The sequence below is a fragment of the Mya arenaria genome, chromosome 10, assembly GCF_026914265.1.
Source record: "Mya arenaria isolate MELC-2E11 chromosome 10, ASM2691426v1".
In the NCBI taxonomy this organism is placed as follows: domain Eukaryota; kingdom Metazoa; phylum Mollusca; class Bivalvia; order Myida; family Myidae; genus Mya; species Mya arenaria.
The window spans coordinates 56,839,991-56,961,886 of record NC_069131.1 but is presented as its reverse complement, the minus strand read 5'-3'; the positions used below and the strand labels follow the sequence as shown (position 1 = coordinate 56,961,886).

The 121,896-nt window shown below is 34.6% G+C and overlaps 3 protein-coding genes and 1 long non-coding RNA gene across 4 annotated transcripts; 3 read left to right on the top strand and 1 right to left on the bottom strand.

Annotated features, from left to right (window-relative positions):
- Positions 1 to 4,087: 4,087 nt before the first annotated feature.
- On the bottom strand, positions 4,088 to 16,728 carry LOC128204843 (uncharacterized). The gene is made up of 5 exons (XM_052906251.1): positions 16,689 to 16,728; positions 14,212 to 14,801; positions 13,945 to 14,103; positions 13,092 to 13,389; positions 4,088 to 12,447 (listed from the first exon to the last, which is right to left on the bottom strand). Exons 2-5 carry the CDS (start codon positions 14,740 to 14,742, stop codon positions 4,088 to 4,090), a joined length of 9,348 nt encoding a protein of 3,115 aa, XP_052762211.1. The 5' UTR covers positions 14,743 to 14,801; positions 16,689 to 16,728.
- A 5,603-nt stretch (positions 16,729 to 22,331) lies between these two features.
- On the top strand, positions 22,332 to 25,125 carry LOC128206811 (uncharacterized). The gene is made up of 3 exons (XR_008256591.1): positions 22,332 to 23,031; positions 24,238 to 24,315; positions 25,072 to 25,125. It is a non-coding gene; the product is annotated as an uncharacterized LOC128206811 (long non-coding RNA).
- Positions 25,126 to 27,742: 2,617 nt separating this feature from the next.
- On the top strand, positions 27,743 to 45,656 carry LOC128204842 (receptor-type tyrosine-protein phosphatase alpha-like). The gene is made up of 22 exons (XM_052906250.1): positions 27,743 to 28,009; positions 28,570 to 28,625; positions 30,479 to 30,559; positions 30,689 to 31,829; positions 32,058 to 32,098; positions 32,342 to 32,452; positions 32,754 to 32,899; positions 33,455 to 33,542; positions 34,463 to 34,530; positions 35,199 to 35,235; positions 35,593 to 35,696; positions 35,828 to 35,953; positions 37,098 to 37,246; positions 37,667 to 37,802; positions 38,354 to 38,482; positions 38,977 to 39,079; positions 39,295 to 39,371; positions 40,076 to 40,210; positions 40,872 to 41,006; positions 41,313 to 41,467; positions 41,779 to 41,914; positions 42,425 to 45,656. The coding sequence occupies exons 3-22, from the start codon at positions 30,508 to 30,510 to the stop codon at positions 42,509 to 42,511; spliced, it is 3,156 nt and encodes a 1,051-aa protein (XP_052762210.1). The 5' UTR covers positions 27,743 to 28,009; positions 28,570 to 28,625; positions 30,479 to 30,507; the 3' UTR covers positions 42,512 to 45,656.
- Positions 45,657 to 52,043: 6,387 nt separating this feature from the next.
- On the top strand, positions 52,044 to 54,220 carry LOC128206971 (uncharacterized). The gene is made up of 3 exons (XM_052909733.1): positions 52,044 to 52,151; positions 53,146 to 53,295; positions 53,844 to 54,220. The coding sequence occupies exons 1-3, from the start codon at positions 52,094 to 52,096 to the stop codon at positions 54,053 to 54,055; spliced, it is 420 nt and encodes a 139-aa protein (XP_052765693.1). The 5' UTR covers positions 52,044 to 52,093; the 3' UTR covers positions 54,056 to 54,220.
- The last annotated feature ends 67,676 nt before the right edge of the window (positions 54,221 to 121,896 follow it).

The window sequence follows — 121,896 nt, the reverse complement described above, 5'->3', positions numbered from 1 at the left end:
ACTTAATTTACTTTGGGCGGCAGCTTGTGTTTAACCCTCAAACAGGAAAATTAATCAAATGTACTTCCTTTTGGGGGGCAAATTGTGAGAGCCACCAATTTATAGAAATGTTGATTTGTACTAATGCCTTTTCCTTGTTCAGTATAGTCACGACAAGGGAATTATTTATCGCTTAACGAGTTTAACTGGTTCAGTTATCTTTGATTCAAGTCTTCATTTTATGCAAAATGTTGCCTTCCGACGTAGCATATATGACATCATTTATCACGTGGTGTACACACACTGGCTAATCCGGAGCCAAACTGTTGACAGATCGAAAGAGCCTCGTCCCACGACTTCATAATACTTTCATTGTTTACAACTAGGTAGCGACTGTCCAACGTAACCTGTACGCGTAAACAAAGGATTCATTAATCTGTTGATAACAATCCGTCTAAGCTTTACTTAATATATATAACTTTTCATAGAAAAACAACAAGCAAATTGCTTTTACCAGACGTGTAATTGTGAACTTAGCCGGCATGGTACCATATACAATGAATAGGAATATAATAGTATTCATGAGACATACAGAGCCAGTTACAGTACCCTACAAAATGATATTCAGCTGTGACTCGAATCGCCCACGAAAAACCAGAGATAAAAACATAATGAAAAAATTCGCTCTGGAAACGTGTACCCATTTGTCCCTTTCTGCCCGTGAAAGGTTACGAGTCACAATGTCGGGCCTCATCTACTGAATATCTTAACAAAACCAATGAAAAATAATTTCAACAAATAAACATGATCAATTTCACATAAGAAAAATCAATAACATTTCATAAAATATTTCTTGGAAAATTCGATATGAACGGTATGCAATCGTCAGGTAGAATGACCAAATTATCCAATATAATACTGCACGAAAATCTCGTGCATAAAACCAATCAATATAAACCAGTACCGCATTAGACAATTTTTACTTCGCTATTCTACGAAACGCTCGTAAATACACATACTATTTATACTTAATACATGGAATAACATAGCCATAAAGTTGGCACTAACAGTAGGTGTATTTCTAACTACAGGCGGAAATATACTCAAAGAAATTTCAAAATGGTACGATTAACATAATATTTTTTTTTATATATGAAATAGATAATTATTCCTCTCCCTAAAGTGAGACAATACTATACCACAGCAAATAAGAGTATTCAATATAGGGCGTCGCAATTCTTATTGAGTTTCAAAATTGTTTTCTATGTAAAGAAGATTAGTTAATTAAGACGAGGGATCATCATCGGCACCTCAGCGTACCATAACCTGTATGATATCGGTTATGGTACGCTGGGGTGCCGAGGATGGCAAGAGATGTGATACCAATTGATTTCTTGTGTTTTTGTTATTCTATGAGAATGGAGTATACATTGAATCAAGCACATCTATTAAAACACATCCTCGGCACCCCAGCGTATCATAACCTATATGATACCCTGGGCAAAACAGCTGGAAAAATCTCGTACTCATGAATAATTAATATGGTGAAATCCAGCCGCTTGATTGGTCGCATGAGACACACCTCATGCGGTGCGGAAATGGCCGAGAAGATACGGATGTAATCTCGGTTAGAAATAATCCAATGAGATCACGGCTTGCATGTCTTTTTAGGCAGGATATTGTTAAGTATGCCGATAGCTCTTCACAAAGGAGATTCTTTCCTTTTTGTTATCGGATATTTCATTGGTCGGAAAATGCTTATGAATATTCAAGATTTACCAAGTATCCTTAGCCAATTTGCCCAGGGTATCATATAGGTGGGGTGCCGAGGATGTTAAAACATTGTCCTTAATAATCGTTGTGGGTACCGCCCTAGCAAGAAGTTTGTTTTAATTGCATCATTTTTAAAAAAATGTAAATTTCCATCTACCTGGTCATATGCCCCACATGAAAAGGTCTAAAACCAGTACAGAGACCACTAGCGGATTTAGAGGGGGGCGCATCCGGCGCGCGCCCCCTCTAAAATCGTCAAAGGTTACTTTTCATGTCAATTTAGGAGATAAAAAATAATAAAATACGCCCATAATGCATCATTTCCAACTACAAATTGTTAATTTTTCTTGATTGCTAAACCCCAATCCATCTGCAAACAGTTTATGCCATACACTTTCGGTTCAGAGGGAGGGGTGCATGTCAAAAGGTTGCGCCCCTAAGCTACGCCCCCTCTAACGTTGATTCCTGGATCCGCCCCTGGAGACGCCTAGTGTAAGGATTAAAAGGAGTAAATTGAACATTTTATTGTGATATTCACTCCGTAATAATTTCCTACCAAATAACCCACACTTGTTCAATTTACGGTTAATGATTGGAGCTGTCTGTAACAATAGTATTCGTTTTTACTAGGGATGCAAACGAATATTCGAATATTCGATCGAACGTTTGGTATTCGAATGTCAAAATAGGTATTCGAATATTCGATGTTTTTGTTGAATTAATAAATTAATAAACTTTTTGCCTACAACTGTCATCTTCGTCTCTCTTGTTTTTACAACGATGGACCTCTAATGCCATAGGTGTGAACTTGATGACACTATACACGCGTCATATCGGATATATCGCAGGGAACTATAAACAGTCCTCGTAATTTTGCATTTATTGGATGTTAGACAAGTGAAATAAAACACATTCCAATTATTTTGGGTACATTTAAATGACCATGCCAATTAAGGGTTTAAGAGATCGGCCTTTATACCAATGTTTTGTCTTCACTGCTAATCAAGCTTGGCGATATTGCTCAAATCGCCTTGATGATAAGAAGGACATGTGCTAGTTATGTGCTTTAAACTGTTTCCATGTTTTCAATATAACGCTGCATACATAAATTAACTGTATGGTTTAACGTTTAAGAATATATGTCCTGTATTGTTGTACAATACCTAAGGCAAAAGCGACGTTTACACATGGTGTCGTGTTCTATAAATATATATCGTAAACATCAATCCCAGAACGAAGCTGCAAGTCTCACGTTGGCGCATATCGTCATTTAACTGGGAAAAACACAATTCCCTGATCTTATTTTGCATTGTTTACAAAAATGAACGCAGAGGAACTGGTACAATTCGTTTGTTTTTATTAAAGATATATCGCTTTTTCTTGGGATATATTTTGAAAATGGGGAAATTCAGAGGCTAATTTGTGGAACTATAAGGGTCCGTCGCGTGTACCGAAAACGCCCAGGAGGGTAACAGGGCCCCCGCTCTTACGTTAGTGAATAATAATAGTTTACTACAATACTAGTTTACTACAATTCTTAAAGGTTCATTTTGGTGTTCGAATATTCGAATATTCGATCGAAAGAATTACCGAATATTCGAATATCACTTTTGCCATTCGTTTGCATCCCTAAACATAATTTAATACTTGTAAAAATAAACAAATCTGTTATATTTTTTTCAATATACAGTTTCTATGAGTCTGCATGATTTAAATAAAGTTCAAAAGTTTACTCCAAAATAATGCTTTGCAATAAACATAAAAGTAAACAAGAATCACCTCAATTACTTTTGTTATAAATGTGTCTGTTTATAACTTCAATAAGCTTTAGTCTAATAAAACCTATGTTTCCTTTACACATTTATTGATTTGAAGACCATCAGTGCCGGTATTGCTATATATAAAGTAATATTCAGTCGAACCCCGTTGGCTCGAACTCATTTAGCTCGAATTCCTCGTTGGCTCGAACTATATGTTAAAGACAGATAATTAAACTGAAGGTAAACAATCCCGCTTGGCTCGAATTTTCGAGGCTCGAGGTTATTTCGCCGGTCCATGTGAATTCGAGCCATCTGGGTCCGACTGTACGTTATGCCACACTGTTAAAGCCGGTCGCCAACTAAACATAGTTAGGATGTAACGTTTATTGCATGATTATATGACATTGCATCACTGCATCACACGTCCTTAATCATATTTGATTTTTTATTCAGTACCGCGTATTAAATCGTATGTTTTATATCCATTTATCTATCCTGGCAGGTTACAATGTAATTAACATTGAACCAACATCTACAGTTTTCTTATTCGATCGTCGATTGTCCAATAGAGTGTTTTATATTTGTTTTGAGTGAACTTGCTCATAAATTACACACCCTTCCGAGCGATACATTTTCATTTGTTGCATAACCTCAGGAACACCTTTGGAATCGCTGAGAATGGCCCCACTAAGCTTAATTTCTGTTATATTGGAACACTGACTTAAATCAATAGGTTCGTCTAAAATGATGTTAACCAGGCCCAATTTCTTTAACTTGTGAGTGAACTTTGCCCCATCTAAAATTGTCACCTCCATCGGCTGTATATTTCCTCTCATATGTTCAACGTTCAACGCCCTAAATATCTCAAAATTGGCCGGGGAGATGGTCACATGCCGAAGGTGGACGTTTCGAAAAGATAACACAGTGAGGTCCATGTATGAGGACAAGTCCAGGTGATAGTCGTCAGGGAATGTTAATGTGGCCAGTTGCAGTTTCTTTAGCTTACAACACTGACTAATATCTAGATATCCATTTAATACAATGTTGTCCAGAATGAGCTCGCGTAGCTTATTCGAAAACATTTCTCCATGGGCGAACGTCACCTTCATTGGCGGAATCGTCTCAACCAGGGTTTCACTGGTTGAAACCGAGAACTGTTCTAGCTCAGACGGGTCAATAGTCAAATGCTGCATGCGGATGTTCTGCAGAGTTATTTCAGTGAGGTCCGTAAATGAGGACATGTCTAGGTGATAGTCGTCTGGAAATGACAATTTATCCAGCTTCAAATACTGCAGTTTATCACACTCACTTATATTTAGACGATCATTTAATGTAATGTTGTCCAGAATGAGCTCGCGTAGCCTATTTGAAAACTTTTTTCCATGGGTGAACGTCACCTTCATTGGCGGAATCGTCTCAAGCAGGTCTTTACTGGTGGAGACCGAAAACAGTTCTAGCTTAGACGGGGAGATGGTCAAATGCTGTATGCGGATGTTCTGCAGTGTTATTTCAATGAGGTCCGTAAACGATGACATATCTAGGTGATAGTCGTCTGGGAATGGCAATTTATTCAGTTGCAAAACCTGCAGCTTATAACACTGACTTATATCTAGGTTTCCATTTAATATGATGTTGTTCAGAATGAGCTCGCATAGCTTATTCGAAAACTTTTCTCCATGGGCGAACGTCACCTTCATTGGCGGAATCGTCTCACGCAGGTCTTTACCGGTGGAGACCGAGAACAGTCCTAGCTTGGATGGGTCAATAGTCAAGTGCTGTATGCGGATGTTCTGCAGAGTTATTTCAGTGAGGTCCGTAAACGAGGACATGTCCAGGTGATAGTCGTCTGGGAATGACAAGGTATCCAGCTTCAAATACTGCAGTTTATTACACTGAGTTATATCTAGATTTCCATTTAAAACAATGTTGTCCAGAATGAGCTTCAGTATAGTGTTGCTGTATTGTTCCCCGTTTGCTAATGACACTTCGATTGGAGGAATCTCCTCCCACAGATCTTCACTGGTTGAGACCGAGAACAGTTCAAGCTTAAACGGGGCAATGGTCAAATGCTTGAGGTGGATGTCAAGAAGTGCTATCTCTGTGAGGTCCATGTATGAGGACAAGTCCAGGTGATAGTCGTCAGGGAATGTTAATGTGGCCAGTTGCAGTTTCTTTAGCTTACAACACTGACTAATATCTAGATATCCATTTAATACAATGTTGTCCAGAATGAGCTCGCGTAGCTTATTCGAAAAAATTTCTCCATGGGCGAACGTCACCTTCATTGGCGGAATCGTCTCAAGCAGGTCTTCACTTGTGGAGACCGAAAACAGTTTTAACTCAGACGGGTCAATTGTCAAATTCTGTATGCGGATATTCTGCAGTGTTATTTCAGTGAGGTCCGTAAATGAGGACATGTCCAGGTGATAGTCGTCTGGGAATGACAATTCATGCAGCCTCAAATACTGCAGTTTATCACACTCACTTATATCTAGACGATCATTTAATATAACGTTGTTCAGGATGAGCTCGCGTAGCCTGTATGAAAATGGTTCTTCATAATCGAATGAAACCTTCATTGGCGGAATCGTCTCAAGCAGGTCTTCACTGGTGGAGACTGAGAACAGTTCTAACCCAGACGGGTCAATAGTCAAATGCTGTATGCAGATGTTCTGCAGTTTTATTTCAGTGAGGTACATAAAGAAGGACATGTCCAGGTGATAGTCGTCTGGGAATGACAAGTTATCCAGCTTCAAATACTGCAGTTCATCACACTCACTTATATCTAGACGGTCGTTTAATATAATGTTGTCCAGAATGAGCACGCGTAGCTCGCATGAAAAGGTTTCTCCATTATCGAATGAAACTTTCATTGGCGGAATCGTCTCAAGCAGGTCTTCACTGGTGGACACCGAGAAAAGTTTTAACTCACACGGGTCAATAGTCAAATGCTGTATGCGGATGTTCTGCAGTGTTATTTCAGTGAGGTCCGTAGATAAGGATAAGTCGAGGTGATAATCGTCAGGAAGCGATACTGTGTCAAGCCTAAGTTCCTGTAGAGTTTCACACTGACTCATATCCAGATGTCCATTTAATATAATGTTGTCCAAACTCAGCGCCTGTAGTTTGTTGGTATACTGTACCCCATGCGCAAATGACACTTCCATTGGCGGATCTTTGTCACACAAGTCTTTCCTGGTGTGAACCAAAAAGCACTCCAGCTTGGCTGAGGCAATTGTCAAATGCCTGAGGCGGATGTCAAGGAAAACTATCTCAGTGAGGTCCGTGCATGAGGTCAAGTCTAGGTGATAGTCCTCAGGGAACGATAATGTGGTCAGTGTCAGTGTCTTTAACTTACTACACTGACTTATATCTAGGTTTCCATTTAGTATAATGTGGTCCAGAATGAGCTCGCATAGCTTATTCGAAAACTTTCCTCCATGGGCGAACGTCACCTTCATTGGAGGAATCTTCTCCCGCAGATCTTCACTGGTAAAGACCAAACAACATTCAAGCTTTAACGGGGCAATGGTCAAATGCTTAAGGCGGATGTCTAGCAGTTCTATATCAGTGAGGTCCGTGTAGGTGGACATGTCCAGGTGATAGTCGTCAGGGAATGATAATGCGTTCAGCACAAGTCTTTGCAGTTTATCACATTGAGATATATCTAGTTGTCCATTTAAAACAATGTTGCGCAGACTTAGCTCTAGTAGTTTGTTGGTAAATTGTTCTCCTTTTTCGAATGTCACCTTCATGGCGGGTATCTTGTCCATTAGGTTAGTATTTGTATAGACCCAGAAACGCTCTAGCTGAGCGGGTGCAATGGTTATATGACAGAGGCGAGTATTCCGTAATTTTATCCTAGTGAGGTCTGTGAAGCCGGATATGTCGAGGTGATATTCGTCCGAGAATGGTACATTGTACAGTCGCAGTTCCTGTAGTTTATCACACTGACTTATATCAAGATATCCTTTTAATACAATATTTTCCATACTGAGCTCCTTAAGTTTGTTGGTATATTGTTCCCCGTTTGCAAATGTCAACTCCATGGGCGGAATCTTACCACGCAGATCTTTCTGGGTGAGCACCCAGAATTTCTCTAGCTTAGCCGGTTCGATGGTCACATGCTGGATTCGGACGTACTGTAGTGTTATACTAGTAAGGTATTTGAAGGAGGACATGTCCAGGTGATAATCATCAGGGAAAGAAATGGTATCCAGCAGCAAATTCTGCAGTCGATCACATTGAGATATATCTAGTTGTCCATTTAAAACAATGTTGCGCAGACTTAGCTCTAGTAGTTTGTTGGTGAATTGTTCTCCATCATCGAATGTGACCTTCATGGCGGGTATCTTGTCCAGAAGGTTAGTACTTGTATAGATACAGAACCACTCTAGCTGAGCGGGTGCAATTGTTATATGCCAGAGGCGGACATTCCGTAATTTTATCCTAGTGAGGTCTGTGAAGCTGGATATGTCGAGGTGATATTCGTCAGGGAATGGTACATCGTACAGTCGCAGTTCCTGTAGTTTATCACACTGACTTATATCAAGATATCCTTTTAATACAATATTTACCATACTGAGCTCCACAAGTTTGTCGGTATATTGTTCCCCGTTTGCGAATGTCAACTCCATGGGCGGAATCTTGCCACGCAGACTTTCATCGGTGAGCACCCAGAATATCTCCAGCTGCGCCGGGGAAATGGTCACATTCTTGAGGCAGATGTTACGTAGTATTATCTGAGTGAGGTCTGTGAATGATGAAACGTCCAGGTGGTAGTCGTCAGGGAATGATAATGTGTTCAGCCAAAGAGTCTGTAGTCTATCACACTGATTTATATCTAAGTGTGCATTTAAAATAATGTTGTGCAGTCTGAGATTCCGTAGTTTGTTGGTATACTGTTCTCCATGTGCAAATGTCACATTCATGGAGGGTATCCTTCCCAGGAGTTCATCCGTGGTGAAGACACAGAACACTTCCAGCTGGCCCGGGGCGATGGTCATATGTTGCAGGCTGACATTTTGTAGTATTACTACAGTGAGGTCTGTGAAAGTTGACATGTCGAGGTGATAATCGTCAGGGAATGCTACTCTGTCCAGTCGCAGCTTCCGAAGTTTATTACACTGATTTATATTAAGCCGTCCATTTACTATAATGTTACCAAGATTGAGGTCCACTAATTTGTTTGAATACTGCTCCCCATATGCAAATGAAACCTCCATGGGCGGGATCTTGTCACGCTGTTCTTGACTGGTGAGCACCCAGAATTGCTCAAGTTGAGCCGGCGCGATGGTCACTTGCCGGAGGCGGATGTTTGCCAGTAATATACATGTAAGGTGCATGAAGGACGATACGTCCAGGTGATAATCGTCAGGGAATGAAATTGTGTCCAGCTTCAAAATCTGCAGTTGATCACATCGAGATATATCTAGTTGTCCATTTAAAACAATGTTGACCAGACTTAGCTCTTGTAGTTTGTTGGTGAATTGTTCTCCATCATCGAATGTCACCTTCATGGCGGGTATCTTGTCCAGTAGATTAGTAGTTGTATAGACATAGAACAGCTCAAGCTGAGCGGGGGCAATGGTTATATGCCAGAGGCGGACATTCCGTAATACTATCCTAGTGAGGTCTGTGAAGCTGGATATGTCGAGGTGATATTCATCAGGGAATGATAAATTGTCCAGTCGCAGTTCCTGTAGTTTATCACACTGACTTATATCAAGGTATCCATTTAATACAATATTTTCCATACTGAGCTCCAAAAGTTTGTTGCTATATTGTTCACCATTTGCAAATGTCAACTCCATGGGTGGAATCTTGCCACGCAGATCTTTCTGGGTGAGCACCCAGAATTTCTCTAGCTTAGCCGGTTCGATGGTCACATGCTGGATTCGGACATAATGTAGTGTTATACTAGTAAGGTATTTGAAGGAGGACATGTCCAGGTGATAATCGTCGGGGAAAGAAATGGTATCCAGCAGCAAAGTCTGCAGTCGATCACATTGAGATATATCTAGTTTTCCATTTAAAACAATGTTGCGCAGACTTAGCTCTTGTAGTTTGTTGGTGAATTGTTCTCCATCATCGAATGTCACCTTCATGGCGGGTATCTTGTCCAGTAGATTAGTAGTTGTATAGACATAGAACAGCTCAAGCTGAGCGGGGGCAATGGTTATATGCCAGAGGCGGACATTTCGTAATTTTATCCTCGTGAGGTCTGTGAAGCTGGATATGTCGAGATGATATTCGTCAGGGAATGGTACATCGTACAGTTGCAGTTTGTGTAGTTTAACACACTGACGTATATCAAGGTATCCATTTAATACAATATTTACCATACTGAGCTCCACAAGTTTGTCGGTATATTGTTCCCCATTTGCAAATGTCAACTCCATGGGTGGAATCTTGCCACAAAGACTTTCATCGGTGAGCACCCAGAATGTCTCCAGCTGCGCCGGGGAAATAGTCACATGCATGAGGCAGATGTTACGTAGCATTATCTCAGTTAGGCCAGTGAATGATGATACGTCCAGGTGGTAGTCGTCAGGGAATGATAATGTATCCAGCCAAAGAGTCTGTAGTCTATCACACTGATTTATATCTAAGTGTGCTTGTAATATAATGTTGTTCAGACTGAGATTCCGTAGTTTGTTGGAAAATTGTTCTCCATCTTGGAATGACACCTCCATTGCCGGAATCGTATCCAACATGTATTCGCTGGTTAAGACGCAGAACAATTCCAGCTGGGCCGGGGCGATGGTCAATTGCCTGAGGCAGATGTCTTTCAGTGTTATCTTAGTGAGGTCAGAGAATGATGATACGTCAAGGTGGTAGGTGGCACGGAATGACAATGTGTCCAGTTCCAGCTTCTGAAGTTTATCGCACTGACTTAAATCTAGGCGTCCATTCAAAACAATGTCGACCAAACTGAGTTCTCTTAGTCTGTTGGAAAACTGTTCTCCATGTGCGAATGTCACTCCCATGGGCGGGATCCTCTTCCAAAAGACTTCACGGGTCGAAACCACAAGCTGCTCCAGCTGGGCCGGGGCGATGGTCACACGCTTGAGGCCGATGTTCTGTAGTATCAATACTTTAAGATTTTCGCAATAAACGAGATCTATTTCATCGTTTCGTATTTCAAAATTGTCAAGCCATATCAGTTCCAAGGTTGTTAGAGATGTTTTGGGGAATACTTGCAGATTTGAATAGTAGGCTTTTAATGAAGTGATATTTCTTTCTTCCATTGTTTCTTTGGAATTCATATTCATTGCGCATGCGTCGTAACTCATCATTGCACAGGTTTTTGTCGTTTTTGCGTTGAATTTCAATAGATAATGGTCAACTGACATACGCTCATTATCTATATAGCTGTGCCTTAACGCAAGCTTTGGCTCAGAAACGCCATTGTTCACACATTCGTTGTACAACTGCAGCACCGTAGACTGATACTCGATGAGCTCATCGAAATAGAATGTACTCTTTCTGTAAAACGTCCGATCCATGTCCCCGAACATTTCCGCACATCGCTGGCCCTGCTCGTAATTCATGACACACAGGAAAGACATTATGTCTGGTGAAAATGTAGTTTCGAAATGGCTTTCATATGTCATCCAATCTTCACTTTCGAATTTCAATGACGAAAGATACACAGCAGCCAAGAATTCCTGGTAGGTTTTGTGTACAAAACGATACTTCGTGTTTTTAATGCTGCATTTGTGTGACCTTATAGCTGTTATCAGTCCTGAAGCTTGTAGAAGCTTATTTTCTTTGAACAAGTTCATAGTTTCCTGATCAAAACAACATTTCAAGTCGATTAACATTTGAAATGCTATTTTTCCTGTTTCATATATTGTGTCGGAGTTTGCTTTACAAGTACTGCATCGCTCGAAACATGTTGGAAGCCGCCTTTCATTTGGAGCTTGTAGTTGTGCTCGTGGCAAGCTTTCTTTATACCTCTTTTTTCCTATATCAAACATCGTTTCTAAAACGTCGGCATAAATGTGTGACCCTGTTTTCCCAAGCGTCAGCTTGCTATTACTCTTTTGTGGTGTTTCGTCGTCTATACATCGACCGTGCCAGATACAGTATAGTTGCAAACCCATGAGCGTGTTTGAGGTAAAGGACTGCAGGTTTTGCGACTCGACAGCGGCAAAGAAATCTTCGACCTTAAATACGGTTCCATAATGTGCGTTTAGACATGTGTTTGCATGTCGTAAAAGCTCTTCAACGGATTCAGCGTCCAAAACATCGACACTTAAATGCAAATACGTGTGTCTTGGTATGTCCATGTCTGCAAGTTTCCATGGCCGGCACGTAAGTACAACGCTGTATGTCCGGTTGGCTATTGGCGGTTGTAGTTTAGATATGGCAGTTTCGTCCAAACCGTCTAAAACCACCAAGCCTCTCTCTTGTGTGAACAGCTTTTTGAAGAGTTGTTTGTCATCTTCATTGTATCCCATCTCATCTTTCAAATGAATATAAAGTATTTCTTCTACGGAATTTCTTACTTCTGATGGAATAGTGGTCATGTCTATGTAAAAGAGATATTTTATGTCTTCTAAAACATCAAATGTTAGATTGTATCGTTTCCCCAAATGATTAAAAACATCTCTTTCGTTTGTTTGCGATGCGCACCATAGGACAGCTAAGAAATTACAAAAGGATGTCTTGCCTACACCCGCATTTGCTGTTAAAATTGTGAATTGTTTCTTTGTATCGTTCTTACACAACAGCGGTTCAAGAGACGTAATTGGCTGTTTCTTGGTTTGTAACGGCTTTTTATTGTCACACGTCGTTTGCGTGAAAACCTCTGACAACATTGGTGGTACGTAGAAGTCCTGAATACGAGATTCACCATTAGGAAAAAACGGCCCCATGGACAGCGTCGAAGTGGTTGTAGAATGGTGTTTTAAAAGAATTTTCTTGAGTTCTGTAACACCAAAACAAATTTATTTCATCCAATATCTAACGGCTTCAAACAAAAGCATGCCAAGTTTTGCTTACAATATAAAAATGACGTTTTGAACTTTGTTAAACGCCTCCATTGTACCAGACAACATGTTTTCATATGTTAACCTTGAATTTTCATTGATATAGCGCAGTCGACATCATAAGTTTCGGTTTCAATACAGATAAAATTTTAACAGAGATTGTATAAACACCTACAGAGGAATCACAATAGATATATGTATTAAGGTATTTCAGCCAACATATATACAGCCGTTGTTGTCAATTACAAAATAGGTTTTAGTTTACTTTTTACTGATACCGTTTTAAAATAAAGTCGTTTCCTCAATATGACGACATCATATAAATTATCCTAATTCTAATTTGAAAACAAATAAAAGAATGTATGAATTATATTTTTAGACGATTTCGAAATGTCAACCAGTTCGAATACTCTTGAATATATATTTTCTGCATTGCATGACTTACAATGGAATACTAATGATATTCAGATTTTGAATATCAACATCCATTAATTAACTTTACATGGATAATCATTTTATCTATGCTGAAAGATTTCTTGTATTATCATTGAAATAAATAAACGTACGTAAAAAAGAAACTTACCTTTCTTAAACTCGTTAAAGCTCTGCTGGTCAGCATCAACCTTGTTATCGATTATCGGCTGCAATGTACTCTCTTGCTGAGTTACCTCAACCTTCTTTTCACCGACCAAATCACCAATGTTACGTTTATGTACTTCAACCTGTGTTTCAATGTCCTGCTGCATTTCTTGTAGCTTGCTGATGTTGTCAGTCAGTGCTTCAGAGTCCATGGAAGAGTTGAGGCGTTTCAATGAAGTTACTACATCTATTATGGCATCGAGCACGTCCGTCCTCTCGATATGCAACTGGTCAAGCTCCAACTGTAACGTCAGATAGACAAAATATGTTAAATGTTGGAGGAAGATCGAAATGAATTCCACAAAGAAGTCACAGAAAGCAATACTTTTAAGAGTTATATAAATGTTAATATTTAGACGAATTTTATGAAAAGATCTGTTTCTTGTATAATTTTATTAAGATTATTGCTCGATTGACGTGGATTACAAAAATATACTGATGTCGTAGTTTAACTTTTGTTCGGCACAATCACGTAACTTTTCTTTCGCTAAGGAATCAATATCTTACCATACAGCAATAAAATATCAAAATCGATGTACTCACGGAAAAGTATAAAAAATAAATAAATACTTACTTTAAAAGTTGGACAGCTATAAACATCAGTGTAATTTAATCATTGACAATTTATTATTTGTCTAAACCTCAAATATTTATGCATATGAACCAATGTTTTCAACTGCAGATAAAGGTCACAAAATCAGTCTCAAAACAAAATCTAATGCATGAAACGCCTTCAGAGAAAAATGCAGGAAATGAGAAGGAACGAAAATCATGGACGCCAATGCGTGCAATAGTACCTTGTTCAATACATCTAGCGTACACTGTGCAGAAGAATTCGCTGCAATGTGCTGTGGTATATTAAACAATGCTCGCATGTCTCCAAACCATTGCTTAAGCTCATCGTCGGTGACCTCAAGTTTTGATGCGTGGCGTACTTTCCGTCCAATTTCGCGAACCTGTATGTGTATGTGTTATTTAAAACCTGATTGAAAACAACAATACAATACAATAAATAAGCTATTTATATTAATGGATTGAAGCTTAATCAAAATAAAAAAGTTTACCTTGGTTGCAACGTTGACCGTGTTTGCTAGGTCGGGGATATATTTCTCAAAAAGGAGACAGTTGATAAGAACACTGACAAAGCCGTCCAAATCTGTTTCATCAGATGAGCTGATCGGTTCATATCCTTCTGGTGGCATAAATGCTTTAGCTACTTCCCATGCATTTGAGCACCAATCGCAGGCGTTTGTATTTCGCCATGATGGACCCTTAAATCTATGCTGATTTATAATTGACTGTCTCAGTTCATCGCAAACCTTGTTCGGGCACGGACGATATGTAACAGATTGGTGCAATTTGCAGATTCCATGATTACAAATTTTGTTTTGTGGGTCACATGGTACAATTTCTGCAGTAGAACACGCAGAACAGTTGCTTCCTTGCGGGACTTGGCCGTTCTTCCACGTTTCCACGGTATTTTCTACTAATGGTGCAAGTCCACGTTTGGTTATGATCAATCCAACCGAGACTTTTAGCCAGTTAGTATTTTCTTTTCGTTCAAACCATTTTGCACAATCTTCCAATGACGCCATCTTAAATCCTATGTGTCGCCCATGCAGGATCCTCCTTCGATAAAACGTTACCTATTTGTCTGTAAAAATATCATTAACAATAAAAAAAGGAAATTAAAGAAATAAATTTACTGCAAATGAAGTTTTGATATTCTTTAATAGATAAAGTTATCTTAAAATGATGATTGAAGACGTTACTTGCAAGAACAGGTTGAAACGATTTTGAGTTTGTTCACTGCAAACAAATTGCTTGAACAGAGATAAAAATCTTCAATACTACATTTTTTTCAATGTTCCATATTTCAGTTTTTTGTGAAATGGGATATAAGACCACCTTCGGAGCATGCCGAAATACGTCAATTTTGCCGCCTAAAGTAATTGCAAGTTTAAGTTTGTTTGTAAACACGTCAAAATCTGTGCGTCATCAATGCCGCGCTTCACATGACCGATTATATAAACTAACCTAACTTAAGCATAATTCTAAAACAATGAACGTAATACAACAAAAAATATTTGAAAAAAATGCAATACAATTTGGTCATTCGCAACAACTTAAAACGTGTAGGGTAGGAAGAACAATAAATTATTCGGCTGACTTTTGTGACTTCAGCTCAAACGACGATTTTGTAGCGGATATGGACGTCATTTGAGAAATTTGTTACTAGACCGTGCATCAATTCCAATATGGGCTGCTGAATACAAGAAATGATTTAAAATGTTGCCTGTCTAGTTTTCATTGTGTTATTTTATGTAAATTTCAATCACAATGAATGTTATATGAGGGCAATACTAAAACTTGACGTCTTGAAACATAAGTAACAGGGGTGCATAACTTTTCGTGACAGTGCCTAAGAGTTAAAATTTATGCCCTTTGCACAGTTTCATATGCCATTTAAAATATGTCGAATTTCATCTGTCAAATTTCGGCCAGATGCTTGTGAGTTAAGCAGTGGACAAACAGTTTGCATAAGTTAAATAGAAAAGGCGAGATCAGTTAATTAATGGTAAAAAAGTGTTAATAATTATAAGCAGTGTGTTGTCATTTCTGACTTTGCGACGGTAAATACGAATGGTGACTGTGCATTTATAATGTTAACACAAATATGTACACGTTTTTACACAAACATTCGTCAGACATTGTTTTCATGGCATTCTAATGAACGACATTGTGATAATGAAAGGTACATATTATTCTTGAGTTAATCTAAATCATTGAAAAATATGGCACGGTACTAGATACATGATTTTAATGTAGTTAAAGTATTTTTAAAACTGTTCTTACATTAATAACATTAGCATCACTGAATACCTGAGCAAAAGCATGCAACCAGTAACCTACCGTAACCATAAAACATGTTTACACAATAACCCTGCATAAATATGATTTTTCAACATATAAGTATCTACAACTGAATGGCCAAGATAAAGCCAGAACTCCATATGACTGCTTTTGCCAGTTAAAGGACTGTTATTCAAAACTGTTGGTTTAAAAAGCACGGGTATGTATAAATATCGATATAAAAACTACACAAACAAGCACAAAAGTCGAAAGTTTAAACATTAGGCCCGTTTGATGGCACAGGGTCAGCACCAAAGACATAGAACACAAAAACAAACACATAGAACAACAGCACCAAACTCCCAAACAGTACATAACTATATGCTATATAAAACAACAAACACCACGTGAATGGAATGTGTTTTACGAATGCCCTTGGCAGAATTGTCGTTGTAAAAAAAAGTACAGTTGTTTGTCAATTATGGTTGTATTGCTGCAAACGAAACCAAAATAAGCGATGCAAGCAAAACCAAAATAAGTAATGCATCCGAAATAAACATAAGCTGTGCAAGCAAAATCAAAATATGATCTGAAAGGAAAACCACAATCTTCTTAGCGACTCCATGCTCTCTATCAAATGCATAATTTTATAGATAAATACTGAAACAAATCTAAAAAATTAACTTACATAAGTTTCACATTTCAGTGCTTTCAGATTACCGTCAGCGCACGCCTTTGAGTGGCTGTTTGATGTCCGGGATTTTATAGATCACGCTATCAATCCGCTATCTATTTAGTACATTCGTATCACGTCACGAGGAGTTAATTAACCTTGACAATAGTATTTTTGTTATTTAAGGCGATATATGCACACATTGTTTGCTTTTGAACTCATCGTAAGATCATCATTTATCTTTACTGCTATATCTATACGTGCCTGCTATTTACCTCTCCCGAGAGAGATCTTTTAACACTGTTTCTAAATAAGATTGTTTGCTATTTCACCAATCCCATCTATATTGTTTATGTTCTGATTATTACCAATGCGATGCTTTGCTATTGAACTGTTCCGATAGATTCTTTCATCGCTCACCTTATTTTCCTTTTCTCCCTGCCCCACTCCCCTGCCACCATCGTTTGAATACAAGCTAAACTAAGGAGGCTATTTCGTATTTTTAAAAACAAAATTCTCTTTCATTAAAAATGAAAAAGTATAAAGGTCAAGTCTTAGTTGTTACTCATGTTTATTCAGCTTTACCAATGTTTATATCTAGAACAACTGTGGACGAATTCTTTACCAACTCTAAAATAGACCTTGCAGTAAGACATTGTAATCCCATCAGCCAACACTGCTACGAATATCTACTGTGCACTGTGTAAAGGCCAAACAGACATTTATACGAGAGAAAACAACATATAAAACAACACAGACAAATCACACAGACATCAACACATTTGTATTAACAATTGTTCGGTTACAGCGTTGGTCTCACTGGTAGGTTTTGTTTGTCTACTCGATTTACAGATTGTTGAGTTATTTATAGTGTTATGAGAGTGTGCTAGTAAAGCTAGCCGATGCCAAGAAGTACAAGTAAAAAAGACTCATTCATGTATTTTTTCATTACAAAATAAAGTTTGGCAAATCACTAAAAACGGACGGCTGAGGCCATTTAAAAACTGTTGATATATGCTCAAATACGGTCTTTGAAGTCCACAATTTTGAAATGCGTTACTAATGGAACTAATGGTTGTAATTTGGGGACACCAGGCTCATTATTGTTGGACGGATTCCTTGAAACGAAAACCTTTAAAGGATGTTCACAGTTCATAGTGTCATGCATGCGAAATTGCTATTCAACTATTTAACTAACACTTGGTTTCTCTTGTATAAAATTATGTTGTTAACCTTAGTAAAAGCAAACACATCAAGGACAAATACATTCTTAGCTTACCTGTGCACATTTTAGAGATATCTAGATGCTGAGCCATGTAAATATAAATGAGTTAGTCACGTGCTGATAAAATAACTGATGCAAGTGTCATTTTGTTGCCATCGTCGTGTAAGTCGTACCTTCGTGATTTGCTGTAAATCGGTTATCTAACAAGGTCGCGTTTATATATACATATAATATAATATTTATAGTTATATCGCTAGGTCATGAAGTATAACGTTTGCAACAATAACACATTGAAAACTTGTAAAACAAGTCCCATTTGCAATTATATTCAGAAACGTATTTCGATTGGTCTTATAAATATGTCGACTGGTAAACGCACGGATAAAACTGTGTTTAAACTTGCAATGTTTTTGCTGTTGTTTTTGAAAACGCTTACAGTAAAATTGCTTTAAATATAATTAAAACTCCGATTGCATTACCATCATTGCAACAACTGTGTATGTTTAAACTCTAATTCATTCAATCGAGTAAGGAATATTATTACGCCAAAACACGTCTATTTAAATACTCATCTCAATGTTTTAGCTAGAAAAAATGATAATCACGAATACGTCCTACATATTATCTCAAACGGAATGTGTCTGCTTATTCACGTCAAAAGTTCCGAATTAAAATTCTTCGGCACTTGGCGTTGTTATTGATTGAAAGGACAATTCGTGTCGTTAGTCGTTTGAAAGGTAGTTGTAAAAGTCATTCCAGACTCTGTATAAATGAAAAGGTTCTGGCCTTTCTGTATGCTAGCTATGCCTATGTTCAGTAGTTAATAATTACCATTAATGAAAAATCGTTCGGGTCTTGTCTGTTTTGAATCCCTTAAAGGGTATGTCTGTTTACATTATACAAGTAAGCAAGAACACTACAGTACTTTTGAAATTAAAGCCAAGATGGATTACGTGGTGTGTGAATACATATGACATAACATGACATTGATTAGCACGCTAACAAGGTCCATCCAAATATATCGTGCGTGTTATCTCACTATCAGGTATAACCTTCCACAGTCGGGTACGAGTACATGCTGATATGATACACTCAAGCCACATTGTAGTGAAATGTGTCAAGGAGAACATGAAGGTTACAGCCACCATGGTGAACTATCTTACAACATTAAAACAAAGCATACCTTTGTCCCATTTTTCAAACATTAGCTATACTATAATAACGATCGATAAATTACCAACTTGTGATTTCCTAACGAATCGTCCATTTTTCTGATATTGAGATCAATATTGGTACATTACAAAATAGTTGTTGATTAAACGAAACTTTCGAATTCCAAATTTCTACTATAGGGATGTCAATTAATGCATTTAACAAGCTTCCTCAAAAATGCGTCCATTGTTTAAAAAGTGAAAGAATCTAACTGCCAAAAAACGTTTTTAAATTTAGTTATACTCATATTGAAAACACTTACCAAAGAAAAGTCTACAAACGGATTATGCCTTAGAAATAACGCAATACTTGTCAAAATATCCTCTAATGTATATGAATACACAACTTTCAGTGTTAATTGTTGATAATGTGAATATACATATTTCCTTACGATTCCGTGTGAACGTACAATTAGGTTGGAGACATTTGACCGTACAGCATTATTTGTATGCACTTTATACATACTATTTAACCATTTTAAGGAACAATGCATTATATATTGAGTTTAAATGGCATTCCGTAGACGTGCAATTTCTGATTATTTCTTTATTCTTTGTACAGTCTTTTTCACAAAGTAAATGCAAGAAAGGATGCCTAGATTTTTGCATGTTGTATATAGCCAGTCTCGTTCAGCATGCTTTGGATCTGTAGCGGTGTTTAACAATTACCTTCTACTTGCATATATTACTGTTGACCAAAAGACCATCGGTATAACAATAAACGTTTACTTGTTTATATTGCTGTTAATCTGTAGACTATCAATATTCTTTTGGTGTCAGCAGTTCAAAAAAAAGTTGTGAAGACGGTGTCAGCTCGATAACGTTTAGAACATGACAGGTTTTTGGCCATAAAATGTTTTGAAGTCACTAGGTAGATGGTAATGATAGATATTTATGTTGTTTGAAGAGCTTTGGTTTTACAAAAGCTCAAGACCAAAAGCCAAGACTTCATGCATATGGTTCAGATCTGTTAGTCAAAAGTCAAGACTGAGTGTAATTAATAGTTTTTAAACGCTGATCGAGATAAATTTGCATTGATTATTCAAAGTCAAGTATACTGGCCATAATTTGGGACCTTGTAGAGATATGCATGCAGTAAAATCATTCGGATCAGTTTAATAAAAGCCATCTGCATGGATGCCATAATAAACATGTTCCTAAGCCAAGTCTGCATGTAAACCATAATGAACAGTTATTTATAAACCAGGTATACATGGTTACCAAAGTGATCAGTTCTAGATAACTAAATGAAGAGTTTTTCATAAGCCAAGTCTACATGATTTCCATCATGGGTATGTATTCATGAGCCAAGTCTCTATGGCTTCCATAATGAAAAGTTCTTCATAAACCATTTCTACAAGGTTACAATAGTGTCAATTTTCCCGTCCGATTTCAGTAGAAATTTTAAACACTTATTCAAACTGCATGAACCTTTTTAATAATGTGGGTTTGATTTCTTACTAAACATATTAGTAATCAGAGAGCAATGCCCTTTTAGATACTACCAAAAGTATGTGGGATCACAACGAACACAAATTTAACCTCACACACCTAATGGTAAGCTTATTTCTGGATCTGATATCTTAATAAAGTTTTTCAGTACTACTTCAATTCAACGGTAGAGGTAATTGGACGTATTTGTTTCCTGAAGTGACACAAGGTGTAATTGGCACTACTGAAACCCTTTGTTTGACGATTGGGACGCTCTGAATGTACAAACGGTATGCATGAAGACTACAGTTATCATCTTGTAATATTTTATTGCCATGCTTGCTGCATTATGGATTTTGCACATTTATGTGATAGTTTGTGCCACATGCGTCATCTTCAAGCACAATTTGTGTATTTGTAATTTACATATACAAAGAAATATATTGAAGACATCAATTTTATGAAATACAACATAAATTTCTGGATTGACTGATACATCTTTTTTTAACATAACAATAAATTTATGCAATTAATGTATTACAAATAATATTTTATAGTCACATATTTACCAAGACGGCGTCCTATATGGCCGCCAAAATAAGCATCAATTAATACAGACTAAATAAAACGGGCACAACCGTTTACATTTGTATAAATCAATGGCATTTTAATCCAATTAATGTAAAGTTTAAGCTCAAACAAATTGAAACAGAAACATTTCTTCGATATATTGGTAGATAATAATACGCTTTATGACATACAATACTACTTTAAAAGATTACCTGTAGTTATCTCTTAATTTTTTTTTGACGTTAACAAATTCTGTAAATATCAATGGGTCCAAACCGTCACTCCATACCGTTGTTTCGCTTGATATTTGTAACGTCTAGCAAAAACTTTAACCAGCGCGATCATGGAACAAGCATATGCTACAAGCGGGAAATATCTTTTAATGAAAGAAATATATTTCTAGATGGGTTGCACTTTCAAATACTTTTCAACTGTTGATTTGTATACGAGAAAAAAAAATAACCAGTTTTCGCGAATTGTTTATACTTAATGCTTATTTTGTGGAGCCGTGGCCAAAATTGCAAGCACCAAGAAAAGTAACGATGTATTCTCGGTTAGTACACTTGATTTTCAAAGCAATTTAAGGAATTTCTGCAAAAAAGAGAACTGACGAACGAAGCAAAAATGTGCTTTGTTGTCTGCAATATGTGCTAGATCTACCAGCTATGGAAGCACGTTACCTGGAGAAGTACAGTATAACATTCACAACATGCCAAAGTCTTACAAATCCGTTCAGTCACAAGCACATCACGCAGAAGTGCAGATACCGCCTTCTAACGTGTCATGGAATATCTGCAAGATCGTGTTAGTGACCAATGACAATTTCCGATTTTGTTCATCAGATGGAAGAGCTTTTTGGAGAAGAAGCAGTACGGTGTACATGAAAAGAAATGATTGACTTTTTGGCTGTAAAATCGTTATATCAGAACCTGATAGGAAACAAAATGTGATTACATTTAAAGGAGCTGCTGATTCCATTTTGCATTAGTTTAACAAGAACTGAACAACTCAACAAAGGCCAATAATGAAATTGAGAAAAATGCAGTCATCAAAACAGCTGCAAAGCTTATCATAAAAGTCATGCAATTTAATATGGAAATATACCCTAGCGCAGATGAAATGAGACCAACAAAACATATATACCACCAAGTCTAATGCTATTTCTTGAATATCTGGTAACAAGCAAAAATGCAGACAAAATTATAATTGCGATAGGACAAAGTATTAAACAGAGTGCTATACCAAGCGGGAACCTCGACCTGGTTGTACCATTGCATCAACACTTTTGAACAAAGTTTGTTGTGAATACCGTGAACACTTTAGGATTAAATCATCTGCATAAAGAGGTGCAAAAAGGAAGCTGCAGCTGCCACTAACTGGAACCCTGAAAAGAAAAAAAAGAAAAGAACGCCCGTGTATCAACACCTTTGGTGCATCGCTATTCCAAAATTTATGCAAAAAGCTACAGAAACAAGCTCAGTAGCAAAAAGTTTAAACATAGACCCGGTTTAGTGGCACTGGGTAAACGCCAACGACATAGAACATGAAATCACAAACAAGAAACATAGAAGAACAGCACAAAACTCCACAAAGTCTAAAATAGGTTAATGATGGGACCTATCAGAGTCTTGGGCAATTGGTAAATATATCAAGAAACGCAATGTCCTAGCTGGTCAGGCTTCTTGCAAACAACACCAACTGGATGCCATCCGGGGAAATCACCTGTTTTGTTCCTTCCAATAATCGATCTGAATCCCAGTGATTTGACGTGTATTTACTCTACACATGACTTTGTTGCCACACAAGCGAAAATCTTTTTGGTCTCACCTATCGTTATATTTGATCAACAACTTTATTGGAAGGCAGTGCAAATGGTCCTGAACGAAGCAGTAAACAGTACACTCAAGGCTACGGTAAAAAGGTAAGGTTCCATACTCAAATGAGTTTTCTTGGTTGCATAGCATAACAATGGCTGGCAAATGTTGATAAAAACGGTTTACTCAAAACACAATGACTCCCATGCTAAGACGCAAAGCAGATTCCAGGGCTTTCAGAGGACATATTCTTGTAGATAGCGCACGTATTATGCTTCTTGTTGCAAGGGCCACTGGCCACTCAGAGTGATGTTTCCAGTGAATCAGTGGCGCATAGTGTTTCACCAGAGATGACTCATGAGCTCCAGGTTGTTAAGAATCTAAAGACTTCGATTAACAAGGTTTAACAATGATAAATATCATATGACATCAGCCGCACTCTTGACAGGTTATGTCTCAACCTGATTTATTTCATAAAATAGCAAGACAAAGACAAAATTCGATGCTTCTAATGTGGGCAAATAAATGAATGAGTTTGATACAAAACCTTACCTTAAACATTCGTAGATGCATTTTATGTTCGCTTAACATGGACAGTTCTATGAATGTGATTATAAAACTAGCAACTTCAGTATTATCTTAGTATTTAGCACGTGTTTTAGAATATATATACATTCAGTTGAGCAGTTTAATCTATGGACACAGTGCTTCTAAAATTAAGGACTTAAAAGATGCATTAGGAATGTTTCTTGGTATTATATGAAAACATTACAAAATTTCGTAACTTTACTTAAGAATTGAACATTATTTTTCTGCGTTTCATTGATGTATGAAAAGTCGAAAAATAACACCTTATTTGCATAAACACCGAAGATGTTTTTGTATAAATTAGGTGTAATTTTTCCGACACTTCATACATCAATGAAAGCAGAAAAATAATATTCAGTACTTATAATTACAACTAAAAAAAAAGATCATTTTTATTTTGCTATTATCCAAGAATCGCCATTCATCACTCGATAATTCCAAGTAGCATGTAGCCTTCCCACGCGTATGAATACATCGTCGACTTGGAGACACGTGCGGCTAAATTTAGAAGCAATGAGACCAGTAATGGCTGCCGACTCCGTATTTTTACCATTTCGAAACGGATTAACAGCACTATTCAGCTAAGATATTTACGAAAAGGCGACTTGATTAAGCTCAAAAATATATCTTCAATTATTCATTGCCTTAGACAATATAATACCATTGAATCTACTGCCCTGTTGTTTATATTCATGAATGGTTGGCATGTCTTTACTTTCATTAAGCTGTCGACCTAGATCTAAACTCGTGCCTAGCATTCCACAAAGGTCTTCGTGAACGCTCCAGTCAAGCATAGTATTAAGGTAAGAGTATATCTGGTCTGGACAATTTTGTATTTCTTATTTTCGGCTTAAACGAATCTTGCTCCGAAAATGGAACACAAAAATATGCATTTTAGCTCATTCTACATTGTAAGAGAAAGCAATTATCTTTAGTGACGCACCACTTAGAAACTTGATCGCATCTCATATCAGAACGGTAATGCACCAGTCAATTGTAACTACGCCGTGTTTTTACCTTCAGGTGTCCCCGCAGTGCCGGGTGAATGCAGTGGTTTTGCCTTCGCACCAAAAATAGCGGGGAATGGTCCTTATTTAGGGTCCCTGGGGTGTGGGGGCATTTGGGGAGGATTTAATCAGTAGTTCGTCCCGGCAGGGCGGGGATTTTAACCGTGCTCTTGTCCGGATCGAAAGTCAAGGTCCCCTCTAATCCCCGGACCTCGGGGGGGGGCTGGTTACAATTGACTGGTGTATAACCAGTTAGCAGAGCTCCAACTGTGCAATATCTAGCGTGCTCATTAAGTTCAATATAATCACGCTAGTAAACGTCCGTTGTCGCATAATACGATTTATTCCATTGAGACGGCGAGGGAATTCGCATGGAAGTTATGCGGTTTCGATCATCTTCCGAGTACTTGACCCTTGACTTATTCGAATATTTACTATATGTATAATTGGAAAATAATTGAATTATGTAGTTGTCAGATAATTCGGTATAATTACTTTACTATATTACCTTAAATTTTACATTGCGTGTTTGCAATCCACATATAAATATAGACCAGGCCGAATACAGCCGACAAGGACGAGCTTAGCATGGTTACTAGACTGCTGGACATATGATCGAGATTTTAAATGGTAGGTGATTATTTATTTTTTATCACACCCAAATGTATTGAAATATTTCTAAAGCAGTTTAATATACTGTTTGTAAACTTTACCAATTCTTTGTTTATTGTATGCAGTTTAAGTTTTCATGAGCACGACGGTCGTCAACATTTTTATTAAAATGCTCAATCAGCTTCTTTTTCTAAACAGTTTTCATGAAACCTAGTGAGTGTATCAATATTTAATTACGGTCAAGTAAATGGCAATGGAAAAAAATAATAAAATAATTTTATAATGTAAGTGTTTTAAATGTTAGACAACACATTTTAAATTCAATATTCATAAACTTAAGATTGAATGTATACTAGTTTTAGTTTTTCGTTGATACAGGGCATTCAGGCTACGTGTGTGTATAAAAATAAAACTACTCTCCTTCAAAAGTTCTCCTCCTTGGTTAATATTTCAACTTTACGGAATTTATAGAACGATGCGTGAAATTATGACCCAAGATTGCATCGTTAAAATACAAGCAAATCTTAAATATTCTGTAGAATCTAAAAGTAGCATTAGTCTTTTCTATACTAAGCAATATTTTCATCTTTTTTCTGTCAAAAAAGTAATTTAGAAATTAACGTTACTAATTTGCTTGTTTACATTGGTTTGACCCGTGGTGACCTATGGGAGAACCCTTTGAAATCACGTGATTCCCACCCTGATAATATGAATTCGCATTATGCAGATGGACAAGAGATGTGTCCATTGATCTATTAATTTTGAATGCAAAGAAAATAAGGGCATTTCTCTTAAAGCATGTAGCTACTGGTAACATATAAATAGGTGTAAATCATATAGAGTTAAACATGATTTTCATACATATATAGAACTTTACTTATTTTTTCCACGGTTGAACCTGAGGATTAATTTGACCAAATGAAAATATAAAATAGACACCAAAACATGTTTTGACATCATAATAACGCGGATTATTTTAATCATTTCATAGTAACTAACTAACTATGATCTTGTTGACTCCAAATCAAATCAAACACCACAATTGCAGACGTAACCGGTGTCAATACTATGTGTTCAGTAAAATACTCTGCTGACATGAACTTTCTCGGGTAAATAGTATATGCTATCATCCTCAAAGACATCTGATATTTGTATATTATCATATTTTTAGTTTAAACATATTTATTTTACAACGATGGTGAAACAAGTTATTACAACATTATATTACTGACTCTCGTTGGCCCGATTTTGCGCGAGAGTGTGGTCTTCTGTTGTGGGGGAAACCGGAGAACCCGGAGAAAACCCACTTATCATATTTTTGCAGATATTATCAAGATCTGGATCTTCCAAATAGTGTTTTGGAAAAAGAGATGTACATACTATGCAAGATGGGGCTATTGTTGATGTAAATGGGCACCAAGTTCACCGACGTGCGTTGCAAACCATTTTATTCAATATTAATTACACAGTGTTATGTAAATCATTTTGATGTGCAATACTTGCATGCAAGCTATGAGAATATTTCCACACGAACAAAAGAGGGACACATGATAGGAGTCCCTTTAACTGAATATAATGATTAGTAAGGAAATTAAGTAAGTAAAGTACAATGCAAATACATAAGTGAAACCACTTGTTTGTTAGCAGTTAACCTTGATCAAGCATTTTTTTAAAGTATGTCCAGCCCAACCAGATATGTCATATAAACTTTGTATGTTGATATGCTTATTTGATTTGAAAAAAATAAACAGTTTTATCCCATTACTTGCATACAAATTTACCCTTGCAGAGTATCCAATTAACTTTGCTTTATTGTATCATTCGACCACATATTTTTATATACGGTAAATTCGTCTCGTGACCAATATTGCGGACAATTCCGTAATAATTCGAGACTATTTAAAGTATATATTCCCTTCAAATAGTAAATCTTATTTAAATAACTGTACCAAGCTATAAGATCAAACACAGGTTCTTTGTTTCAATTTTTCATCAAATTAATTGGTCAATGACGTTTTAATTTTGGCGCAGATATAAACATAATGTCAGCGTACAATACATATATACTCCATGAATAAAATCTTTGAGCGGAAATTCATGTTTAACAGCGTTAACTAAACTTATGACGTGCTACTTATCTAGACTTTAGGTACGTTATTTGACACGCCCAATTGACTACATAATGTTATTAACTGTCAGTTGTTGAATTGGTCGAGTGATGACCCTGTGGAGAGCCATAGCTGAGAAGCCTAAAAAGTCGTCATGAAACTTCAAAATACGTGCAACTGTAAATGGACTGCATTCGTGGCCAAATTTCTCGAACAATCTTTAATACTTTATAACTGGATCGAGCCACGTCTACTATTTTATGAAATTAACATTTTGGCAAATTTCTTTTTTAAAAAGTTTTGGCATTGTTAAGGGAAATTATTTTAACTTTTTAAGATGACTATGATTAACTAACTGTTATGTAAAATAAAATAAAAACAAGTAGTTTTGCTGAATAAAGTAATATATTTAAACCATGCTTAAGACTTTTAGAGAAACGTAATTAGAAATAATATAGTTTCGGTTTCATTTTCTTTAACTTGAATCAACATTTCTGTTTTATCACTTTTCTTTTGAGTGGTGCTTGAAAGTTGCTATTGTTAAAAATAGAGAAACAAATTTCCAAGTGTTTGGGATTGGCAAACTTAAGCCGAACGCTGTTATAAGATTATAAGTGGATCATAGTACTTGCAGCTGCAAAATGATGTAATCTTTACAAGCATGGTGTGACAGCTACTTTGTGAAACTTTTGTACTTCGAAAATCGTGTGTGCTTAAAATGGTGTTAACATGCTTAACTTGTTTGTAAACATGTGAATTAAAACGTTCAGGTTAGCATGTGCAGTTTTATTTATAATATCTATTTACGACGTTTGATTTAATTATTTAAATAATTACATGTTATACTAAAAAGCTTGATAATAACATCTAGATTATTTCGGTAAAACAAGTATCTAAAATGTATTCTTGAAACTGTATTATTTAGTTTATGTTATATTTGTCATTGTATAAATGTGTTTTTGTGTACACTGAACTAATTATGTTTATTTTTTTTCTGTTCATCTTGTTTGTTGTCCTTGATTGTACGTTATATATACTTCCCTTTTTGTATTCTCGAATAAAAAGGGAACATAGAAAAAACAAACAAAAAAACGACAATACTGCAGTATTGCCTTGGTACTATATTAAATAAAAACGCCGGATTCTAGTCCTAAATCAATCGGTATTATGGATTGCAGTCGGTCTTCGAGATTTCATGAGGTAAAGTGACGAACGTTTTACATTTGTTCTATAAGATATTTAATAAACATGCACATGTCTCAATCTAAAGACGTTTGACAGATTGCAGACATATTTCATTTTGTATTTAAATGGTTACACATTACTTCAGATGCAGTACACATGAGATCGGAAGTCGACAACTCAAACGCACACCGACAGACTGGGGTAAAGTACTATAGTTCCTATACGGACATTTTCAGTTATTCAGTGTGAATTAATGTACAGACACTTTGTTTTCCGAAAAATATGTTGAGTGTAATTAACAATCATTTGATTATTTTAAAACATAGCATTTCAAATCTGACCTTGACCTCTGAGATAAGAGCGAAAATATCAAGCTCAACAATCATTCAAAATGCGCTAAACAATTCTAAGAACTTACAAAAACAATTAACCAGTAATCGATACGAGACAACGCATTTGAAACCTTTTATTATGTAGCATTTCCTCGAAGTGTGAACCTTTGAGAGAAGTGTACCTCCCCATGATGCTCTCCAATTCTTTGTCGTTTGATTGAATTCATATTCATAGTTGGGAGAACATGTATTGGTAAACACAAAATATAGCAATGGTTTTCAAATTGCAACATAGATTTTGAAGTTCAACTTAAAGTGACACTCTTATTCAAAATCAATACATACTGTAAAACAAACATCAATTTTGAGTGGTACACTCTCAACTACTTACAAAATAATGCATTTATGGAAAATATAGATTACTATTAACAATATTATAACCGTGTATTGAATAGCTCAAAATCGCAAAAATGTTAAAAGATGCTAACAGATTTATGCGATATGCTATGGTTTTATAAGGTAGAAATTTCAGCACATTTCTTTAACATTAAACTCGGTATCCTTCATAAGTTTCATTGTTTTCGACATTTGTTCATCATTTTTGATATATTAAAACAATTGTTTTAAATGTGATCAATTTATTTGGGAGTAATTCTGCATCTTTAATAGGTCAGTGTATGAATTCTATGCGCGATATACCTTTCCTTTAAAAAATGCTCTACAACACCGTAATGTTATATCGACTCCCCATTTATGACAGTTAACGCGAAGAAGGTATTTTAATTAGGTCCATAAAGGGAAGCATTGAAACTCCAGGAGTGACTTTGACTTTTTATATGAAGCCACAGTTTCATTGAGCTCTTTAACAAAGTTTTACAAAATAATTTTGATAGTTAGATTTAACAATACAACAAACGTGTACAATGTCCTATTTACAACGTTACTATCCGGATAAAAGTAGAGACGGGCGGACGGATGGACAAACATTAACAAGCCGTTGTTTGCGATGTAAGAGACGTTGTTCACATAGCTTGAAACGGTTTATGATAATATATATGGATATACATAATCTATATTTATATATGTTTTCTATTACAATTCACAAATCAGGTTAACATACATTCTGCATAAATGTTTATCGATTAAATAAATGAATAACTTTAATGGATCCGTATGCGGGGCATTTGCTGTAATATAAATGTGCGTTTCATAATGTATCAACTACTAAGGCAATCATTGGTAGCAATTGTGTTTGCATCTTGCAGAAGCGGCTAATTTGATCCCAACATGCCTGTGTGATTTAATTTCAAGGAGTCAACCAATATGATGCATCGCTTCCCATTGATTTAACTAGCTATTTGGTGAGCACCCGGTCTTTCTATGTCAAGCAACATGTTGGGCTCTGTAAGCGGACACTCTACTATTATACTAATAGTACTCATGACGTTGACCCTGTGACATTAAACAAAGTTATGTTTAAACTTTCGACTACTGTACTTGTTTCTGTAGATTTTCTTATAAATAATGATTTGAGTTTCAGCATTATCATTATTAGCAGCATACTCATCTTTATTATATATACATGAAAGACTTACAGGTGGGAAGGAAACATGCGTGATTCCAAAAACGTGCAAACGTGATAAATTGTTTGAACCAGCAAGCTAACTGTAACTGAATGTCAATTCATTTCTTAAAACTGTGTCAACATTTTGTCTGTTGCAGGCAATTATTTGAGACACGGCTAGGACAGTATGGTATTTTGGATATTTGGTCTGCTCTGCTTTTCACAAACGTGTACGGCAGGTAGGTTAAAACTGTTCAAGAATATTGCACGTTTTCATCTTAATCGAAGTTCGATAAACAAGAAAAAACATTGAAATTAATAAAATACGGAATATAAGAATATTTTAAACACATGTTGTTTCTTGGCAGTATTTATAGACGGGTTGGACTGCAGTCTGGATTGTGTTTGTTGTAAGGGAGGAGAAGACCATTGTGGATATGATTTTGGAACAGGACGAAAATATTGTTTTGACGGCTGCGTTGATGGAATATATGGACATAGGTGTCATAATCCCTGTCCCAGAAACTGTTCTAAGTGTGAACAAGTACTTGGTAAACAATGTTACAGTTGTAAAAGCACATTTTATGATATAGACAGTGATTGTAGCAAGATGTGTTCAGTTGGGTGTGACAGGGGAGTGTGTTATGTTGATGGCAAATGCGATACGTGTTTACCAGGAAAATATGGTTCACATTGTACACTTAATTGCACTTATCAAAACTGCCGATGCACAAATGGAACTGATTGTACTTCTTGTCGAAAAGGATTTTTCGGCAGAAGTACATTCTGTCAAAACCCTTGTTCCCCAGGATGTCAGGATGGCGTTTGTAATGACGACGGTAGTTGTAATTGTCGAGGAGGGTTTACGGACAATACATGCAGTGTATGTCAGGCAGGATATTATGGGATATACTGCAATATATCCTGTTCCGTAGGATGTGTAAACAAATCATGTTCAAAAGATGGCACTTGTTTATGTCGCCCAAACTTCGAAACATCTGTTGATGGCAAATGCGAGACGTGTATACCAGGAAAATATGGTTCAAACTGTACACTTAATTGCACTAATAAAAACTGCCGATGTACGACTGAAACTGATTGTATTTCTTGTAAAAAGGGGTTCTTCGACCGAAGTACCTTCTGTCAAACACCTTGTTCCCTAGGATGTCAGGATGGTGTTTGTAATGACAATGGTAGTTGCAATTGTCGATATGGAACATGCATTCAGTATGAATGTCAGTCTGGATACTATGGGACATACTGCAATATATCTTGTTCCGTAGGATGTGTAAATGGAACGTGTTCAAAAGATGGCACTTGTTCATGTCGCCAAAACTTCTTTAAAGAAAAATGTAATGCATGTGCGAATGGAAGATACGATGTAAACTGTGATCATATATATACATCAGAAAAAGTTCGGCCACACATAGGAGCTTTTGTTGGAGGTGTTAGTAGTGGCATTGTAGTAATCATTGGCATCGTTGTTGCATTATTGCTCTTTCGACGAAGGTATATACTATAAGTCATACTGAATTCGTGTTTGCGTTAAAGAATTTAACTCCTTACGCAATGTCTTTATGTTACGGGAAATATGCATGTTCTTAATTATATCGTACAAACTGGGAAATATTGACATGATTTCATGCAATCAAAAGTGGACAATTCTTAAGGTGTTGAACGATATTGAAAGCTTTAAATTACTACATCGTTTTAGTCATACTCTTTGTGTCTTTTTAGATCCAATAGCATGCCTGCTGCTAGCCAAACCAAGCAAAATGGTAAAAACAGGGTTCCAAGCTTATATTACGGAGGAAAAAGACACAGAAATGGAGTTTCGCTTTACTAAATCATTTGCCATTTTGGTTTTAAATTGTTTAATCTTTTATCTTTATGAATTTGTTTGTTATCTCTGAAATCACGAAATGTTCCCCTTATTGTTCAGTAAAAACATTAAATAAATGAGTCGTTGTTTACATAAGACGACGTTCATTAAAAATAGTTTATCTTAATTTTCTTGTCAGCATCAGCAAATGAACGGACACGCTTTAATGAGAGACAAACCATTTACACCCAGCTGCAATTATCTGCACAAGCTGAAACTACTTCTGAAAACGAGATTTACCTGAAGATAGGTAAGCTTTACAAAGCTTTTTGTAATATTTGAGTTTAAAATTAATTCAAAGTTCCAAAATATGTATATTTCTGTCTGTTAAGAATATATCGATTTCAGAGAATTGAATTTTCAATGAAGCTGATGATCTTAAATTGTACAAAATGAAAATAAATCAGAGAAACGGCCGCATACTAAAAACGTTTGAGGTTCACAAAAAGAACATTTCCTCGACTTTAATGTAAGTGATTGATGTTATGTGGAAAATATAGAAGATGTAATATGGCTTTCGTATTATTTCATTCGTGTATTGTGTTATACAGATAACGAGAGCATTGAAGCTCTAAATAATGGTTCAGACGATCCGACGTATTGTAATGAACATGGAACATGGTCGAAGATACCCATTGGTCAACTCGTCAAGTATGTGGATGAAAAGAGTCTTGAAGCGTTTATTGCAGAATTTGAGGTAAATGCCATGAACGATCGTATAATCGTTTTAACAGTATAATATAAACTGAGTGATATTCACATACTTGTACTATTAAGGGTACATTTCTGAAGTTATCAACGCTTATTCATTATTTATAGAAACAATGTTTTAGTTAGTGTCATACAAGAAAATCTTAAAGCTGCACTCCCACAGATTGACAGTTTTGACAACATCTTTTGTCATGGAATGAACCATTTTTTTGGCGAAAATGTCTGGAAACCAGTGATATAGGACTGCTAACAAACGATCAGATTGGATGTTTTCCCTATTACCGTTCGAAAAATGATGTTTTATGGGTAAAAGCGTTACTAACGCTTTAAGAAAATTGAGTATTTCGGCAATTTTCCAAACAACAGGGATTTGTTCTATTGTGAGTTATCTTATATGACTGATATAAAGGCATCGATGACAAAATCAGCTGACTCTGAGTCAAAAAATAAAGTCAAACGTTCAATCTGTGAGAGAGCAGAGTGTAAAAATATATTCAGCCAAGTTAGTTTACTGTAAGCATTCTTTTTCCCTTGTTCACAGATTTTTTCTCACTGTTCTGCGAAGTCTTATGTGGAATCGCAGAAGAGAGAGAATATAAGTAAGAACCGGTACAAAGGCATTTATCCATGTAAGTTATGGTCCTTGTTATGTCTTAGTTCACGTGTTTAGTTTGATAACCGTACATATAGTAGCAGTTTGGGGTGTTTTGACCGTTGATAAAGATGCAATTAAACTAAGATGGCAATACTTTTTCGAGTAGTCCAATTATACTGTACTGGGTGCGTACCGAAAACGGAACACTTTCGGCACTATTTTAGAAATATTTTAGTTAGACTTGCACCACAACTACAATTTTTTCCATCATTATACTAGGATTCAAGACCAATTGGTTGATATAAATGGTATTTTTCATGTAACTACCAATCTGCATGAAAATAACTTTATTAACCGCACAGTCAAGGACTGCCATTTTGTCCTCGGAGTACCTAAATATTTAACAGTTTTAATCCGCTATACATTTTTATGTTTCCCATAAAATTATTGCTACATATTTTGTTTGAGTAAATTTATGATTCATTTCATTTCCAGCTTGTTTTTTTTGTCATTTTTCTCAGTTAAATTTGACGATTTAAGTAAACAAATACAGACTGTACCAGTTTGCTGAGACTGTGGCTTGAAGTCATTCCCCTGCGTGCCATGTATTAACATTTTAACAAGAAAATCTTTGAATGATAGCAGCATTTGAAATACTTACCGGAGTATCGTGTTTTTAGGAACTTGTATCTAAAGCAAGCATATATGTTGATTTAAATCGTAAATAAACCGATCAAAAACCGATTTTTAAAACGGGTGTTCCATATTAGGGTACTGTTCCGATTTAGGTACTTACCCCGTATGTATCTCGTTGTTGAAGTCCTCCATGAATTGTGCAATAACTTATTGTTAACATTGAATTTGTAAACTATATACATATTTTGACAACGATAAGGGAAATGTAAATATTTTATTACATATCAAACAATGTGTGTTTCCTTTGCGACCGTTTAGATGATGATTCAAGGGTCAAGGTCACAGGCAGTGTTGGATCCGATTACATCAATGCTAGCTTTATTGACGTATGTAACTATTACAAATTGTTACACTGCCTTAAATAAGTAATTATATTAACTCGACTGTCGATGTGTTGTCATAGCCTTCGTGTCATTTGAGTTGTGTGCTATAAAACTGGGCCATAGCACAAACACCAATCAATATATTGCAGTTTGGTATTACTTTTGTCGGAGATTGTACGCATATGTGCAACAAGGCCCATAACTGTTATATTAATAACTTTTGAGTTATGCCTATTTTTTTTGGACCACTAAAACAACAGCAACATTGGCGTTCCAATATTTTGATTTATAAAACTCATAATGTAAGACGAACTTATTAAGGATACGGAACTTGTGCGATACAATGATATCCTCAGTTTTACTTAGAATTAATACTTTATTGAAAAAACACCCTCAAGGCCCTGATATTTTATGTAAAACTAATTACATTTTTCAGTTTGACCTATGTTTCTTTTTATTTTATTGAATTTTGTGACTTGATTTATGTTTTCCAGTGTAGTTTTATTTTGTGATAATTTGCCTTTCGAGTTTTAAAGCGGTATTGTTTTAACTTCCTAGTTACGTATGTATTCTTAAACCCGGTCCTTTTAACACTGTGTCATAGTTTCTAAACTATAAGAAAAGAAGAGTTAACATCCTATAAACAACTGGCTATAACAATATATTTTCAGGGGTATAAAAGGCCAAAACAGTACATCGCCACACTAGGTAAGAATGAAATAATGGACAGTTTTCAGCATTTTACGCTTACTTGAATTTACAATTATATAAACCAGAATTATTGGTGTTACTATTTATACTTCTAAACGCATTGACGTCGTAAACAAAAATGTGAAATTTTTGTAACAATTTCAAAGACATTGTAGATACGACATCTTTCAATTCAAGGTCAAATGTCCGACAATAAGGAGACTTGAATCACCCTTACTTGAATTTACAATTATTTAAACCAGAATTATTGGTGTTACTCCTCATAAGTCTAAATGATTTGACGTCGTAAACAAAAATGTAAGATTTTTGTGACAATTTGACCGACATTGTAGGTTCGACATCTTTCAATTCAAGGTCCAATGTCCCAACAATTAGGAGATTTTAGCCTATTCTGGAAAATGCTTTGGCAACAAAAGGTTGAGAAGATTGCCATGGTTACTAACCTCATTGAACGGGGAGTAAGTATAACTAAACATTCCTGTATTATGTATGGGATTAGAGAGATTCGGATTATGTAAAGGAAAATAATAAAACGTACTGTTTTAAAATTCTGCATTATGTTTAAAAAAATTGGTAACAATTATTCCAGTCTCATAAATGCGAGCAATACTGGCCAAACCCTGGAACAACTCAGATGTTTGGTGATATTAAGGTGGAGAGCCGCTCGGAGGATGAGTATGCTGAGTTTACTAGGAGGACTTTCACATTGACCATGGTGGGTATCTCATTGGGTGCTGACCAGGGTGAGTGGACTCGCTATATCATTATCATCGGATGTCATTGAATACTAATCTTGAACAAAGACTACCACTCAGCGGCTGCTAAGAGGCATTGACAGTGTTGCGCATATGAGTACTGTAAAAAAGAGTCTCAATCAAACCAAAGCGGCTACTCTATAAAGTGTTGACGAATTATGCTCTTCCGTACTGTTCAGGCACAATTCAAGGAAATATGAAAATGTTCACGGATAAATATTTTACTTAAATAAATGGTTTTCTTATGAATTTAGAAATTGGGCTCGTTAAATGAAAGCTAGATAATAATGAACATTGGAACATGCACGTAAACATTTATTTTTATTCCGGGTTTTAATTCACAAATAACTCATGCTTATTGTAAGGAAATCATTTTCTGACATTACCAAGGCATACAAAATAGATTAAGAATTAAGTTAAAATTCCTATAGAGAGTTCGTGCATTTGATATTTAAGAACTTGTGTGAAATCCACAAACTTTCTTATGTCTATTTCATCCGTATTTAAGGATCGGTTTTCTTATGCTTCTATACATACAATTCCTAGTCATCAGCTGTTAAAATACAAAGTAAATTAAACTTTAAGTTAACAATTACCAATATGACGATCACAATATTCGACTTAACAAATGGATGCATTATCACTTACTAAACTTAATATTTCATGACAATACCGTAAATATAAACATTTAAGAAATAGACCATGCATCCAACAGTTAACGAAATTGAAAACACAGTACTAGGACAGCTTATTATTCAAAACCTTAATGGAAAAAACTAGTTTACTGGTAAAATAAATAAGAATAATATAATATATTATTTTCTAATTTAGTCTTAAAACAAACATCTTTAAAGTGATACTATTAAATAATATAACCCAAAACAATAAACGTGTGCTTAGGTTTGTCGCGTTATAACCGACTTTAGATTGTTCGAGAAATTAGGGTTGCTTCTAATATATATGCTGGATATCATCTAGGAAACAGGTCAATAAGATTACAAGGGGGATGAGCCGGGTTTTGACAAACATAAATTTGATTCGAATTATTAAACATACGTCTACTGCATATGATAAAACTGCATTGAAACATCGCTATATGTACAGGGTACCGAAGAAAGAACACTGTGCCATCTGCAATTCACGTGTTGGCCTGACAAAGCAATACCCGACGATGTCACTGAATTGATAGAGTTTAGACAGCGTGTTCAGAGTACGCCGAGTACACTGAATGGACCAACAGTTGTGCATTGCAGGTTCGTATACATAACCGACATTATCCAGCTACGAAATAGGATAATAAGCTTATGTTTATTGCGCTTGCCCGTATCTTTGTCATGGTCATAATGTATTTTAAATAATAATTTATATTTTACTTAAGTTTAAAACATAGAACAATCAGGAGGTAGCAGATTTTAGAGTGAAAAGAATTAGATAAGTAGGGCAAAATAATATATCCTAGGTCAATGGATATTTCTAGAACTTGAAATCTATGTGATGTTAATGTTGTCTTGCATTGAACAAAGTATTGTAGAGAGGGCTTCCCTTTTTTATTAAACAAATAGTAAACGTGTAAAAAAGTTAAGAAACACATTTGTATTCTTTTTAAAGAAACTGATTTGTGTTTGATACATATTGTAGTGTATATACGTTTGTTTTCTTCCCTTACATAACAGTGCTGGTGTTGGAAGAACAGGCATATACATTGCTCTGGACATCCTGACAGAAGAAGGTGAAGTGGAACGAGCCATTGATATCTTGGGCTGTGTCCATACAATTCGCCGGAATAGGCCGAATATGGTTCAAACGTTGGTGAGATATTAGGTTAAAGTGTAGGCATTGATCGGGTTTATCGGGTCATGATTTTGAGGTCATGCTGCATCACCGCCCTAACGATTGCAACATGCGTGCAAGAGTACCAAGCCTTAACTTCATTGACTGTTAAGCAAGATATGATTCTGTATTTTCATCAATGTTTGTTCATAGGATGATATGTATTTTGCGACTCAATGCGTATCATTGTTACCATGTAAATACGATTCATTGTTACCCATTTATGATCTATTACAAATGGGCTACACTAACATCCTTCTCTTTGTTCGGACTTCATAATATAATTGTGAGCGAAACTAAATGTACAACCGGTTTTTCTATTTATATACACATCACATTATGTACTTCAGTACAAACGACATAATATTTATTTGTTTTTACCCAGTTGTATGTAATTGATCCTTTTAATGTTCCTTTTGTAAACCAAATATTTATTTCATGATTAAGATTTAAGTGTCCTGGTTTCTATGCATTAAATTGTAATATGCACATGACATTGACATTGTATCAGTACCATTATCTCGTTACAGGAGCAATACAAGTTTTTGCACACAGCTGTGGTGTATTCATTGACATTTGACTGCAGCCAAGTCAAGGGAGATAACTTTAATCAGTATATGAAACCTCACTCTATACAAGAACTGAACAGTCAGTTCAAAGTAGGTCGCTATAAATTTTACCTGTTGAGTCATCCACCTCTTACCAAAAGACGTTTTTGTTTAACTCGTCAAATATACGTTGTGGTTTTTCAATAGCCTTAGTGTCGTCATTGTTGGCGGTGGTGACATCATCAATGGTGTCGAAGTGTAAACGTTTTAACCTTAACAATAATTTAAAATAATATTGTGTAAGATACTTCTATTGACAAAATGCACTCGTGTAAAAAATGCCCATTGCTCGTTTTCAATAATGCTCGAGTTAAAGTAAAGAAAAAACAATACTTTAAATTTGCCATATATCAATACTTGTTTTAGATATTTACATGAAACTGTTCATACATGTATAATAACAATACAATACAGGACGTTAAGCATGTCCCATAGTTTATGCTTAAAAAGGTTGTCCGGTTATGACCCTTATTCCATTATGCAAAGACACGTAAGCCCCCCCCCCCCCGGCGTTCTTGTTTACTTTTGGATTTCTGTTATTTTAGAGATTGCAGCACACGGTGAAAACACGATGCAAAGAAGAAATTGAGGCGGTTGATCGAAATGAGCAGCACAGGAACAAAAACAGAGCAAGCGCCGATATCCCAGGTCGACATTGGCATTTCTTAATATGAAAACAATTTGAGTTGACATCTGACAAACATTGTTAAATTAAATTGCCTTTCTGTCTATAATCAATTTGTTTGTTATAAATTAACAAGGACGGATATTTTAGTGTCAATTTAACGAAATGATAGTCGTTGCCTAACACACTGATATTGATGATTGTATTTATTATTTCTGATGTTGATGCTTTTGGTTAGGTGATGAAAACAGACCACGTCTTTATCTAGGTCTCAAACCAGGAGCGACGGACTACATCAATGCTGTGTACATACATGTAAGCATCCTCCCATCGTGTAATTTCGTATTCAAAAAAGAAATACACATAATACATTTTAGTATCAAATCAAATTGTACATGCGTTCAAAGAGAATCAATGAATCTGTTAAGAGATACACTGCTCTGTTAAACTTGACTGAACTTATTCAGACAATCATTTCTGGACACAAACTTTGTTTGTCCTAAACTCAAAAAGAAGTTTAAAGCATAAAGTTATTATACGATATGTCGAAATCACAAATGATTACATTGTTTGTAAGATTCTCATACGAACGTAAATAAAACGTTAGCTGAAGGTAATCCATAACGTTTTTTTAACTCTTTCAAAAGCCACACATAGGTCTTTGTCTATCAAAAGAATAATGACATATGACATAGCATCTGGATTTAAATATTATTTCATGGATGAGTCTCAGTAGCACACCCATCTCAAAATAGCCAAACCTTATAAGAATATGATGTGGTAGATTTGGGTGATAGTTAGAAAAAGTACATATGAATAATATGTTATACTGACTTGCGGTATATGGTTAATGTCCCAACAGTTGTTTGTTTCCACAGAGCAATCTTGAACAATATTCATGTTATTGCATTATATTACTTTCTTTATATAACGACACTTAACTCCACTTCACCAATGGTGTATCGGAAATAAAACGAATTCTTTGCTCGTAAAAGTTTTGTCTTCATTCATGTTTACAGAGCTTCATAATGAAGAAACGCTACCTGGTAGCACAAACTCCACTACCAGAGACGGTTATCGACTTTTTGACCCTAGCTGTCCAAGAGAGGTGTTCATGTATTGTCAGCTTAGAAGCTGATATGGACAAACAAAAGGTAGTAATCTATCTTTTAATAGCGATTTTAGGACATAAATTGAATGTCGCCAGGAACAACTTAATTTGAAATACTCTTTAAATATTTCAACGGACAACTATCGACAAAAAATGTCTTGGCTGCCTACCGATTATTGCCTTTTTTACGACAACCAAACACAACAAACATAATTTTGCAAACCAGAAACAAACTATAAGCAACAACAACATTTAAAGAAATTTCAAAATTTGTAATGCTAAAATTTATATGGAATAAAGAATATTTTCAAAGTGGAAAAGTTCACAAAATATATTCACTGACATTGTTTTTTTTAATCTCCTTCTCAATGAATCCACATGCAATAATTAACAAACTATATGAACACTCTCTAAATCCAACAACACTTTTTGAACGATTCCCACAAATCCTCTTAATTAAACTTACTTTCTTATAAAATACTATGGGTAAAACATAGCTTACTTAAATGAATCTAGGCCACCAAGCAATAAAACTAGATAATTTAACAATGTAGTACTGAATCTAAAGTACACTTTAAACACATTGTAATCACCTTGTTTTAAGAACGTTCAGAGAAGTTATTTTTATATTTAAGATGCAGTAGAGTACGTTTTAATGTTTTCAGTTTGTTTGCGCCCTCAATACTTAATAACCCTTGTTACAGGATATCGGTATATACTACCCTGCTGCAAATCAAGATGTATTAGAAGATGGAACTTTTAAAGTCAGCAGTTCGAGAGAAGAGAAGAACACATTTTACGTAGAACGAACATTGACAATACAGCACAAAGGGCCAGGGGTAAGAATACATAGCAATTTTATTGACAATTGTGGTAAGTTTCTGTTATCAAGAAATAAATTGGAATGATTTCGTTATAAACTGTCAGACATTTTTATAATTTAAATTTTTGTGATTTACGATTGTAATATATTCTGTATAATTCCTTATCAATTGTGTCAATGCAGTTAACAGTAATCGACTACAAACTAGTTTATGACAAAGCTATTTACTATTTGAATAGAAGATACAATGGACATTCATACGACTAAGAATGTCTTTATTTGAGAAGATATACAAAAACAATAGATGCGATTATTTTTTCAGATGAACACTGATCGAATCATTCCACATCTTCAGTTTACTGACTGGGATCAAAAGAAGAATATTCCAAAATCAACTGCAAACTTTCTGTCATTTCTGAACGTGATAGAGAGTGTCACAAAAAACCAAGAATACGGACCAATATTGGTCCATTGCTTGTAATTATTTAATTTTCAGTTCTGATTGTTCTAAATACCGGATGCTTACATAGTTTTAAATTTACATGCAAAGAATTAAAGTATAATCAGATGGTGTGGTTTCGTTCGAGAGAAAAATGTCGAAATGTTTTGTAAAACTCTTGGTGTGGTCGATATAAACATTAAAAGTAAAATATTGTAGAGATGAGCTTCGAATCGGCGTTAGATGAAAATATTGATAACTTAATATATATATATTTTTTTTAATTGTATGTAGATCAAGATCATTTATACCGAGATTACTCGTTGTCATTATCATGTCATTACCATAGTGATGGTGCCGGCAAGAGTGGTCTGTTCTGCGCTGTTTCGCTGCTTCTCCACAAGATGGCGGTGGAGCATGAAGTCAGTGTACTGAACGCTGTAAGGAAGGTCAAAACCACGCGGAGGCTAGCAATTCCCAATCAGGTAAATTGTTCGACTGAACAAACGAACAATAAAGAACAAATATTACTTAAAATTCAGTATATCCAATCGCCTTGTGAGTCGTTCGACAAACGCTACGTTTTTCAGAGCATTGATTTATATGGCTCCCTATTGCATTATTCATTTCCTTTCACCTTAGGGGAAGACTGGCCCCGATTTCTCGAAACTTCTTAAACTTAGCAGGCTTAAGTAGCTTATTTCAATTAGCTAAAATACATACTTAAATTGAACTTTTATAAAAGGAAAATTGTTTTTTGTGATTATAATAAATTCAATTCCTGTCAAAAGTATAAAAGTGCTTAAAGAAGTAAATGTTACGCAAATTATTGAAAAACAAAAATACGAGCTTAGCTTAATCCGGAAGTTTCGAGAAATTGGGCCCAGTATATTAGATAATTGTGCGATGCGTTCATTCTATAATACTAGAAACATAAATGCTCTAATTATCGTCTAATACTAGCAGCAATTTTTTTTTTTCATTTTTGATTTCAGGAACAATTTGTGTTCTGCCATGAATGCGTTTCCGAATATCTAAGTTCGTTTTACATGTACGCCAATTTCAACGAAGAAAGAAGGTGATCTCATTGTGTTATCCAGTCGTATGTCAAATGTTAAAATGAGAAACTTTAGAATAAATACTTTAGAAAGTGTAGATATGTAAGTATGGTGCAGTTAATTGTACAGAACATACCACATAATTATATGTAATGTTATGTAATGAGTTGAAAAATGTCAGATGAAAATATATATATATAAAATCCACCATTGAAAATGTATTAATGACATTACAATAAAATATAATTTTTCAACAGAGGTTTTTAAAAAAATATTATCTATCCTAATACATTCAGTTTTAGTGTATGTGTATTGTATAAAAAAGGTAAAAAATCCCACATATGCTCACTCGTGTTGTCTCAAAACTCGTCTGTATGTTGGTGCATTGAACGCATCTCTGGTGTAACATCATACTAGGTAAACAAAGCATATTGTAGCATTTTATAGAGCAATTGTTGCGCATCAAATCTCTTATTGTTAATGCTATTACTCATCCGGATTTATATGTCGACATTTTCAAAAAACTTCGTGAAATTTAAATGCTACCTCCATTAAGACTAACTGATCGACTTACTGTCTTTTTAAATCGAGGGTATATTGGTACTATCTTACATGATACATGCCATCTAGTATTTGAAATATATTTTCTTGGAGATAAAATTCATCTCAATAAATTAATCTCAACTCCTTGCCACGACATTAATCGACAATCATTTATAACACAAACAAACTTAATACTTTTTTGTTTAATGTGCAACAAGTGGTGCTTCTATTTTATTTCATGTATATCAGTGATAGAATGAAAAAATGTTGAATGATAACTTGATCATTTCACTCTGGCTCGAGTTAAATGATAACATTTGATCATTTCACTCTGTATAGACAACTCGGGACTATATTTTCCATCTTTTATAAGATTTGCTTCCCTTGAAATAGACATGTATGTAACAAGTACAGGTTTGTTGTCGTCTGTAGTGCAGTAATATACACATTGACCGATTCGTATTGAATTTTCAAAATCAAATTATGCAATAGTTTTAATAAAACAAATATTTTTTTTACGATTGATTATACAGTAACTATTAAAAAGAACAAGCATACCAATTTATGTATGAACTATTTCATTGAACATCTGTTACAATTAACCCGCTTGGTAGGTATCGGTTGAATATTTACTTGGCCATATGTGCTGATACTAGAGTTGATAGATCATTTCTTTCTACAAACTCTAACCGCGTACATGTATGCACAAGCATTTTGAATTTGACCATTTTCCAGTTTACATGTATTTTTCATTGTATTATTAAAATCTATATTATCTTTATTATATCATATTTCATATTGTTTTTGTTGTCTGAGTGACATGTCTTAAATATTTGCATAAAAGGCTTCTTTTATCAGTTAAAGCCTTTTACATGAAAAATGTAGATTGCTTAGAGTGTACTTTATTCACGTATTAAGTAAAATATGGACAACTTTACATGCTACGAAGGTAAAATTAACTTGTTGCAAACTATAATCTAACATAAACGTACAAATAATGTTGAATTGATGTCACTGTCTATGGCAAAAGTTTAACTGCCACTTTTCAACATCCATAATGAATGTTGCACTTTGTTATGTTGGCCATCTCGAGCAAACAGAAATAGTCAATAACGTATTGCAAGCCATTATGTTTCAAGGATGGGATTATTCGTTTTAAGTGTCAGTTTTGGTTTTTATTGTTAACATACGTTTTGTTTAACACACACATATATATATATACATACGAAGATTAGATCTTAAAATAGTTGTTCAGTTATCTTATTGATTTATTAAATTAATTACGATAATTGCAAAAAAGGTCCTTACGATAATGAATCGAGGAAACTAGCAACAAGATCAATATCCCAAACTTAAGAAACATTCTGAGTGACAGACTTCAACTTCAATACAAAAATGTGGTAGCAACTTGTAAGTATTGAAATATAGCCATAGACATAAAAGAACATGTACATTTTCCGTCAGTATCATGTTTCTTTTTAAAAGCTTTTGATTCTTCTCCGTTTCGTGCTTTTGTTTATGAAAGTGTGCATGTTGTTTAATGAATGATATTTTATTATATTATTGACATTATATTATTTTTCATTTTTGTAGATTTTATAAATGTTTTCATGTTATACATATTGTTTTAATATTTTATACACATTCGCGCCATCTTATTGACCAGCGTACGATATAATATTGTGTGATCAATTACCTGACCTACTTGGTTTTTGACGCTACAGCAATGGAATTTGGACGATGTGTACAGTTTTGTAAACAAATATCAATGTTGTCGTTGGATGACCTTGATTATGTCCTATTGATCTACTTTCTTATTTTTGAAGTTACAGCAATGAACTTTGGACCATGTGTAGAGGTTTGAAATCAAATATCAATATTGTCCTCTGATGACCTTGACGTTTTAACCTACTTTCTTATTTTTGAAGTTATAGCAATGAAATTTGGACCATGTGTAGAGGTTTGAAAACAAATACCAATATTGTTCTCTGATGACCTTGACTGTTACCTTTTGACAAATTTGACATATTTTTTAAACATTGTATACACATTCGCGCCATTTTATTTTCCAGCGTGCGATATAATATTGTGAGATCAATTACTTATGTTGAATACGTAGATGTAAAAAATCGAGTAAACGCAAATGCCAGATTATTTTAACATTGCAAAATGAACTATGCTTAGACTTTGTGATTTTTCTTTGCATAAACGTTTTGTATTCTTATCGCGCCGAAAGCTTGACTGTTTGAATGATTTGCTCAGACAATACAGTATTGATTATAGATTATAACTGGACGATAATTTGTACAAACATATATATGTAAAACATTGTCTATATCTGTTTTATCTATTTCCGCCTACAATGACTCATCATTTTACTGATACTTGATATGAATATATTACCCTATCTTTAAGTCATTGCACTAAATAGTTTGTTTTCCTTGTTTTTGTTCGTATTTATTGGTTAAGTCGGCGTTTTATAGTAACAAGCTTCATATGTTGCTTTTTATAATCAATAAAGTTTGTTATCGACGTCGATGTGTTCGCTATTGTATCTGTGATTCTGTAAACGGTTTTGTCAAATTTTAAAAAGTCAATAAAATGAAACAATACGATCATCAAATAAGTGTTCTTATGCCATGTTTCTTGTTTGTATTTTTTGTGTTATATGTCCTTGGCGTTTAAGCTGTGCCATTAAACGGGGCTTATGTTTAAATTTTTGGCTACTGAGCTTGTTTCTTAGACGTAAGTGTATTTATTTAAGTCAACAGCGGACCTCCAAACGATCTCTTGCAGCTCTCCTCGAACCCTGGACGTAGTTGCTGAGGGATGGACACGAATACTACCAACAGACTCCAACTATTTACCTGTATTTTTATTAATTCAAATAATAAATAATAGATGTACACACAATATTCTATAAAATACAGCTGACCATCTTCGAAAAATAAAATGGCACACGGGTTTTGTTTCTAAACCGATATCAAATGCTAACAATGTGCGATCAGGATTTGCAACTTAGAGTTTTCTTCGTCGACTGCTATAAAAAAATGTAATAAAATTATCCCAAAACATTCTATGATCTCCCTCTAAAATACAAATCTATTAACAGAAAAGAAGTGAAACAGTTTGGAAAACATACAATTTTGCAGTTCAAGTGTTTGAGTCTAAAGTCTACACTTCTTGAAGCGAAAAAAACATCACTATGAATAATTTCCGTGGCCCTGAGTGGAAACCATATATTTGTTTCGGCCGTGTGAAAAATATGCATTGACAATAGGGTTTATTCAAACCGAGTGCAGAATGATTTGCTAACACGTGTTCCTTCAGAGGACTTTAAACAGATGAAACCTATACAACCTTTTAGATGATTTGACCGAGGATCATAAAAACTTCCCTGATGTGTTGTACTTAACCCGTCGATGAGTGATGCATTGTGTTTCGATTAAAGTCAACAGTGTTCACCACTTGAACCCTAATCATTGAACTTGAAAATCAAACTTCGTTTTTAAGGACACATTGACAATAGAGTTTTTTCAAACTGAGTGCAGAATGATTTGCTAACACGAGTTCCTTCAGAGGACTTTAAACAGATGAAACCTATACAACCTATGATGATTTGATCGAGAATCATAAAAACTTCCCTGATGTGTTGTACTTGACCCGTCGATGAGTCATGCATTGTTTTTCGATTAAAGTCAACAGTGTTCACCACACGAATCCGAGAATAATTGAACTTGAAAATCAAACTTCGTTTTTAAGGTTGTATTTGATCAGAAAAATGAGCCCCATTGTTTTATGAATTCAGTAGATTAGGGTGAACTGTATTTTTCCCCTTGACAAAGCGGCGCTCAAGAGACCTTGATTGTGATCTGGTCCCAATTTTACAAAGCTTCTTATGTCACTTATCACAGGATTAGGCTAAGCTCACTTCTTTTGTTTTGGTATATTTTGTGCAATATTTATATTCTTTACGGTTTTTGGACTTCAAAAGGAAATAATCTTTATGCTAACCAATATAAACTTTTATTATTATTATTAAAATCATGATTATGTAATTTGGCTTAATTGAATAAGCTACTTAACTTGTTACGCTTAAGAAGTTTCGAGATATTGGGGCCAGATTTTTAATCAATGTTTAATTAAAAATTTGGTCTGTCACGATTTAAAGATCGCCCACGGTTATAAAATCGAAATAAAACGTAATCAGTTGTCGGTAAACACGAGGATTGATTCTACATGGTTCTTGAGGAATCGAGTATGATCATACGAAATCATTGTCATAATGCAGTACGAATATTTACAATTTCAGACTGGCTCTCACTATCACGATGCCAAAATTGGTCTTGTTTATATGTGTGTACGATTGCTGACGATTAATTTACAGTGTGTAGCAATTCAACACTAACAGTGATAAGTATATTGGCATATATCTCACTGTGAAAGGTAAATGCTACGATTGACCATGATTTAGAAAATCAGAGTGATTATTGACAGAGAACATTAAACAGATGAAACTGATAAAACCTATTAGATGATTTGACCGAGGATCATAAAAACTTCCCTGATGTGTTGTACTGGACCCGTCGATGAGCAATACATAGTTTTCCGATTAAAGTCAACAGTGTTCCCCAAACAAACTCGAGAATAATTGAACTTAAAAAAAACACTTCGTTTTTAGGTTGTATTTGATCAGTAAATGAGCCCCATGGCTTTAGGAAATCATTAGATTAGGGTGAACTGCATTTATACCCTTGACAAAGCGGCGCTCAATAAAACTTGAATGTGATCCGGCCCCAATTTCACGAAGCTACTAACGTCCCTTATAACAGGATTAAGCTACGCTCACTACTTTTGTATTTATTACTCTGTTCCCAATTCACGTGCTATGCCTATTCGATATGTCGTCGGTAATCAGGGCTGAAATTCGTGGCAGTGACAGCCAGGAGTTATGTAGTTACCTTACTTGTAGTCCTACTAACTTAGCATGGGTTCATACGATTTGCTTGGCTTCTTCCTTTGGTTTAGCTCCCGCTTTTGTACGATTTTCTACGAGAATAATGTTGAATATTAAAGATAATACACTATAACGTATGACTAGCGGACGATTGCTGACGCTGCCTTCTGAGTTCATGAAACCCCTCCGACCCATCTGCCAAGACAGTTAAAATGTCAGTTGAGTGGATCTGGCAAATGCGAACACAGGAAGTAAAAATCCTGACCAACCAATTTCTCGGAGTAGAACATTTCGGAAAAGTACACGGCTCTTCATAAATATTTTACTTAAATAGCGGTTAATATTCATACGAAGATCATATTTTCAGTAAGTTTTATGCATATTGAAGGTTACAGAGGCTACGGTTTTATTTCTTATAGTTATTTCAAAGGGGAAAATGAGCATATACGGAATTGATAATGGACTTGGTCATTTTAGATTTGATCAAGTACACGGACTTCCAACATTCTGTGCATATCCTCATTGTTTTTATTACGGGTGTTTAAATGCATTATTTTAAATATATGATTATTCTGGAAAACTCGTTATTAAAATAAGCGGAACTGTTTCAAACAATTTGACCATTCTTTTCAAAAGAATGTATATATTGAATGAACATGATATTGATGCAGTTTAGATGTTAGAAGCCATCTTTCTGTATCAAATATTATATTTTAACATTTCTCTCTCATTTTATTGTATATTCTTAGAGAAAGCATAATGTATTACTATCACTATTAACCTGAAAAATAGATGCTTCAGCCAGCCAGTAAATTGTATTTGATTTATAGCTTGAGCATAGATGCTTCAGCCAACCAGTAAAATGTATTTGATTTATAGCTTGAGCATAGATGCTTCAGCCAACCAGTAAAATGTATTTGATATATAGCTTGAGCATAGATGCTTCAGCCAACCAGTAAAATGTATTTGATTTATAGCTTGAACATAGATGCTTCAGCCAACCAGTAAAATGTATTTGATTTATAGCTTGAGCATAGATGCTTCAGCCAACCAGTAAAATGCATTTGATTTAAAGCTTGAGCATAGATGCTTCAGCAAACCAGTAAAAGGTATTTGATTTATAGCTTGAGCATAGATGCTTCAGCCAACCAGTAAAATGTATTTGATTTATAGATTGAACATAGATGTTTCATCAATAGTGTTTCAGCTCATTATCGATCGATAGCTTAAGAATTTAAGATTAAACTTTATTTGATGTTACCATTGTATATGTTAAACATAAGGAAACGACTATCCATCCCCTCTTAAATGAATTAAACCAAAGCCTTTGAGGTAAATGATTTTTTTTTAAAATACTTGAATTAATTTTTTAAAAATTATATAAATGCTTTTTAAGTTATGCTCCAGTTCTAAAATATGAGAAGGAAAAACCATTACGATTACAGTGTATTTATTGTAATCACGTCCCATAACTTAGGTTGTAGCACCTTTGAATATTTGCATCTGGCTGTTCTCCATCCCTCTTCCTTATGTTCCTTTCGTAAGAACATTTGTATATATTGCCACATTTGCAGACTTTCATTGCCAAACAAACACTTTTCGCTCCGATAAGACAAAATTATTGTCTGTGGAAGAGATGGAAGAACACTTAAATACTTCAAAGCATAATTGTTGGTGACTCATGTAAATTCCGTTACGTTGAGTGATAAGTATACTATAACCACGGACCGCATATTATCTAACAATGTATTTAACGTACATTAAGGTTAACTGTTAAGAAATAACGAGAAATTGTAAGTTAGAAAAGTTGTCCTCTTTTTTAATATCATCTAATAGGACTACTAACGATACTGCAATGCACTGTTGACAACCATCAGTAAGATACTTAACGTTTTATAGACCTCTTTTTGTATATCCAAGTGGACACTCAATGCATAACAAACAATGGTATGTGTTACACGCATCTATCAATTCTGAATCTTCAATGGCGTACTTCACTTTTGAACTGTAGACGAACGTGATTGAAAAAAAAACACTTTTATCGATATAAGAATGACATAAGTTTTCCAACTTACATATTGTCAGTTTAGTGCAAGAACTCAATATCTGCTTCTATTTCTGCATGCAGTTATTGAGTTATTGCGCTAAGGTGACGATATTTTCTACGTATTTTTAATGATTATCTGCAATAACCTTGCGCGTTTATATATCAAGGTATTTAAAGATGCACTCTTACTCCCAAATAACACTTAAGACAATTAATAATATTGTTTTAGTATTAAAAAAAAGATGAATAAATGTCGAAAACAATGGTTCTGATGAAGGATACCGAGTTTAATTTGAGCGAAATGAGCATAAAACACGGTATTTCTACCTTATGAGACTATAGTAGACCTCAATAAATATTTTAGCATTCACCAATCATTTAATGTTTTTGCGCTTTCTGCTATTAAATACATGATTAGAATCTTGTTATCAGTAATAAATATTTTCCATAAATGCATTATTTAGTAAGTAGTTTAAGGTTTATCAGTGAAAATGTATGTTTGTTATTCATGTGTATGTAATGATTTTGAATAAGAGTGTTACTTTTAAGGGACAAAATACTGTTGTTCAAATAGACCAGTTCTTGACACAATCCACATGTTTATAAAGTTCGAACGTTTAAAGTGTAACAGACTGAGGACACTAGACAATATATGAGCTAGTTAATTTACGTGTTTATACTACTAAGTTTGTTGGTGATTGCTCCACGCTCGTTGTGAAAAACTTGAACAACAATTGATTGCAAAAACAACTAAATACGTGCATTTTCTCTTTTTTAAAAGTCGACAAAAGCATTTAACTCCCTTCAAAATTAAAACATTTCACTTAAACGCAATGAAATGTTTTTTTCAGCACATTCATTTTCAGTTATTTAACCACTCTTTTCAACAGCTACTGTGTACGCAAATATCCAAGGTCAGCCTAGTATATCAACTTTTTTTTTTGTTTGCCAAATTTATAAATTCTTCAATGATTATTTGTTTCTATTTCTTTTACTATTTAGGCGAGTACAATCGTCTCTGTACATTTTTAATATCGTGTCTACATGTTTATTATATTGAATTAGAATTGGAAGAACTGGTCGACATATCTGTCAGTTCTTTAATTTTACCGAAAAAAATAATGCATATATTTTCTACATTAAAATAACATAATGCATACATGTAAAGGGAAGTGGTCTAAAATATATAACGGCGCTAAATTTTGACTAAACAGATTGATTAAACATAAACAAAATAAAAACATAGAAAGTTGACTTTCTGCTTTATCAGAAAACTGGTCACGTGATTACATTAAAAACAGGTATCACATATCTTGTTAAAATTGTGAAAGCATTGTAATGTGCTCTTAAAGCTGCACTCTCACAGGTTTTGACAACTTTTTTATTTTTTGTCTTGGAACGAGCCAATTTTTGCAAAAACCCATGGAAACCAGTTATATAAGACTGCTGCCAAAAATTAAATCGCAGATTTTTATATTTAAGTTCAAAACCTAATGTTTTATGCATTTTTCCTTGTCAGCAATCTTATATAATTGGTTTGCAGATATTTGCTTAAAAATTTGCTCTTTCCAAGACAAAATATTAAAAAGCTATTAGAGTGCAGCTTTAATGATAAGATTAACCACAATTAATAATATAGTTTAATATCCCCAAAAGGATGAATAAATGTCGAAAACAATGGTTCTTATGAAGGAAACCGGATTAAATTTGAAAGAAATGAGCTTAAAACACGGTATTTCTACCTTATGATACTATAGTTGATCACAGTATTTTTTTAAGAATTCACCAATCATTTAATATATTTGCGTTTTAATACACGGTTACAATCTTGTTATCAGTAATTAATATTTACCATAATTGCATTATTTAGTAAGCAGTTAAAGGTTTATCAATCAAAATTAATGTTTGTTAATCATGTGTATGTATTGATTTTGAATAAGAGTGTCCCTTTAAGATAATACGATACTTAACGAGGACATTAAATGCATTTTATAAAAACGACACTTTAGTACAATTGATCACATTCCGATTCATCGGCAAATACTTATACAGAAAAAATATGGCGACATTTCTTATCGGTTTCGGGGTGCTTGTCGGATTACTGATAGTATTTTCGGGTAAATATATAGGGCCTATGTTATCATTTGTCATATAACATTGTATGGTTGAACATCTTTTATGATCATGCTTATCTTTTATTCGGAACTGCTCTGCCATTTTTATCGAAAACAACCTCGGATGTATATGAACGGTTTACAATGTCAGTTTTCGACTCCGAAAGTCCGCTGCAAGTAGATCGCGTAGTAATTTATTTTAGCAGTTACATTTAATGACTCCACTCTTTGGAATAATAATTATGATTGCAATACTACCATTGACTGGCAATCAATGTAAGCGTACATCAACAAATACAAGGTATAACACTTCATTTAATTCCTGATATAATTCAAAAGTTTACGAACTAATTCTACTGATGTCCCGGCATTCATCCGAGGTTGTTTTCGATGTAAATGGCCGTGGAGCCCTGAAAGACTTATCAATTAAACGAAAATTCACTGATTAAAAAGTTTATAATATTAACGAATACTTTTACATGTGTCTATTTTATTTGTATTGCTTAAAACAGCATTCTCTATTCTGGAGTATATATTTTGTTATATTTTCATATAAAAAAATAACAGCAGGTTGAATAAGTCCTCATTAAATCTTCTAATTACCGTACTATCTGATAGCAAAAACAGTAAGCAAAATGATAAGTTCCTACAACCCCAAACAGTAACAGTATTCCAATCCCAGATATTCGGGGTGTTCTACCGAAAGTCAGTTAATTTCGTTTCCACAAAAAACCTACGCGAGGGTTTCGATGAACCTATCTTACACAAGTGGCCATGGAAGATTCTTAAAATCTCGAAATCACTAAGTCCTCAAGGGTATTATCGATTTGTTTAGGTCTACACATATCTGCGTGATGGATGTCTGCACATACACAACACAGAGTTAAATCTATATAACAAATACTAAATGGTCGTGAAGTGAATCATTTACTCAACTGATTAAAGGAAATTGTATTATCCCTCAATAACTTAAATGTTATGTATTGTTTTTTTTCAGTAAACGAGGTGTTTGGTGTCAAATGTTACCATTGCAACACGCAAGTTAATAAAACGTGCAACGATCCCTTTAAAAAGGACAGCTTTGAAGGAAAAGAATGTCCCAAAGGATGCATGACACAATCCGGAAATGACCCCGACGGATACTTCGGTAGCTCTCTGAATTCACTTTATTAAAATAATTAACTAATTATACAATTATTAAAGTCTTTAATTATGACTTAGAAATATGACGTCATAGATGTTTGTCGTTTCCTTTTAAGGGCGGTGTTTTTTTTATCCATATGGTTTAAATTGTCTGTATTGTAAATGGTACCTTTAAGAATTTGGTAAAACATATTGGATATGCATCCAAATACACATACTATTGATGTTTACAATAAGACCATTTCAACTATCGCGGTCCAATTTTAATCAAAGAATTCCACCCCATTTCACACATAAACGCACGCACGCACCACGAACGAACAGAAGCACGCACACACACACGCACGCACCCAAACACGCACGCACGTACACGCCGGCACACACACATAAATATTGAGGCTGATTTTAAACGAAACTTTTTTGTCGTATCGGCGCCTTATGTTTGTTGTTCTGGAGGGTTTGCGGGACATTTTCCACTCCACTATTTATGCTATATTGTTACATTTTTATACACCACTTCGAACACAAAAATAAAATCGTCATTTATTTCAGTGGTCAATAGAGGATGTTCGGACATGTATGGGACAACATGTGTCGATAGACCACTTCACACACTAGCGCATACGTGCTATTGTAGTACGTCTCTCTGCAACTCCGATGAACACGAACCCCGATCATCGGCGGCTGGTGTCGCCAACGTCATTGTGGTTCTGCGCGTGTTGAAATGGCTTTATCTTCATGACGTCATGTTCGATATTGTATAACAACGGCCGGAGTGTCAGGCACCAAGCTCCTTGATCATGTTATACATATTATCTTTTTATTTACATATGAGTGAATTGATACTGAATAAGAAAGTTCCATGAAGAACATTGTGTTTTTTTATGTTTTTAATGATGATATTGCTATATAAATATAATATAAACCTATCCTATCAAATTGTTTCTGTAACTTCCGTAAGTCTACTTAAATGCATGCCAAACACCCGTTTGTTCCGTTTAAAGAGAAGTACCGAGGCCATCTCGTTGCCTTAACTTACCACCTCGTACCCATAACTTTGTACTATTTAGGTCGAAGATACTACACACTTGTTCGCGAAAACGGACGGAAGGACCGAAATACGTAAAAACGATTTAAGCGGAAACCAATTGCTTCATGAATGGTATCTCGGGTATAAATATATATATCAAACAGCTTGTCTGTTTTGTGTGATCATCCCAGCAATAAATAATAATAATGATTGAACAAGATAAGGGCATGCAGCTGATTCATTGGCCATTAGTTTAAGAATGTATCGAGTTCTATCGAGTATGGAGACGAGCGATGGAGCAGATTATATAATATTGGGAAACTAGCTTATGGATTATTCTATTGTCTCTGAGCAAACATCGATTCCAACATTCATATTTTGGATAAGATCTTACATTCAAGATCAACAGTTTTTTTTTCATTATTCATTTTATCAGAACTCAAAGATGATGACGATGAATATCTTTCAAAACGTGAAAGAAGAAATAAAGTCGTTTTTACAATGAGCCTCGTAACACTTATCGCTTTTGAGTATATTTCACTTAACAATATTTATAGAAGATATGATATCTTACACAAAAGGAAATACAAGAATACTTGATATCAATTACCATCGCCCTTTCCCGTTTGAAAATTTAATAAACACTCATTAGTACAAAGGCTAAATAAATTTCAAAGTAAGAAGCTTTTCTTTTTTAAATTAAATAAATGCATCTGAACAAGTATATTTTTCATCCATATGTTTATGATATTGACATTAAAACCCGTTGAACAGTGTTTAAAAAGATGCGTTCATTAATTGACTATGTCTTATAACTGCAGTAGGTACAGGTGCTTTTATGTTTGTTAGCCGGAAGAATCTACAAAACTACATCATATCAGATGTATGTTTTTCCATGTTCTTGTAACACATTGATCCTATGTGATATATAAGGTTAGTAACAAGGAAAAACAGACTAATATAAAACAATATTTAACCTATAAAGACAAGCGTGGAAGTTTTCGTCATAAACATTTCATGTGCCCTTTTTGGGCTATTCGAATTATGTATATGTTACATGAGTAGCAACACTTTCAAAGTATGCAGTATGCAGTACGTGATTATACCAAGGATAATTTGTGATGGTCTAGAGGTTTTGAACACTAGCGCTGCGGGTAGTCACCTGGGGAGAAATTAATCTGAGAATTCGAGTCACTTTTTCCCGTTCTTTTTTAACAGATATCAACAAACGACACCTGTCTTTGTTTAATGGATAGTTAAATCCATTCCGTACTTATTATCTCCCATCATTTTTTGAACACACAAATCAGAGATTAGTGCCCTTATATACCAAAAATAATGTTCCAGAACGTACTTCAAAATTCCGCAAGAACTTTCCCACAAATTCTTCAAGACTCTCGTTTATTCGATTTTTTAAATATTTCATTTCATGAAATAAATAGACAGTTCTAGAGCATTCGAAACAAAGTATACTTAATGCATTCTGTTCATTGTATATAGAATAATAGTTTACTTAAATGAATCTAGGTCACCTAACAATGGAACAAGCCAGCTAAACAATGAAGTTATAAATTTGAAATTCATATAGCTTGGTTTAATAATGCATGAGGACATTTTAAGATAGGTGCAGTATTAACGGTGTGAGGATGGTATTAAAAAACACATCAGGTTTTTCCAATGTTAATAAAACTAAAATTGTACTTACACATAGCCGGAACATGGATTAAAGTAATTTTAACTAAAAGCTAACAAACTTGAGCTTAATAGTTGAAATATTGTATACTGAGAAATAGACAGATACATATAAATAGTGTCCGAGATTTTTACACTAGTCAATCGGCAAGTGTACACATACATGTAACATTTAAGGAGATAATTATGCCTAGAACATAATGTTACAATAAATTCATGGTTTGATACTGCTGCAAGTACAAATAAGTACGTTCTATTAGCACATCTATATCACCGTTTGTACTTGTAACAAAAAATAATTTAAGCGTTTTTAAAGAAACAAAACATTTTAAGATAACATGCAATGTTTTACACTTATAGCGGAAGGAGGAGGGAAGCGTCAGGTTAATGGAGGACAAGGAGGAGGAGGAGAATGAAAACATCAGGATTTTTAGAAAAAGGTAAGACATCTTGAAATCATACTAAGCGATGAATGTAAACATATGGCGTATGCTCTTTTTCTTTATGATAATATTATATATCAATATATAAAAGATCACTGTAGAGTGTGTGCCCCAAAGAACCAACCCCTTAGAAAATTGTGTTAGTATTCAGAACAAACAATGCCTCGCAATTCCAAATTGTCACTTGTAGACACAATAGGCTCCAAGCATCCATCTGTATCCCCATTGGTATTAGTGTCAATCCTATGCTCACAAGAATTGCTATACTAGCGTAATACCATTAAGCTTTAAGATAGTTATTTTGGTTTGCAAGTTCTTGCAATTAAATATGTCTGATATCCAATGTACTACATGAGGGCTTCTACATCAATCCCAGTTGAAAATAACACAAATGCAGCCACTAATAAGTCGAGCATGACTCAAGCAAGCACGCAATTTGCTTAACAAAGAGGGCAGAAGACGCGTCCAATCAGGGTTTTTTTTATCTCATATCTCATATCTACAATAATGTTTAAGCATTGATTTAACATTGTGAAACATGTAATGAAATATGTGTAAAAAATGAACATCAATATGCGCATGTGAGTCAAATTCAAACAAACAGTTTTGAAATAAATATATGTTTGCATATAACAGGTTGTTATAATATAAAATTATACTAAGATCATATATATCACATTTTCGCTGTTTGACAATTTATCAACTAATCAACAAATAGCATTACATTATTCATTCCGAAAAAGGCCATTGTTGAAGAGAAATTAATATAAGATAGTGAATAAAATATAATTCTAAAATATTCAAAGCAATTTACTTTTATAATAAAATTGACAGCGAAAGGTCACCGATCAGTAATATAATCACATTTCTTTCAAATGCATGCCTATATGTGAGAAAGGTTTCCATGGGATCGACATATTTATACCTATATAGGCAAGGACATTTGATGAGTTGTCTACTATCTCTTTAATGTTTATGATTAATCTTAAAGGAGAAAATAATAAGTATGCTTTTGTAAGGTGCTTGATAGACGAGTATCCAAAACTAACCAATAGACCAAGGGGAACAATGCATACATTGTCAAGGGATATCACTTAAAAGTATGTGAAACATACGTTTTGATATCACCAAATGCTCAAAACAGTCCATCGATATTGGAAGTTTTCACTGAGATTTGGATATTTAAGTTTCCCCGAAAACAATTTCTTTTTTCCCCCAGTATTTTGTAAATAGTATGTTAATAAAAAGAAGAAGAAGCTTTATCTTGCCTGATTCACAGATTTATGTTCATTTTACTTCAGGACTTATTGACAATGTGACCATAAAAGTAATACTGACACCAGGGTTCGATATTTTGAACTTTCAAGCTTTTGATTTTGGAAGTTTTAACCAATTTCTATGGAAAAATATAGTTCCAAACTTCCTTTAATGAAATTAGACTCTGTATAAAAGAGACCCGTTCATGTGTTTTACAAAGCATCACTTCTTTTTCATTATGAAGTATTTTCAGATGCATGGCCGGAACACTTATATTTGGTCCAAAACATGAGCGAGTTTCTTTGAAAATAGTACTAGTTTTGTTTTGTGAAAAATCCGCGATAATTCAGATGTGAACGTGTTATTCAGAAGGTACAAAAAATAATGCGAACATATATTGATATTCAATAAACCTCATTCAGTCTTGCAGCAAGCGCAACTCAGTAATCTATATTTATTTATGCTATCAATCCAGGTTACTACTGGTATGCAAATATACTTCGCAGCATTTATTCACGATATCAAAGATCATTACCTGATTTAAATGTAAAAACCAAGATGTAGAAGTTATACTTGTATATTGACAAGTACTTGTATATTGACAAGAAAAAAGGTCGATGCTTAGTATTAATATGATTCAATCGTCTCACGTTTAAAGGCACCCGTATGAAGACAATGAGAAGTGATTATTGAATTTATTGAATCCTTCCAAAGAAGAAATTAATCGAAAAAACTACGAACAATCCTTTATATATGAAGTAGCATCAGCAGCCTAAAAACGGTTTTAAAGATAACTTTAGGTCATCAACGAAACCATTCACAGACTCTCCAACGCTCACCTCAGTCTCAAACGGTGTTGTGAACATACAAAGTGCATCCACACACATAAACATCGAAAATAATAGGCTTCGTAAACAAGCAATTGCTTTTCATTCGGTGCACAAGGTCGTTTCTAAAATTATCGCTGAAACATAGAGAACACACTCTTTATACTCACCGATTCGTGGATAATTTTCACTCTAAACAATGAACCATGAAACCTGGACGCACCTGAAATTACTGCCCTTAAAAATAGTTTAGGTAAAAAGCAAATCGATACGGGGAAATAGGAGCATAGCTATATAAAGACGGATAATAAACAATCATCTAGCTCGTAATAAAGTTTAATGGTCAATGTTCTATCTGTAACTATCTAAAAAAAATTACACCGAAAGCGTTTGATTTATTTAAGTTCCTTTTGTAATGTAATAGTACATTTATTTATTTGTATGTATATCCGAATCACATTCTATTTCGCATAAGTTTTGATTGTTGTTTTACTTGTGATTTACTTGTTTTAATCAGTCTTGAATTTGCAGCCGAATAGTAGGGACCTCAGAAAATAATTTCACTTAATACTTAATTGTTGTATATTATCCATTGTTTGGGTGCTTAACATAGGTTAATTATCTAACAATTATATAAAATGTGAAAAAAACGTTAAAAGGACTTTCTTGAAATATGTTTGTGTCGAAGATTCACACCCAGATTATTACGGGGATTGCGGTAACTTCATAGTTACCAAACATTTCGACAAAGAAGTCTCCTCATAAAACAAACATATTCATACGTAGGGTCTGATCTGAGAAATCAATAGTCCGCTTCTTTATCAAGTGAACGTAAGAAGCCAACGGCAAAGATCAAAGAGTACTGGTCAATCTGTTTTTGCCATTAGTCAATATTTGTTTGCAGTCTTATTGCGTCTTTTTTCAAGCGAACTAGCTGTCTTCTCTGTTTAAAAGGTGGACATATGTTAACATAATTATATATTTCATTGATTTATTATGTACGATATGACCTTATTGAAATGAATTTGAAAATGTTTATTCCATCTTGTTCAGCTATAAATAGTGTTTTAAATTTGTATCCATCACTAGTCTGATCTCTTAACTGAATATGTTTGACTGGATGGATGTTTATGTAAATATGTTCTTGTAAACAAACTTTTAGACTGAGGATAATTGAAACGTCGATTTGGACGGCGATCGGACGCGAATACACCGATAACATGATGTCCTAGCACTATATCGCAAATGATATGACTCTCCAATCATGACGTATTCATTATGTCACAATAATGTCACGTTCGAGTTTGATTTCGAAATACCAAGGTCCTTCACTGTAAACGCTGTAAAGATGTGCACTCATTATAACACAGTAAATATATTCATATTTATCTCGATAGTGATATCATGTGAATCTTTTGATTCCTTTATCAAAAATCAGTACCTGAAAGACAAATTGCCAAATCGTACTTCCAACCACACGTTTCCGTTCTTAACCTGACATTTATTTTCCGCGACGGGATTTATACCATTCCAACTGAGCCGCAAACAGCGAGCAACCGCTGATTAGGTGATCAACGCTCAACCTGTTTCCTCATTCACCCTTCATTTGCCGCTACTCATCAGCAGATCAGTGTATTCCCTGGTGATTTCGGTTTCTTCAGTCATTTTATATAGGGTTGCCTACAACGGGACATCCATCAGCAAACACGGCTCGTTGTGTTATGTTGAGTTTTTCAAAATTAAAGTTTAGTCGTTAGTGGTATAATTCACATTGAGGGCTTTTGACTAGGCCGATGATCACATTGTCCGGTTTTCGTCCTTAACATAATGTCCAAGTTGAAAGAAGAACTGCCTACAACAATACTTAGGGAACCGCATTCCAATTTGGTGTACAGACATAGGGCATTCTGCTTCTCAAGAATGTTTTCGTGACCGTAGATAACTGCTGGGTTCACTCTGATTGACTTGGCAAATATTTAGATGTCTTCTTTGTTAATTTTGAGGTCTGCACTGTCTTCAGCTTGCCGAAAGGCGAAAGTCAGTGGACCACGCAACAGCTTGACCTTAACATCCACTTAATTTAACAGGTATTGGTCCATGGAAAACTTATCGTGAAATAGGGGTCGGTGTCGTTCCAAGGTCTTGAACAATTTGATTCATTTCGCTCAATCATATAACCCATTGTTCACACCGGTTTGATTTCATGACTCTCGGTGAATACGCATAATCCATTTTCCACCCATGTGTTTGCATCTGAGATGTAAGGCATCTTGACAGAATTGTAGTAGAGTCTTGATGTATGGATTATAGTAATAAGTGATGCTGGCTTTGTTTTGCAGAGTCACTGCTGTCGAAAACAGAGCTTGAAGGAATATGTTGGCAGGACCCACTTTTCCGTTGTCAGTGCAGACCCATCCGCTATTCCTACTTTCAGTCGAGTCACTCAGTCGTGTTGCTCAAATCCAGATAATCAGTAGAATTCTGTCCGTTTATTCGAAATTCGAACGGTCCATCCCCGGAAAGCTTCGATAACGGTCGAATTTCCTCGTAATAAACAACCGTCACACTGGTCTGTAAATCGAACGAATTAAGCTGTATTCACCTGTTACCTTGTACATCTTACGTGTCACGTAAAAGGTGTATACGGGGTAACAAATAGTAGTAGTAGTACATCCTACAAGTAACTGTTAACACAAGAGAACATTATTCAACAATTCCTTCGGCCAGTTTCCCAAAATCTTAGGTAAATTTAACAGAACGTTACCTTAATCATCCGCTAAATCCATAATTGATCGTTATTAAACTGTCAATTAAATTTATGTTGCTCACAGCTATCAAACGCTGCCGTTAAGTAACGCTAGCGTTAAATGCTTAACTGTCATTTAAACTTTCTGTCCCATAATTCATCTGTCACCGTCATTTATTCTGTCATCTCATCTTCTAAGCTTACTGAAAAAACAAAAAAGGAGAAAAAAATACACTGCTAGTGTAATATTAATTATTGAGAAATGATTATGTGACTATGGAACAAAGGAAATGTTGACCAACAAATTTAGGGAAAAGGTTTATGATGAAAAGAAGAAACGGAAATGGGAAGAGATTGCTGTGAACTGTTCTGCCATGGGTTGCGATGTCAAACTGGCCGAGATCAGAATGAAATGGAAAAACATGAGGAAAAATGCCAAGGCTGAAATTACAAGGTAGCCTGATAAACAAAAATTAAAAAGCGGTTTTATGTCAATATTAAAACATAAATCCATCATGATAGATCTTGTGTATCAAATTCATTTTTGTATTCATGTTACGACTTAGATATACATGTTTTAATAAAAGATACTTTTATTTTACTCAGAGTAAAGCTTATAATCTACATGTTAACTAAACCTTGTTATTAATATTTTATTTGTGTTATTAAAGTGAAAGTCTCCAGCGGAGAGAGAGTGGAGTTGGAGGGGAACAGACATACTGAAGAAAGTCACAGAACAGGCAAATCGAATTGTGAGTGTAAATGCTGATGCAAGGTTTAATGTTAAAATTAACAAATCAAAGCCTCGTTCACAGATTGGGTTACTATTTTTAGTAACAAAATTCCCAAGAGGAAAACACTGATTATAATTAAAGTGGGCGAGTTACACGCTAAAAGCCACTTTTCGAAGGCATAAAAAACATTGATTTCTTACCATAATCTGTTTCCAAACGGTAATTTTACCATAAAGAAGTGGTTTCAACGTAAATAGAAGGTGCCTTATGCGAAGTAGGGGGTTCAACCACAACATTTATATATTAGGTAAGATATGCAAAATCAAAAAGGTTAAATTGACTATTCATTTTATGTTTCGTTTTGTTTAACAGAAAGCAATAAATCAGGTGAAACTGAGAGTGCTTCCAAAATGTAAAAAAAAAGCTTGACACAGATGAAGACGGTTTCATCCAAACCACCTTCGTTGAGAGTTTGACGTGAAATGTTGATATGGCTCATTTCAATATGTTTGTTATTCTTTAAATGCCAGTTAATTAATTCACAGTTACCTGGTATTCGGACTGCAATTTTGGCCAGTCGAGCTATCTGATTCGAGCATGCAAGACACGTGTCCCTACCTCTAAGGTCAAGGTCACACTTCGTGTTTGAATACTATGGAATGCTGCATATACGGACACAGAGTATAGGTGGTCGTGTTCGAGCTCTAGCTTTTTCATGTATGGACATATTTTAAAATAACTTGCCACATGTGTTTGACATACCACGACGAGGTGTCGCGTGCAAGACCCGTGTCCCTACCTGTAAGGTATGTGGGTGGTATTTGTTATGTTCAGAAGCAATTTAAAACAGGGGAGGAGAGGAGTTTCAATCCTATGGCACAGACATCATGATATATGGTCTTGCAAATGCACCAGCTATATTGGTTAGACATAATGTCATGTGAAATTGCAAAGCCAACAGCCACATTGTTTGACATAATGTCTTATGGTATAGCAAATGCACCAACCGTGTTGTTTAGACATAATGCCATAAATGTAGTCTTGCAAATGCACAAGCCATACTGGTTAGACATAATGCCATGTGATCTTGCAAATACGCCATCCATGTTGGTAAGATATAATGCGATGGGGTCTTGCAAATGCATCAGCCATGTTGGTCAGCTATGACTGTGACCATGCAAATGCACCAGCGCCATATTGTCTAGACATAATAGACAATTCATTGCTTTTTTCTGCCATTTTGATATACTGACATAGTTAAAAGGTCAATGCCGCATTTGGGGGGATTGATACCATACTGTAACAGCACCACTGCAATGTTATGGAGGATAACACACGCCATTGCATACCTTGCATACCTACTTTTGTCTGAGCGTATCTGTAAAAATTATGTAAGTGCGTGTACTTATATTACTTATCATTGAATTATATCAATAAATATATAATTATTATGCATATTAATAAATAGTACCTCTAAATGTAGGACATGAAATCTTCTCTTAAGCCCTCCAAATGCTTTCTCGATGCATGACCTTGACCGAGTGTGTGCCTGTTGATATATCTCCTTAGCTCACTTTAAACCCTAATAAAAGGGGTCATGATGAATAGCTCCAGGGCGTACCTGCATACAATAAGGCATTAATGCAACTTGGCAAGGAAGGATGTGTTTCTGATTTATAAGTAACCATGTAATATGCAATAAGGTACCTTTAAATATTATTCCTATTAAATGTAGCAAATTAAATCTATGTACAATGACTGCACCCCAGACAACGTTCCCTGTGTTAACAAACTACAGTGGAAAGTATATCACTCTCGGACTAAATGCATTGATGTTGTGATAACCCAACAAATAAATTTTTATACCACTGTCTCCTAGAACGACACCATCTGAAAAAGCCACATGCTCAACGGTAAGCTTGGCAGCCAATCCTGACGTTCTTAATAGTGCACGTCGTGGCACGACCCAGGTCAGCTTGCATTTACACTGGTAAATTTTCCTGTAAAAGAAATCAATTGAAATGTACCATAATACTCAGAGTTGAACCTACATAAGTGACTCTGGAGTATTTGCAATGTATACATAGTAGAATATGCTCATAGATGTAGAATGATTAATGATATAGCTTCAAATTCTAACACATGCATAAATATAGCAAACCACCTATTTATAAGTACAGTTGCCTGGTAGTATAGATGAATTCAATTTACCGTGTACCTTTCGAGTGCTACGTATATTTTTCATCAGCATTTATATTAATAACACTGTAAATATATTCACCGTCGTATAATTATTTGACCTTGGTGTTTTGGCCAAATTGCCAAAATAATTGTTGTGTTAAGTGTCTCTAAGAAAAGATGGAAATACTGAAAACAAGAATGGGAAACTCAAAGGTGCATACATTTGCTGTTACACACAGCCTGCTGTTGATACTGTGGAAGCCTTTCCTATTGACGTAGGCTGGTTCGTCATCGGATTGCGCCTGGATCCGGATATGTGTGCCGTCCACACATCTAACAACATTTGGGAATCCAGCTTTCTTAAAAAAAATGACCACATTCCATGCTCGAGCATTGGCATCAGGCCACATGACAAACAGCGGAACTAATGGCTTTTGTAACTTGAGCTACATCACGTGACACAGTGCACTTGTGGCAGACAATGTTGAAAAATGCTCCTGTTGCAAAGAAAGGCAAGTTGATCAGTATCATCTCTCTCATGCTGAGTGTCCTATTTCTTTTTGTGGTCCTTTCCTACGATTCTTTCAACACATCCTCTAGATAATTTATGCCACCAATTGCAAATCTATATCTAGCATACATCTCATTTCCTGCCAAATTTTGTACATGTGGAATGTGCCTAAATGCCTTGACTTTCCTTACATTTACAAAAAGAGCAGCCATCTTGAAAAAAGTTCCGTTATGCTTTAACGTAGGCCTGTTTTGTCCGTTAAATTTAGCGGCTCGTTCAACCGTTAAAGCTGCCGTTAAGTTATATCTTTACTTTGAGCAACTTATGTCATTTTTGGGTAAAATTAAACGGACCGTTACAACTTTCAAGAGCCGTTAAATTAACTGAGGTAACTGATGTATTTTTTATCCTTTAGGCCACACCAAATTAATAACTTGTTCATCTGATTTCCCGCACCTATTTCTTCAGAAAAGCAAATTATTTTTTTTCATTTTTTATTTTTTATCACTTGCGCCCGCACCATCTAAAAATAAATTGTTATTTTTTTACCAGCGCTAATTTGTTTTGTAGAATGTAGCCTTTTCCCTTGCGTTTTTCGATCGTAACAATTATCAAAGCACCGGCTCAATCATGCAGCCGCTCTAATTAGAGTCATTGAACGATATAGACCCGGATACAAACGTCTAGATGATCGAGACTAAATTGGCAAAATGAAATCATTTATTTCACTTCCTGATTCTTGAAAATAACGTGAAAAAAATGACAATTCTACCACCATTTAAAGTTTGATTAAATTTTGGACAAATGTGTTTGTTTTAATTTGGCTCCCGCTAAAAGTAAACGTATATACACTTGGCAAGAAGTGCTGAATTTTATTGTGAATGACAGTGATTATCCAAAGTTTGAATTTGGTTCGAACATGTTTGACGGGAATTCGGATGACCGTTACAGTGAAAAGACAGTTTCCAATCGGTCATCTATACCTACTACACATGTGCAGGTAAACATTTCAGGTGTGCATTTTAACTTCTTTGTTGTTTTGCTGTTAATATAGCAAATATGATGTATATTTTGTATTCTTGTTTTCCTTCAAAAATAATTATGCATTTAATGATTTATGCTTGTTTGTTTTTATTTTGCTACAGATCAGACTATAGTGTTTATTTAATTTATATGCGTGTACAGTAATAAAAAAATAAAGTTTGGCAAAGAAAGGAGCACCACCTTTCTTGTGTTATCATCAAAGTGCTTCAATAATGCATACTACATTATACTTTTTGTAAAATATTGCTCATTAAAATTTCAGATTCCTCTGACGCAGCGGATCATGAAATTACTGTCCCCATGAGGCAATGAGGGTGTGCTTGTTGTGGAGGCCTTTGTCGCCGATGAGTCAATTTTTGTGAACAGTAGGATGACGGTAACAATTAACCTGACTGACATTCATAATGTGCTTCATGCAATCCCATGATTTCATTCACACAAAAACATACAACAAGCCGGAGTGTGTATATTTTGTAAATATTAGTCAAAAAGGATAAAGAAATGGTGTCAGACTGTGTGCTTGGAAAAAGCTATTAATCACACTTTGTGCTGCAAATAAATGTTTGTAGATTTTCTAGATGTTCATGTGTATATTTAAACTATATATGGAAATCATTCAGGTGTTAAATATTTATGCTGATGGTTTTTTGTCTATGAAAAATATTGCATATTCTTGTATTTTCTTGAAATATTTTTTTGCTATATATTAAAATCAACACAATCAGTATTTGCAGTACAAAAGAAGTAAAAGTGTCTTTTGTATATATGTTTATGTTTTCTATTACTTGTCTAAATTTAAACAATATATCTAAAAAAATAAGGACAATCTGCAAGTTTAAAAAAGATAGGCGTTAAATTCTGGGAAAGCCTAAAATCAATCTGGCGCTGGCTGGAATTCTTTTTCGTTTAAAGAATTTCGTATGGTCTTACCTGAGATACGGTGCACATGCGCAGATTACTTTTTCGGATGCGACTTCCGCAGTTAGCACGAACGAAATTTAACTATGACAAATTGATCATAGATCAATTATTAGAATTATAGGAGTATAGCTTTTATGTACAGTGGTGCACTGTAAACTCTTTTTATTGGAAATTTACAATTTTGATATCTGACAAGTTACCTTTACGATTATTTTGGTTTTTTTTTTATTCTACGACACGGTCCACGTGTTTTTCAACATGGCCGACGTGGGTCTCAACGTTGTTGGGAAAGACACTGACAAAACCGAACGTAGTTCGCAAAAAGGGAAAGCTCCCGCTAAAAGAAATCGTGACGAAGGTCACACCAAAAAATCCACGCCGGTCTCAGAAAATATGCAGACAAAACTGTCGGCATCAGAAGACAATATGCTCTCGGCATTAAATAGTATACAAAGTACAATGAAACAACATTCAGAGGTTTTGAATTCGTTTGCAAAACGATTGGACGTAATTGAAAATTACGACGATGAATACGAACAAGAGGACTATTATTATGAGGCTGCCGAGACAGAAGTTTCTCACGAGCCAAAAAGAAGAGCTGAGCCTTCTGACCTGAACAATTATAGGTTCAAAGACATGGCAAAACGGTTTAAGGCCGCTGAGAAATGTGATAAAGAGGTGAATAGTGTACTCGCTGCCAACATTAATGATCTTTTCCTGAATGGGATCGAAGAAGAACGATACTCAGAACTCGTGAAAGATGAAAATAATGCTAGGCCCGCTAATTGTGAGGGGCTGACAGTTGTTAGGATGAACCAGTTAATCTGGGATGCAGTGTCACCCGCGGCACGTACAGCCGACAAAAAGTTACAGAATATCGAGTCTTCGATTGTTAAAGGTGCAACATTGTTGACCAAAGTGGTTGACACTATGGCCAAACTTGAAAACAGTGCCAGTGACAGTGATCTTGGGTCATTGATTGAAAACTGTAATGATGCTTTGGCATTGTTAGGCCATGCCAACAAGCAGGTGAACCTGACCAGAAAATACTTTCTCAGGCCGGAACTGAAACAGGAATATAGCCATATTTGTAGTCAGAGTAGACCGTTTACAAAGTTACTTTTTGGGGACGACGTCTCTACATCAGCAAAGGAGATCAAAGACTGTTCCAAGATCAGTTATAACATGTTTTAAAATAGAGTGTTCAGAGGCCCAATACGCAGAGGCGTAATGCGTGGCAGATTCAGAGGCAACTATTCTGCACGATTTAGAGGCAGAGGGCGCTGTCCTTCAGAGCCGAGCACGTATGATCCAAAAAACTACCGAGGCCGGGGATCTTGGATGACATACAGACAATAAAACAGGTGAGACCTTGTTTCAAAGCAGGTAGAATAGCAAATTTTATAAAGGAATGGCGCAAACTAACATCTGATCCTTTCATTCTTGATATTGTACAAAATTGTCACATAGATTTAGACACATGTATAGACATTAAAAGCAATTGTGTACAGTATAAATTTGACCCTCTTGAAGAGGGCATAATTGACAAAGAAATAGAAAAAAATACTTGAAATGGATGTCATTTCAAATGTTGAGCCCAAACAAGGGCAGATACTATCTCCAATATTGCACAAGGAAAAAAGTAATGGAGAATATAGATTAGTAATAAATCTTAAGAAAGTGAATGAATGTATTCAATACAAACATTTTAAAATGGAAATTTTCGAAAAAAACATTAACATTTGTTGATTTGCGCCATGCCTATTACTCAGTCAAACTTGCTGAAGAAAAACAAAAGTATTTCTGCTTCATTTGGAAAGGAAACATCTATCAATATACATGTATACCAAATGGGGTTTGTGAAGGTCCCCGGTTGTTTACAAAATTATTAAAACCTGTATATTCAAAACTGAGGAATGAAGGCTATGTTAACTCGGGTTTTATTGATGACAGCATCCTTATGGGAGATACAATAGATGAATGCTCAAAAAATGTTGATGCAACAGTTAGCCTCATGTCGAAGGTCGATTCATTATTAATCATGAGAAATCGATGTTCAACCCATGCAAAAAGATAACCTACTTAGGGAATATAATTGATTCAGAGAAAATGATTGTCACTTTACCAACGGATAGACAGAAAAAGATAACGGGCGCATGTTACAATTTGTCATGCAAAATTTGGGCGTCAATAAGGAAAGTAGCGCAAGTTATCGGCATGTTGGTTGCTAGTTTTTCGGCCGTTGAATTAGGCAAAATGCACTATAGGCATTTGGAAAAACGTAAAACTGAGGGCTTGAAAAAACACAAGGGCAATTATGATGCAATCATGTATATCAACCTTCCAATGAAACAGGAACTTAGCTTATGGATAGACAATATACACCTACAGTATAGGAAAATATGTAGGCCTTACCCTACAAAAATCCTAGAAACTGATGCGTCATTGCAAGGTTGGGGTGCAAAACTTGGTATGCAAAAAAACTGGCGGCCGTTGGACAACAGTAGAGAAACAAGATCATATCAACGTCTTAGAATTGCTGGCAATTTTGTATGCACTAAAAGCATTTAAACAGGACCTTGAGGGTCAAAATATAAGTTCTATGTGACAATACAACTGCTGTCAATTATGTCAACAACATGGGGGGAGTATTGTTTCTGAAAAGGGTTACAGTTTAAAGATATGGGAATGGTGTGTCCAACATGACATCTGGCTAACATGTTCGCATAAAGCAGGAAAATTAAACTTGGAAGCAGACAAAGAATCAAGAGCATTTAAAGATAATTTAGAATGGAAACTGGATGGAAATATAATTAAGCATATCTGTAACACATGGGGCGTATCTGACATAGACCTTTTTGCCTCACGTTTGAATTCACAAATTCCAAGATATTGTTCTTGGAAACCAGATCCAGAATGTGAATGTGTTGATGCTTTTAGATTTGCATGGAATGCTTACTTGTTTTATGCATTTCCCCCTTTCAGTTTGTTAGGGAGATGTGTGCAGAAGATAAAGAGAGACATGTCCAAAGGCATCATCGTGGCTCCATTGTGGCCCACACAACCCTGGTTCACAAGGCTCATTGAAATACTGATGGACTTTCCAATCATAATAAAAAAGAGAAAGGGTCTCCTCATACTACCGCATCAAGATGTGCAGCATCCACTAGAACAAACACTTCGTCTAGTTGTTTGCAAAGTATCAGGGAGAACTTCAGACACAGAGGATTTTCAGAGGAAACTACCAATATTCTCATGCAATCTTGGAGACCAGGGACTAAGAAACAATATAACACGCATAGTAAAAGGTGGTTTCAGTACTGTAGTGAAAGAGAAACATCTCCAATTTTACCAACGCTGGAAACAGTAGTGGAATGTCTTTCGTCTTTCGTCTTTCTAACATGCCAATATTCAAAAGGTCTAGGATATGAAAGTTTAAACACAGCAAGAGGAGCTCTCTCGGCACTAGGTTTACAGTTTGATGGTTTTAGAGTAGGGAATCATCCACTGATTATACGATACATGAAAGGAGTTTTTGCATCTAGACCTTCCAAACCTAGATATACATATATCTGGGATGTGGATAAAGTGTTGTTGTATTTAAAGAAACTTTGAAGCTAGTAATGCTTATGGCCTTGACTCAAGCTGCACGTGTACATATGTTACAGTTGTTGAACTTTAAATGTTACAAAAAGTTAAAGTCTTAATATGTGTTACAATTTAATGGGCATCTTAAGCAAAGCAGGCCCGGACATAATGTTGATTGTGTTTTGTTTAGAGCTTATCATCCAGATAGGAGATTATGTATTTATACTGTTTTGAAAGAATACCTTTCCCGAACTAGTGTGCTCAGACACAATGGTAATTCTGGAAATTTTTTTATTAGTTATGTCAAACCACACGCAACTGTAACTAGGGACACCATCTCAAGATGGATAAAGACAGTTATGTGTAGAGCTGGAATACATGTAAAGGATTTCGGTTTACACAGTGTTAGATCTGCGGTGACATCAAAAGCAAGTACATCAGCAGTACCTATAGCGGACATTCTTGCTAAAGCGGAATGGTCAAGAGAAAGTACATTTAGAAAGTTTTACAACAAACCAGTGTTAAACAAAAGTGACAAGTTCCAAGAAGGCATCTTGCGATGTAGATAGTGTTTTTGTCACATTAAGCTTTAAAGTCTCAGGTAAGACCATACGAAATTCTTTAAACGAAAAAGAATTTAAAAATTAAACGAAACTTACCTTGGTTAAGGTGAAGTTTGATTTCAAATCTTTGAGTAAAGAATTGAGGGTGGGTTTAATTGCCACACCCTCCCACCCATAGTATGTTTGATCTAGAGAAATCACATTCAAACCTTAGTTGATGAATGTAAGCAAAAACATCCTAAGAAAGTGCTCTGTGCATGCGCACCGTATCTCAGTTAAGCCCTCCCTCAATTCTTTACTCAAATAATTGAAATCAAACTTCACCTTTAACCAAGGTAAGTTTCGTTTAATTTTTAAATTTTATGTGACATATTTTCAGCTGAAATGGTTTACAATACGGTGTCGGTGTAGGTTTTTTGTAAATTCTTTTCCAGAACTTAGATGGCTACCAAGGCCAATCGTGTAATCAAAGCAAGAGTGATGGCTGTAGTTTATATTTGACTGCAAATGCCAATATTCATTTTGTGAGTTATACTTCAAGTCACCTTGTCTAGTCATTTCCATGGCATGAGATATGACAATGTATTTTAATAGAGAATTATTTTTAACCAAGTTTTCCTAAGGAAAAGTGGAAAACCTAGTTAATAGATTTAGATATGCCATTGGGCGGGCAGGTGGATGTGACCATTGGCGCTTGTGCCCAGGCTTTGACTTAGCCATGCATAGGGTATTTTGAAATATTTTAGTGTTTTCATTCTTTCACTGGATGGTGTCCTTGTTCTGTTTACAATATCGTTGTTTAGTTAATAAGTGAATGAAATGTGAGCAAATGTGAGTTAAATGACTATACATATTTGTTCGCTCTTCGCTCGCTCCTCTTTTTTTGCTAAATGCAGAACAGATATTTGTATTATTATTTCGCTCGCTCGCCCCATTACTTTTTTGGAAAAAAATCCGATGAACAAGTTATCAATTTGGTGTGACCTAAATATGGATAATTTGTCCCATTTTGATAATAATGATAAACATTTATCATATAAGTGTGTTGTATATGTTCACCAAGTACGTATATTATTGAAATACACACAAAAAACATAATTAATATTCCATTACCCTTTTGGTCTCATTGTTTTGCAAAATAATCTATGTTTAAAATTTAGCGATTCGTTGCGAGTGTGTTTACAAAGATATTAGTAAACTAAACGTTGACAATTTTAAGCTTTTCAGAACCTAATATATAAAGGAAACTTTAGGGGGAAATTGGACATTCAGAGCATGACATTTTCTGTAAATTATAGTGATTCGGATAACGAATCATCTATGTGGTTAATGATTAGTTCCGTATAATATTTCTATGCCAAATTCTGACAATAAAGTGATTAGATCACTACATGTTTATAATGCGTTTAGTAATAGTAATACTTATTGATTGAGTGCCTGGTAAACGCAAACATGTCTTTTACATCATCATCATCATCATCATCATCATCATCATCATCATCATCTTCATCCTCACCATCATGATGATTAGAATTATTGTATGATGTAGATATGCTGCCAGGCCTTCGGTTTGACGGACGGGGTAGGTTTATGCCATTAGCAGATACTAGACAGTGTGACATCCAAATAGTTATGAGTTTTACTTTCTGCAATGTGAACGTTTTTCATGAAATAGGTGGTCTATTTGTTTAAGGAGAGAAAAGAAGTGTATCTATGTTCATCTAAATGATACAATTTATTCATATGTTTGTATCAACTTAAACACTATTTTAGGAGTGTTGTTTATTACTTTAGGCAAAATGTATTTCACTTGCACTTTCCAATCTTTCACCTTTTACGTAACAAAAGCATTACTATGTAAAGGTCAGTCCCTTCAGTGCGAGGAAAATTTTACGGATGTTGACTTCTGTTTTGTCTTGATATTCAAATATCTTCCCTGGGAACGCTTCATTTATTCCAAATTCCTCTTTTGTTATAGATAAAAGAACCAAAGTTATCAAACTTGATACGTCCGGAGGCAGTGCATTTAAAACACGCTTGACATATATTAGAAACTGGTCACTGGTATCATTCGTGACAATAAACAATCCGAATCCAAGCATGCGACACGAATCAACCAAATGATGAACGTCATGTACCCCAAACTTGTACATAGTCGTTGTATCCATCATCATTGGAAAACATCCAAAGGACTCAAGTCCAACCTCTATTTCACGTGCAAGGGCTTTATCGGCTGCACAATGAAACATAAGCAGTGCCGGTTTATCACCTGTAAAGACATCAAACCTTGTTGTTCAGTTTGTCCAGTTTGTTCTTGATCAAAATTCTAAGTAACAATACCATACACCTGGAATGTTTTTATATGAAACAAATAAAAGGTTCCTTTGGGAAGTAATGTTATATCGTAAATAAAATACAATTTTATGACAGAAACCAGAAATTCCTTTATGAAACCAAATAATAGTTGCCCCCCTGTAATCAAAACAAAACATTTTTTATTCCATCTAGGCATTACGTGCAAGAGCCAAAAGTTTTTCCTTTGTTAATGTTTAAGGCACTTACACATTATTCTTATGTGAAAATATACATATACACATTTTTCGACAGTATCTAGAACAGAATCATCTTTTTTCTTAAGTATACTGTACGTATTTTTAATGTTTTACGATTCATTTGAAAAGTGTTCTGTTTTTGCGAAACAAATTCACCATGATAAAACTACTACCAAAATATAATATATTAAAAATACCATATACGTGTACAATTGATAATTGACAGCGTAATCCGACATGAGAATTGCACACTGTCAAAGAAGGCATGTCAAAGTGTTTTCACATATTCAAACTTGCGTCAATATCTTACCACAGATGCACCGCTAATTCTCAAAAGCCGTGTTTAAATTTAGTTTTTCGTGCAAAAAGTATTAAAACTAGAGTTATAAAAGTCACGATTTATACCACTAGATGCGGCATTGGGATACAGAATTTATGAAATGTCGAGTTTGAGCTTTAAGGAGAGAAATGCGAAGGAATTGGCTGGTTCACAACAACTCATACCGACATAGTATAGTAGTGCTAGTGGTAGCTTTAGTGGTCGTGGAAGCGATAGTGGTAGTAGTAAATAACTAGTAATAGATTGCCAATAGTAAACGGACGACGGAACTTTACGCAACACTAAAACGGTTAAAAATGAATAAATCTACTAGGATTGAAATTACGCATGCAAATTTCATTAACTGGGCGGCTTCTTTAGTGACATTATTGAATATGTTATTTAACAATGTCCTTATTGATTGAAATTGGGCGTCAGAAATTACAGTTCCAAGTTTTAAGAAGCAGCTCCCTCCCGATGTGAACAATTACAGGGTTATAACGCGAACTAGTTGCAAAGATTATTATTTACCGGCATTGTTAATGAACATGGTGTTCGCATAAAAACGATTAATTGACAGATTGCAGTTTGGGTTTAAAGCCGTCACAGTACCATGTATGCTATACATTTTAACAACATTGTTAAAATGTACTTAATTGGAAAAGAAGACTTTATTCATTCCTTAATCAAAGACATGTGTACTCCAATGAACATAGCGCTTGATTTGTTTAATACACATGTAGCATCAGTAGTTGATTATTACTGTGCACTGTGGTGGTTCTTGAATGCGCCTTAAATCGAGAGGCTACATAAAAACGTTTTTGAAGCAGAAATTGGGTGCTTCAATGACAACTAGTAATATTGCTTTGTATGGTGAAACTGGAAGGCTGCCTGTAATTATTAGCAGAAAGATACGCATTATTAAATATAAGCTCATAAATAGCTATGCTAATAACTGTAATTCGTATGCTATATATGTTTAGAATTAATAATAATTAGAGTAAATTTCATTCCAAAATAAGAGATATGCTACATCAGGCGGGATGTGAACTGAAGTCGAACATTGAAATGATTGGTTATATGATTGTGTAAGATAACTTAAAGCACAAACAAGCTCGAACATAAGGTTATCTGCTCATAAAAAAAACATTGACAAATGTGCATTTTCAGGTGAAGCGAGGCAAGATACAAAATGTGAACTTTGCAATATGAATGAGTTGGAGGAAGAGTATCATTTTATGATTGTATGTTATGTTTATAATGACTTCAGGACTTCTCCCTTCGTATTATGTAAATAAGCCAAGTTTGTACAAATTTATTTACCTGCTCAATGTCATAAATAAAGAGTTCTTACACAAACTAGCATTGAATATCATTAAAGCACCTAAACGAAGAGACAATATAATCAATTTTGCACAGGAGGTCATGTTTTCAAATGTTCTTCTCTTTTGTAGCTTCTTGATATTTTATACATTAAGAAGCTTCTTATTGTTATCAAGTGTAATTGAATTTATATTATTTGTATGTGAATGTGTATCTGTATGATTAATTGATATGTATATGATTATAAGCATTTTCTGCTTCAATCTTAATAAAGTGTATGATATGTTATGTCACGCAGAAAAAAGATTACACATTAATAATAATACGATAAAACGAGAACAACGTAAAATGTATAACACGAAAAGGCTATAACGGATCATAAATAACTCTCGAGTGTTATTGAACTTGTTGAAACTATTAAAAGGCTGATCATAGCACCGTTGGCAAATCATATACAGTATTATCGATAATAAGTAAACGATGATATGCTAGGGAGAAACCTTCTTTATGTAGCTTTCATTCATTTAAAAAAAACGTTCGATCCAATATAAAGATGGAAGTTATACATAATCCTTTGTCAAAATGGTGTCTATGGAAATTTATATAAAGCTTTAACTGCGATGTACTCTTCTGTTAAAGCTTATGTCCAGACAGATGCAGGTTGTTCAAATGTATTATCATACCTGATAGGATTGCACCAAAGCTGTAGCCTAAGTCCAATCTTATTTTGTATGTTTATTAATGAGTAGGTTGACTATTTATCACTAAACCGATGTTACAGGTATTCCTCTTTTCATTGATAAAAAGGTTTTATTGATGTACGTTGACGTTATAGCCTTAATGTCTGATATAATTAGTTGATTGCAAAGGCAAATTAAGTTACCATTAGAATTTCGTTCCGAATATGAATCTCTCCGTTAATATAGATAAAACAAACATAGTGAAATTATAGAATGACTGTAAGATTGCAGTGATGGAAAAATGGTTCTATGATGATAATAATCGGTTAGAAGTTTTATAGTGCTTTGCATATTTAGGTAAATATTTAACATGTTGATTGTCCATGTATACCATTGCGGAGTTTTTGTTTCTCAAGGCGTTGTTTGGAATATTGGTCAGAATGAAATTAAAGAACGATGGACATTTAAAACAAATGTTATGACATGCTTATGAACTATGATAATATAGGTTTTAATTTGGGTGTCAAACATAAAATAATGTGTATACCAATGAGTTTGGATATATATGTGAACCACAAAATGTTGGTAATCATCAGCTTTATAAAAACCTTAAGGGAATAATGTTTCTTAAACGGCGAATTACTTAAGCAAATTTTACGAATAAATATGAAGTTGAATTACATATATATTATAAATATTTTAAAACCTGTTTTGCTAAATTTAGAAGTTCATACCTTATACGAGCGGGATATCGTTTGTGTCCATATTGGGAATGTATTGAAGAGGGCGCATTCCATATTTAACTTGTGTGTCCATTTGGATCAGGTGTACGGTTAAAAGCTTGTGATTTGAATATCCATCTATTGGCATGTCAGAATGAGTTTATTATAAAAACACACAGTGTTTTTGTATACCATGCATTTAACTTGCTTATTGATTATATATCTGAATTAACATTCATATTTGAATATCATAGAATATGAACCAGAAAGAAATGTATCTAGGTAACCATATTTTAATTTTGCATTATTTCTACTTGTCCTTTGCTGTCGTACCTAATTTTGAATTTGTCGGACCTGTTATATCTGTAATAATGCCAAAAGCTTTGTATAAATGATTGGGCCGGAGTCCCACATCAATAATAAACATATCATACTTGCATGTGAATTGCTATTGGAATAACTTAATCGTCGGTGGTGAACTATTTCATATGTAGGGGTGTTTTTATTTCGACTCATACGTATGTTACCATAAACTGTACCACCATGATATTTTTTGATAGCATTCTGCGACACTGTGTCGTATTTTATATAACAAAATGAAGAGGTAGGTAGCACAAACGTTTTAAGCGTATGCCCAATAGGGATATTAAACTCCGTTTAAGTGTGAGGATGCACACAAAGTAACTGTTTGCAAGGCGATGCCAAGACATTTATTTATCAACATATTTTGATGCATATGTCGTCTTCCTGCAGAAATATACATGATCAAAGTCTGGAATTTAGGACGAAACATAGAAACATCTCTTCTTAGCCGTGTGCGTTTAAACAGTGTCATTGTTAAATTGTTGTCCCTGTAGTTGCTATTGAAGTATCAGATAGTATCGATGTAACTAGAACACTAACTACCAGAATATGTTTTACAATATATGTTTTGATTGAATATTAGATTATACAGGAACTGTACAGTTTTGTATATCGCAAACATCTTTCGAAGAAGATACCTCTGAACAAAAGAGTAAATATGTATAAAACATACCGTCTAGTGCGAGAGAAATGCTCAAATAGTCGATCTCATTTCGGTCTTGAAATTCAAGACATTTTCCAGTAAACGTTTCATCTATTCGAAGCTTCTCTTTTGAAATAGTTTGAAGAACCAATGTTGTCAAACTTGACACGTCCCCAGACATTCCATATATGACTTTCTTGGCATATTTCTGAAACTGGACACTTGTTTTATTCGTGAAGATAAACAACCCCAGTCCAAGTATACGACACGAATTATTAAAGTGATGTAGGTCACGCACACCGAACCTTCGCATGGTCGTTATATCCATCTTTATTGAAACAAATCCAAATAACTCGAGCGCGACTTCTATCTCATGAGCAAGGGTTTTATCGGCTGTGCTGTGAAACATGAGTACTGCCGATCTGTAACCTGGAACTATATCAAACAATTCTGTATTAGATCAATGATCTAAATAACAATACCACACAGCTGGAATTTTTTTTAATGGAAAATGTTCCATGATAGGAGGGTCATTCGAAAATAATTCTTATATCATCACTAATACACAAAAGAACAAGACATACACAACAACAAATTACTTAATGTTACCTAACAATATATACCTCCTTTACCTCAAACATATTGTGTAATCCTTTATCTAAAAGCTTCAAAGTCCCACGTCATTATGGTATTATAAATACACTGACACATTAAGTTGTTGTAAAAATACTCATAAGTACATTCTCATAACATCCCACAAGTTTTTTGCAAACTATACTTTGAGTTGTTTTTTCATCGAAAACAAATCGACAATCATAAGTCTACAACTACGTTGCAATAAAATATGTTTCAAATGTCCATACAAGTGTTAATAATTCATAGTTTTTAAGTAAAATCCGATATGACAATTGCGCATTATGAACAAAAACAAATCAATTATTTTCCATATACAAAATCCCGCAAATAACTCACCACAAATGCACCGTTAATCCTTGCACACATAATTCCATATTGCAGCTATTCGGTATGTCGGAAAAATGTTACTTGATACTGAGTGATTATGTTAGGAAAGATGTGTTGAAACTTTGGTGGTCATGACAACAATATTTAAAAAGAGCTATCACAGTCGTGATGAAAACTACCAGACACCACCTCGACAAAGGCCTGGTTGAATGTCGAGTTGTGGATAAAAAGAGGGACATGTGAATGCCATGACAGGTGTCAAAACCTTATGCATACTAACATTACTAATGGTGCTACATTCGACGCAATATTTTGTAGACCCTTTTTTAATAATTCAAAGGCAGAGTAAAATGTAAAAGAAATCGCAATCGCACAGTTGTCCATTGTGACCAACCTTCTTGTTAAGTTTCGTGAGTGTAGGTGTAGTTATTTTGGAGCTACAACACAATCATTTTCAGACTTTCTCTTACTAACTAAATGTCCATAACTCTCGGGAAATGCCAGCTGGATTGCCTGTGAACACTTTCTCAAGATGGCCAACATTCCTGTGAATGTTTTTACAATACTTTTGGTGAAACAAGCGACAAAACAATTTCATTCTAATATTTATAAAGTCAAGGGCTATTTTTTATCCGCTGTGAAAATTGACGACAAAAGCAGGTGCATAACAGTCCATACTAACCAACATACCTACGAAGTTTCATGTGTGTTTAGTTCATCACTTTCGGAGCCGCATACGGCACACTATTCTTGGGACGCCACTTTACGGCAATGAACACAACGTACAACACTCTAATGTAGGCCCAAGCCCAGTGTTCATAGCTTACGTGTGTGACTTGGCCTCCAACTTACAGTGCATGCTTGACAATATAACAGAGACGTTCGAAGAATTTGAGCTTAAAAGTGAATTTCGTTTTACTTCTAGAATATGTTAATATTGGAAAAGATTATATTTTCCAAAAATATATTATACATTAACGCCATGCTAAATCGTGCTTGGTAGTTGTTGTTTTTTTACATAAAAACGCTTTTGGCCGTCAAATATTCTGAAAAAGGACTGATTATTTTTCATTATTTACCATGTTTTGATCATTACAACATGTCAAGGAAATATTGCTTGATTACTATTCACACTTTAGCGTCAATTGTTAGGTCATTCCTGAGATATTGTCGGGGTTTAGAATGTGATAAGATTATACTTAATCGTGAACATCGAAGAAGGCGAAACTAAACGTATGATTCTTAAAAGTTATCTGAATGCGTTAAAAAACGTATAAAGAAGTAATGTTAGCTTGGATATTCTCTGAAAACCGTATTGTGTATGTACGTGTATATTTTCACAAACAGGACTATAATAGACATTTATGTGTCGTTGTATTGGACTAATTCTTGTAACATCTAAATGAATACAGATTCATTTCATATCATTTGTTTTAGCAGGTACACAACACAAAATGTATACGTCCTAAATTCACTTTGTATAAACATGTTATTGTTTCGAAGGTAGGAAACAATATATTTTTAATTATCACACTAGAAACCAAAGTCTGTTGAAAGTGCTTGAGCTTTTTTCTTCAAATTATATCTCTGTGATAATTTATATATGTACTTATATAACTATACCCATTGAAATTAGAAGTTCACATACTTTACTGAAACTTCATTACAATGTATTACGACGTATTTTGTTTTTGTATTAATAGTGTTTAAACCTATAAATTATGTTACTTTTATTTGTATGGATGCGAAGAGAAACTATGTTTAAATCCAAATAAATAATCGTTTAGTTTATGAATATTAGAATATGTAAATATGTAAATATTGGAAAAGATTATATTTTCCAAAAATATATTATACATTAATGCCATGCTAAATCGTGCTTGGTAGTTGTTGTTTTTTACATAAAAACGCTTTTGGCCGTCAAATATTCTGAAAAAGGACTGATTATTTTTCATTATTTACCATGTTTTGATCATTACAACATGTCAAGGAAATATTGCTTGATTACTATTCACACTTTAGCGTCAATTGTTAGGTCATTCCTGAGATATTGTCGGGGTTTAGAATGTGATAAGATTATACTTAATCGTGAACATCGAAGAAGGCGAAACTAAACGTATGATTCTTAAAAGTTATCTGAATGCGTTAAAAAACGTATAAAGAAGTAATGTTAGCTTGGATATTCTCTGAAAACCGTATTGTGTATGTACGTGTATATTTTCACAAACAGGACTATAATAGACATTTATGTGTCGTTGTATTGGACTAATTCTTGTAACATCTAAATGAATACAGATTCATTTCATATCATTTGTTTTAGCAGGTACACAACACAAAATGTATACGTCCTAAATTCACTTTGTATAAACATGTTATTGTTTCGAAGATAGGAAACAATATATTTTTAATTATCACACTAGAAACCAAAAGTCTGTTGAAAGTGCTTGAGCTTTTTTCTTCAAATTATATATCTGTGTTAATTTATATATGTACTTATATAACTATACCCATTGAAATTAGAAGTTCACATACTTTACTAAACTTCATTACAATGTATTACGACGTATTTTGTTTTTGTATTAATAGTGTTTAAACCTATAAATTATGTTACTTTTATTTGTATGGATGCGAAGAGAAACTATGTTTAAATCCAAATAAATAATCGTTTAGTTTTTTTTTCATATACCAACATTAAGTTATTTTAGCTATACAATAGATAAAGCGAATGTATGTACATATAGTTTTTCAAGTGACTCATTCTAGAATGTTTAAGAAAAATAAATGAAAAATAATGATATCTTAACATTAATTATCCACATGATGAATTATTCAATCATTTGATATGTTTGGCAATCTATGAAATATACAAGGCATGGACGTTGTTTGAAAAAATATAGATATTCTTTACTTACTAATATTTAGTACGAAAATAAATACGATTCTGGTTGTTGATAATTATTTATTATTTCCGATTAATGATCGAGCACGGTTGTCCATTTCGATTCGAATATCAATTCTGAAATTTGTCTGATAAGCCAAACGTGAAAGGAAATTTCACATTAGAAAGTCTGTCAGTTTGTAGAGATATTGAAATGAGCATTAACTATTCAACAAATCTACCGGTTTGTTTCGAATGAAATGCATGGGGGTACACGTATTCCGAATCTGCAACGGTTTATGTGAGGTTTTGGAATCTTAACATATTTTTTATAGAAAGTATTCAACACGTGGTTACATAATATTATGGAACGTTTGTAACAAGTTTTATTTGTCACACAGTTTGTTTTCATGTATACAAACTCGTCAAATGTCTTTCAGATGCCAAAAGGTGGTTGAACTGATATCAGCACACATTAAGGTGGTAAAACAAAAAAAAAATGATCATGAAGGCTATTGAACAGCAAAGGAATTGTCAGGAAATTAAAAAACCACATTTCAATAATGTTAAAGTAGAAACCATTGCAAAAAAATGTGCTTTTGGAGCTTAAACGTCCTTAAAAGTATCAAATTCTTGCTTCCCACATTTGTAAACAACACACCGATCGAAGGTTTTCCTTCAATAACGTTTGTATTCCGTAACCTAGAAGCATAACATAAAAAGCCGAGGGAGGCACGGTAATTGTAGGGCCGAATGCGCATCATGATATTTTGGAAATATATACTTTATACTACTTACCAGGCGAAAAGAGGTTCCGAATATCCTGTTTTGTCATTGTTTCGCCGCCATCTTGCATATCAGACTCTAAAACAGATTCGGAATACGTGTACCCCCCTGGTAATGATGTTTTCTTATTTTAAACGAGTGCAACTGTTTGCGCACAATTACCTTAAATAAAATATTCAAACAAAAGAATTGTTTCCGCAATAAATTGTAAGTTTTGTTAACCACTTCAACGCTATGTATTCAACATAATTTTGCATGGGGAATCTACCTTAATATCTTTGAAAATATTTTATTGAGGCAGAACTGCAAAAAGAAACGTACCTTTCTTAAACATTTTAAAGCACTGCTGGTTAAAGTAAAACGTTTTTATTGAATATCGACATCAATTTGTTCGCATGCTGTATTAACTATACCTTCTTCGCATCGACCACATCGCTAATATCACGTCTATGTACTTAAATTGGTGCTGCAATGTCCTGCCTATTTTTTGTTCTTGCTAATGTTAAAAAACACATCTTCCTTAAACATTAAGCTCTGCTCGTCAGCATCAATATTCTTATCCATGTTTGACTTCAATGTATTTGCGTGTTGTGAATTCAGTTTTTGGATATCAACTTTCTATTTTCTAACCTTATATACAATTAAATTACAACCAATGGTGTGATATCAGGACCTTGGTATATCTTATTTTGTGTATCAGAATGAAGAGGTAAAAGCAGGACAACGAAAAAAGAAACTTACCTTCTTTAAACTCGTTGTAGTTCTTCTCGTCAGCGTCAATCACGTGCTGTGTAAACTCAACCTTCTTCTCATCGTCAAAATCCTCAAATTCACGTTTATGTACCTCAAACTGTGCTGGATTGTCCTGTTTAATATCTTGACGAATGCTCATTCTATCAGCCAGTGTTTCTGTGTCAATGGGAGATTTAAGTCGATCAAATGAAGTTACTTCATGTTTGATGGCAGCGAGGACTTCCGTCCTCTCGATATGCAACTGCTCTAGCTCCAACTGCAAAATAACGTATTTGATATAAGTTAAATGGTGGTGTAAGTTTAAATGTATTCCATAAAGTGTATACAGCAAGTGATATTATTATGTTATTTAAATGTTCATAGTTTTAGGAAGTTAAGACAAATAATATGTTACTTTATGCTTATATGTAAGAAATGTATTAATTGAATTGGCGTGAATTTCAAAATCAATAGATACATAAGATCGTGACGTCATTTTAGTGTCTTGTTTTCATTTTTTGGGGGCACAGTAACATTAATTCACTTTGGCAAAGCAATACTGCAATCAAAATCCAATAAAGCAATACTACTATCCAAATCTATATATTTCACGGCAAAGTTTATAGAATGTAGTAAATTAATTGAAAATGTAACATGATTGCTCCAAAATAAAATCATTAATCATATGAAACAATGTCTCTTATTGCAGTACAAGAGTACAAACTCAAGTCTCTGTAGAAAAGGAACGAGAATGGGCACCAATGCGTGCAATAGTACCTTGTTTAATTGGTCTAGTGTATTCTGTGCATAATAACTCGCTTCAAGGTGCTGTGGTACACTGAACAAAGCTCGCATGTCTCCAAACCATTCCTTAAGCTCATAGTCGGTAACTTCAAGTTTGGATGCACGGCTTATCTTCCGTCCAATGTCTCGAACCTATTTGTGGGAAACGGCCGTAACTGATGTTGGAAAGACTCGTGACCCAATCCCTTTGCATGTCCATTTTATATGAACGCAAGCGATGTTGCATTGTTTTGTTTCTGTTTCTTTGTTGTAATCATCATCATCATCATCATCATCATCATCATCATCATCATCATCATCATCATCATCATCATCATCATCATCATATTTGTGTAAATGTTATTTCTTGCAATAAAATATGTTTAAACCTGTATGTGTTTACATCTAGTTCCTTAGAGCTTGATTGAATAAAAATAGATACAAAATAGGATACTGATATCAAAGGATTACCGAATAATATTATTTTACCTTGGTAGCAACGTTGACTGTGTTTGCTAGGTCGGGGATATAGGTCTTAAAAAGCAGACAGTTGATAAGAACGCTGACAACGCCGTTCAGATCTGTTTCATCAGATGTGCTAATCGTGTCATATCCATCTGGTGGCATAAATGCTTTAGCCACCTCCCATGCATTTGAGCACCAACCACGAGCGTTTGTATTTCGCCACGATGGACGCTGAAATCTATGCTTATCTCCAATTGCCTGTCTGATTCCATCGCAAACCTGGTTCGGGCACGGACGAAATGTAACAAATTTATGCCATCTGCACAATCCACGATCACAATTTTTATTTTTCGGGTCACATGGTACAATTTCTACAGTAGAACACGCGGAACAGTTGCTTCCTCGTTGTACTAGGTCGTTTTTCCATGTTTCTATGGTATTTTCTACGAATGGAGCAAGTCCACGTTTGGTAATGTTCAATCCAACCGAGACTTTCAGCCAGTTACTATTTTCTTTTCGTTCTAACCATTTTGCATAATCTTCACTTGCCGCCATGTTAAAGCCAATAGGAAAAGTTTAGTTTGATGGAAGACGTCATCTTGAAAATAACTAACTAATGATGAAATATTAAATAATTTAAAATAAATTGACAACAATGCGAGATTGAATAGTTTTTAATATATGAAGCATATACTTTTAAATGGTGATTGCGATAAGGCAAATATATTTATTTCATCAACTGGTTTTTGAGACTCGCTCAAGTTTTATTGAGTCAGATTATGATTTATTTTAATGTTGTGTTGTGAGCGAACAAATTTCTCCAACAATGATAAAATTGTCATCAAAATTAAGACAAGGGGATTCAATACGAGGTGTGATACAGCATCAAGTTGATTCTTTTATAGCTTATGAATGCATCGCCGTTTAGTTATTTATATTTCCATTTTTGATATTTGTTGAAATCGGGGAAATAGGACTCATGCGAAGCACGCCACAGTAATTTTGATATTATTTATTAGATATTATCATGCTATAGGGTCTTGCTCATGTTTTTAGACTAAAAATTAGTTTTTCCGGTTATAAATCTGAAAAAAAATATTTATCGTTTTCTTACCCTATAAAATCGGAATTGCAGCAAAAATGCAATTCTGGTTTGAAAAGGGTATTTTGGTTTAAGTGGGGTGCGAACCCACGCCGGTAATGTCAAGAAAAAGTAAAATAACTGGACATCTTTACCACTAGGGCACCAAAACTTAAACGTAAGTGATGGATATTTTGACGAGTTTATAATACATTGATAACATCACATGATAATGTCTATCAACTAACAATGAAAACCGTTAGTAAGACAAAATTTGAGCAAATATCAACATTTGCTGAAGGGGTTCCGGCTTTTGGTATTTTAGCTTTAACACTTTTTATGACTTGCAACACTTTATTTCGTTATTAAAACATGCAAGTAGTAGCAAATGAGGCTTCGTGGAGGAGGTGCTGGAGGTTCCAGTCCCAAATCCGGGTCATGGTCATCGTATTTCGGTCACCAGGCCAGTGGGTCATCCCTGACGTCATTATTTAGCTTCAGGTCATTAAATTTAGGTCACGATTGCGCATGTCCTTGGTTCAAGACCATCTCTTCACCTGAGGTCAAGGTTGGTCAATGGTGAGTATGTCTTTCATGGTGTATATAAGGCTTTAATCTTAGTAGCTTTTCCACAGGATGGCAAAAGCTCAGTTTGAGTTTACAGAAGACACGCTATTAACTTACTTCAAAGAAAAGGGTTTTACGACTGTGCAGTGGTCACCCGTTTTACAACACATCTGTTGTTCAGTGGACGAAAAACTTTCTTTGGTTGTAAAGACGACAGAAACTCCGAACTACATTTTATTGAAAAAGGGGAGCTTACAAATCAAACTTAGTACAGAACAGTTTGAAACTCTCTGTGACCTGAAACAAAGTGTTCTCCTGCTTAAATCTTTCCTCGATGGACAGTGAACCCATGGACATAACTAACCATACAACTCTAAAATCTTTCAAGTTTTATAGCGACCGGTTATCAACATTCAACGGTTGGTCTACACAAATAATTCCAGATAAACACCCGTTAGGCAAGGCAGGATTTTATTATATTGGATATAGTGATAAAGTCATCTGTTTCTCATGCAACATACAAATGTCAAAGTGGGTAAAAAACGATAATCCTTGGGAAGAGCACTAAAAACATTCTCCAAATTGTAAATTCCTCAAAAATCGTTGGCCATTCAACCAGCGTAGAGGTTATTGATACACCCAAATCTACGGGGATTGACTCAAGCACCTACACTTTTTGTAGTCAACGAAGTTCTCCGTGGTATTCTGACAAGTCATTGTTTCACGGGTTTAACAACTCATGAACAAATCCACGGCACACGTTATGGTAATGAACTCATATTTCGATTTCGTATACGCCAAAGTACTATACGAGTGTTTTGGTGGCACAGTGTAATGTATTGCAAATAATGATAGTTTCCAGTGTATATATCGGAAACAATTCTTTGCCTGTGGAACTGTGTAAATTGGTTGTTTGTAGCCTTATTCCGTATTGACTTTAGGGTCATGTATCTCTACTCAATATCGTGAGACACTGAATTGGTCAATCTTGCGTTTTTATATGATTAAATTGTGTGTTGTGGGTTGATCTACAGTAAACCATATAGTAACAAGAAACGCCGCAATGCGACGAAACCAGGTTTTTAACGATTGACAGAAGAACTTCAGCCTGTATCTGTTTTACTATTTTAAGTAACAGTGACCTTGAACCTAGGGACCCCAAATGCAATCCATTGAAACGTATTCATAAACTCTTTCTTTATACCAAGTTGTGTCAGGATATGTCAACCCTAACTTAAGTCATTCAGTTTCAACCATTTTTCTATTTTCAGTAACAGTGACCTTGACCTTGACCCTAGGGATCCTAAACGCAATCCCATGAAAGGTATCCATAAACTCTTCCTTTATACCTGGTTTGTTCAAGATATGTAGACCCTGACTAAAATTATTCAGTTTCAACTGTTTTTCTATTTTAAGTAACAGTGACCTTGACCTTGAATATAGGGACCGCAAAAGGCAATCCCATGAACGTATCCATAAACTCTTCCTATAGACCAAGTTTGGTCAAGAAATGTCAACCCTAACTAAAGATATTCAGTTTGAACCATTTTTCTATTTTTAGTAACAGTGACCTTGAACCTAGGGACCTCAAACGCAATCCCATCCAAAGTATCCATAAACTCTTCCTTTAGACCAAGATTGGTCAAGATATGTCAACCCTAACTAAAGTTATTTAGTTTCAACCGTTTTTTCTATTTTTTGTAACAGTGACCTTGACCTAGGGACCCCAAATGCAATCCCATGAAAGGTCTCCATAAACTCTTCCTATAGATCAAGCTTAGTCAAGATATGTCAACCCTTACTAAAGTCATTCAGTTTCAACCGTTTTTTCTATTTTTAGTAACAGTGACCTTGACCTTGACCCTAGGGATCCTAAATACAATTCCATGAAAGGTATCCATAAACTCTTCCTATTGACCAAGTTTGGTCAAGATATGTTAACCCTTACTAAAGTTATTAAGTTTCAATTGTTTTGTATATTTAGCAACAGTGACCTTGACCCTAGGGACCCCAAACGCAATCCGAAGAAAGGTACTTACAAACTCTTTCTATAGACCAAGTTTGGTCAAGATATGTTAACCCTTACTAAAGTTATTCAGTTTCATAGGTGAGTTTGACGCCGCCCGGCTCTAAATTATTAACATTGTCTTGTTCAAGAGCTGCGTACTTGAAGAAATGTTTTGAAACGATGCTTGTCGGGTTTCCCTGGTTTAATTTATGTAAATTTCAATCACCATGACAATCTTCTGACAACAATTACGTCTTGAACGTAGACGTTGTGCTTTGCAAACCCAGACATGGCTGTGTTTCGACTACTATACATTCCTCAATAAACAAAACTTTGTTACGAATATTGGCGTACCTGTTTCAGAAAGAAGGAAGTTTTGATTTGTTTATAAAAAAATATAAACTAACATTCTAGCGGCGCCTTCGAAAACTGGTGACCTCATGAAATGGGAGCTTAGTAAAAGAGAAAAAAAGAACATGAGCAATTTCACATCACCACCTATATATGTTTCAAGTTTCAATCATATCATCAAGTATTTTGATATGTGTCTGGAAATAGTTTGTATATTAAAACAAATAAACAAAACAAATAAACACGGAGCTAACTTTTGTGATTTTGTGCCCCAGTTATAAATCAGGCAAGGTGCACAACCAACATCACTGGACCAGTTGCTTGATAGGAAATATTAGATTGCATTAGATTGCATTTTGCTATTGCAAAAATCCTGTCATGAAGTTTGTATTGTACTGTATTGATACAATATTGCTGTATTATAATACAGAATAAAGGCAGGAAAAAATAGTTTGCATTGTAAAACAAATGAGAACAGTTTCACTTGCAGGTTACACATAATGCAGTTTGCTGCTGAAATGATCATATTGACAACTGAACGTTATTTGGGACGGAATGCCAATAAGCACTAACAGAGTTTCATAAAGAATGGGAGACAATGGGTTAGGTTGGAGAGCGAACAAGGTTAATATTGTCGTAACTTTGAGAAGAAAAGGTTCCCAGTTCATTAGTTTGTACAGTTTTATTTACAATGTACAAGTGCTCACAATGTACACTTTAATGTCTAGTGTTTTCGTCCGTTGATTGAAACTCCTTTATCAGCGGTTGAGTCTGGCGGTTGTCAACATTTCTTTGACTATTTGGGGTGAATTGGTGATCTTACAAAGTCGACTAAAATTCCAATATACATTTCTATCTACTGTATTTATGTCTTCAAGTATAAGTTATTATAAGAAATACAAAAATTATTATTGATACAAAAATCATTTAAAAGGAAGAACAGAATAACGGTTTCAGTATATTTAGTATGCCCAACTGTTTTTAGTTGCCATTATTACATACGGCATAAACAAAATTTCTGTTTTTTAATTTATTTTCTTTATATCTCCCTTTTTGAAAATATTATTTTTTACGTCGTAACCCGTGGGACGCCCCTCACGTAAACTATATACAAAAATCAATTTTCTATTTTCGGTTTGTAAAGAAAAAGTTCTCTGATATTCTTTTTTTTCGCTCTTTTTTGTGCAATTTTTTATGAGTAATCAATGAAGTTTAATAAGTGTATCTATGTTCGAAAAAAATAACAAAAACACTTTTATTTTAAGCGGGGCATGAAAACATAATCAAATTACTACGCCGCCTTTTATTGAATGAAAATTTGAAAGGTCGATTGTGTTAGCAAAACCATTGCGGATAATCATTGGATGTAAAACACTTTTCTTAGTGTTAAAGTGTGGTTCATGATACATGGATATTCAGTCAACTTACTGTCAGAGACCAGACTGTTTTGCTTGACAAAAATCAGTAAATCTGTTAATTGTTGCGTGAATTTTCCGGGAAGTTCCTATTACGTATATCAACGACAAACCGTTTAAAGTACATTTGAACGATGGTAAAACATTATATTTATGTTCGAACAGTTGTTTTCGTCTGTAATTTGTTTGATATGAAAGCAAATGTTCCAACATTCAGCTTCAAAATCAAGAAAAACGTTTGATAAACGATATAACCATTTTCTAATAAACGGTAAGTTGTTAATTTCTTAATATATCTTTATTTAAACTTATGTGACACTTCTTTGAATTTTAAATATTTTAATTGCCAACTTTTTGTGGTTCAAAGTGAAGTGTTCTGTTTTGATCAAGGGGATGTAACAACAATGGATTTTAAAAGTAGTTCTGAAAGTTGATATTTTCACTCCTTATTTTGCAGTGAAAATATCTAATTGATATTTTCACTGTTGTTTTTTCACAGATAAAACTCCATTTTTAATCGAAAAGAATGGAAGAAATATTAATAGCTACTAACGTTCTTTGAAAAAAAGCAACTTACATAGTGAGTTTAACATTCCAGTTTTTGCAGATCGCCCCAGCGTAGGCCTTTGGGTGGCAGTTTGATGCCCGGGATTTTAAAGGTCATGTTCTGATACGCTATCTTTTGATTGGCAGTTTAATACATTTTTAGATCACCCGGACAGTAGCCATACAATATATGTTTTGGGTTGCATTTTAATCTAGTGCAAAATATAACGGAATTGCTTCTTACCGACTGTACTAGTTTTTAAACTAATCAAACTTTTATTTACTCCTTATAAAAAATAAGATGAGAGCTTTATGAAAGAGATCATAGACCCAATTTCCTTTAACTGTCATTACGTGATTCCTGAAATGCCACTGAGTCTTTAAAGATGAATTTCTTTTTGTTATGTATTTGAAACATTAGTATATGAGTTTATTAGCCTTATTCCTTAAATCCAAAGAGAGTTCACAATTTAATTGTCACCTGTATCCAGTGATTTAACTTATCTGCTCATGTTAATGATGTGAACTTTATTCAAAGCCTCAAATAATCATAAATAAATAGAATTTGGAGTTTACTGCGCATATATCAAAGATATTTCGATGCTTAATCCCGTACGATATAAAAACGAATAAGTTATATTTACTTCTCTAATCTTCAAGTCTATATCAACATATCATACGCAGGTCCTCTTCTTCAAATTGGTATCATAATACCACACGCGGATAAAAGTGTCATTTTTGACATTCCCGTTCAAAATATATAATTTAAATTAGTTATCAAACAAGGAAGAATAGAGGTTGAAGCTTTTTATCATTATAGTTTTCTAGCAAGGTCATGAAGACAGTATAGTTTTAGGTTTGAAAACCCCCGGTAAATTATTTTAAAATATGACAAATGTAAGATAGGAATGTGAAACAAAGGGCCTAAGTATGTCCATTTTACCCAATTTACATATTGAATAACTTTGATATTTTTTTTTAAAACTAACACAAGTCAGACTAACATTTAATTCGATTTGCCTCACTGAATGGTAAATGGATATACATTTATGGTCAACAAACTGATTTAACTTTTTATTCTTATTTTTTTTTTAAATAACTATAAACCGAATAACCGAAAAGGTTGGACTATATAGATAGGACGACATGGGAAGCTAAACCGATACAAATTTGAATTTTCGATTTGGTTTTGGTAATGCTTGGGGCCTTAGGGTGTTTCTATATACTTTCACGCAGCGTGTTACTGATAGCATGACGCCAAACTGGCAAATAGATATGTTTAAGATGTTAATATCATTTATTAAATATGTAACAAGGCAGACATAAAACTGGGCAGACATTATGTTTTACAACGCGATGACTGTTTCACACATTTAAAAGTGTGTTGTGTTTGAATTGAGTAGAATGCCTTTTTTGAGCGCTCCCAATATGAAGAAATAATAATAAACTTATGGATTGGGCAGAGAAATCCGATACAATATTTATAGCTCTAATAAATATCAAAAATTCATAAAACAGGTTGCGTATCTTATCTCACAAATTATGCCTGCGATTGAAAACAAAACCAGAAAGTCAAGAAAGCAAGATGAAAGTGTCAGTATGATTGTAAACATTACTTATGTTTGAAGTCTGGACCAGAAACCTTACTCTACAAATAATATTCAGGTGAGCTTGCATAATAAAAGCTTTAAATATAATTAGACCTCTAAATTCACTGTCCTCATTGCAACATCTATGTTTATGTTTTAAACTGAATAAGGAATATTTTTTTCTCATGAACTCTTGTTAGTCGTAAACATTTATCTTAAGAATTTTGCCTGATAAATTAATAACTTTAGAATATGATAAATGTGTCCTAAATGTACTATAATGTTAGATTTATCGTGTTCAAATTGGACATTTCCGACATCGCAGCTCAGGTATTTGGTCTCTTTATCAAATGACAGGACAGATGCGTGTCTCAAGTATCCTCGAAATAAAACACAATATGGTGTACGTGGTATGTCATGAGTTTACCTGACAAACTGAATACTAGTATCACACAAACAAAATTCCTTCTAATATAAGCAAGAAAGTATTTAGGAGTGTAATATATCTGACAAACTGATAATCATGAAAACCAAATGCCTTTTAATATATGCAAAAATAATTCAAGAGTGTAATCACGGCATGAATTATAAACTGTTACAGGTGCATGGGAGTACATGCTGTAATGATACACTCAAGTGACATGATAGTAAGATTGTGGTAACCCGACGGATTGTTAGACAATCTGTCATTTGGGTCAGATTAACAATCATTTAAAATCAAAGCTTCTACACATATAATATGTGGTGAATCTCTTCATGATATTCAACTTTCTTTAGCATATTTTTTATTTCAACAAATATAAAAATAAATTGCTTGCAATATTATCTTAGTTAAATGTTAAATCGTTAGCTTCATATGTCATCTAAAAGTCACTCTTAATGCTAAGAGAAAAAGCAGGTTCTGTCAGCTGTTTGCAAGAGGTATTGTCATAAGGCTGTAACGTCTACGGAAGACGAGTCGTTTAGCAAAAACAACATATATTTACAATGTGTTTGATGTGTGTTTTAACTGGATGTGGACCTTCTTCAAGTACATTACGCTTTTAAACTTGTATAACCATAAATCATTTCACTGTGCACATGTGTCATTTTAAATTATGATCCACTATATCATAATGCTGTATGTAAACGGGAATTTTGTTCAGCAGCCATAATTTAAAAGAAAAGATTATACATAACATTGAAATCTTTAATCCTTTAAATAAGTCGATGCCGAAACAAAGAAATGTTTGGAAATTAATATGCCCTTAATGTGTATACAGTATAACCTTCTTTTCTGAATTTATTTGTCACACAATTTAAGATTTCTGTATATTATCCCATTTTCAGTATTTGATGCAACTGCAAATTTATCTTATCCAATAATGCAAGAGCATGAACTAGTCTTTAGTAGAGCTGCATATGAATGCTTGGGTTTGACATAAGTACGTCGCTGGCCCATACTGTATGCTTGTATTTAGGATCAGGCAGTCAAACGACAAGTCTGCATGCGCCTTCATGACCTTTGACTTGATGATCAGATGTGTACAGACTGCAAGCATGTGCTTAAGACCATGTAGACAAATGCCAATTTTTGCGTGTATGTATTTGAGATCAGTTAGGTAATCGTCAATGCTGCATACATATGTTTGTAACCAGTTAATCAAGCGTCATGATAGCATACACGTGTGTGTACACGTGTAATTAAAAACGCATGCAATATATTTTAGACGATATTGTCAAAAGTCAATTGCGCATGCTTATATCTGAGATCATATAAACAACGCAAATATAGCATGCACATGTTTGAAATCATGTAATTAAAAGCAAAGACATGTTCATAAACTATAGAACTGAAACATGTAATGCAAAAAAGATACCATAGTTTTTCACGTACATGGATAAAAGGCGAAATTTGTATGCTACTGCAACCTTATCATGATGTAATAATGTCAAATAAATTGAGAAGGAATACATAAAACATTGGAAATGAAAGAGGAACCAGAAATTCTTCCATCGATTTAATCCAAAAGAAATATTTGCATGTAATTTTCTCAGTAAGGGAAATGGTCACAGCTAAGTTTACACACCATTCCAGGATTCAACGTATAAAGAATGGAGTGCTGTCTGGTAAATTTAATCGATTTACCTTTTCTAAACAAAGTATGTAAAGAAAAAAGGCCGAAGCAAACAAGGCATATATCAAAACCATTATTCAAAAAATGATCAAAAACATATAAAATAGATAATTTTCGTTTTTAGTGTCAGATTGAACACTTAATTATAGTGTTTTTTATAATTGCAGTAAAAATGCTTTGGATTCAATTTGAAGATGGGTGTACTAGAACACTGCAAATAGATGTAAAGAAGATTGTATCCGAGTGAAAAAAATTATGTACTAACATATTAGGAATATAATATATCTATTTAGTAACATAATATATCTATTAACATCATTTTATTCAACTGCACGATACTGGAATTTCTCATGAAGTTAGAATCACTTTTATCTTTAACAAATGTGTTCAAGCCACAAATATATCCAATGCATCTATGTCATGTCAGCAAGAAGTTGTTGTTTTTTTGTACCCAATGGGCACAACAAATAATTATTGTGCTAATTAACTACCTTTTACTATAATGAATAAACATGTCAGCCATACATTGTCCAAAAAATATGTATCTCTCAAAATAAATAAATACAGTGAAGAGAATATGCTTCGTTATATTGTGCAAAAGCCTTCATCATGTCATAATTATAATTCAATTGTAAATGAACGGCACTGTTACAGCAAGAAAGGATTTAATCCAGTCCTTGTGACCCTATATTGCAACTTTTCTTTGAAAATAGTTTCATAGGGTACCAATGCTTTACATTTTCAAAGTACTATCAAAAACTGTATGAACTACATAAACAAGAGCTGTCGTAGGACAGCGCGCTCGACTATACGCCGCTTTTTATGAGAAGATAATTCAGCATTGATGTTATATGTATATATGTTAATTACATTTATCATTGTGAGGTAATATGTAACTTATGTACTAAGATTATTGTCAAACAGTGACTGTGACTATTCCGCTCAGCAGCCTTGTATAAGATACAAAATTTAATGCATAATTGGTTAAACATGATTGTAAGATATAAGCTAGGAAATGAAAAAGAATGACAGATGAGAAAAATAAGAGAATTTCATGAGAATGATTACCTAATGAAGGCTTTCAATAAGTAGAGTCGTTTCTCAAAAAATAGATTTATTCATGTGACATCATTTCACAAGAACATGTGACATCATTCTACTTTAACAAGTGACATAATTTAACTTTAACATGTGATATCATTTTTCTATAACATGTGCCATCATTTCATAATAACACGAGTCATCATTTTACTATAACATGTGACATCATTTTACTATCACATGTGACATTATTTTACTATAACATGTGACATTATTTCACAATAACACAAGTCATCATTTTACTAAAACATGTGTCATCATTTTACTATAAAATGTGACATTATTTCACAATAACACAAGTCATCATTTAACTATAACATGTGACAGCATTTCACAATTACACGAGTCATTATTTCACTTTAACATGTGACATCATTTCACTATAACATGTGCCATAATTTCACTTTAACATGTGACATCATTTCACTTAAACATGTGACATCATTTTAATATGTTATGTGATATCATTTTACTAGAACATGTGACATCATTTCACAATAACATGTGCCATAATTTCACTTTAACATGTGACATCATTTCACTTAAACATGTGACATTATTTTACTATAACATGTGCCATAATTTTATTTTAACATGAGACATTATTTCACTATAACATGTGACATATTTCACTATGACATGTGCCATCAATTCACTACAACATGTAACATCATTTCACTTTAACATGTGACATCTTTCACTATAACATGTGACATCATTTCACTTTAACATGTGACATCATTTCACTTCAACAGTATTTATTCACTTCAGCACTTTTTTCATTATATTGCACATAAGTAGTATTAAATCATATACCATTTTATATGATATAATGTGTCACTTGAGAACTAGAGTATGCTACAATAAATCAATTGTGCACAAGATCAAGGTTAAAGTATATTATCATTTCACTTTTAACGTATTCACTACATTATTATAACGTGATATGATAGAATGTTATAAGACAATTTTATTGTCTACAGCTAATGCAGACTAATGTGTATCGCTTTATGGTCTGAGAAGTAAGATTCGAAAACTGAACATTTGTAGTTCCTAATATTGTTGCTGATGTAAATGTGATCTAACAATGACCGATAGTCAGTGGTAGTTTCTGTTAACATTGGAGAATTAAGTTTTCATTACCCGCTACATTTACATTGAAATCACCTAGTATAGATTCTTGATGAAATGCCGCAACTGTTGTGTTGAAACTCTTGGAGATACGTAAACTGCAGCAATGGAAAGAACTGGACAATCTGGTATGTTGGATTTCACCTCAAGATTAACAACTTCAATGTAAGCTTTTCCATCTTGAATAGACTCACAATTTGCTTCTAAAAATCCACTTCTGGTTTGGTAAAGGCTGCCATTCCATATGTGCAGCTATGCTTACTATCATATCTATGGAACTGAAATCCGGGGTGAATGAAATCACCAGAATTATCTTTTTCAGATAGTTTTGTTTCCGAGAAGATATTTATGTGTGAAAGGTTGTGAACAGGTGAGATCAAAATGTCTTGGAAATGTTTACGTAGAGACCAGACGTTTTGATACAGTAGTGAGAATACACAAGACTGCAACTGTGATAGACAATAGTCAATAATTGGTAACACTGAAGTCTCTTTTAATCTGTCCATCTCAGATAACACTCGCTTATCAACTCTAATTTTTGGTTCATTAAGATTTCGAACATGCAAATTTTCTAAATTGGTGACTCTGCTAAGAGCCACATAATGTGCATGAGCAAACCCTTTACCAGCAAAATCCACAACTGCTGTCTGTAATGTGTCCCCTTGACAACGGTGGCATGTCTTAGCAGCTGCACATCTTATAGGAAACTGTGATCTCATGACCAAAGCTGACTGGTATCTGTCGATTGGAAACTGACGTTTTATTCTGAATATCGGAGTCCAATGTTTGTTCACTTTTATATTGTACAAGGATCGATTAGTTTCTCTACATTTTCGTCCAATGTGTTCATCTTCAAAACGTGCCCAAAGGTACTTGAAGCTTTTTGATTTGTCAAAGTGTCCTTCATCCTAAGTTTAAACACCGCACCATTTGTTAAACCATCTTCGACATCTACGTTACAGGATAATTCATTGTTCAATCCTATAGCTGTCCTTACATTTGAAGCTAATCCCATTGTTTTAGAGATGTCTGATGGAATTTTCTGGATTATTCTTTCTTTGACAACTTCTGTCATATCTCCAAGAACAACATCTTTTGATTTGGAGATAATCTGCTTTTGGCCTTGAGAATCACAAACCACATCATTGTGAACATCGACGTCAGAGTTCTTCAAATATATCTGTGGCAACAGGACAGGGTTATTCGGATGGCAAAGGTCAGTAGGTATTTGTCGTTTCTTCAGGATGTCGATATCTTCTTTTGTAGGCTGTGCTTTCCTCAACCTGTTCAAAAGTTCAACAAATGTCTTTGAATCCTTCTGGCGCATAATTTCTTGAAGTTCAAAGATCTTAAAGTTTTCTTTCCAAAGATTTACTGCCAAGGGTCCATAATCATTGAACAAATCCTGAAAGATCCAACCAGCAAAAACTGGTTCATGTTGAAAAAGTCACCAACAGCCAAAATTGAAATCCCTCCAAAAATGGTTTTTGATCCTGTGATCTGCTGAAGACGTTGATTTATGAATGAAAACAAACCATTTCCCACCATTGAAATTTCATCTATGATTATGAGTTTTACTTCTGATAACCTTTTCCTCAATGTGTTGAGAGAGCCACTGTTTAGAGGCTTGTAAGCAAATCCTTGGTAAGCAGGGATCTTGAGCAAAGATTGCAGGGTATTACCTTTGATAAGGTATGCTGCTTTTCCAGTTGGTGCGGCAAGAAGAACTTTTGGATCATCAGGGTTGGAGCCAGGTGTAGAGTTGTACCATCTAATAAGAGCTTGATAAATAACTTTGATTACAACAGTTTTTCCAACCCCGGCACCACCAGTCAGGATGCATGCAATGGTTTGTCAGTTGTTTTAATATGGTGCAAAACATACAGAAACAAATTCCTTTGATCACTGTTCAGACTTCTTGCACACTGCATGTAATCTTCATCTGGTATATAGTTGTGAATAATTTCACACTTTGAAGCAATTTCAGAGCCAATGCCAGAGTAATTTCTGAATTCATCAGATGTTGGAGCAAGCGCTTCATATTCCTCACTGTGTTTTTGCCCAGCTGCTACATCTTGTTCTTCAGTAGCTCGACTTTCTTGGTTTATGCAAAAGTTTGTTTCAGATAGCAACTGACATGATATTGCTTCAGTATCTTCCATTGCATGATCTAAAGCAGCAAACTTATGACTATACTATTTCATTTTACTATCAATGTCTGTTTGCTTTGAAATCACAAGAAATTGTTCAGTAAAAGAATGACTTTGTCCTATAATGACATTTTCATTTCTCCAATGATGAAAATGGAGAAGTATTTCACGGAAATAATTTTCCTGGTCCATTGACTGATGGTATCTGACATTATCTGATAATGACCTGCCGCTGTCTTCTTTTCAAACTGTTCCCATCAGACAGATTGTATGTGCCACCTGATTCAACATCAACAAGATTTTCTTTTTCTGTATCAGAATCCTCATAACCGGTACTTTTTTTTCCTTTTATAGACTACTTTGAATTTTGAAGCAAAATCGGCTAAACACTCTTTTTCTAAAGACTTTGGCCTTTCTGAATATCGCTTAATGATACTGGTGGTTTCAATGTCCTTGATCATCAGGAAGACTTTGTATGATACTATAAGTTTTCAATAAAATCACTCATTCTTCTGGAGGTGATGTGTTTATAAAAACAACATCTCTTGATGAGTATTTCAATGGCATTTCCAAAATAAAGAAAACTGCTTTTTGAGCTGATATTTCTACATGATTTAGAAATTTATAGCCAATAGATTTCACTTGCTGGCGTACATCATTGTTTCCATTTCTAGCTTCTTGTGTTGCGTTGTATAATAGATTGCTCACCCCTCTTTGTGCTTTAGCGATGTATGTCACAATATACACTGCACAGGCATATAAATCGAGGACATATTGTACATCAATATTTGCTCTCCACGCCTGAAGAAGCACCTTGTTGTAGCTGTTGAGTCGTGTTTCATGGACATCTCTCTGAAGGAAGACTTGTTTCCTACTTATCGAAGATCTAACTGCCTGAATGTAGTCTTCTTTGGATAAATCTAGAGAGGTTAAAAATTCTTGGAAAGTCATTGAAAGTGTTTTCTCTGTCTTTAAATCATTCATTTTCTTAGCTATTTTCTTCCAATGTTTGATGCACTGTTCTCTGTCTGTTTCATGAAGGTTGTCTTCAAGAGGATCCAAAATGCACGTTTCTGGCTTTGGTGGGATTGGAAAATTGAATCTGCAAATATTTTCTCCCTTTTTTTACAAGTTCTTGAATGACTATGCTCCTGTAGTGGTACAAGATCCTCTACAGATGTGTTTCTTTTACATGTAGTGTAACTGTCAATAAAGTCTATAACTTTTTCTTCATTTTCTCTAGATTCATCTAATTTCGGAGCTTCTTTGACCCATACCAACATATGAATGTGAGGTGATCCCCTCATCTGAAACTCTACCTTGTAAAAGTAATATTCAACAATTCCAATAGGTGAGGATGATGTCAGAAGAATGTTGGAGATTAACTTTTGCACTTGATGTTGAAAATGTCTTGCACAGGTGACTGGATCTTTGCGAATTAGCTCTGACTTTTCAAAGAATGTGAGGTTTAAAATTTCTTCTGTAGTGAAATTTTTTCCATGTACAGTCAGGGATAAGATTTTCAGTAAATGTATCCATCTCGTTTTAGCTGAAGAAAATGACAGGAACCATGTTGGTATTCCAATTACCCGTAGCATGGCAAATAAATCTTTTTTGTCTTCTCCCAATAAGGTGGAGATCCTTATAAATATTCCAGTATCTTGTATCCTTTGTCATGTCTGCATAAAGCTGCTAATTTTTCAACAGATTTTAAATCGCCTGCACTTTTTTCAATATTGCGTTTTGTTTTCCTCAGAGCTAAATTTGATTTATCAGAAATATGCTGAATTTGAAGCTGTTTTAATTTAAAGAATATGTTTGGTATGTGACCTGCAGCACGTCGATCTGTTCACCTAAGCTCAGATTTGCATATGTTGCTGTAATATACTTTTGTGTTGAATTTCCTCTTTTGACCACAGAAGATGGTAGGAAAAGATAATTCTTCTGCAAATTTATCTGTGAAAACGCCTATTACCTTCAGCTGGGGCAAATAACAACACATTTTCTGAGTCTTCTGAAAGGTAATCTTGTGGCTGCATTAATGTGTCCATAGTTCCACCTGGAGTGTTTTCTAAAATTTGCTCATCCCAATCATCCTGATCAGTTTTCTCTAAGCTGTCACTTTCTTCAAATGAATTTGAATTGTCCACAGTTGTCAATTGCCAGGTTTCATCTATAGTTACCCCTTCTTCTTGGTACAATTCACTTTTAGCCACAAAATAAGCAATGGCTTTTTGCACTTAGACTGGTCGTATATTTTGGAAAGTTACATGATGCTTGTTGGAAATCTTTCTTTTTTAATTTCAGAGGTATACAGTCATTTTCATTACTGACACGTGGCAGGTGTGTTATTACAGTGTTAACATCTGAAGGAACATTGACAACATTTCCTGTTAGACTAATTTGTCCTCCCCTTGGCAATTCATGCAGCATCATAAAAGGAATTCTTGGGGCAAAAAGCCTTTCTTCTAAATTGGTTAGATCTAAGCATGGTGGTTTATCTGGGAAGGAGATATTGGTTTTTGATAAAGGAGGAACAAGTTTCCGTTTCACACATGAAGCACATGTATGACACATCCATTCTATGTTGTCAACTTTGTTTGTACCTGTAATAATTTTGTCATGTAAATCTTTATCATGAATATGTACATCTGATGCCAATTGTACACTTTCCCTGTACCACAACTGATCACAACACGTGCAAACAAATAAGTTCGTGGAATGATCTCACAATATTCTCTGCCTTATTTTTTGTTTAGCTTCCTTCCTTTTATGTTCCTTTAGCCTATACGTTGAATCAGTTCTTTTCAACTGTTTATGTTCCTTTTCGTTGTATCTGCCTTTAATATTTTCTCTCTTTTTCCTATTTTCTGCATCTCTGAATTCCTCACTACTTCTTTTCTCTTTCTTGATATGAGCTTCAACTTTTCGACTTTCTGAATTTTTCCTTTTTCTTTTATTTTCTGCCTCTCTTAATTCTTCACAACTTCGATTCTCTTTATTCTAGCTTTGACTTTTCAATTTCTGAATTTTTCCTTTTTCTTTTATTTTCTGCGTCTCTGAATTCTTCTCTACTTCGATTCTCTTTCTTTATTCTAGCTTTGACTTTTCGACTTTCTGAATTGACCCTTTTTCTTTTACTTTCTGCCTCTCTGAAGTCTTCACTACTTCGATTCTCTTTCTTGATTCTTCCTTCGACTTTTCGACTTTCTGAATTGTCTCATTTTCTTTTATTTTCTGCGTCTCTGATTTCTTCACTCCTTCGATTCTCGTTCTTGATGCTTGCTTTAACTATTTTGCCTTTAGAATTGTCATTTTTTCTCTGATTTTCTGCGTCTCTGAATTCTTTACTACTTCGATTCTCTTTCTTGATGCTTGCTTCAACTATTCTGCCTTTAGAATTGTCCCTTTTTCTCTGATTTTCAAATTCTCTGTAATCTTCATTACTTCTTTTTTCTTTCTTGATTCGAGCCTCCACTTTTCTGCCTTCCGAATTTTCTCTTTTTCTTTTATTTTCTGCTTCTCTGTATTTATAATTGCTTCTTTTATCCCTCTTTCTTTGAGTTTCAGTTTTCCTCTCCTTCTTTTGGATGTTTGTGGAGTCAATCTTATTGTGTATGTGGTTTCTGAATGATGTCTTTTTAGTCAATGAACTATGATTTGTCTCTGTATTTCATTGCACAACATTTCATTCTCACAATTCTTTTGAAAAGTGCTGGGATATCACTGAAGACCTTTTCAACATCATTTACAACCTCATAATGGTTACCATTTGGGTGATTCAAGTATATCTGTTCAGGGTTAGCTGTGATATTACTGTCATTAAAAGTGCAAGAATAAAGAAGCCACATTGATGTATCTGTTTCTGCTAGAGGTGAATACACTACAATATCTGTTTTCAGCATATTGGCCATGCTAAAAATTTCAACTTCAGTAGCCCATGTTGAGTTTTGACCCATTTTTGAAGTTGAAAGATATTCAATCATACTCATGTTCTTTGGTAAGAAAGTTTGTAGTACTGTAGAATGGTCTCTCATGTGCTGAACAAGTTGCTCACGGAAGTTGTTGTAGTAGGTTTCAGAGCCGGTAACCTCAAAAGATATGCTACGAAAAAAACAATTTCCATCACCTTTTATTTTCTTAACAGCTGGCTGACTGAGTGGTTTTAGAGTTCCTTTAAGCGTATGCATTGTAAAATTCAGTGAAAATTGTCGACATTGTGTCCTTTGCCATTCTGCATTTACAGGTTTAAATATTTGTGTGCCTTTCTCAGTTTTCATAATAGAAAAGTCTTTTGTTGGGTCACTGTCCTTAGTTTTGATGTTTTTATGATTCATAATTGAAGGTGTATCCTTTTCACATGGACAATACTTTTTACAAACATGAAGAGTTCTCTTTTGATAATGTTTGGCACACTGCGCAGAAAGAACACTTATGCTTTTTCAATGTTGTTTCTGATTTGTAATGTTTATTGCACTGCTTGCAAGTAAGCTGAATGACACATTGATGCCTGTTCAAGTGGTCCTTTTTGTTAATTGTTTTTCTACATGATTTGCAAAACAAGCATTCATGCTTTTCAAACGTACATTTCTTAGCATAAGATGTTTTGCAGTTTTCACAACTAAATTTCATATTTCTGTTATAAGTATGCGCTCCTTTATTTCCCAACAGGAAGTAAGTGGATCCTGTAAGTTAGAGAATATTAAATTAGTATTATGATACAATGGATAGTACAGGGAGAAGTCCATGATAAAACTGCAATTCTTGGAAAAGAAGTATCCAGTAATAATAAAGATCATTAAATTTTAATTCAGTGCAAAAACATCAGAGAAAAAAGGAAAAAAAAATATGATATTAAAAGTGTATATGAAATGATTATAATAATAATAATGATAATAAAAATAAAAATTCATTTTAGGACACAAACAATATTTGAATGTCAAAAACAAAATATGAAATATTAAGTACATTCCTTCAAGTAATTTTAACAATGTCCTTCATTGTTTATATATTAAAATGTATTGAAGAGATTAACAAACATAGTGTATAATTTTGCAACAAAGACTGCTGTTGATACTGATCGCAAACATAACAACAGTATGTCCGGTCTCATGTTGACTGTTGTCAAAGGTGCACATGCTGTCAGATCAAAATGGTTCAATCCCTTTCTCCAAAAATGAATATTAAACTGCATACTTTTTCAGTGTACCTGAAAGATATTAAACTTATGTGCTTAAATAATCATTTTATAATGACTGAAATAATGGTTAGAAAGTAGGCCCAAAATACATTTAAACCACAATTCAATTTAGATTAGAATGTTTCTGGTTCCATAATAAATTGAATGGAATTGTAAAAAATGTATTTTGGCGATGTGTTATCATGCACCTTTAAAACATATACTTACTTACGTACTTGCATGTAAGGAAATCTGAAATAATTTTTATTTTTGAATACACATACAAGCAATAGTTAACTACTGGTTGAGACAGAACATAATACTTTTTAAAATCTTGATAAATATTTAAACAAAGTACACATGTTTGTTTCAAAATACATTTCATTATAAATAATTACACATATCATATGTTTATTTACTAGGTTCCACCATGAAGTAAAAAACATTTTTTAAGCAGACAATGCTGAAATCAGGATTTTTTGTATAAAGTATGAAAGAAATAATTTCGTTTCGAAATGAATGTTATGTATCGGTTACTGTTGACATAATTTTCTATATTTTAATGGTAAGAATATAACAATTCATCTAACAAATATAAAAAATATCACTGTTTTTACATATTAAATTTGTCTCATTAAATTGATTTTTTGTTTTTTGGCTTGTGGTTCTTCATCAGTTTATTCATGTTTGTTGTGGTGGACAGTTGTGTTACCGTGTTGTTATTTATGTCATCATCTTTCAAATTCTTGTCATCTTCAACATCAAATGCTTCTTCCTCAATATTTTGGAAAAGGTCCTAGGACTCTTGGATCGCTATTTGGGCCTGAAGTTGCTGCAGCTGTTTTTTCAAAGATCCGTTCTCATCCATTACTCGGGCAAGGTTATTTTTCAGCTTCATGTTTTGTTTTTGGCATGAGGCCATTTCCTTTTTCATTTTGTCCTGTTCCCCATCACATTTCGCACTTCTTGCCCTTAAAGTTAAGGCTGCCCCCTTTATACGTCTGGCAATCCTTTCTAATGATGTTGCAGCCTCCTCAATATTTTTTTGCTGTTTGAGTTTGTACACTGTACCTAGAATCTGTAATTCTATATCCGCTACAGTTTGGACTACTTTATTGTTTACCATTTTTTGGTTGTTTTCAGATCTGAAAATAGAAATTGATACTGTTCAGAAAATGTTTTATTTGAAATGTATTACAAATTTTATAATACTGAAAATTTTGGTCACTCTGGAGGCAAGAGGTGTCACAAGTCTCTTTCAACACATAACAAAGTTCAACTGACTGTTTGATGACTGGTTAACAGAAGAATTTTGTTACAAGCTGCCATAGCCGAATATTTTACAAAAAAGAAACATCTTATTTAAATGTATATAATTTACACAGATCTTTTTAATAAATTGTATGAACATTGTATACATTGAAATCTGTACTCACCTTCAAAAGTTGCATTCTTGTTATCAAAATGGTCACACGGTCTTGATATCTTTGAAGAAAACACACATTGTAGATAACCGTACAAGCAGTACAAAAATGTATGTGAAAATCAATAACTGATGGTTCATTCCAAACATTTTCCTAAATTAATCAAGAGTTGTAATTGGTTAAGTTAGGATAATATGTAGTGATGTAACCTAATTCTAATTGTATGATGGCGTTCAACTGTTAATGAAGGATGAAGTCCATTGAATGAACAGTGTTGGAGATCCAAGTTAAAATCCCAAGTTGTCCTTAAACTGTATCCAAACCTTTTAAGTCAATCAAGGGCCATAATTTGTATTTAGGATAACATGGAGTTAAGTGACCTAATTGTGTGATGGCTTTCAACAACTATGCGTGATTAAGTATTAAGTGATTTAAATGAAGGGTATTGAAGAAATTAGTGAAAACCCCAACTTGCCCTAAAAGTTAAACCGGACGCCGATGCCACTTTCACTTAGAATTGAATACAATAATGATGTATGTGCCTGTCAAACGCAATAAAAAAGAAAAAAAAAGAAAAAGTAAACAGTGACCATAACTCTCGGGGGCCCAAAACACAATATCATTAAAGGTGTCAATAAACTCTTTACATATACCAAGTTTGGTTACAATATGTAGATCCTTACTTAAGTAATCAGGGGCCTCAAATGCATTCCAATAAAAGGTCTTCATAGTCTCTTCGTATTTACCAAGTTTGGTCTCTTTATGTCAAACCTAAAAAACCCAAAGCTAAAATTATCCAATACATAAGGTATCTTTGACGCTGGCCACCCATCAGCCCGCCCGAGACGCAGGTCATTAAATATGAAAATGCGCTAAAGAATATAAAAATGTGCCTTTCAAAAGAAATTAAAAGAAAAATAATAATAAAAAAAATCATTCAAGGGCCATAATTTTATGATGGGTTAAAATGGAGTTATGTTCCTTGATGAAAAGTTGGTTGTCAATGATTCGGCATAGTATTAAGTGCATTGAATGAAGGGTATATATATTCCTTATTAAAATCGCAACTTGCCCTAAAACTTTAACCAGATGCTGATGCCGATGCCGGGGCGAGTAGTATAGTCTTCCTTATTCTTCGAATAGTCGAGCTAAAAGTGTGCCTGTCAAAAGAAATTTAAAAAAATTAAAAAAGGGCCATAATATGTATTTAGGGTTAAAACGGAGTTATGTTTCTTGTTGTAAGATTGTCGTAAATAATTTTGAATTTCATTAAGTGCATTTAATGAACGGTATATAAGTTTTTTATTAAAATCCCAACTTGCCTTGAAACTTTTACTTGCCTAAAACTTTAACCTAAGTTAATCAGGGGCCATGACTTGTATAAAGGATATGGAGTTATGTAACCTCATTGTGTGATGGTCCTGAACAATTGTGTGAAGTATTAAGTCAATTGAATGAAGGGTATAGAAGTTATTAAACAATATCCCAACCTGCCCTAAAACTTTAACCTAAGTTCCATAGTCAATCAGGGGCCATAATTTGTATAAAAGATAATATGGAGTTATCTAACCTCATTATGTGATGGCTCTGAACATCTGTGTGAAGTATTAAGTCAATTGAATGAATGGTATTGGGAGTTTTAAGTGAAAATCCCAACTTGCCCTGAAACTTTAACCTGCCCTTAAACTTTAACCTAAGTCAATCAGGGGCCATAACTTGTATTTAGGGTCATATGTAGTTATTTAACCTCATTGTGTGATGGTCCTGAACAACTGTGTGAAGTATTAAGTCAATTGAACAAAGGATATAGAAGTTATTAATAAATATTCCAACTTGCCCTAAAACTTTAATCTAAGTTCCATAGTCAATCAGGGGCCATAATCTGTGTAAAGAATTCTATGGAGTTATCTAACCTCATCATGTGATGGCCCTGAACAACTGCGTGAAGTATTAGGTCAATTGAATGTAAGGTATTGGACTTATATGCGAAAATCCCAACTTGCCCTAAAACTAACCGGACGCCGACGCCGACACCGACGCCGACGCTGGGGCGAGTAGTATAGCCCACCTATTCTTCGAATAGTCGAGCTAAAAACTATAGGTATTTATTTAAAGAATGAGTTGTGGAATCTGGACTTTTTAATGTAACCTAGAACTTAAATCTCCATTAAATGATATATGACAAACACACATAAAAAATATCGTTGAAATACGTAAAGCTGTCAATTGATTTTATAATTATAAAACTCGTCAAAACATATTCATTGCAGAGGTCAGATTGAGGGAATCTCAACACCTCATCATTCTGTTGTAAAGGGTGATAATGGAACAGTCCTTCTTCGATACAAAGATTGTCCTAACACACCGGATATGGAAAGCCTGGATTTGACAGAACACATTCCAGGGAATTTTAGCCAAAATATTTTACTATGCAATCCAAAGCTGGAAATGGAGATGCAGCTATTAAGGCAGACCTTCCACAGTTGCAGGCCAGTGGAAAACTTTCTTGCGTCAATATTGACTGGTGGGTCAGGTACCTGGCACAATAAGAAACTGTTGGGACATCCCAGTGTTACATTTGTCACTATGCTGCCATTGCAGCACATGAACCTGCAAGCAGAACGGTGCAGCTTCTGGGTATGTCCAAGCCCATAACAAGAAGTCAAGCTTGAAATTAAAAAGCACGAAAAACATCAAGATTTCAATAATGTTGCTTAGAATATCCTAAATGTATAATTTCAGTTCTTAACTGTTGGACACTTTGGTAACTTCACTTTGTTTGGTGGTTTGATTGTTTTCAAAACAAATTACTATGCAAGAATTACAACACAACACATCATCAGCACAGAAATAAGTTGAAATGTATAAACTGTTAATTATTTACGCATCATTTCAATAAGGGTATCACAGCATGTTAATAATAGTTTTGTTTTAAGTTTTTATTATAATGCACTGTTTGTGTCCAACAGGTCATAGCAAATTTATACTTGCATTGAATCTTGTGAATGCTTAAATATTAGCATGTACATTTAGCTTTTATTACTTGTAAGAAAAGATTTCTGAAACAACACGTAATACAAAATAATCATTTGAGTATCTTTAATTACTTGCATTTCCTTTTCGGCAAGTTCTGAAAACATTTAACTATTTAAGGCACATAGTTCATGCAGTTCATATATATATTTTTAATGTACACAATTATATTTTTTCTGATCTTAATTAGGGCTATTCCATTTTAACATATAACCGCCGGGGGAAGCCTATTTAAATTATACATCCGTCACAGAAGATGCAAATTTATCAGTTTTTGGTCCAAATTAGTGAAAAAAGACACTTACCCATATACTAAGGAAAAAATTAACTTCCGCCTTTGGGGTATATGTTTTACTGGAATAGCCCTGAGTTAAACATTATAATGCACTAACATTGTATATAATGAACATTCCATCGACATTGTGCTCCTTAAAGTTGCATCAACATCAACCCGCATTGAAGAAAATGGGAGTAAGCTAACACATTTCTTATTTACAAATTCAAACAAGCGGGTTGTCCCTTTCTGTAGTACAAATAGGAGTACAGAGTACATTTAAATAAAATCTGATTGAGAATGGATGGAGGTATTTAAGGGACCACCCTCTTTTGTCTTATAGACTTTATACAAGGAAAGAAAGACATGACACGCCCCGTCGCCTAAAACCCTCTATTATTTTATGGCTATGTCATGGAACTATACTGTGTTCGAGATCGTATAGTATTGAATATTTTGTATTTATTTATAAAATGTTCATGTTATGAGTTATATTGCAAAGGATAAATTCTTTAAAAGCAAGTTTACTGGAAGGGGTTTCAATAAGTTTTCGAAACGGGGAATGACTATCAAGCTTATACATAATCATCCCATTCAGTGTTCAGTACTGTATTGATGTTGAATTTCCCAATAAGAATGTTTTACCATTTTACAACAAGACCATTGTACAATTTCTCAAAAACAGAAAGAAATATTTTGCTGCAGTAATGTGCCATCTCAACAAAAAGTGAACAGAAACAGAACAATAGAGGATTATTGTTTGTTTCAGTGTAAGAACATAATATGAGTCACTGAATGAGCACCAAAAGATCTATTTCATAAGAGGAGTAATTGAAAGTGAAAGATTCACTTAAGTGTTTCACATGGTGAAAATAATGCTATCTTACACTGACCCAAACATTTTTCTTTTGATTATATGCAAAAATTGGCACTATTTTTAGAAAGATCAGAAAGCAGTTTCAGTTTTGCATCTCATCATTTAGTTCACCCACTCCAAATATTAGCTCGCCCAGAAAATTGTTTTCAGAACTTAACATTTTTGAACTAACATGAAAATAAGGAGGTACCTCCAAGAGGTGGTTGTTAAATCAACTTGGATTTATTCTAAGATTAGGCTTTTTGATGGTGGGGCACACCCATGAAGATGTGGACCAACTATTTAGCCGGGTTGAAAGCCACATCAGACGCCAAGATCTGCCAATACTTGACAGGCTTCACCATGAAATGGTAAACTCACAAGACCCTCATTCGTCGTCTACCCATAAGAGTCAGCTAGCACATTGCAGAGGTCTGACACCTCATCATTCTGTTGTGAAGGGTGATAATGGAACAGTTCTTCTTCGATACAGAGATTGGCCTAACACACCGGATATGGAAAGCCTGGATTTGACAGAACACATTCCAGAGAATTTTAGCCAAACTATTGTACCATGCAATCCAAAGCTGGAAAGGGAGATGCAGCTATTCAAGCAGACCATCCAAAGTTGCAGGCCAGTGGAATTTGTTCTGGCGCCAATTAAGACTGGTGGGTCAGGTACCTGGCACAATAAAAAACTGTTGGACCCCAGGTGTAACATTTGTCACTATACTGCCATTGCAGCACATGAACCTGCAAGCAGAACGGTGCAGCTTCTGGGTATGTCCAAGCCCATAACAAGAAGTCAAGCTTGATATTAAAAAGTACGAAAAACATCAAGATTTCAATAATGTTGCTTAGAATATCATAAATGTATGATTTCGATTGTTAACTGTTTGACACTTTGGTAACTTCACTTTGTTTGGCGGTTTGATTGTTTTCAAAACAAATTACTATGCAAGAGTTGTATACAACACAATTCATCAGCACAGAAATAAGTTAAAATGTATAAACTGTTAATTATTTACGCATCATTTCAATAAGGGTATCACAGCATGTTAATAATAGTTTTGTTTTAAGTGTTTATTATAATGTACTGTTTGTGTCCAACAGGTCTTGGTAAATTTATTCTTGCATTGAATCTTGTGAATGCTTTAAATATTAGCATGTACATTTAGCTTTTATTATTTGTAAGAAAAGATTTCTGAAACAACACGTAATATAAAATAATCATTTGATCATCTTTAATTACTTGCATTTCCTTTTCGGCAAGTTCTGAAAACATTTAACTACAAAAGGCACATAGCTGATGCAGTTCATATATACATTTTTAATGTACACAATTTTTCGGTTTTTTTTCTGATCTTAATTAGGGCTATTCCATTTTAACATATAACCGCCGGGGGAAGCCTATTTAAATTATACACCCACCACAGAAGATGCAAATTTACCATTTTTTGGTCCAAATTAGTGAAAAAAGACACCCATATACTAAGGAAATAATTAACTTCCGCTTTTGGGGTATATGTTTTACTGGAATAGCCCTGAGTTAAACATAATTATGCACTAAAACTGTATATAATGAAAATTGCATTGACATTAACCTGCATTGTGCTCTTAAAGTTGCATCAACATCAACCCGCATTGAAGAAAATGGGAGTAAGCTAACACATTTCTTATTTAAAATTCAAACAAGCGGATTGTCTCTTTGTGTAGTACAAATAGGAGTACAGAGTGCACTTAAAACAAATCGGATTGAGAAAAAAGCTAATCTGAATTGATGGAGGTATTTAAGGGAACCACCCTCTTTTGTCTTATATACTTTATACAAGGAAAGAAATACATGACAAGCCCCGTTGCCTAAAATCCGTCTATTATTTTATGGCTATGTCATGGAACTATACTGTGTTCGAGAGCGTATAGTATTGACTATTTTGTATTTAGAGCGTATAGTATTGACTATTTTGTATTTATTTATAATACTTGTTATGTTATGATTAATATTGCAAAGGCTAAATTCTTTAAAAACAGTTTTACTGGAAGGGTTTTCAATACGTTTTGGAAACGGGGAATGGCTATCAAGCTTATACATAATCATCACATTCAGTTTTTCAGTACTGTATAGAAGTTGAATTTCCCACTAAGAATGTTTAACCATTTTACAACAAGACCATTGTACAATTTTTCAAAATCAGAAAGAAATACTTAGCTGCAGTAATGTGCCATCTCAACAAAAAGTGAATACAAATAGAACAATAGAGGATAATTGTTTGTTAAAGTGTAAGGGCATAATACGATTCTCTGAATGAGCACCGAAAGATCTATTTCATAAGAGGTGTAATTGAAAGTAAAATATTCACTCATGTGTTCACATGGTGAAAACAATGCTATCTTTCACTGTCACAAACATTTTTCTTTTAATCATATGCAAAATATGGCACTATTTTTAGAAAGATCAAAAAGCAGTAACATCATTGCGTCTAATCATTTAGTCCCCCATATTAGCTCGCCCAGAACATTGAATCTTATAATAAGCATTTATGAAATAAAATGAAATTTAGGAGGTACCTCCAAGAGGTGATTATAAAGGTTACACACCACCATTGTCATTTCCTCTATAATTCAACGTGAAATTAAACATTTTAGACAACATTTAACGGCATTTCGAGCGAATGCAGACTATGATAACCATATATATTCTTAAAGTACATTTTTAAATTACCTTTTAAGCCAATAAAAAGAGGGGTCAAGTTTTTCAAAAGAATCTCTCCACTTGAAAAACAAACTCTAAAAATTGCACAGTTCGTAATAACAGTTCTCCCAAAATGACTTTTCAACTATAAGGTAGCAGTTTATTCTTTAATTTCTACTCTTAATGATAAATCAAGCAGTAATAGATACTTAAGGTATAACAGTTTCAGGAATAATGATATTTTTGATTAACAGTGTATTGAGCATGTGAAAACATGTGAATCAATCATAAGAACATTTTTTCATTGAGAATTTTCCACACAACGGAAGTACATATAACGCAATGGTGACGTCATTCCTATAAATCAAACTGTTTTTTAGTTGAACATTTTAAGGTCATTTACTTATTTTCTGATCTATTCTTTACAAGAATCCGGACTTATAGACCCCAATTATGAAAAATAATGAAAATATACCATTATTAAGGACACCAATATGGGTGTAGGGGCACTTTAACAAGCCATATTATGTGTACTCTAGTATTAGGGTATGACTCTACATAGCAACTTAATCAGCAATATAATTTTAAATTTTAATGACTTTATTAGATTTTAAGACTTTATTTAAGTCTGAAAAGCATTTTTTTTAAACTGTATTCAAAATCTTCATTTTCCAAGGCATAATTGAAATGTTTTACACTTTAAAAAAAATGTTTGATCTATCAAACATCAAAAAGCCTGTATGAGCCACATCTTTGGCACAATAGAGGAAAATCTCCTGTAGAATATCTAAGCCTTGAACTGTGTGGGAAATGATTGTAGATGGCCAGGAACGCTAGGTTAGGTTAAACACGTAAATAAAGCAAAATTGAGCTGTTTGGCAGGTTTCGCATATTATTATTTTTTTTAAATTGGGGCGATTAAACGCAAAATTTCAAAATTAATAAACTGGAGCTTTCAAAAAGGACAAAAGAGCCCTTTATAGGGTAAAAGAAGACAATACTTAAGAGACAATGAAAAGAAAGATTGTTATGTTAGGTCAAACGCAATCGTGACCGCATAAATGAAAGTAACAAAATACTTACGTTTAAGGATGTCGATGGATCCAACACTCCCGTTTAGCCACTGCGTCCGAAATGCGAACAACAGAGCTCTGCCGAAACTTACTGTTGGTGTATATGCGAAGGGGATGACCCAGACAGCAGTACGTACAAGCTATGGCACCCTCAAACAAGAGCTGTCACAGACTATTCAGCCGCTTTCCAGTGTATGAATTGAAAAGTTTTGGCGAAACATGCATGGATCACTGTTAGATTAGATTTCAATGCAATACATGATGTGCTGAGATATTTACATAGATTGAATGGAAAATATTTGAGGTGGTACGCAAACTTTAACGCAAATTCTAAGTCGAAAAAGGGGCATAATTTTGTCAAAATGCTTGATACAGTTACCCCCTCCTCTGTACAGGGTGGGGCATTATGTTGAACAAGTGTGCAAAGTTTTAAAGCCATATGTCAATATTTGAGGTGGTACACAAACTCTTACAAAAACTTCAACAGAAGTGGTTACGCCGACGCCGATGCCGACGCTCGGGTGACTAGGATAGCTTTCCTTATTCTTCGAATAGTCGAGCAAAAAACTGCGCTGATGTTCAACACTGAAATACGAAAGCATATGCAATCAAATGGGCATGGGCAATCTGGTCGTAGACGGATTCGCATCCAGAAAATGGGGTCTCTGCTGGCAGGAAAGGCTGAAATGTAATGAATGTGACTTTCTTAGATCTTACTATCAACTGTATGACGAGGTTCCTAGCTGTAAACGTAGTAGGAAGTCCACAAAACCAAATGTAGGCTTTCAAAAAGAAATTGCGACAACTCCTATAAGGGACACAGGCGCCTGTAGAATTCTAAATAGTGCAAAGAAACTGCGCCATCAATAAGAAATATGCAAAAGCAAGCTACAATGGTAAATTAGGCAATCGAGACTTTAAATGAGATAGACATGGGTAAAATTAGACAGTCAGTGGATTCATTCAACTATATAATAGGACAAGAAATACCCCAAATGATAAATGTTGAGACCGATAGTTGCAACAATAACCCAATTTTTAAAACAGACTCAATGCCTCTTCAAAGCGGAACCATTGTAACAACTATCATGTTTGAAAATAATACTAAAAACAAGAAAATATTAGGTGTTTAAATAGGAAGCAAACTGTGTAAGATAGCTTCAGAGCTTTGGAACAAAGGGGAGACAATTTAGTGTCCAAATCACAAGGGGCACTGCACTTCAAATCTCAAACCGGACGAAGCGATTAGTAGTGAAGGAAAGTGGAGTGAGGTTGTGGCAAGTTCTATGTCAAAATTGCTAATTTTACATGTGCTGGGGACAGTAGGTCATATGCTGGTGTATGTAAAGGCCGAAAACATAAAATAGGACACCTAAAAGACTTGAGACACTTAGGAAACTCACTTCGTAGAGAAATGAATAAGGCTCCTTTCACAAAAGGCATGTTGAGTGGTTGTTCAAAAGTCAATCTTAGAAGCCGCTTTGGTCTTTCAGTGAAATCTAGATGTTTGGCTGAACTGAAATCAGCAAATAAAAAACCTAATGGTAATATCACTGCCCTTAAAAAGATCATGCCAAAGGTAACAGAAACAATAGTTTTGTGTTTTAAGGGTTACTGTGGAAAACAATGCAGACAGTTTAATTATGTTTGTAATGGTAACTTCAAGCAGGTGAAGAACTGTATGCCAGAAAATGTTAAGGTTAAAATGACTCAAACAGATGAGCAAGTATTGACATAATGCCTCGAGATGGTTCTAGGGAGAGATAATCTTGAAAATACCAAATTAATGACTACTCAAAAGTTTGAGGCTGTTAAAAGATCGCACCAGGCTGTGCACCCGAAATCAGTTACATTTTTGCGAAACTGTTCGGGTCGCATACATAGACATATATTTAAACTAAATCATGGTTATGCAGGGTCAGTATTGATGAAAACTGTGGCACTAAAATGCCAAATATCAAGGGGTTCAAAAGTTATTAGGCAAGATGCTGCAACAAATAGAATAGAAAACTCTAAGAAAGAACCCACTGCGCAGGCAAGGCGTAAACGAACCAGGGCTATTGCTCGGCAACGAACCTTCAAGTTGGATGCAGAAATTCACTTTAGCAAGGAAATAACAGACCCAAAACCAAATTTTTCTTCAATAAATCATCTTGAACATCACAATTATGCCTAGCACTGTATGTTTTATGTGTAAATATGTATTGTAAGTGTAACTAGGCATAAGCATAGGTATATTTTATGCACAGAATGGTGTGGGGAGGGCGGTGGTAGTCAGGATGTAAAATATAGCTTTAAAACCAATGACCCGCCCCTACACACCAATATTTGGTGTTTGAAAGTAGACGTAACAGCTAAATAAATATGTAAATAGTGTGAAATGGAAATGTCTACGCTACTGAGCATACCGTTTAATTTATACAAGCCGAGTGTTCACCATGCCCGTCACAGAGGCCCGAAAAATGGCAATGTTTGAACTTGGGTTTATTTTAAGATTAAGGTGGGCTGCTTGATGGTGGGACACACCCATGAAGAGGTGAACCAGCTATTAAGCCGGGTTGCCAGCCACATCAGACGTCTAGACCTGCCAACACTTCACAGACTGCACCATGAAATGGTAAACTGACAAGGCCCTTATCCCTCGTCTGCCCATATGGGCAACATTAATGATTTCAAGAGTCACATTGCACATTGCAATGGTCTGATTGAGAGAATCTCAACACCTCATCATTTTATTGTAAAGAAGGATAGTGGGAAAGTCGATACAAAGATTTTCCTAACACACCGGAAATGGAAAGCTTGGATTTGACAGAACGTATTCCAGAGAATTTTATCCAAAATATTGTACCATTCAATCCAAAGCTGGTAAGAGAGATGCAGCTATTCAAGGTAAACCTTCAAGTTTGGCAGGCCAGTGGAAAACCTTCAGGCGCCAATATTGACTGGTGGGTCAGATACCTGGCACAATTAGAAAATGGTGGAACCAGAGTATTACCTCTGCCATTGCAGCATATGAACCAGCAAGATCCAAGGGCAGAACTTGTGACAATGTTGCTTGCTGCAGCTTCTTGGTATGCCCAAGCCAATAACAAGAAATCAAAATTGAAATTAAAAAGACGAAAAACATCAAGATTTCAATAATGTTGCTTAAAATATCATAAATGTATGATTTGGATTGTTAACTATTGGACACTTTTGTAATTACACTTTGTTTGGTGGTTGAATTGTTTTCAAAAACAATATGCAAGACTTACAACACATCAGCACAGAAAGAAGTTAAGATGTATAAACTTTGTTAATTATTAACGCATCATTTCAATAAGGGTATGACAGCATGTTAATATTAGTTGTGTTTTAAGTTTTTATTATAGTGCACTGTTTGTGTTCAACAGGTCATAGCAAATTTATGCTTGCATTGAATCTTGTGAATGCTTTGAATATAAGCATGTACATTTAGCTTTTATTTCTTGTCAGAAAACATTTCTGAAACAACACGAATTATAAAATAATCATTTGATCATCTTTAAATATTTTTAATGTACACAATTTTTCTTTTTTTAGGGCTATTCCATTTTAACATATAACCGCCGGGGGAAGCCTATTAAAATTATACACCCACCACAGAAGATGCAAATTTACCATTTTTTGGTCCAAATTAATGAAAAAAGACACCCATATACTATGGAAATAATTAACTTCCGCTTTTGGGGTATATGTTTTACTGGAATAGCCCTGAGTTAAACATAATTATGCACTAAAACTGTATTTAATGAAAATTGCATTGACATTAACCTGCATTGTGCTCCTTAAAGTTGCATCAACATCATCCCGCATTGAAGAAAATGGGAGTAAGCTAACACATTTCCTATCTAAATTCAAACAAGCGGGTTGTCTCTTACTGTAGTACAAATAGGTCACACAGTGCATTTTAATCAAATCTGATTGAGAAAATAGCTAATCTGAATGGATGGAGGTATTAAGGGAACCACCCTCTTTTGCCTTTTAGACTTTATACAAGGAAAAAAGACGCATGACAAGCCCCGTCGCCTAAAAACGCTCTAATATTTTATGGCTATGTCATGGAACTATAATGTGTTCGGGAGCGTATAGTATTGAATATTTTGTATTTATTTATAATACTTGTATGTTATGATTTATATTGCAAAGGCTAAAGGAAGGGTTTTCAATAAGTTTTCGAAACGGGAAACGAATATCAAGCTTATACATAATCATCACATTCAGTTTTTCAGTACATTATAGAAGTTAAATTTCCCACTAAAAATGTTTTACCATTTTACAACAAGACCATTGTACAATCTTTTAAAAAACAGATATAAACAATTAGCTGCAGTAATGTGCCATCTCAACAAAAGAGTGAATACAAATAGAACAATAGAGGATAATTGTTTGTTTTAGTGTAAGAGTATATTATGATTCGCTGAATAAGCACCAAAAGATCTATTTCATAAGAGGAGTATTTGAAAGTGAAATATTCACTTATGTGTTCAACAAGTGAACACCTGTCTTACAATGACACAAACACCCTTTTTTGAAAGATCAGAAAGCAGTTTCAGTATTGCGTCTCATCATTTAGTCCCCAACTCCCCACATGTAAGCTCGCCCAGAGAATTGTTTTCAGAACTTAGCACTTTTGAACAAACATAAAAATTAGGAGGTACCACCAAGAGGTGGTTGTAAATGAACTTGGGTTTTTTTAAGATTAAGAAGAGCTGTTTGATGGTGGGGCACACGCATAAATAGGTGGACCAGCTATTTAGTCGGGTTGCCAGCTACATCCGACGCCAAGACCTGCCAACACTTGACAGACTTCACCATGAAATGGCAAACTCACAAGACCCTTATCATTCGTCTGCCCATATGGGCAACATTTATGACTACAAGAGTCAGGTTGCATATTGCAGAGGTCTGATTGAGGGAATCTCAACACCTCATCATTCTGTTGTGAAGGGTGATAATGGAACAGTCCTTCTTCGATACAGAGATTGGCCTAACACACCGAATATGGAAAGCCTGGATTTGACAGAACACATTCCGGGGAATTTTAGCCAAAATATTGTACTATGCAATTCAAAGCTGGAAAGGGAGATGCAGCTTAAAGGCAGACCATTCAAAGTTGCAGGCCAGTGGAAAACCTTCTGGCGTCAATATTGACTGGTGGGTCAGGTACCTGTCACATTAAGAAACTGATGGACATCCCAGTGTTAAATTTTTCACTATGCTGTCATTGCAGCACATGAACCAGCAAGCTCCAAGGGCAGAACTTGTTACTTTGTTGCTTGGTGCATTTTCTTGGTATGTCCAAGTCCATAACAAGACGTTAAGCTTGAAATTAAAAACAGAGGAAAACATTAAGATATCAATAATGTATAATTTGAATTGTTAACTGTTGGACAATTTTGTAACTACACTGTGTTTGGCGGTTTAATTGTTCAGCACACCAGCACTGAAAGAAGTTAAAATGTATAAACTGTGTTAATTATTAACTCATTGGGTATCACATCATGTTAATAATATTTTTGTTTTGAGTTTTTATCATAATGCACTGTTTGTGGTCAACAGGTCATAGCAAATTTATATTTGCATTGAATCCTGTGAATGCTTTAAATATTAGCATGTACATTTAGCTTTTATTACTTGTAAAAAAAGATTCCTGAAATAACACTGAATACAAAATTACCATTTGAGCATTTTTAATTACTTGCATTTCTCTTTCGGCAAGTTTGACCCACACAATCACTTAAAACACGCATTTTACATAGCTGGTTCTTTATGGTGATTTAAATGTAACATACTCAAACAATCAAAAATAAACAAATTGAATATATACACACACTATGGAGAACATCTTGTTGTAAAAGTATACTGTGATTGCATTTCAAATATTACATTGACGTGACGCCGAAAAAGCGTCAGATGACGAAATGGAAACCACATCTCAAGGCGGTAATTGGTCAGATGACTTGTTGTTATACACCACCTTCACCAATGGATCCGCGAAAACCTAAAGAAGCACTCGATAAGATTTTTGAGAACAAGACGAACTTTAAGAAAATCCAAATTGAAAAGAAAATTAAAATGTTCAGGAAAGTAAACAACTACAAGACGGCGGAGGATCTTAAGGTTCTCCACCAGAGCAACAACGACTACAGCAACAAAGAAGCGCTAAACCGATTCCTGTTGAAGCAACTGGGCACCATTTAGGAATCGTTGAGCGATCATCTTTAATATGGCTATTGCGAATAATGGAATACATTACTTGGATCCGGGGGATTATGAGTATTCTGATTTTGCTGCTGATGTCATCGATGACTACAAAACTTCCAACCCTCCTGATACGGACGCTACAGAGTACTCTTTATATGACATGGACAATAGTACTGATTTTAATGTTCTGATGGATGCTTTGGATGATAATAATGTTAATTATAATATTGTCACAACTGTAAATCCTGGTAAAGAAACCATGAATGTATTAAATCTCCCGGCCGGAGAGATTTAAAATGTGCACAGAATTGATCATGAATATATTGAATGTCAAATTTCTTTGTATAATGTACTCATTGATATGTATTATGACAATAAACCTTATAGAATGCATTCTTTTAATGTATCTGGATTTGACTCTATTGAAAGTGAAAATGCTTTAAATATTGCTATAACTCGTAGACGATTGTATGATGCTGAAGAATAAGATTGTACTTGGCACTGTTTTAGGAAACATTTGTAAATAAACAGTTGTTAAATTTATTATCTTACATGAATTTAAGTAAAAAAAGAAAAAAAGAAAAATGCAAGCTCACGGAATTTGTTGATCTTTGAACCAACATTTTCGGTGGGTTTTTGTCTTTTTTGGCCTGATTTTAAAAAGTGCGGGAAAAACCATTTCTATTGTTAACTTGATTTTTCTGTGTTCATTCAAATACCTTCTGTTTCGTTTCGCTAGGGTATTTAACATATTGATCACCTTGTATATTTGCTTATATTTATTATTTCGTTCATATTTATCCATTTGATAATAATTTAAATTCATCATATATATATATATATATATATATATATATATATATATATATATATATATATATATATGCATGTTTATTCACCAAATCCCTTTGTATGTGTTTCGAGTATTACATATGTATTTTCCTATCTTCATTATTGGAGGCAATAAAATATTGAATTGAATTGAATTGAATTGTTTAATTTTACTAGATTTTACTAGATTCCACACAAACATCACAAGTATACTCTAAATTAATGAGTCCCACGATTAAGTCAGTTGAATCCATCAGAAATTACATAAGTGAGAATAAGACCATGCATAATTTGTTAAGTGCTAACATAGACCATGTTAATAGTTTTATTTTGAAATTGTCATTGAAATGGTTTAACAAGAGGTAACATACATATGGTTAAGAGAGCGAAGCATACGAGTCATTTTTTTTAATTGATGTGATTAATGTGTCAGAGCCAGGTGATGTGGTCTTTTGGTGTTTATTATTATTTGTCTTTATTCTAATCGCAAGAAATGCCTGATATGCATGATATGCTTTTTGGCTGTCTGGGAAACCAGTATTTTATCGTCAATTTTCAAGTGTATTTAAAAACAAGAATAAGTTAATTGGTTGAATGCGGAAAACGTTTCTTCTTCATTTACACGACGTTTGGCTACTCAAGCCTTTCGTTTAGGACTGCCGGCCGATATTATTCAACTATTATTCAACTTACGGGGGACTGACGGTCAGATGCATTCATATCTTCATTATTTATGAAGAAAAGAAAAAGTTATATTTCAAACACTGAAACTTGTGAGATCGACTTGTGAGATCTAGATATGACTTAGTCAATAAAAATGTGCTGCTTTTATATGTTTGAATCTATAATTTCATTTATATCATTAGATATGTTCTTGTATTTAATTTTCATAAGTGAGTAGGGACATTAATGTTGAAGATTCCATTATCAAATATTTGTCGCTGATTAAGGGAGTAGACGTATATCCATTTCCCGGAACAATTTGTTCAAGGCTGGCACGACAAATCGTTAGAATAAGTTTGCTAAAATTAAGCTTTATTTTCATTCGTGTAGGTACCAATAATGAAGCTAACGGCGAGAACATTCAATTTATATGCATTGACTTTACCTATCTAATTAGGGGATTTAGATCACGTTCTCCATATATAAAAAAATGGAGGGAGCGAGCGAAAGAAGTACAATTTTGTCAGTTTTCATAAAACCCGAAGCACGCGAAGGGCGAACAATTGCAATATTTTTCTGCAGACATTATCTATCGCATGTATATAAATATAAAAACAATGGCGACGATTGAACTGAAATAACTTTTTCAAGTTCATGAAATTATGTCATATCTAGAAACGGTTTTCTGTAAATCATTGTTCTAAATCTGTTGCAACATGCAACAGTGTGGTGCAACATGCACCAGTGCATTACCTAATCGGGCGGTAAATGCATTGCAACATTTACCGTTGCATTTCGTTGCAAAATTGTTTATAGCATAAACCTATTCATTCAATGTTTCTAACCCAGTTTAGCATCAGTTGGTAGTGGGGTATTTTGCTTTTCAGAAATGCATAGACATTTTTTCATTGTTCAAAGACACTTTAGTCTGAGCTGTAACCAAGGAAACTAGTAGGGAAGAAGCACATAAACAAATTTCATAAATTTGTGACTGATGCCGTCGAAATAACCCAAGGCAACGAATCGGCAAAGATAGGTCGTAACCACCAGGGGCTGAATGTTCTAGGACCTACTAGATAAGATGCCTAAACAGTAGCGGACTGATTTGGTATGCGTTAGTATCCGATAGGTGTCTTGTGCAATCGTACAACACTTTTATTTATAGCCGTATATGTTTGTCGATTTGTTTTGAGTAATCTTTTTCCTCTTCGGTTGTGATAAGACAAACAAATCGAAGTAGATGGTAACTCAGATGCAAAGTTAGCCGAATTATGCATCACTCGTTAGCAAAGTAAGATCGACAATATTTCTTCAGATCTTTTCAGAACTTTAAAAACGTGTATAATTTTAATATCAGATAATAAACTGGTTTATGGTTATTTTATTAACTTTATATATTAAATTAACAAATGACTCTTATAAAGGTCGTAACAATGAGTGGCGGGAACACCTGAAACCTGTTTAGCTACGATACAACACTGCCCAGGTTTTTTGAGAAATTTACATGTGTAAATTTGTAGCACAAGGGACGTCAGATAGAAGCAGTTTAAAAT

Excerpts from the sequence above, each read along its gene's own strand:
- LOC128204842 (XM_052906250.1), top strand. The coding sequence starts at position 30,508 with ATGGTATTTTGGATATTTGGTCTGCTCTGCTTTTCACAAACGTGTACG. Across the intron at positions 30,560-30,688 it reads TTCACAAACGTGTACGGCAG|TATTTATAGACGGGTTGGAC; the intron begins GTAGGTTAAAAC and ends GTTTCTTGGCAG. Across the intron at positions 35,697-35,827 it reads CTAACCTCATTGAACGGGGA|TCTCATAAATGCGAGCAATA; the intron begins GTAAGTATAACT and ends CAATTATTCCAG.
- LOC128206971 (XM_052909733.1), top strand. The coding sequence starts at position 52,094 with ATGGCGACATTTCTTATCGGTTTCGGGGTGCTTGTCGGATTACTGATA. Across the intron at positions 52,152-53,145 it reads ATTACTGATAGTATTTTCGG|TAAACGAGGTGTTTGGTGTC; the intron begins GTAAATATATAG and ends GTTTTTTTTCAG. Across the intron at positions 53,296-53,843 it reads TGACCCCGACGGATACTTCG|TGGTCAATAGAGGATGTTCG; the intron begins GTAGCTCTCTGA and ends CATTTATTTCAG.
- LOC128204843 (XM_052906251.1), bottom strand. The coding sequence starts at position 14,742 with ATGGCGTCATTGGAAGATTGTGCAAAATGGTTTGAACGAAAAGAAAAT. Across the intron at positions 14,104-14,211 it reads CGGTCAACGTTGCAACCAAG|GTTCGCGAAATTGGACGGAA; the intron begins GTAAACTTTTTT and ends ATACACATACAG. Across the intron at positions 13,390-13,944 it reads CGCTAGATGTATTGAACAAG|TTGGAGCTTGACCAGTTGCA; the intron begins GTACTATTGCAC and ends CTGACGTTACAG.